The 121896-nt window shown below is 51.2% G+C and overlaps 1 protein-coding gene across 3 annotated transcripts; it reads right to left on the reverse strand.

Annotated features, from left to right (window-relative positions):
- Positions 1-17742: 17742 nt before the first annotated feature.
- On the reverse strand, positions 17743-121619 carry SCN5A (sodium voltage-gated channel alpha subunit 5). Of its 3 annotated transcripts, XM_060307430.1 has the most exons (27): positions 121471-121619; positions 105501-105826; positions 102858-102976; positions 95719-95808; positions 94282-94410; positions 87200-87291; positions 83687-83917; positions 82238-82301; positions 80776-80917; positions 80076-80273; positions 78905-79084; positions 77904-78275; positions 72751-72883; positions 71576-71811; positions 62285-62458; positions 60641-60997; positions 55764-56204; positions 51366-51486; positions 50298-50452; positions 35429-35602; positions 31524-31646; positions 29406-29687; positions 27189-27242; positions 26462-26599; positions 25701-25805; positions 24231-24501; positions 17743-21191 (listed from the first exon to the last, which is right to left on the reverse strand). In XM_060307430.1, the coding sequence occupies exons 2-27, from the start codon at positions 105771-105773 to the stop codon at positions 19951-19953; spliced, it is 5895 nt and encodes a 1964-aa protein (XP_060163413.1). In that variant the 5' UTR covers positions 105774-105826; positions 121471-121619; the 3' UTR covers positions 17743-19950. The 3 variants fall into 3 exon arrangements, with proteins under 3 accessions (XP_060163413.1, XP_069902761.1, XP_069902762.1); XM_070046660.1 differs by lacking the exons at positions 102858-102976; positions 105501-105826; positions 121471-121619 and having other exon boundaries at positions 95719-95798; XM_070046661.1 differs by lacking the exons at positions 87200-87291; positions 102858-102976; positions 105501-105826; positions 121471-121619 and adding an exon at positions 87426-87517 and having other exon boundaries at positions 95719-95774.
- Between the last annotated feature and the right edge of the window lie 277 nt (positions 121620-121896).

Raw genomic sequence — 121896 nt, forward strand, 5'->3', positions numbered from 1 at the left:
CTTCACCATGATTTCACATGTCTTCTTGGTGTGGCGACCACGTCTGGACAAAGCATTCAGGGTGAGGTGATAGCAGTGCTGAATCGAGGTGGGGGATTGACACCCCACTTTTCTCACTATACCACTGGTTCACGTGGGACTCGCTCCAACTAACGGCTTCGGGTCTTTTCCACATGATCTACTGTCAAATCACTTTCTCATCATGTGCTCACGTAGTCAATTTCTGGAACACAAATATGGCATTTTATGTATGCCCAACTATTAAGATTCCACTTGATTATAATTCCTACCCATCTTCAGGCGAGTTCACATTCTCGATGATCCTGATTTGGCCATTTGACATGTTAGCTATGCCTCCCAGCTTTGAGATTGCAGATTGGAAAAACAAGCCTTCAATGTGTCCGTTAAAAACATTGAAGGAGACAAGAGCCAAGGAAGGTCTCTTTGGTAAAAAATTCATTTTACATGGCAACCTGCTTCACATACCCATGCAGCAAGTTTCATGTGATAATAATGGGCTCTGATATTTTCAGAACTTACATTCAATTCTCTTCTATGTCTTAAAAAAAAAACACTAAATTGATTGTACAATGCAGAAATAGGTCTCCATGAAAATTTGCCTGTGAGTCACTCTGGGACAGGGAGATTGCCCACTGCACCTCTGGTTGCACACAGCACGGCTGGGCCAGCGCTTTGGACACCTGTGCTATGCAGGGAGACTGCCCAGCCCATCTTCCCACTTACACATGTAATGTTTGCCCTCCACCCCGCAAGGCTGTTGCCGTTACTTTGCTTTGTAGTTCAGTCATTCATCATTTACTTGTCTTTGCCCTCCAAGGCCTGCTAACTTCCTGGAGGCAGGCAGATTGCAGAGTTGACTCCTTTCTGCGGCCTCCAGAGGGTTCTGTAAACAGCACGTGCCCAAGACGTGTTATGGAGTTACCAGCAAGTCGGAAATGTTGAGCTTATCCTGCTTGAGTGTCACTGCGCTCATGGTCCCTGTGAGGGAACCCAGGAAGGCTGAGGACTAGGACCTGGCTGGGGGGCCAGTCCCCCTGCGGGGAACAGAGAGACTGGCTTCTGAGATGATGGCTTCTCAGAGGAGGGAGGAAGGCATGTGCATTGTTCTGGCTGTGAGCTTGTGGGCAGGCGCTGCGTGGAGCAGGGCCCTGTGCTGGGATGACTCCCAGCGGCGTGCTGAGCACTGCTTCCAGCTGGCTGGAGTTCCCCGGGCGCTTTCCCCACTCACTTTTCATCAGGATCCAGAGGGTCTGGTCCTGAGGCCGCCCGTCCCAGTGGGAAGATGGGAGCACGGAGGTGCCCTTCAGAGTGTGCTGAGCAGGGCTTTTGTGTGTTTGGCCCAGAGAGAAGCGGAGTTAAATTTAGGTCTTCCAGCTGTGTGCAGGTGTGGAACCCTGCCCTCTCCCCTGCCCCCAGCCAGGATCTTGGAATTATTTCTCTCCTCTGCCTCCCCCAGCCCCAGCTCCTCGACAGTCACAGGATGAACCGTCATGCCCCTGGTGATGCCAGGGCTCATTTCTGCCCAAATGTCTTCTAAGTCTGGGGACAGTGGCAGACAGTGGCCTTGAATTTGCCAGGCCTCCCCAGGAGCTCTGAGGCCTTGGCACATTTGGGGCCCAGCTGGCTCTTTCTTAGCCCACTAGGCAGGACACATATTTTAGTTCCCACCACCTCCCATGATGGGCCCCTGACTTCTCCCCCGGCCTCCTGATTTCTGTGCTGTGTGCCCCCTCTCGCCTCTCTGCCCCGCACTGCCCCACACTGCAGAGGGAGCCTTCAACCTCTCGCTGTCATTGCCATTCAGACACGGGCAGAGACCTTGGATCTTCTCCAAGGTCAGTGGAGTCCAGGACAGTGTGACGTGTCTATGTCCTCTTTCCCCATATGAGGCTGAAACTTGAATAGGCTGGGATTCCTCAGGGGTAAGTGTGCTGTGACGTCTCCTTCACTGTGTCCCTGGGACCCTTCCTCCGGGGTCCCTGGCTGAGGTTCAGAGCCTTACAAGCTCTGGTCTAGGGTCAGAGCCTAGCTCTGCTCCTCTGCATACTTGCAATACGATTTCAGGTAAGTGGCACCCCCTTACGCCTAGTCCCCTGTGTGCAACGTGAGATTGGGCCAGACGCTCTCCAGGGTCCCTCTGTGTTCGGTGTTCTGACTGCCCAGGGCAGAGCACTCCTTCTCATAAGGCAGCCTGCAGGGGTGCTTTGCAGGGAGACATGCAGGGGCAGCCTGGAGGTACGGGGGGTAGTGGGCAGAGGGGCCTCAGAGGAGGCGTGAATGAGGGAGAGGCAGAGCAGGCCAGTGTGGACAGCTCTGTCCCAGTCCTATCTCCCGTCTGCGACACCCTCTCCACACCCCGGCCCCGATAAGCGGGTGTGAGCCACGGCCGCCTTGTGACAGGTCCTTCAGTGGGGAGGGGATGGCGGGGGTCCAGGCCTCTGCTGAATCCGGACGTCAGCGCCTTCCTCCCCCACCCCCTTTTCCCTGCTGGGCTGGACAGGCCCAAGCAGCCCCATCCTCCCTGACACTCGGCCAGCGAGGTTCAGCCTCCTCAGGGGTGCAGGGAGCAGAACTCCCTCAGTCCTTTCTGGCAAAGAGCCGAGGAGGACAGCCACCCCTGCCAAGCTTCTCCTGCAGTGACCGTGGGGCTGGGGCCTGGCTGGTCCTCTCATCTCCTGCCCTCACCCAGTCTCCTCCAGTCTCTGTGGCCATCAGCTTTCAGTCATCCCCCCTCAACTCTGACTTTGGGGCCACTATTTCATCGGGGCCCACCTTCTTTCCTCCAAGGCCCCAGCCAGTGTTCACCACCAGCAGGCCAAGGCCAGAAACCCCTAATTTCTGGGTTTGTGGGCCTAGGGGTCTGAGAAGAAGAGAAACTGAGCTTGGAGCTCTCAGGAAGGGGAAGGGAAAGGCAAACAGGCTGGGCTAGAGGCTGCAGGACACCCCCGGGAAGGAGGGTCTTTGCCCCCAGGCCTAAGGCACTCAACTCGGAGCTTCCTTCTGCTTTCTCAGAGGCTCGCTAACGTGTTCAGAGCTGAAGATTGCTTTGATTCTCAGTCTGCCACCATTGTGCATCGGGCAGCCCATCCATGTGCATTTGGGTGTAAAGATGTGCGTGTCCTCTGTGTATGTTCCCATCCCCGGGTTCCGTTCTCAGCCTCTGCACAGCTTATGAGGCATCAAGGCCCACTGGCTAAGAGCACAGACTCTGGAGCCAGGCAGATTGACCTGGGGTCAGATCTCAGCTCTGCCATCTTAACTGCTCTGTGCCTCAGTTCCCCCAACTGCAAAAGGAAGATGACAACGTGGACGATAGTACCACATTCCTTGTAGGACTCTTGCAAGTATCAAATGAGTTACTACATGTAAAGTATTTGAACAGCACCTGCCACAGAGTAAGAAACATGGAGTTGTTGGCCATTATTATTATTTGTGTAAATTTTACTTTAATGTGATTTCACATATATCCTTTATGCAGAGTCACCAATTATTTATATTTTGCTCATTAATTTTATAATTCTCTCTCTACATATATGTATGTATAATATACTGTATATTCTATATTGTATATATACTATACATAGTATATACACATACAGATTTTTTTCTCTGAATCACTTGAGAGTAAGTTGAAGACATCATGCCTTTTTACCCCTAAATACTTGAGAGTGTATTGGTGAGGACAAGGATATTCTTTTACAAAATCACAATGCAGTTAACAAAATCAGAAAATTTGTTATCTAATCCACAGGCCATATTCAAATTTCATCCGTTGTCTCAATCATGTCTTCTTTCTATTTATTTATTTTTCCTGGTCCAGGGCCACCTGTTGCATTTAGTTGTCATGTCCCTTTAGTCTCCTTTAATCTGGAAGAACTCCTTGGCCTTTCCTTGTGTCTCTTGAACTTGACAGTTTTGAAGAGTTTAGGCCAGTTATTTTGTAGAATGACGTTGCTCAAGTTCTGTTGCTGTTTCCTCATGATTTGTTTCAGGTTATGCATTTTTGGTAAGATTACCACAAAGGGGATGTTGTATCTCTCTCGGAGTATCACTTGGGGAGGCACGCAATATCCATTTTCCCATTTGGTAGCGGTGTTGTCCCCGATCACTTGGTTTAGGACGTGTGTGCCAAATTCCCCCGCAGTTAAATTAAGTAAATTAAAGAGCAGCTGTGGGAGGATACTTTGAGACTATGTTCCTCATCAAACTTTCATCCTAATTTTCATCCACTGATGATTTGCTACTCCCTCCCTCCTTCTAAACTTACTAACTGGACCATTCAAACTGGCTCCCATGTCTTTTGACATGTATATACCAGTCTAAGCACTCTCTTACTTTCTAGGATGGTCCGGGGCTCATCTTGTATTTTTTCTCTGCTCTAGCGATGAATCAGCCATTTCACCAAGGAGTCTGATTTCCTGTGAATGGAGAATGGTATTTAGAAACCAAGACTTGGGGCTGCATGTGCTCATTGATACTGGTGTATTATTGTTCCTCCTTGACCATTTTATCATCTGTTCACTTGTATGCGAAGGTTGGGGCAGCACCAATGAAACTGCAGCTTGGAGATGGGAGGGGCAAAGGAGCAAGGTGACCTGCATAGAGTCCCCTCTCCTCTCTGGCTCTCTGAGTCCTCCCCACCTTCTCTTTCCTTCTTTCCCTCTTCATCATGACCTCATGTCCCCTTTCTTGGTCAGAATTCCTCTGGAGATTCCAGCTGTGGGAACCTCTGAAACCATTTCCCCAGCTACGTGTGTGATATCAGAGACAGACAACTATGTAACCTTTGTGTGTGAACAGTCAAAGGCAAAGATAATTTAAAAGAAAGTTTTTGCTTAGAACAATCTGGTGACAGGGTGATTGGGGAAGACACATTTGGAAGATTTCCACATGGAAATGTTCCTTTTTCCAGCATGGAAAGCACACAGACCCAAACCTGTGCTGAGGTTAAGGCTGGGGTACCGTTGGAGGTCTGCTCTCCAAATAAGCCTCTGCAAAGCTCAGGGGACCCGCAGGAATGGTTACATGCCTAGTGCAGCCCACTTGCCATGTCCACAGGTAGCAGGTACAGGTGTGGCTTAAGAAGAAACTGCCTGGAGTCCGGGGAAGGCCACTTGGCTGGCTTTGTTCGTTATTCAAATGTAGGGTGAGTACCTATCCCTGGTCCCCCACTTGGGAGTTAGTTAACTGTTTTGAGACTATATTCAAGGCTTCCTCTCTCTGAGATCTGGGGTATGGAAAGCTGGCCTCTGGAGGAAGTGCATCAATTTACAGAAGGACCCAGAGCCTCTGGGATGGAGGAAACAGTATCCAGCTGCTACATCCTGAGATGAGAAGGGAAGGAGGTGTATTGTGTGGGAGTGGCATGACCACAATAAAGGCCTTGGACCAGTGGCTTCTGAAATGAAATCATCTTGGGGAAGCAGAGGTCGGGGTAGTGACAGGATCCCAGCAAGAGCTCCCCTGTGTTTCGTGGGGGAATGCTGGCTTCAGCGTGGAGTCAGGCTACTGCTGGGAGGTGCTGAGCTGCGCTTGTGCTCTCGACTGGAGACTGTGGTTATTTATCCACAGGAGTGTCACCTAGAGATGAATCAAAGTGGGGTTCCCTCCCTGGGCTCCCCGTGACTTTGAGGAATGGTACCGCCTTCTGGTAGCCTGGGCTGTTTCCTGTGAGGTGTCCAAGTGTCCTCAACAGTGACATGGCAGTGCCGTCAGACCTCAACCCCAATTTTGTTTTGTAAACAATTCAAGCAGAAGGTGAGGTTCCCTCAAGAGAGGGACTGGATGTGTCATGTAAATTCTTGATAGGTTGATAGAAAACATTAAAAGCTGATTGAGAGTATTCCCTGCCAGTCCAGTGGTTAGGACTCTGAAGCTCTCACTGCTGAGGGCCCAGGTTTGATTCCTGGTTGGGGAGCTAAGATCCCCCAAGCCACACAGCCAAGAAAAAAAAGCTGACTGAGGCCGCCTTTGTGCTCTATGCTCAGGGGGCAGTTCATATAGCTACATTCACAACGACCAGAGAAGCAGTGTTTTCCTATCAGCAGCGACATAGTGCAATGCTTCAGGCGGGTACAGGAACTTGCTATCTTGTGGAGCTTCTGCTGTCTGTGGTAGACATAGGAGGTTCTTTTCCATTATGGGTTATTACCAGATATTTTCCATTATGGGTTATTAACAGATATTGAACATAGTTCCCTGTGCTATACAGTAAGTCCTTGTTGTTTATCTATTTTATATATAGTAGTGTGTATCTGTTAATCCCAGACACCTAATTTATCTCCTCCGCTTCCCCTTTGGTAACAGTAAGTTTGCTTTTCTTTATGTCTGTGAGTCTGTCTCTGTTTTGTAAGTAAGTTCATTTGTGTCATTTTTTAGATGCCACGTATAAGTGATATCATATATTTGCCTTTCTCTTTCTGACTTACTTCACTTAGTGTGATCATCTCTAGGTCCATCCATGTTGCTGCAAAAGGCCTTATTTCATTCTTTTTTATGGCTGAGTAGTATTCCATTGTCTCTGTGTACCTCATCTTCTTTATCCATTCCTCTGTCAATGGACACTTAGGTTGCTTCCATGTCTTGGCTATTGTAAATAGTGCTACAGTGAACTTTGGGGTGCATGTATCTTTTTGAAATATGGTTCTCTCTGGATATATGCCCAGGAATGGGATTGCTGGATCATATGGTAGCTCTATTTTTAATTTTTAAAGGAACCTCCATACTGTTCTCCACAGTGGAGAATTAATTCTTAAATAGAATAGGCCCCCAGTGAATCATCCACCCTGCTTGCCAAGTACTCTTTGGGGCAGATGTCAGAGGCCTGAGGGCCAGCCCAGGAGGTGGCCTGAGGAGGCTGACAGCCTCTTGTGGCACCTTCCTTTTTGTCCTAGTCGGAGACCAGAGGCACCTCCTCACCCATTTTTGGGCGCTCTGTTCTCCAATTTTGCATCCCAAATTGCTCCCAAATTTCTCACCCTCCACCGTCATCTCTCCCTACAGAGACCACCTGACCTGTTTCCCCTCATCCATTCTTATGCCCCACAGATCTTTCCCTCAGAGCAAGAGGTAGGATCTTTCTAAAGTACAAACCCAGCTGGCAACCTTGCCCCTCCCTGCAAATAATAGAAAGCATGTACAACAAGGCACCTCTTTGTGTGCCGCTGGATCACGTCCACACTCTGCTCCTGGCTCGTCCTCACTCCCAAGCCAGCCACGTGGGCCATCTTTCCCTTCTGGACCAGGCCACGACTCTTCCACCTCAAGACCTTCACACCTGCCCTTCCTGGTCTCTGCCTGGAAACACCCACCTCAGTCGACAAAAATGCCATGTCTTCATCAGAGGTCTTCCCTGATGTTTGTACTCATTGTACTTTGTCCCACCCCACCTCCTCACTGTTTTGTAATTATAAAGAGCTCTGGTTTGTGGATTTTGAGGTTAATGTCCGTCTCCCCAGCATGACTGAGTTCCATGAGGGCGGGGGTCTTGTCTGTTTGTGCTCATTATTGTGCTCTCCAGAATCTGGGAGATGTTCAGCACATGTTTGCTAAAGGAAGAATGGACAGATGCCTCAGTTTCCCCAGCTGGTCCCGTGTGTAGGCTGACATCACTTAGCAGGAGTGAGTGAGTGAGGAAAGGGACTCCTTTGGCTCCGGGGCCTCCTGTCCCTCGCACCTGGGGAGTTTCGCTGCCATCAGGCCCGCAGGCCAGGCTGTGGCCCCACTGCTCCATTTTTATTTATCCTGCAAACACCAGAGTCTCTACAGGAGGAGGAGGGTGGTCACGCAGCAGCTGGGGCTGGCGGGAAGCAGACACATGGGGCCAGGTGGTCTTCAGCCGGGGCATAGGAGCAGAGAAATTGGCACAAGGGGCTCTGCAGCTGGGGCCTGGCAGCAGGTGGGTGGCGAGGGTGGCACTGAGTTGGTGACTTGCCTTGGGGAGAGAAGGGCACTGTGGCCAAGGTGCCAAGAGAGTCTGGGCTGATGGCTAGGAGGGCTGGGCGGGCTGTCCATAATCGAGGAGGTGACAGTGGGCGTAAAGAGCCCACTTAGTGTAAGCGAAATGGAGGACTGGGGGTAGGAAGTCCAGAGCTTCAGCACCCCGAGCCAGCCGTGCCCCTGGCCTCTGGTCTTCCTCACGCCTCCTGTACTCCAGTCCCTCACTGCCTCCTAGTCTCCATGCTCTGGGCTTCTAGAACCCCCAGGCCCCCAGCCCCTGTGACGCCGTCCGCTCTCCCAACCTCCCTGTCCCTCAGCTCCCCAGTCGCCACCTCTGGCCTGTCCTGCCAGCGGCCTGGGCCCTGCTGGTCAGCCCCCTTCTCTCACCTCCTTCCACTCCCTGTGGCGCCCTGGCACCAGCCCCAGGTCTGTGTGGACTGATTTCCCAACACTCCTGTCCTCCCTGCCCCACACCCCCAGGGAGGGGCTCTCTTGGGGATCCAGCCCCCCAGAGGTCAGGTGGGGGGAGGGTGTGGCTGACGGAGGGCCTGGTCCCCCACCCCCCGACCCTGAGCTGTGGAGCTGAGCTAGGGAGAGGGTGGTGTGGGGAGAGGGAAGGGCATGCAGGGCCCTGCGGGGCAGGGGATGGGGTCCCAGAAAGGCCACACTACCTTCCCAGCTTCCTTGGTCTTGCCTGGCGCCATCTGCCCTTCCCAGCTCTTCCTCAGTCTCCACTGTCCTCCCCGGTCCTTCCAGCTTCTCACGGTCCCTCTCATTGGTGACTGAGGAGCTGGGGCCTAGGCCATTCTGCGTGTCAGGAAGGACGGGCTGCAGGGAGCTTTCTGCTGCATTGTGTGTGTAACTAGTGTCCCGGGGGGTGGGTGGCTATAGGGGGTGCCCCTGGGTGGAGGAAGGGACCTGTGAGTGGTGTGTCAGTAAACAGAGAGCAGTTCAGGAAATCAGTGAATGTTACTGTGGAAGGGGTTTAGAGATTGTCCCTAACCATTTACAGATGAAAACACAGGGCTCTGGAAGAGGGAAATTGGATTGGCATGAACAAGTCACATGGGGGCTGGTAATCATGCTCATCATTATCATGCTGGATATTTATTAAGTGCTACTGTGTACTAGGGATTATTGTAAATTCTTTATGTGTCTTAGTTTACACAATCCTCACACTACCTTAGGAGGTAAGTATTGTCATGCCTATTTTACAGATGAGAAAATGGAGACTAGAACAGTGAGGTCAGTTTCTCCACATGGTGCAGCAAGCCCATGCAGAGTGGTGGAATGTTGTCACACTACACAGGGAGTTTTGCTCCTTCAAATGGTGACATATATATATGTCACATATATATATAAGTGACATATATATATGTCACTTATATATATATATATATATATAAAGTCTGTCTTTAGAGCTCCTTAAAAACAATAGCAGACGTTTCACCAAAGAGGATATAGGAATGGCCAGGAAGCACATGAACAGATGCTCAACATCATTAGTCATCAGGGAAATGCAAATTAAAATTATAGGATACACCCACCCAACTGGCTAAAATTAAAGGGAAAAAAAAGACTGACAATTCCAAATGTTGGCATGGATACGGAGCAACTGGAACTCTCATTGCTGGTAGGAATGGATGATGAACAACCACTTTGGAAAACATCTGACAACTTCTTATAGAGTTAAACATACACTAATCAGATGAAACTGATTAGTTGTCCCCTGAAACTCAATTTCTAGGCATTTACCCAAGAGATAAAAACATATGACCATACAAACACCAGTACACAATGTTGATAGCAGCAGCCTTATACCTGATGGTGAAAAATTGTAAACAACCCAAATGTCTATCAACTACTGAATGCAAAACCAACCATGGTACATCCATATAATGGAATACCTCTCAGCAATGAAAAGGAACAAACCAACACAGGCAGCAACATGGATGAGGCTCAAATGCATTATGCTGAATGACAGCAGCCAGACACAAAGGTTACGTGCGATATTATTCCATTATATGAATTCTCCAGAAAAAGTAGATCTATAGGAACAGAAAACAGCTCAGTGGTTGCCAGGGGCTGGGGTGGAGGAAGGGGTTGACTATAAAGGAGCATGAGGACGTGATGGAAATATCTGATATCTTGATTTTGGTGGTGATTATACTGCTTATACATTTGTCAAAACTAACCACACTGCGCATTTTAAAAGGGTGAATTTTGGGACTTCCCTCATGGTCCAGTGGCTAAGACTCCATGCTCCCAATGCAAGGGGCCCAGGTTTGATCCCTGGTCAGGGAACTAGATCCCACATGCTGCAACTAAGACTTCGCATGCTGCAGCTAAGAGTTCACATCCCCCTGATTTAAGTATAGAAACAGTGGGCTGGAGAGGATAGAAAGTACGATGGTCATTGTTGCCTCATTGCAAAAGTGACATCAGAGGAAAGAGGGGAGCCATGCACTCTCTGGGAGAAGACTGTGACAGAGAGGGAACAGCCACTGCTGAAGCCCTCAGGTGAGGCGTGCACGGCCTAGGCAGGAGCCAGCAAGGACCTGGTGTGGCTGAAGTGGAGTAAGAGCCGGGGTTGTAGACGGGCTCAGACAGGCCCTGGGGAGCGGGGTGCATTGGGGGGCTGCAGAGGGCTCAGGCTGTTCTCTGAGTGTGATGGGGGCCACTCGGGGGTTCTGTGCAACTTGCCTTTTTTTTTTTTTTTTTGCGGTACGGGGGCCTCTCACTGTTGTGGCCTCTCCTGTTGCGGAGCACAGGCTCCGGATGCGCAGGCTCAGCGGCCATGGCTCACGGGCCCAGCTGCTCCGCGGCATGTGGGATCCTCCCGGACCAGGGCACGAACCCGTGTCCGCTGCATTGGCAGGCAGACTCTCTACCACTGCGCCACCAGGGAAGCCCCAACTTGCCTTTTAATAGACGCCACTGGCTGCTGTGTTGAGAACGGTCTGGGCCAAGGACCAACCAGGAGGACTTTGTAAGAATCCAGGCAAGAGGCGGTGGTGGCTCAGACCAGCATGGCGACGGTGGTGTTGAGGAGTGGTCTGACTTGGGATATATTTTGAAGGCAGAGCCGGCAGGATTTCCTGCTGGATTGGATGTGGGGTGTGTGAGAGAGAGGAGGTAGGGATGATGCGAGGGTTTTTGGCCTGAGCAGCTGGAGCTCCAGCTGAAAACCCCATGGGGGCTGCTGACCGGTGTTACCTGTCGCCTGGGGCCTGTGGCTGAAGTCAAGACAGATACAGGGGAGGGCTCAGCCCTGCTCCTGGCTCTGGGGCTCAGGGGATGGGCTGCCTGTACTGGTTATTCCATTACCCTTTATTTATTGGCCTTATTGGCTTTTGTCATTTCCTTGTTGTCTCCTGTCTGGAGAGAAGACTATAAATGTGATGGATTGATACAGGATACAGGAGGCCCAATTATCTCTGTCGAGCCGGCCTCTCCTCTTGGTCAAGCCCTCCCCGTTCTCCGTCTTTGCAGCATCTCCCATTGCCTTGAAGGCAGAAGCAGCCTGGTCCCTGGCTGTCCAGGAAGAGGGAGTGCAGCCCAAGAGGGTGAGTGGCAGACAGACGGTCCCCAGGAGACACGGCTCCAAGAGCAAAGACAGGAGGCAAGCTCAGCCCCACAGAGCCCGGGCCGGAGGACAGCGGGGTGGGAGGGCAGGACGTACCGCCGCCGGTCAGCCCACATCCGGGGAGGGGGCTCTGCTTCGACTTGCATGCCTTTCTGGAATCCGAGCTGGCGCCTCCCTCCACGAACGCCGGGGCGATGGGGCTTTTCTCTCCGGCAGCAGGTGCCTGGCAGCTGCCCGTGGATGCCAGCCCCGTGAACTGGCCTGGGAGGAAGTGCCTGTCGGAGTGGTGATTGTACGTGCTGGGCTTGGGCTTGGCCCTGGCCCGTCCCCGTCCCCTGCCCTTCAGGCTGACTTGGGACGCCCACAGGAGAGTGGCACCTTGCGTGGGGGCCCCCCGGGTCCCTCTGGGATCCCCCCAGGATCCCCTGAGACAGAGCTTGGCAGCTGCCGGCCTTTGAGTGTCATTTCTGAACCAAATCCCTCGGCCCCCACCTCAGGCCTGTCTGCCTGCCTCTGTCCCTGGGAATGTCCTGAGGCCCCTGGTCCAGGGTGGTTGGAACAGGAAGCCTGAGGTTCCTTCTTAGGATTTCAGGCATCTCCCTATGGTCACGCCCTGCTCGCTCTCCAACACGGATCCTGGTTGCTGTGCCTTGAGTGTGCATGTGTGTGAATCCGCACCTGCCTCTCCATGTAGGCGAGGATCTCATGTAGGTGGCGTCCTTCCAGAAGAACAGAATGGAAGGTGGGGCTGTGGATGAGAATAGGAGCCAGGGACCTAAGAGAACAGAAGGGCAGGAAGGACTCAAATGGAGGAGAGGATCCAGGTGAACCCAGTGGACGGTGAACAGCTGGGTTGAGGGGGTGTCTCTTGTGCCAGCATTCCAGGGCTGCTCTCTGTGCCAGGCACGGGGCGGGGGCCAGAGAGTGTGGTGCGAGCGGGCTGGCCTGGCCTTCCCCAGCCCTCAGGCAGCGCACAGGACGGTGAGCTGGAGGGGTGTGCAGGAGACACAGTCCTGCGGCTTCCCCAGCCCATCCGCGGTGGCCTTTGGCACCTCCTAGCTCTCGGCCGCTGCCCGCTCTGTCTCCGCCTGTAGGAGTGAGCGCCTGTGCTGTCTCCCTGCCCCTCCCAGCCGCCCGGCACTGAGTCTCGTGGCCGTCAAGGCTGAGGCGGAAGAGCGGCTGGCACGGGGCAGGGAGCAGCCAGGGCCCTGGCCCCAGGGTGAGAGCTGACGTCTGTCCGGGAGCATCTCTCTCCCTGCCAAGGGTTGAGATCCTGGGCTGCATGCCTTCCTTCTGACACAGGAGCCGGCATCCGTCCCTCGTGGAACCTGGACCTCAGCCTCACCCCAGAGTGGCCGGGTGACAGCTGGTGGTGTGGTGACCGCAAGGCCCACTCTTGCCTCCCTCCAGATGTACCTGACACCTCCCAGGCCAATATTTTATATTGGGAGTATAGTTGATTTACAATGTTGTGTTAGTTTATTGTCATTTTCAGGTGTACAGCAAAGTGATTCGGTTATACATATACATATATCCATTCTTTTCCAGATTCTTTTCCCATATAGGTTATTACAGAGTATTGAGTAGAGTTCCCTGTGCTATAAAGTAGTCCTAGTTGATTATCTATTTTATATATACTAGTGTGTATATGTCAATCCCAACCTCCTAATTTATTACCCCCACTACCTTTCCCGTTTGGCAAACATAAGTTTGTTTTTTTTATGACTGAGTCTGTTTCTGTTTTGTAAATAAGTTCACTTGTATCAATTTTCAGGTTCCACATATAAGTGATATAATATTTGTCTTTCTCTGTCTGACTTACTTCACTTAGTACCATCATCTCTAGGTCCATCCATGTTGCTGCAAAAGGCCTTATTTCATTCTTTTTTACGGCTGAGTAATATTCCATTGTATATATACACCACATCGTCTTTATCCATTCCTCTGTCGATGGACATTTAGGTTGCTTCCATGTGTTAACTATTGTAAACAGTGCTGCTGTGAACACTGGGGTGCATGTATCTTTTTGAAATATGGTTTTCTCTGGATATATGCCCATGAGCGGGATTGCTGGATCATATGGTAATTCTATTTTTAAGTTTTTAAGGAAACTTCATACTGTTCTCCATAGTGGCTGTTACGAATTTACATTCCCACCAACAGTATATAGGGGTTCCCTTTTCTCCACACCCTCTCCAGCATTTATTCTTTTTAGACTTTGTAATGATGGCCATTCTGACTGGTGTGAGGTGATACCTCATTGTAGTTTTGATTTGCATTTCTCTAATAATTACCAACGTTGAGCACCTTTTCATGTGCGTTTTGGCTATCTGAATGTCTTCTTTGGAGAAATGTCTATTTAGATTTTCTGCCCTTTTTTTTTTTGCGGTACGTGGGTCTCTCACTGTTGTGGCCTCTCCTGTTGTGGAGCACAGGCTCCAGACGTGCACGCTCAGTGGCCACGGCTCATGGGCCTAGCCGCTCCGCGGCATGCGGGATCTTCCCGGACCGGGGCACGAACCCGTGTCCCCTGCATTGGCAGGCGGACTCTCAACCACTGCACCACCAGGGAAGCCCTTCTGCCCGTTTTTTGATTGGCTTTGTGTTTTTTTGATATTGAGCTGCATAAACTGTTTGTATATTTTGGAGATTAATCCCTTGTTGGTTGCATCATTCACAAACATTTTCTCTCATTCTCTGGGTTGTCTTTTTGTTTTATTTATGGTTTCCTTTGCTGTGCAAAAGCTTTTGAGTTTAATTGGGTCCCATTTGCTTATTTTTGGTTTTATTTTCGTTATTCTTGGAGGTGGATCCAAAAAGATACTGCTGCAAGTTATGTCAATGAGTGTTCTGCCTATGTTTTCTTCTAAGAGTTTTATGATATCCAGTCTTACATTTAGGTACTTAATCCATTTTGAGTTTATTTTTGTGTATGATATTAGAGAATGTTCTAATTTTATTCTTTTACATGGAGCTGTCCAGTTTTCCCAGCACTTATTGAAGAGACTGTTTTTTCTCCATTGTATATTCCTCCTCCTTTGTCAAAGATTAATTAACCACAGGTGTGTGGGCTTATTTCTGGGCTTTCTGTCCTGTCCCATTGATCTATATTTCTATTTTTGTGCCAGTATCATACTGTTTTGATTACTGTAGCTTTGTAGTATAGTTTGAAATCAGGGAGCCTGATCCCTCCAACTCTGTTTTTTCTTTTTCAAGATTGCTTTGGCAACCTTTTGTGTTTCCATACAAGTTTTAAGATATTTTGTTCTAGATCTGCAAAAAAATGCCATTGGTAATTTGCTAGGAATTGCATTGAATCTGTAGATTGCCTTGGGTAGTGTAGTCATTTTGACAATATTTAGTTTTCCAATCCAAGGACATGGTATATCTTTCCAACTGTTTGTGTCACCTTTGATTTCTTTCATCAGTGTCTTACAGTTTTTGGAGTATGGGTCTTCTCCTCCTTAGGTAGGTTTATTCCTAGGTATTTTATTCTTTTTGATGTGATGGTAAATGGAATTGTTTCCTAATTTCTCTTTCTGATCTTTCATTCGTAGTGTATAGAAATGCAATAGATTTCTGTGTATTAATTTTGTATCTTGCAACTTTACTGAATTCATTGATGAGCTCTAGTAGTGTTCTGGTAGCATCTTTAGGATTTTCTATGTACAGTATCATGTCATCTGCAAACAGTAAGTTTTACTTCTTTTGCAACTTGAATTCCTTTTCTTTTTCTTCTCTGATTGCTGTGTCTAGGACTTCCAAAACTACATTGAATAAAAGTGGCAAGAGTGGACATCCTTGTCTTGTTCCTTATCTTGGAGGAAATGCTTTCAGTTTTTCACTGTTGAGTATGATGTTAGCTGTGGGTTTGTCATATATGGTGTTTATTATGTTGAGGTAAGTTCCCTCTAGGCCCACTTTCTGGAGAGTTTTTATCATAAATGGGAGTTGAATTTTGTCAAAAGCATTTTCTGTATCTACTGAGATGATCATATGGTTTTTGTTCTTCAATTTGTTGATGTAGTGTATCACACTGATTGATTTGTGGATATTGAAAAATCCTCACATTACTGGGATAAATCCCACTTGATCATGGTGTATGATCCTTTTAATGTATTGTTGGATTGGTTTGCTAGTGTTTTGTAAAGGATTTTTGCAAGCAGCTGTGGGCTCAGGAAGACTGTAAGCAGCCTGTCTGCTGATGGGTGAGGCTGTATTCCCACCCTGTTGGTTGTTTGGTCTCAGCACTGGAGCCTGCAGGCTGTTGGGTGGGGCCAGATCTTGGTGACAAAATGGCAGCCTCTGGGAGAGCTCACACCAATGAATACTCCCAATACTTCCTCCACCAGTGTCCTTGTCCCCAAAGTGAGCCACAGCTACTCCCGCCTCCCCAGGAGACCCTCCGAGTCCATCAGGTAGGTCTGGCCCAGGCTTCTATGAAGTCACTGCTTTTTTCCTTGGGTCCCAGTGTGCATGAGATCTTGTGTACATTCTCCAAGAGTGGAGTGTCTGTTTCTCCTGGTTCTGTGGAGTTCCTGCAATCGAGCCCTGTTGGCCTTCTAAGCCAAATGCTCTGGGGGCCTGACATGGGGCTTAGAACTCTCACTCCTGTGTGAGAACCGCTGAGATATAATTATTTTCCAGTTTGTGGGCCACCCACCCTGCGGGTATGGATTTCATTATATTGTGAATGCGCCTCTTCTACCATCTCGTTGTGGCTTCTTCTTTGTCTTTGGATGTAGAGTATCTTTTTGATAGTTCCAGTCTTTTTTGTCAATGGTTGTTCAGCAGCTAATTGTGATTTTGGTGCTTTCGTGCGAGATGGTGAGCTGAAGTCCTTCTACTCCGTTGTCTTGTCTCACACTCCTCTCCTCATGTTGTTTTCACTCTTTTTGCTGCAATTTCTAATACAAAATATATTTTCTTTCACCACCCAGTGTACATACAGGCACTCACCCAAGTTTTCTATGTATATCTGAAACAATAGCTTCACAAAACAACACTTATCCTAAGCACATAGCATCCACTGCTATTTTAAATTCTGATATCATTTTTAAAAAAGCTGGTCGTGGCCCACTACACTGGGACATGGCCTGCCCTTTGAAATGCCCTGGTCTGGCTGGGAAGACAATTAAACAAGTGTCACAGGAGGTTAAAGTGGACTGTCTCTGCCCCTGTTTTGACCAAGGGACCAATACCAAGGGTTTCAGGTTGCCAAACCATGTGTCTCTTGTATGCAGATGGCTTACAAGGGAAATGGAGCCGGACATGGGGAACCCGTAGTCACATCAAGGATAGAAAAAGGGGTCCAAGGGAACCTGTTGTGAGTGGGTTTCTTGCAGAGAACTGTCATGAGTTGTTTCCAGGACGCTGTGGCTTTCTTCTTGAGGATGGCCAGTGTGTGGAGGGTGCCACCTTCTAACCCTGGCCTGCTGAGGGGGGCTTCCTGGGCCTTCTTGGAGAGCTTTGACATGGAGGACTGGGCCTCACTGGGCCTGAGAAAGCTCAAGTGGACCAGCCCTGGGACCTGGAGGGAGGGTTGCTCTGGTGGTGGCCTTGGAGCACACTGCTGCCGGGGCCTAGCCACGGGCCAGTGTGGGTGGGGCAAGTGTGCTTAGTGCTTCCTGAGGACCAGAGGCAGCAGGCAGAGAGGGCCTGTGTGAGCCTCCACAACAGGGCTACCGGGAAGGTCCAGGGGCTTGGCAGGAAGAGGCTGGGAGTAGACCCACAGGTGCCCACAGGCAAAGGAAGGGTCACGGGGCACCTGGAAGAGTGCATTCCTAGGGCTGAGGAGACTACAGGGAGAAGGCCCAGTAGGGAGTCTCCAGAAAGCCAGAAGATGCCCGTATGAGAGTCCCCTCTAGCCGTCCAGCCACCCTATCTCCGACTGTCATAGGACTGGACACTCTCAGGATGAGGCTAAGATGGTATTTACAACAGAGTGGCTGAAGGCTGCTGTTTCACCCAAGACTGAGTGGAAAAGCCCCAGCATTGGCCTGGTTTTTACCTGGGGCCAGGGAAGATTGTCTCCACTGAATGAAGCTGAAAGGGACAGGAAGAGGCAAAAATAAAGGCTGGATATATAAAACTGAATCACTTTGCTGTATACCAGAAACTAACACAATATTGTAAATTTGTAAATCAACTATGCTTCAATTAAAAAAAAAGAACAGGGTCCAGGCCAGGTCATGTAAGCCATTTATTGGTTTGTTTTAAAAATATGTATCTTATTTACGCACGAAGTTTGGTGAGAAGTGCTTGGGTAGTTCAGACAACGGCTGGCACTTGGTGCAGCCAGCGTCGTCTGTCAGCGGCCGGCCCCGGGCACCTGCCTCAGGCTCCCAGGCTGTCCCCACATATAAAACCCCAGTTGCCTTCTGGTCAGCTGGGCCTGCAGGCCGGCCGGCCTCCCAGCCTCATCCCCGTCCATGCAGCAGGCTCTGGGTGCCAGGTGCCAGGGAGGGCACACACCTCTCCAAGCCTTAAGAGCACAGCACAGAGAGCTACAAAAATAAGATTTCCACTCAGAGAAGTGTCGCTGGGACAGTTAAAAACCACATCCCACGCTGGACTCAAAGGGAACATGGGAGAAGAGAAATCACTGGGGTGGAAGGGGGTGGAGGCTGGGGCTGCCACCAAGGGAACTCAGGTGACAAGAAGAAACATAATACTTGTCTCGCCGGCAGTGTCCCCTTAGCTCCCCACGGCCAGCTCCCTGACGGCTCGGCGAGGTAGGTTAGGACAGCCAGCTTCTGGCTTCCCGGGCTGCCCTGAGAGGTGGCTGCCGCCGGGTGGAGGGCGGCTTTGCTGGAGAGCGGATTTGGGCAGCCGAGCCCCTGCCTGCACAGGCTCCACCAGCCACCACTGTCACTCTCAGGGTGACAGTTCTCTACATTAAAAGATTTGCATATGCTAAGTAGGATTGTCAGCAGCTGAAGAGGCCCTGGGGGTGGTAATTGGACTAGAAAAAGTATTTTTCCCTGAAAAGGCCTGCTCACAAGACCTATGGGCAGCCTGGCCGCTGCCCCAGAAGGTCCTGCATGCGGGTGCCACCAGGACCCTGGGCTGAGTGGGAGGGGCTGGTCCAGGGTCACACTACTCCCTTTCCCAGGGGGCCTGGGGTCCATTCCCCTCCCAGGGCACAGGGACTGGGCCTGAGCCTCCTGAGGCCCCTTCTCTGCACAGGGCCCGAACAGCCCTCCCCACTCCCATGCCACTGCATCTGGAGAGGAGCTGGAGGCCACACGGGCATCCCCTCACAGCTGGGCAGAGGCAGAAAGGTCCGGAGAGAGAGCCTGGGTGATGACAACAGACTCCCTTCTCCACATGGGCCAGGGGCCCCCGCTCTGAGGGCTGTTGTGTTTCTCAGCCCTAACCCCACAGGCTCAGCCTTCTCTTCCTCGCCTGTGGGGCAGGGCCGGTCAGGCTGGGCAGCAAGGACAAGCTGGGTGGCAGGAAGTGAGTGGGGCTCCTCCCTCAGGCCCTTCATTTAACGTTAATACACTAACAGAGGCCACGCTCTCCAGGGAAGAAAGGCAACATCAGTGCCGAGGACCAGCCCTGGGACCCGGGACACTCCTTCTGGAAGCTTGTTGTATCTGTAGAACTGACCCCAGGGTGGCCTGCATAAAAATACAAGGGGAAAATGGACCTTGGGTACAATGGAAGGCCAGGATGAGCCCCGGCTGACAAGAATCCCACCCATGGGGGCCGGGAGGAAAGGCCTGTCTCCCTTAGGCTAGGGCAGAAGAGGCTGCCTGGTGCTCACCTCGGGGAGCCCAGGCCACACGTGGCCTGTGTCTGGCCTCTGTGTGTATGGGAGCGTGCACACGCATGAAGGGGAAGGGGTTCAGCCCTCTTGGCACCTTAGCCCAACCCCTGGGCAGTGAAGGCCTGTGGGACCCACACTGGATTTCACTTTTGCTTTGACAACAGAGTCCCAGCAGCTCCATAGACACTCTTGTGCAGAGTTAAGAAGAGGCAGCGGGAATTGCTGCCGATCCGTCCATGAAAAAAGTTAGTTCTTTGCTCAAGTAAAAAAATATCAAATATAATAAATTTATGAAAGCCCGTTCACAACACCTACAGTCTCAGTTTTGTATTTTGTCTCAGCAGCTGGGATGGAGTTGCTTGTCAGAGCCCTGGGGTGTTGCCTGACCAGAACTTTCCGCCAGGACTGGTACACTTGGGGCCTCTAGGGACAGGCCACCCCGAATGGCTGGCGTAGCCAAATGCTTCCAGGCATCAGCATGGTGCACAGGGCTCTGCCTTGTCGGTCCATGGGGCTGAGGCTCATCTCTCACTCCTGAAGCCCAAAGCAAGGACAGATGGCCCAACGGCTGCTGGTCTGGGGCTGCATTTGGGTTTGCCATGACGCTGTGCGCTGGCCCACCGGGGCACGCTCACACGACAGATTCACGGTCCCTGTCTGGGGACGGGGGGATGTCCGCGAGATCTTCACTGGGGCTGTAGTCAGATGCCCGCGCCTGGGGGTTATCGCTGGTGGCCCTGGTAACGCTGTCGTAGGAGGGTGGGAAGGACGTGGAGGAGATGGAGGAGCTGGAGGGCGGGACAAGGCGCTGGGAGAAGTTCTCGTTCATCATGTAGGCGATGAGGCCCTCCTGCTCGGGGGCATCCTCCTCGGAGAGGCCGCTGCCGCCCGCCTGCTGGCGGAAGAGGAAGGAGGCGTGCTTCATGGAGCGCCGCAGCAGGTGCCTGCGGAAGGCCCGCTGGATGATCGAGGCCGACACCTCCTCGTGCTTGCGCCGGAGTGTGGTGGTGATGGGCTCGTACGAGATCTTGGACGGGTTGGCCGCCATGAACTTCTCCTCCATTTGGATCTTCAGGGCGTCCATCTCCCCAGACTCGCCCAGGACCCTCTTGGTGAAGGCAAAGAGGATGTCCATGCAGTGGATACGGTCCCCGCTCACCATGGGCAGGTCCATATTGATGAGGCTTATCTGGTTGGGCTTGGCGATTCGGAGCGGCTCAGACAGGGCGTCAGCAAAGTCGGACAGGGCCGAATACTCAATGAACTGGGTGGCCTCCGGGTCAAACTTCTCCCAGATCTCATAGAACATGTCGAAGTCATCCTCGCTCAGGGGCTCCGTGCTCTCCTCCGTGGCCACACTGAAGTTCTCCAGGATGATGGCGATGTACATGTTGACCACGATGAGGAAGGAGATGATGATGTAGGTGGTGAAGAAGAGGATGCCCACGGCGGGGCTCCCGCAGTTCCCCCGGGAGCCGTTGCTGTTGGGCAGGGTGGGGTCACAGTAGGGAGGCCCCGTGTTGAGGATGGGGCTGAGGAGCCCGTCCCAGCCTGCCGACGTGGTGATCTGGAAGAGGCAGAGCATGCTGTTGGCGAAGGTCTGGAAGTTGAACATGTCATCAATGCCAGCCTCCCACTTGACGTAGGCGAAGTTGGCCATGCCGAAGATGGAGTAGATGAACATGACCAGGAAGAGCAGCAGCCCAATATTGAAGAGGGCGGGCAGGGACATCATGAGCGCGAAGAGCAGCGTGCGGATGCCCTTGGCCCCGCGGATCAACCTGAGGATGCGGCCAATCCGGGCCAGGCGGATGACTCGGAAGAGCGTTGGGGAGAAGAAGTACTTCTGGATGATGTCTGAGAGCACAGTGCCTGTGGGAAACAATGCAGACTGTGGCCACTGATGGCATTGCTGTCCTCCCTCCAGCCCAGCATCGCTGGGAGGGGTCTCTGTACAGCGAGGAGCCAGGAAGTGGAGGCCTGGGTCACCTGGGGCCTGCAAGGACCCTGCCTCCACCCACCTCTTTGAGCCTCCATTGCTGCATCTGTGGTCCAGAAAAGGAGGACCTACAGTACCTGCATCTTTTGCAAAGTGCCTTCTTAGCTCTCCTTTCCTTAGGCTCCTGAGAACACCTGCAGAGCCGTACCAGGCCCATCTTCCAGATCTTGGGTTCTGAGGCCTCAGGGGACTTTCTCAGCATCTTGGTGGCCCACCTTGGACCAGAACTCGGGAACTTTTAGCTCCTTGCTACTCAAAGTGTGGTCCAAGGACCAGAAGCCTGATCTCCTGGGCACTTATCAGGAATGCAGAATCTCAGCTCCGCCCCAGACCCACTGTGTTTTAACAAGCCCAGGTCGTTTGTGTGCACACTGAAATACAAGAGGCACTGGCCAGGCAGTCGGCCCACTCCCCGCACCTCACCTGTCACATCTCAGCCTCTCTGAGGTGCTTCCTATGACCCTCTCAACTCTGCTAGCTGCCAGGCCTGCCCACCCATCTCCACTGACTACTCTGGATTTGGAGTTTCAAGAAGCAGGGATGTAAGTTATAGGGGAAAGAGTGGAACGCACTTGCCTCGTATTGGCCCAAGTGACCTTTCCCAACTCCTCATATGATAATAATGTCACCGGCTGACATATGTCCAGTGTTCACTGTCAATAGGGCACTGGGCTGAGCAATTCATACCCATCCATTTAGCCCTTCCAACAGAAGAAAGGGCTTACCCTAGGAGGAAAGCTGATACCATCATCCTCATTTTCTGGAAGAGGAAACTTATCTAAGTTACCACCTAGTCAGTGAGAAGCTGCGATTTGACTCAGACACTCTGGCTCCAAGTCGACATGTTAACTATGCCTCTCTGGTACACAAGCTCTGGGATCACCAGGTGTTCCTGAGGACAGACGGCACCTCCTGGAATCTCTGAGACTATGCCTCAAGGGCTCTGTTCCTGTTCCTGACACCCGCATTCTCTAAAGCTTCTCTCCAGTCCTACCAGGCACAATCTCGCCCTCACCCCTGCCTGGGACCTCTCGGAGCATTTCCTGACCTAACTTCCAGCTTCTAACCATCTGTCCATCACTGCAGCCATAGCAGCCCCTGCTTTTGCCTCTGAGGCACTGAAGGCAGGGTCTGAACATGGCAGAAAGATGAAAGCCAGTCACCCCAAGGCAGCGGTCTGTGGAGCAGGGTCAAGACTGGGCCCTGAACACAAGTGCCAAAAGAAAAAAAATATTGATAAATTGGACTTAAAAATAAAAGCTTTGTGCTTCAAGAGATAACAACCAAGAAAGTGAAAAGACAACCTACAGAATGGGAGAAAATATTTGCAAATCATATATGTGATAAGGGACTGGCCTCTAGAATATATAAAGAATTCTTACAACTCAATAAAAACATAAATAAGTCAATTAAAAAATTGAGCAAAGGATTTGAAGACATTCCTCCAAGACATTTCTCTTATTATATACCAAGATATACCAAGGAAAATGACCAATAAACACATAAAAAGATGTTCATCATCATTAGTCATCAGGGAAATGCAAACCAAAACCGCAATAAGATATCACTTCACACCCACTAGAGTGGCTATAATTAAAAAATACAGAAAATAACAAGTGTTGGTAAGGATGCGGAGTAAATGGAACCCTCATACATTGAGGATGGGAATGTAAAATGGTGCAGCCACTTTGGAAAACAGTTTGGCGGCCCCTCAAAATTTTAGATTACTGGTTGCCAAGGGGCTGGGGAGAGGGAAAATGGGGACTAATCGCTAAATGGGTACAGAGTCTCTTTTGGGGATGAGGAAAATATTCTAAAATTAGAGTGTGATGATGGTTGCACAGCTATGTGAATATACTAAAAAGTACTGAAGTACACTTGAAAGGGTGGATTTATGTTATGTAAATTATATCTCAATAAAACTGTTGTTAAAAAAAGAACTTGGGCTCTGAAGTTAAACAGATATGGGCATGTGCTATGGTCTGAATGTTTCTGTCTCCCCCTAAATTCATATGTTGAAATCCCAACTCTCAAAGATGATGGTATTAGAAGGTGGGACCTTGGTAGGTGCTTAAGTCATGAGGGTGGAGCCCACATAAATGGGATTAGTGCCCTTATAAAAGAGGCTCATGGAGCTCCCTAGCCCCTTCCACTTTGTGAGGACATGGCAAGAAGGTGCAGGTTATGAACCAGGAAAAGGACCCTCACCAGAAAACATTATTATGCTGCCTTAATCTTGGACTTCCAGCATCCAGAACTGTGAGAAGTAAATTTCTGTTGTTTATAAGTTACCCAGTCTGGTATTTTGTTATAGCAGCCTGAGTAGACTGTGTATGAATCCTGTCTCTGCTTCTCCCTAGTTGTATGATTTCCCTGCCTCAGTGCTGACTTTATAAGGTAAACTGCATGAGGCAGGTGATGTCTGAAGGAACCTGGCACATACCTGGGTGGCTAGACTCCAGAATTTTCCATCTCCAAGGATAACTTCTACTTTAGAGGGCCACCTGCCTCCCGACTCTGGAACCTCTTCCTCCTTCAGCCTAAGGGGCAGGCTTCCCTTGGGAAGGCAGGAAAGCCCCCACAGGTCCCATTCCCTTTCCCAGACTCATCCTTGAAGCTCTCCAATCAGAGAGCTGTGTTCCAGGGTTCCAGGGAGGGTGGGGCCAGGAAGGGGTGCTGGGTCCTCTACCAGGTTGGCCCCTTGGCCTGATTGGGCCCTCCCAGATGTGTGTGTGTGAGTGTGTGTGTGTGTGTGTGTGTGTATGAGATGGGGGTAGAGGCAAGGAATGTAGACAGAAAAGAATGTAGGAGCCTGGTGTACTTGTTATGGTGAAGTACAGATCCAGGGCTGGAGGAGAGGGAAAGGCCTGGCCTGGGGAGGGCTTTTCTGCCCAGCCAACTTGCATACCCACCCACGATGGAGAGGATGACAACCACGAAGTCAAAGATGTTCCAGCTGTTGGTGAAGTAATAGTAGCGCAGGGCAGCCATCTTGACGATACATTCGCCTGTGAAGATGGCTACGAAGAGCAGGTTGATCTTGGCCAAGATGTTGACCTTCTCAGGGCTCTGGTCATCTGTCTCCACCATCATGGTCACCATGTTCAAGCAGATGAGAAACATGATGGTGACATCGAAGGCCTGCTTGGTCACAATGTCGAATATGAAGCCCTGGTACTTGTTCTGAAAGGAGGGGCAGAGGACGGGCTCAGCAGGGGTCTCAGACAGGCTAGCACGCCCCCATTGCTGCCTCTCAGCCCAGGCCACCTACCCTCCTACTTCATCCTCTGGGGGGGGGCCAATGCCCCCAGACAGTCATGGGAAGAAGAAGAAGTCAGGATGCTGACCAACCTGGCTCTCCTGCTGAAAGCTCCCTGGGCTTCCAGGCCCAGTCCTAGGCTCTCTCTTCCCTGAGACCATCTCTGATGGCTCTTCAGAAAGGGACCTCTCTTACCCCGAGTTTCCTCAGCACATCATTCATCATGCTTCCCTTTTTGTTCCCACTGTCTGAAGGCTCAAGGTCAGATTTAAATTTCAGTCCTAGTAATTGTCTCAGTCCTCAGGTTAACAAATTTTCTCCACCCTTTTTATGGAATTTATTTTATTTATTCTACTTGGGACTCCCCCAGTGGTCCAGTGGATTCTACTGACTGTATTTATATGTGTCTTTAATTGTAAGATTATTTTGGGGAAGAGAGACGATTATAAATAAGTGAAAACACACGTCTGCGCATGCACACACACACACACACACGTAACCTAGAACCGAGCATGGAGAACAGGAAAGTATCAGATGAAATGGATGAATTAGATGCAAAAACTGGGGCTGCCACTTACAAGCTAGTGATTTAGGTACCATTCACCTAATTAACCTCAGTACTGCCCCCATCCTGCTCCAATACACACACACACACACACACACACACACACACACACACACACACACACACACACTTTTTTGGGCCAAGGGAGTCAGCCTAGCAGAGAACCCAGCACCCCTCTGGGCCCCACCTACCAGGGAACTCTACTGCTCAGGGAGTTGCAAGGATGAGGTTATGCACGGGGGTGGGGGCAGGCTGCCCTGCGCTCCCTGGGGAAAGCCTGCAGCCCTGCAGGGGAGAAGGGGGCTCACTGAGAGGTTCCTGTGGGAGGGGAGTGTCCCCTGGGCTGCCATAGCTGTCTCATGCCTTCCCTTCTATCTCCGTGAGACTGAGGCCCCTGTGTGTGGTTACAGGTCCCTCCTTTCCTGGACAGGCTGAGGGCCCTAGGTTGGGCCAAAAGACTGTGAAGAGGCCCTGATAGCTGGTCTTGTGGCATGGGGCCTTCCCAGGGTCCCCTCAGCTGGTCCTCCCCACTCCCACCAAATCGAAAGCCTGACTCACCAGGGGCCGTGGGATGGGCTTCTGGGGCTTCTTGGAGCCCAGCTTTTTCATGGCATTGTAGTACTTCTTCTGCTCCTCTGTCATGAAGATGTCCTGGCCCCCTAAGTGCAGAGAGACAGGCACCAGCTTCATTTTGGAGTTCTCAGAGCCCCCAGCATGGAGGGCACATCCTTGATGAGGATGCCAGGGTTGCGCTCCTCCGCACTTCCTCTCCTGGGGGAGAAAAGTGTGCCTCTATCCTGCACCAGAGATTCCCCCCACCCCCGGACCTGCTTCTCCTGGGTCCCTGTCCCCATTCTCCTTGAGCTCTCTCTGACTTTGTGACTTGCAAATCCAGTCCCTACTCCCATCCTCTCCCCTGCTCAGCTCAGCCACCTTGGAAGTTCTCTCTGCCCACTTGGTTTGCCTGCCACCCAATCATGGCCCCTCTGATGGAGCTCCTGGAAGACCCTGGCCTCTGTGCAGTACCGCCCCCACCATTGTCCCTGATCACGGACCAGGTAAACAGACACAACCCTCACCCCAGGTTCTCTTAGGAGCCTCATCTCTCAGACTACGGCAGGCGTGGGGCACCTTGTTACAGGCTTACAGCCCTAAGCAGGTCACATTATAGACACACCCCTCTCCCACCCTATCCCAACAGGAGCAAGAAGAGGACCATCCCCAACAGGAAGGAAAAATGGGGCCAGGAGCTGGAAAGGCTCCCAAGTCCCTGGCATCCAGCCTTGCCCTGCAGCCTGGGGAACCTGTGCTCTACGTATCTTTTTCTTCTGTTGGTTGAAGTTGTCAATGATGACACCGATGAAAAGGTTCAGGGTGAAGAAGGACCCGAAGATGATGAAAATAACAAAGTAGATGTACATGTAGAGGTTGTATTCCCACTGGGGCTGCTCTTCATACTAGAGGGGAGAAACCAGACGGGAGGTCAGACAGGCGGGAATGGGGGTGGGCTGGCTGGGTGTGTCAGAGGAAGGTCACCACACAGCGTGTATGTCGGAGTGTGTGTGATGGGTGGGTGGGGATGGAGTTGAGAACAGTGGGTGGTGGCAGGTGATAAGGGCAGGCATGCTGGGCTCAGGGCTGGCACAGCGTCCCTGCATGGCTCCTTCCCCTGGGCCACTGGGAGGTTTGAGTATATGGGGGCATCTCTCAGCCTGCAACTCTCGGTGTGATGGGGGTGGAGCACAAGGACAAAGGAGAAACTTGATTTATGTCTCTGTTGGTTCCACCCCATCCTCCTGGGGTAAGACTTTGATTCAACTAAATTACAGTGAATTTAATTTGAAAGATATTTGTAAATTTGGGGACTCCTTGGGAGACCACACAACCCTGCCCCAGGGCCAGGCCTAGGCATTCCAGAGAGGCTCAACTCTGGGGTGACACAAGAGACCTGGCCCTTATGGGATGTAGACCCTGATACCCTGGGGGCCAAGAAGCTGGGAACCTCGGGTGCCTGACTCAGGCAGAGAGGCCAGTGTGACAACCTACCCCCCTGGAGTCCACAGCTGCATACATGATGTCCATCCAGCCTTTAAATGTTGCCTGGAAGGAAAAAACAAAAGTAAGGAAATCATTTAATCCTGCATCTATGGAGCTACTTAGGGCTCCCGTCTGGGCAGATGAGGCCAGGAAATAACCTCCTACAAGAAGCAATCAGTCCATCCCACCCTTTCAGCAGTATCCAAACGGCTGGGCGGTCAGGGAAAGGCCTTCTTGTTCAGGGCTGAGGAGGAGGGGAAGCCAGCCAAGCAGACACCCCAACAAGGTCATACAGTGGGGGAATAAACTTCTTGATGTTGGCCAAGCGACTTCCCTTCAGATCCACATTCATTTCAGATTCTAAAATGACACAGAAGCGCACAGCAGGTATCAGGGAGAGAGAGGTGGCTCTTGGGCTCTCAGTTCTTACTTCAGGTGGACTCCAGGGCTGACCTGGTCCCCTTTGTCATGAGCCTTATTGCTTCTGCTTCATAGCTTTTCAAAGGAAGTCCCTGAAGAATCCCAACCTTCCCTCATACTTAAGGGGGTCCTTTTGCTAGTGGTGTGTTGGCAAATGGCTAACAAATGGCTTTCCAGAAGAAAAAGAAAAGCCCTGATTGTTGCGTTTGCCAGCTTCTCTGTGTAAATACTCCCATCATTGCCATCCTTAAGTTGCCAACATGTCATTACTGAACACAGAGTTGGGAAGAGATGCACAGGAGCACAGCGTTGTAATATTTCCACTGTATGGATATAATAGGTGTGAATAACCTCAGGAGCATAGATGATAATAAGTGGTAATGGTGAGTTCTGATTTCGTTTCAATATCATTGAGTTAATTACAAGTTTAAAAATCTAATTTTTAATAATGGCTTGCCAAATATTGGAAAATGTAGCAATTGGCTCTTGTGAGTCCATACGTGCCGGCGCTGGCATGGCACACAAGGTAGGAAAGAGGAGGCCGAATAGGACAAGGTCCTGGCACTGGCTGCATGGACTGCCCAAGTCTGGGATGCTATGATGATTCAGAAAGAGCCTGGGGGACATGCTTGCTGGTGAGACCAATTGCCTAGTGGACCTCACTTGTGTCCTTGGCAAAATCCGATCGTGTCCTGAGCCTACTTTCAGGGTATAAGCTGGTCTGCACAGACTTTCCATGTCTAAGAGTTTTCATGAGTCAGGCAGGGCAGAGGGAAACCAAGGCAGCCGCAGAGAAGGCAACTGCTTCAGCTCCCTGTGCCACGGGGCCCTCACCTGTACAGAGAGGCCTGGAGATGCTGTGGGACCTGCTGGGGACCACCCAAGGTTACGAGATGCCCGTGACCGAATTCTTCCCAGCCACTGTGCGGTTCTGTCTGCAACAGAAAGGGGGCTTTCCTTCCAAGTTCTGACATTCAGAAGGGACAGTCACAGGGATGGAAGGCGCTCTGAGTTTGGCTCTAATCATGTTCCCCACTATGTATTTCAGGGCTCTAATCATGTTCCCCACTATGTATTTCAGGGGAGTCGTTGGAGAAAGCTATCCCTGTGATTTAAGAGGTGCGTGGAGGTGTGAGGAGATGTGTCAAGCTTCCCTCTGTTCTGGGGACTAGAGACAGGTGTCTGGGCTTTTGGTTGGGACAGCAAGAAGAACAAGCTGCAGCTTTGCATGTTATGGTTCAGACTGATTTCTGTTGTCAAGGTTATTTGTATGCTGTGCATTATAATCACTGAAGCCACTGTCCTCACAAATCAATGGAAACTTTGGAAAGACTGGGGAAGGCCATGCGTGTTTAAACATCACACATCTTGCACATTAGAGATGAAAGGAAATATATTCTTTTAACAACGCAGGAGGTATCACTACCTTTTATAACAGAGGGGCGGCCAGAGTCACAATTTTGCTACTAGTTCAGTCCCTGGGTGTCTATGGTCGTTCACTTGCAATCTGTGCCATCGTTCTGCCAAACTGACTGCTGTCTGGGGAGCTGGTTCTGCCGTAGTGCTGAAGCCCCAGGCCATACTTGGAGAATATAGCATCTTCCTTAGAATGGAAAATCTGGGGCCTTCCCAAGCAGCCAAGAATTCCCTGGAGAATCCTAAGCCTCCTTTGGGCAACATGATCCTATCGTGAGGATCCAGAGTGGCCCCGCTCTCCCTCACCTGCCCACAGCACAGGGGAAGGTGCCTGTTGCTGGTCAGCCAGTAGGAGGAAGGAAGGCCCTTCCCTACCCCCACAGGACTTACCACCTGCAGAAGGGCCAGGTACCCGGCCCCCACGTTGTCAAAGTTGACTTTCACCTTGGTCCAGTACAATTCACCAGTCACGTTGAAAGACACACAGTCGCTCTTGTTGTTCACGATGGTGTAGTTCAGGGGCAGGTCTCCCTCAGTCTGGTTGATGCATCTCCCAAACTTCCCCGCGAAGAGGTTCACGCCCATGATACTGAAGATGAGCCAGAAGATGAGGCAGACGAGGAGGACGTTCATGATGGAGGGGATGGCGCCCACCAGGGCATTGACCACAACCTCAAGTGGGCAGAGAAGAGGCTCAGTTCCTGGGGGTGCCCAGAACACACACCCTTTTCTAGAGCCCCAAACTACTCAACCTCCTGGGTATAGGTCCCTATGGGGGTGAGGAACAATTCCTGTCCCCAGTGAAGGGGAACCCATGGCTGGAAGCTCTGGTGGGCAGCGAGGGGAGTGAGAGAACACACACGCCTTTTGCTTTGCACCCTAAAGTCTGACACAGCTCAGAACATCTGCCTTTCCCTTCTTGGCTCTGCCTGGAATCCATGACCTTCAAACTTAATTTTCAGCAGGGTCTCTGCTGGATGAGTATGCCACACGTCTGATGAGAAAGGGCCTCTGGAGATACACTCTCTGAGCTAAGCTTCTGATTTCCTTTGGGGTTGCTGCTACCGGGATGGATGGGTGTTCTCCTGTAAAGTGTGCCCAGGGGACCTCCGGGTGGTACGTCTGGAGGGTGCTCTGACAGCCCTCCCATGCTGTGGTGGGAGCAGGGCTGGCAGGGCGGGTGGTGTGCACGCTCCCTGTGCCTCTGCCCTCCCCAGGGAGAGGCTCTCTGACCCCATGGGGCCATGGCCCCATGCTCTTCATTTAAACTCACAGCACCCAGGAGAAGTATCCTTGGCAAAAATAACTGGGGACTCCACTCCAGTGAGGGACCTAGTTCTCAGCTGTCTGTGAGCCAGGAACATGTTTGCCACACAGACTAGGAGCGGAGCTGGTGTGGGGCTGGGCGGTGGATATGGTAATGCTGACACAAGCAAAGAAGGGGGTCGGTCCGTGGCCCCCCAGCAGGCATGATGAACCTGGGAACAGGGTGGGAAACCAACTCTCCCGTTTGCCCTTCTCTGGCTCTGTGGCCAGCAGCCACAGCAGAGGCATTCCTGGCAACTAGTGTCTCTTCCATGTCCCCTTGTCCCAGAACAAAATGTCCTTGCTCCCAAAGAGACATTTAACTTAGGTCGGATTATTCACTTGTGAATGCCTTCCCACCAGAAATAAACAGCTTGCTTCTCCATGGATCGGGCGTGTGAGCAAAGTTCAAAACCATCAACCAAATTGGGGCTGTGTAATGGTGCCTGCTGGGTCAGTGAGAGACACACAGATGTGTCTGCTAAAGTCACAACAGAACTGTGAACATTTTGTAAAAACAAGAAACAAAAAAAACCCCCACACACAAACACATGGGTTCGTTTTCTTGCTATATAAAATGGATAATGTTTTTTCTTGGTGGGCTTTTCAATTTGCCTTATATGTGCATATTCTTTGGTAAAATTTGGTGACTTGAAAAAAACGCAGAGGGCTCTGCACTTAGAAAATAGTGCCAAAGAGCTTACTAAGCAAATACAAGCTGCTCTCTCATGGTGAGAATACAGCTGGCTCCTTCCTTGCTTCCTTCATCCTCCCTAGCACTGCCCTACTGCCTATCACAGACAGAGGAAAGGCAGCCTGTGATGGCCAGGAGGCAGGGGACAGGGATGGACACATGGAGCCGGGGCGCACATAGACACGAGGCCCCGCTGGAGAGCAGAAGCCGAAGGGGCCCTGGGCCGGTGGGGCTGGCTGCAGCTGAGACGCCTGTGCCCCAGGCTTCACTTCCTCTCCATTATCCAGGGGTCTCTGGCCCTCGTGGAGCCCACAGGGCTGGGAGTGGCAGGCCTGGGGGGAGGTTCGCACAGCTCTCCATCTCCGAGTGCCAACAAGCCCAGCCGTGCTTCCTGGAGATCCTGCACATGCTCCCACCGGGTCAGGGCCGCCTGGACAGCAAGTGGGCCTGCGGGTCCCCTCCATGGAGCCACCTCCCACTGCCCCTGTGGGAAGAGCCACCCCTCTTACCCTCATGCCCTCAAATCGTGACAGGGCTCGCAGGGGTCGGAGCGCACGCAAGGTCCGCAGTGACTTGATGGGGCCCATCTCAGCAAAGCCCAGCGCGTTGGCCACCAGGCTGATCAGCGAGACCTGTGGGAGGCAGGGTGGGAGTGGAGCCACGGGGACAGCTCGAGACAGTGGCAGGGCTCCTGGCCCACCGAAAACAGGCGGGGTGTGAGAGAGCCAGCAGGTCTTCCTGTGTCCAGTCTTTTCTGATTCCCGGCTGGATCGTTTTCACAGGCTGTCCTGCGTTGGGCCAGCCTTCCTGCGGCCCAAGAGGCTGGGGGCAAGCCCAAGCATGTCCCAGCTTTCAGACCTTCACTGAGGGCCTGCTATGTGCACTTCACACACACACACACACACACACACACACACACACACACACACACACACACACACACACACACACACTCACACGTCTGTAATAGCCGCAATCACCCCAGGACTTGTAATGCACCTCCCAATGCTACAGATGAGAAAACTGAGTTCCAAAGCCACCCGCTAGTGTGGAGGAGCAGGGTCACAAAGCCTGGGCTTTAGGTCCCATGTGCTTTCCTTCAAGTCAGATTCTTGGGCCTGCCCCTTCCCTGCCCCGAAGTAGACTCTCTGGGGAAGAAGGACTGTCCTGAGTTGAGTATGAGCAGACAAGACAATCCTGGGGCATTTCCCCAAAGCTGGACCTCACAACATTCTGCCGTCTTCAAAGAAGGGAAGCGCAGATGGAGCCCCTGAGGGCTGTTCTCTGCTGTCTGCTTTCTCTGTCCCGCCCTCACCAGGGCATTTCCACCCAGCGGATTTTATCCTTCTAAAGTTCCAGGGGCATCCAAACCCTTCTTATGTCACTGCTGGACGGTGATCACAGGTTAGAAGTGGCCTCCTGCCTGATCTCGCCGGCAATCACCATTACCACCACCCTAGCTCTGAGGGCAGCCTGACGGTGGCGAGGGGCTGCAGGCGGGGCCCTGACTCCCGGACCCTCCTCCCAGGCTTGGAAGCAGCAGGTTGGGAGAAGGCTGGGCAGAGGGGCTTGGAAGAGGAAGACTCCCAGGATGGACTTCTGTGCTGCCCCCACCCGGGAGAGGATGAGGGGCATCTCTCAGGGACTTGCTGCTGAGGGCAGCCAGGTCCGGCCAGTCTCCCCGCCTAGCTCCCAGCAGGCCAGCCTTGTCTGTCGCTTCCAAAGCTCACCCTGCCTGCTCCACCCAATGTCAGTTGATGGCAACTCCATCCTTCCAGCTGCTCAGGCCACAAGCCTTGGCATCATCCCTGCCTTCTCTCTGTCTCTCACATCCTACATCCAACCCATCAGGATTTCCTGTTGGCTCTACCTTCAAAATATGTCAGAAGTCCAAATATTTCTCACCGCTTCCACTGCCACCATCCTGGCCAGGCCGCCATCATCTCTCCCCTGGATCACTTCCACAACCCCCCAACCTTCTCCCTGCCTCCACTTCCCTCCCCCACCACCCTGACAGGGTGATTCTTTCATAACATGAGTCAGATGATGTCGCTCTTCTGTCCAAAGCCCTTCAACGCCTCCCCATTTCATTCTAAATAAAGGCCCATGGTTTTCAAAGGCTGCATCCGTTCTACCCCATGCAGTCTGGCCTCATCTCCTGCACTTCCCTTCCCCACTCCTCTGCTCCAGCCACTCTGGCCTCCCTGCAGTTCCTCAAGTATCCCAGGCACCCTCCTACCATAGGATCTTTACACTGCTGTTCCAACCTCTGTTTGGAATGTTCTGCAGACATCTGCCTGGCTAACCCCAACCTCCTTCAAATGTCACCACAGTGAGCCCACTCTGGCCAGCCTGTTTAAAGTTCTAATCTCTATCTTCCTTTCTCCCTGAGTCCCGGCCCTCCTAACCCCCTTCCCTCTCTACTTCCTCTTCTCCATGTGTATACATCACCAGCGTAATATAAAGCTGGCTCATGTATTATGTTTCTGGTTCACAGTCACCTTCCTGAGTGCAGGCAGGGGTTTTGTCTGTTTTGTTCCTCAAGATCCTCAGCATCTACAATAGCACCCACATACAGTAGATGCTCAATAGTATCGAAAAAATGCATGAATTGAACATGGAAACATCCTTTTCCAGACCTTGAGGCCTGAAGTCCACCATTTCCATGAAGTGTGGGGATAGGGGGGCATGGCCAGTGTCTGGAAAGCTGGATTCCAGCACCCACTTCCTTCTCCTTGACCTTGGGCCAGGCCCTTCTCTGCTGTGAGCCTCAGTTTCCTTCTCCACAGGCTAATTCTCCAATCTTGAGAATTTCAGGCCCTTAGGCCTGGCCTCAGCGGAGTTCCCCAAGGTGGCAGGTGGTGGGAGGTGGGTGGGCTTCCCCAGAAGTCTTTGCAAACTCTATCTGGCCTGCCCTGGGGGAGTCCCAAAAAGCTGCAGGAACAGCTGGGTGAGGGGGCCTCAGGGCAGAGCTGCCAGGATCCCAGGCCTTCCCCTGGCCCTTTGGCAAGGAGGCTTCAGGGGTCCTCTCCCTCATCTCAGGGAGGCTCTGAGGGCTCTAGGCTGTAAGAGCGTCCTGAGCTCCCCCCGTCTCTGCCAACCCAGCACCTCTCACCCCAGCATTAGCATCGGCCACTTGGGGTGATGAAAGAGGCCTGGGCTGGAGGCCCAGCAACGTGGATCTGTGTCTCCACACATACTCTAGCCCACGGAGCCATTCAAGTTTGTCCTCCCACCCAGGCCTGGACACTGGCCAGGTCCACTGGCAGCTGAGCCCCTCCCTTTAGCTTCTGGGCCCGAAGTGGGGACTAAGCACAGGCCTAAGCTCTTCTATAACTATAGGAAGGACAGCCCCTGCTGGTGGGCAGAGCTACGAGTGTCTTCTGGAAAGCTCTTCCCAGCCTGCAGATCCTGACCCACATCCTGCTGTGCGAGACCCACCACAACCAGATGATAAGTCCTCGCCGGAGCCCTTCGCCATGTTCCCTCTGCCCTTAGGGAGCACAGATCCAAGGCTGCCCCGCATTCTGAGTCTCAGTTCTCACCCCGCCATGGCTACCCTCCCACCTGACTGTGCTCAGGAGCCCCACAAGACCCTGCACTCACCCTGTTTGGTACCCAGAAGTGTCCCGGGGCCTGCGGAACTGTGGGGCAGGGGCCTCCCATTCCATCTGCCAACTGGGTGCTCAGGGGATATGCCAACCTCCTGCCCCAGGTCCCCTGGGCACACCGGAGGTCAGGCAAGCCCTGCCAGCTGCCTGATCACCCAGGGCAGCCACCTGGAAACCCTCAGCCAGTGTTCATGCTTTCTTCCTTCTCACAAGGGACTGCAACCCCTCTCATCCTCCCCAAGTGGTACCTTCTACCTGAGCCAGGAGGATCTCCTGCCTGCCCAGCACTCTTTCCCCAGTCCCGTGCCCTCTGGTCTTTGGCTCATTCCATCTCCTATACAACACCTCCTCTGTGTGTGGACATGTAGGCTCTTAACCGGTCATCTCTGTAGTGGGCCTGACAGACACTTCACAAGGTGCCGTGGTGAGGGCTGCAATACGGGCTCATCGCTCCCCCTTCTGGACATCCTGAGAGGGTGGGACCCCACTCCTACCCTGGCTCACACCGCTGCGGGAACTGCACTTCACTATCCCCCGTGGTGAGTATAGTTTCTCCCAGAAGCCTAGGTTTCCCTGTGTCCCCAGTCGGGGGTTTTGATGGCAGAGCCCAGGTATCCGCTCTGTGACCCCAGACTCAGGCTTCCTGCCCCTTTGCCCACCCTGTGGCACAGCCAAGATGTTCCACTTCGTCCTGCTGTCTCCTGCTGCCCTGTCCTTCTGTCCTTCTGTCCCTCGGCCTCAGCTCCTTCTCACACTGGCAACGGGCGCCCCCCTCCTCTCTTCCCTTCAGGGGCCACACTTACACCCACAATGAGGAAATCGAGCCAGCACCAGGCATTGGTGAAGTACTTCTTGAAGCCATAGGCCACCCACTTGAGCAGCATCTCCAGCACGAAGATGTAGGTGAACATCTTGTCGGCATACTCCAGCAGGACCTTGATGGTCTTCCGCTCCTCCAGGTAGATGTCCTCGAAGGCCTGCAGACCAGGGTAGACAAGGTAGACATGATATCCTGACCCAGCCAGTCCCACCCCGCACAAGCCTTCATCTCTGACAGTATCTGCTGCCCAGGAGAGCGGGGCAGAGGGGAGCCATGTCGTGGAAGGGATTCCTGAGTGAGCCCTCTGAGCCGCGTGTGCACCATTGCTGGGTTAGGAAATGATGTTATGTGGTGTGTGGACAACAAGGCAGAATGCGTAGTGAGAATGCTTCTTCCTTCACTTTAAAGAGCAAGTCTCAGTTCAGTGCTAGTGCATTGTTAAGACCTCTCTAAAACAGCTCAAGGCCTGCTGCTAGAAACAGCACACACTTTCCCCACCCCCTCTACTCCACTGTGTTTTTACTCAATTTACTTTGGCAATTCCCTACTTTTCATAGGAAACAATATTTGTTTCCAATGACAACAATCATTCAAAGTTGCCCTTTAAAATAAACTTATTTAAACAAACAAAAAAACAGTGAATGTTCATCTAAGGCAAAATTTTAAAGAAATGATAGTAAAGGCGGTTTGTAGATATGAAGATTAGGAAACACAGGACTAGATGAAGTCAAACCTCCTGCAATCCTCAGCATCTGGGAGTCAACATTCCTAAAATGCTAGAAGTTGTCGGTCTTTCCCCACCTCCTCACTGCTGCCTCAAGCCAAATCCCCGAGCCAACAGAGAGACTCAGATGGCCCCGCTGCCCTCTTCTAACTCCAGGCTTCTGATCTGTACCTGCCCCTCCTGAGTTACCTTCCCCTATCCAGAATGTGCTCTGAGGCTCCCAGTCTAGGCAACTGAATGCGTCACTGAGGGCCCCAGGGAGCTGCCTCCACCTGTCGCTCTGGGCCTCCCTGTGTGACTGCAGGGCCCCTGTGAGCTACAGTGATCCAGGGGGCCGGTGCTGTCAGCAGTCAGATTAGCAGACCACATAGCTAATCTGGTCCATGTAGATATGACAACAGGATAATTCAGGCCCCAAAATGGACTTTGGGAGTTGTTCAAGACAGAAAGTAGGCCTGTTTTTTTCTGAGTATAAAAATGTATGTGTCCTATAAAAAATGAAATAATACAGAAATTATAAAAAAAGAGAATAAACAACAACAAAAAAACCAAACAACCCAATCAAAAAATGGACAGAAGACCTAAATAGACATTTCTCTAAAGAATACATACAGATGGCCAACAGGCACATGAAAAGATGCTCAACACTGCTAATTATTAGAGAAATGCAAATCAAAACTACAATGAGGTACCACCTCACACTGGTCAGAGTGGCCGTCATTAAAAAGTCCACAAATAACAAATGCTGGAGAGGGTGTGGAGAAAAGGGAACGTATTGTGGGAATGTAAGTTGGCGTAGCCACTGTGGAAAATAATACAGAGGTTCCTCGGAAAACTAAAAATAGAATTACCATATGATTCAACAATCCCACTCCTGGGTGTATATCCAGACAAAACTATAATTCAAAAAGACACATGCACCCCCTGTGTTCATAGCAGCACTATTCACAATAGCTAAGACATGGAAACAACCTAAATGTCCATCAACAGAGGAATGGATAAAGAAGATGTGGTACATATGTACAATGGAATACTACTCAGCCATAAAAAAGAATGAAATCATGCCATTTGCAACAACACAGATGCAACTAGAGACTATCATACCAAGTGAAGTAAGTCAGAAAGAGAAAGACAAATATATGATATCACTTTTATGTGGAAACTGAAATATGACACAAATGAACCTATCTATGAAACAGAAACAGAATCACAGACATAGAGAACAGACTGGTGGTTGCCAAGGTGGGGGGGATGGGTTGGGAGAGGGAGGGAGTAGAAGGTTGGGGTTAGCAGACGTAGGCTTTTATATACAGAATGGATAAACAACAAGGTCCTACTGTACAGCATAGAGAATTATATTCAATATCCTATGATAAACCATGATGGAAAAGAATATAAAAAAAGAATGTATATATATGTATAACTGAATCACTTTGCTGCACAGCAGAAATTAACAAACATTGTAAATCACTATACTTCAATTAAAAAAATTGATTAAAAAAAGAGAATAAAAGGCATCTCCAATTTTATGGCACTAAAGTAACCTCTGCTAACATTTAGGTTAACATTCTTTCAGCCCTCACTATTTGTGTGTATATATTTGAGTGCACGATTTTATAAACAGGCTAAAATATTTTGCTTTAAAATTTTTTTCCATGAAACAATCTTTTGTGAATATTTACCTACTAAGTAATGTGAATACATACAAGATCTATCATTCTTTTTAAAGGCTGTATAATATTTCATTACTTGCATATACTACTGTTAATTTAGCCATTGTTTCCAATTTATCCCTAGTAGAAACAACATTGCAATGAGCACAGTGTCTGATTATGTTGAGGATAAATTTCTAGAATTGAGGTGCCAGGTCAAAGTTATACTTTTGGTACAGATTAGGAAAAGGACCTCCAAAAAGGGACACCAATTTGAGACTCCTTCCACAGTGCATGAATGTGGCTCTTTCCGCACCACCCATACTGGTGCAGTTTCTCCTTTGTCACATTTCCCAGACTAATGAATGAAATTTGTATTTGTTACATTTTAATTTATCTTATTACTAGTGATACTGACATCATTTCCTTGGATATTTGCAGTGTTCTCTTTATAAATTGCCTGTTCATGTCCTTTATCTATTTTTTCACTTGATGGTCTGGTTTATTTGGGGACGTTAACTCTTTGTTTTATATACTTTATCCTAGTTCTGTGCCTTTAAATTTTGTTTACTTTTGTTTACCGTACTGAAGTTCTACACTTTACTTTCAATTATATAATTTAATATATTTATATCATTTGTTATGATTTTCATTTAGTAAAACCTTTGGCATCATGTTAAGAAAGTCCTTGCCAGAGACTCCCTGAACAAGATGGCAGAGTAGAAGGACTTGAGCTCATCACCTCTCATGAAAACACCAAAATTACAACTAACTGCTGAACAACCATCGACAAAAAATGATGGGAAACTACCAAAAAAGATATTCTACATCCAAAGACAAAGAAGAAGCCACAACAAGATGGTAAGAGGGGCACTTTTGCGATACAGTCAAATCCCATGCATGCCAGGTGGAAAATAATTAGATCGCAGAGGCTCTCCCACAGGAGTAAGAGTTCTGAATCCCACATCAGGTTCCCCCAGCCTGGGGGTCTAGCATTGGGAGGAGGAGGCCCCAGAGCATTTGGCTTTGAAGGCCAGTGGGGCTTGAGTACAGAAGCTCCACGGGACTGGAGGAAACACAGACTCCACTCTTGGAGGGTGCACACAAGGTTTCATGTGCACTGGGACCCAGGGCAAAGCAGTGACACCATAGGAGCCTGGGCCAGACCTACCAGTTGGAGTGTTTAATCTTTTTACATTTAAGGTAATTATTAATATGTATGTTCTTATTACCATTTTGTTCATTATTTTTGTTTTGTTGTTTTTAGGTCTTTTTTACCTGGGTCTTGGAGGGTATCCTGAGGAGGGAAGTGTTGCCTGTGGTTCACTGTGGGGGCAAGGACACTGGTGGCAGAGGCCCCAGGGAATGTTCATCGGCATGAGCTCTCCCAAAGGTCAACATTTTGGTACTGAGACCTGGCTCAACACAGCATCCTGCAGTCTCCAGTGCTGGGATGCCTCAGGCCGAACAACCAACGGGGTGGGAACAGAGCCCCACCCATCAGCAGACAGGCTGGCTAAAGATGTCCTGAGCTAACAGCTGCTTGACACACCCCTGCTCACCAGAGGGACAAGACTCAACTCCACCCACCAGTGGGCAGGCACCAATCCCTGACACCAGGAAGCCTGCACAAGCCCCCGGACCAACTGCACCCACCAGGGGGCAAACACTGCAAGTGAGAGGAGCTACAATCCTGAAGCCTGAGCAATGGAGACCATAAAAACAGAAAGTCAGATAAAATGAGATGGCAGAGAAATATCTTCCAGATGAAGGAACAAGATAAAACCCCAGAAGAACAAATAAGTGAAGTGGATATAGGAAATATACCTGAAAAAGAACTCAGAGTGATGAAAGTAAAGATGATCCAAGATCTTGGAAAAAGAATGGAGGCACAGACAGAAGATAAGATACAAGAAATGTTCAACAAGGAGCTAGAAGATTTAAAGAACAAAGAGATGAACAATGCAATAACGGAAATGAAAAATACACTAGAAGGAATCAATTGAAGAATAAATAAGGCAGAAGAACAAATAAGTGAGCTGGAAGACAGAATGGTAGAAATCACTGCTGTGGAACAGAATAAAGAAAAAAGAATGAAAAGAAATGAAGACAGTTTAAGAGACCTCTGGGACAACATTAAACATACCAACATTACAAGGATCTCAGAAGGAGAAGAAAGAGAGAAAGGGCCTGAGAAAATATTTGGAGGAAGCACAAAGAGTCCCATACAGGATAAACCCAAGGAGGAACACTCCAAGACACATATTAATCAAACAGACAAAAATTAAAGACAAAGAAAAAATATAAGAGTGACAAGGGAAAAGCAACAAATAACATACAAGGGAATCCCCATAAGGTTATCAGCTTATTTTTCAGGAGAAACTATGCAGGCCAGAAGGGAGTGGCATGATATGTTTAAAGTGATAAAAGGGAAAAACCTACAACCAAGAATACTCTACCTAGCAAGGCTCTCATTCAGATTCAATGGAAAAATCAAAAGCTTCACAGACAAGCAAAAGCTAAGAGAATTCAGCACCACCAAATCACCTTTACAACAAATGTTAAAGGAACTTTTCTAGGTGGAAAAGAAAAGGCCACAACTAGAAACAAGAAAATTTAAAATGGGAAGGCTCACTGGTAAAAGCAAACATGCAGTAAAGGTAGGAAATAATCCACACACAAATATGACATCAAAACCAGCAATTGTGAGAAGAGGAGAGTACAAATGCAGGATATTGGAAATGCATTTGAAATTAAGAGACCAGCAACTTAAAACAACCTTGTATATATACAGACTGATACAGCAAAACCTCATGGTAACGACAAACCAAAAATCTATAATGGATACACACACGGAAAAGAAAAAGGAATCCAAACACAACACTAAAGATAGTCATCAAATCACAAGAGGAGAGAACAAAAGAGGAAGGGAAGAAAAAAGACCTAAAAAAAACAAAACAAAAATAATGAACAAAATGGTAATAAGAACATACATATTAATAATTACCTTAAATGTAAAAAGATTAAACACTCCAACTAAAAGACACAGACTGCCTGAATAGATACAAAAACAAGACCCATATATATGCTGCCTACAAGAGACCCATTTCAGATCTAGGGACACATACAGACTGAAAGGGAGGGGATGGAAAAAGGTATTCCTTGCAAAGGGAAATCTAAAGAAAGCTGGAGTAGCAATACTCATATCAGACAAAATAGACTTTAAAATGAAGACTGTTAAAAGAGACAAAGAAGGACACACAAAAATGATCAAGGGATCAATCCAAGAAGAAGATATAACAATTGTAAGTATATATGCACCCAAAATATATACTTACAAAAAATAGGAGCACCCCAATATATAAGGCAAATACTAACAGCCATAAAAGGAAAAATCAACAGTAACAGAACAATAGTGGGGGACTTTAGCACCCTACTTTCATCAATGGACGGATCATCCAGACAGAAGATCAATAAGGAAACACAGGTCTTAAATGACACATTAGACCAGATAGACTTAACTGATATTTATAGAGCATTCCATCCAGAAGCAGCAGAATACACATTCTTCTCAAGTGTACATGGAATATTTTCCAGGATTGACCATATGCTGGGCTACAAAGTGAGCCTCCGTAAATTTAAGAAAATTGGAATCATATCAAGCATCTTTTTCAAACAAAACGCTATGAGATTAGAAATCAACTACAAGAAAAAAACTGTAAAAAACACAAACATGTGGAGGTTAAACAATATGCTACTAAACAACCAAAGGATCACTGGAGAAATCAAGGAGGACATCAAAAAATACCTAGAGACAAATGAAAATGAAAGTACAATGACCCAAAGCCTATGGGACATGGCAAAATCAGTTCTAAGAGGGAAGTTTATAGCAATACAATCTTACCTCAGGAAACAAGAAAAATCACAAATAAACAACCTAATCTTACACCTAAAGCAACTACAGAAGAATAAACAAAACCCAAAGTTAGTAGAAGGAAAGAAATCATAAAGATCAGAACAGAAATAAAATAGAAACAAAGAAAACAGTAGAAAAGATCAATGAAACTAAAAGCTGGTTCTTTGAAAAGATAAACAAAATTGATAAACCTTTAGCCAGGTTTCATCAAGGGAAAAAAAGAGAGAGGACTCAAATCAATAAAATTGGGAATGAAAAAAAAAGAGAAGTTACAGTGGACACCACAGAAATACAAAGGATCATAAGAGACTACTACAAGCAACTATATGGCAATAAAATGGACAACCTGGAAAAAGTGGACAAATTCTTAGAAAGGTACAATCTTCCAAGACTGAACCAGGAAGAAATAGAAAATGTGAACAGACCAATCACAAGTAATGAAATTGGGGCTTCCCTGGTGGTGCAGTGGTTGAGAGTCCGCCTGCCGATGCAGGGGACACGGGTTTGTGCCCCAGTCCAGGAGGATCCCACATGCCGCGGAGCGGCTGGGCCCGTGAGCCATGGCCGCTGAGCCTGCGTGTCCGGAGCCTGTGCTCCGCAGCGGGAGAGGCCACAGCAGTGAGGGGCCCACGTACTGCAAAAAAAAAAAAAAAAAAAAAAACCTTCCAACAAACAAAAGTCCAGGACCAGATGGCTTCACAGGTGAATTCTATCAAACATTTATAGAATAATTAACACCTATCCTGCTGAGACTACCTCAAACAATTGCAGAGGATAACACTCCCCAACTCATTCTATGAGGACACCATTACCCTGATACCAAAAACATATAAAGATACCACAAAAAAAGAAAATTACAGGCCAATATCACTGATGAGCATAGATACAAAAATCCTCAACAAAATACTAGCAAAGCAAATCCAACAATATATTAAAAGGATCATACCCCATGATCAAGTGGGATTTATCCCAGGGATGCAAGGATTTTTCAATATCCACAAATCAATCAGTGTGATACACCACATCAACAAATTGAAGAATAAAAACCATATGATCATCTCAACAGATGCAGAAAACACTTTTGACAAAATTCAACACCCATTTATGATAAAAACTCTCCAGAACATGGGCATAGAGGGAACCTACTCAACATAATAAAGTACATATATGACAAGCCCACAGCTAACATCATACTCAGTGCTGAAAAGCTGAAACATTCCCTCTAAGATCAGGAACGAGGCAAGGATGTCCACTCTTGCCACTTTTATTCAACATAGTTTTGGAAGTCCTAGATACAGCAATCAGAGAAGAAAAAGAAAGAAAAGGAAATCAAAGTGGAAAAGGAGAAGTAAAACTGTTACTGTTTGCAGATGACATGATACTATACATAGAAAATCCTAAAAATGCTACCAGAAAAGTACTAGAGCTCACCAGTGAATTTGGTAAAGTTGCAGGATATAAAATTAATATGCAGAAATCGGTTGCATTTCTATACACCAACAATGAAAGATCAGAAAGAGAAATTAAGGAAACAATCCCCTTTACTATCGTCTCAAAAAGAATAAAATACCTAAGAATAAACCTACCTAAGGAGGCAAAAGACCTGTACTCCAAAAACTATAAGACACTGATGAAAGAAATCGAAGATGAAACAAACAGTTGGAAAGATATACCATGTCCTTGGATTGGAAGAATCAATATTGTCAAAATGACCATACCACCCAAGGTAATCTACAGATTTAATGTAATCCTTATGAAATTACCAATGTTATTTATTGAAGAACTAGAAAATTAAAAAAAAATTTGTATAGAAACACAAAAGATGCTGAATAGCCAAAGCAATCTTGAGAAATAAAAACGGAGCTGGAGGAATCAGACTCCCTGACTTCAGACTATACTACAAAGCTACAGTAATCAAAACAGTATGGTACTGGCACACACACAAAAATATAGATCAATGGAACAGGATAGAAAGCCCAGAAATAAGCCCACCTGCAGTCAATTAATCTAAGACAAAGGAGGCAATACTATACAATGGAGAAAAGACAGTCTCTTCAATAAGTGGTGATGGGAAAACTGGACAGCTACATGTAAATAATGAAATTATAACATTCTCTAACAAACACCATACACAAAAGTAAACTCAAAGTGGATTAAAGACCTAAATGTTAGACCAGATACTATAAACTCTTAAAAGAAAACATAGGCAGAACACTCGTTGACATAAATTGCAACAATATCTTTCTGGATCCACCTTCTAGAGTAATGAAAATAAAAACAAACAAATGGGACCTAATTATACTCAAAAGCTTTTGCACAGCAAAGGAAACCATAAATAAAACAAAAAAGGTAACCCACAAAATGGGAGAAAATATTTGCAAACAAAGTGACCAATAATGGATTAATCTCTAAAATACACAAACAGCTCATGCAGCTCAGTATCAAAAAAATAAACTCCCCAATCAAAAATGGGCAGAAGATCTAAATAGACACTTTTCCAAAGAAGACATACAGATGGCAAAATGCACATGAAAGGATGCTCAACATTACTAAATATTAGGAAATGCAAATCAAAACTACAATGAGGTATCACCTCACACCAGTCAGAATGGCCATCATCAAAATGTCTACCAACGGTAAGTACTGGAGAGGGTGTGGAGAAAAGGGAACCCCCCCTACATTGTTGGTGGGAATGTAAATTGGTACAACCACTATGGAGAACAGTATGGAGGTTCCTTAAAAAGTAAAAATAGAACTACCATATGATCCAGCAATCCCACTCCTGGGCATATATCTGGAGAAAACCATAATTCAAAAGGATGCATGCACCCCAGTGTTCATTGCAGCACTATTTACAACAGCCAACACATGGAAGCAACCTAAATGTCCATCGACAGAGGAATGAATAAAGAAGATGTGATACATATATACAATGGAATATTACTCAGCCATAAAAAAGAATGAAATAATGCCATTGCAGCAACATGGATGGACCTGGAGATTATCATAGTGAGTGAAATCAGACAGAGAAAGACAAATATCATATGATATCACTTATATGTGGAATCTAAAAAAAATGATATAAATGAACATATTTACAAAATAGAAACAGACTCACAGACATGAAAAAACAAACTTATGGTTGCCAAAGGGGAAAGGTTGTGGGGGGGAGGGATAAATTAGGAGTTTGGGATTGATATATACACACTACTATATATAAAATAGATAATCAACAAGGGCCTATTGTATAGCACAGGGAACTCTACTCAATATTCTGTAATAACCTATATGGGAAAAGAATCTGAAGAAGAATAGATATATGTATATTTATAACTGAATCACTTTGCTGTACATCTGAAATGAACACAACATTGTAAATCAACTATACTCCAATGTAGCATAAAAATTTAATTAAAAAAAGACTATAGGGACTTCCCTGGTGGTCCAGTGGGTAAGACTCTGTGCTCCCAACGCAGGGGGCCTGGGTTGGATCCCTGGTCCAGGAACTAGATCCTGAATGCATACCATAACTAAGAGTCTGCATGTTGCAACTAAGAGTCCATGTGCTGCATCTGAGAAGTCTGCGTGCCGCAACTAAAGATCCCGCATGCCACAACAAAGATCCTGTGTGCCACACCTAAGATCCGGTGCAGCAAAAAATAAAGAATGAATGAATGAATAAATAAATAAAAATTTTTAATGTATAAAAAAATACTACAAAAAAATTTTAAATGAGGTACATATGAAAAAAAATGAAAAGAAAAAAGCAAAAAGAAAGCACTTGCCTATTCCAAGGATAGAAAAAAAATGACGTTCCTTTTCCTTTTCCTTTTTTCCTTCCTTCCTTCCTTCTTTCGTTCCTTCCTCCCTCCCTCCCTTCCTTCCTTCCTTTCTCATTTCATTGTTTTATATTACAATTTTTTAAATCTAATATATTTTGGTTGGAGCAAATATATATTTTAATTTTTTTTTCAGAGTGACTAGTCAAGTGTCCTAACACTTTATTAAAGAATCCACACAGTAGAAGTCAACACTATCATCTACCACATTTCTATATTTGCTTAAATGTATTTCCAACCTCGGTGTGGTTCTACTACTGTCTTGGTCTATTTCTGAATTAGTGTCATATGAATTTTCCTGGCCATTTTTCATAATATTTAAGACAAACTTAAGCAATGTTTTGTCAAATTCCCTTTAAAATGTTAGAAATTTATTACTGCCTTGAGTTTAATAACTCATTAGCTTTAGGAACTAATACAGTCTTTCTGCCCAAGACGAGAGTATATTTATAGTATGTTTATCCGTTTGTCTTCTTTTACACTCTCCTTAGGCAAGTTTAATAGTTTTCTTCATGTACCTCTTATACATTCCATGTTATATTCATTCCCAATTATTTTATGGCTACAATGCCTGGCATGTAAGGACTATTGGAGAAATGTTACTTGTGACTAAGTGGTTTCTGTTAGTATAAAACAACAGCAACAATTATTTGTATATTTGTTTTATAACTGGTCATATAATATTTTTAATAGTTTTTAAAATTTTTCTAAGCAATCACTATCTACAAGTAATGATATATTTCTATTATTTTAAACTCATTTTATACTTGAATATATTAACTTAAATTCTTCTGTTTTTCTGATTTTTATACTGTATGTTTAATTTTCTTGATTAATTGCACTGGCTAGTACTTCAAGATTATTATTAAATAATGAAAAACAGCTAAAAGGTAGTTAAATCATCCTTTTCTTATTCCTGACTTTAATAAAAATGTTTCTAGTGCTTTACTACTAATGATGATGGAAAAAATTAATTTGAAAGTAAGTTTTTCATTAAGTAAAGGAAATATGTTTTATTTCTATTCTTACCAAAGTTTTAAAAATCAGGCATTCATTGAGACAATTATATGGTTTTTCTTTGTCTGACTCATATAAATAGATTTCCTAGTAGGGCATCGTTCTGACTCTTTAGGATATACCTAGCTATGACTCATTTAGTCTTTCAAATATTTTACTGGATCCTATTTGCATGTATTTTAAGAATTTTGTATCACTATTCACTAGTATAGAGTATGAAAACTGGTCTGTGGTTTTACTTCTGGTATACTTAAGGTTTTAAAAATCAGCACTATTTAGCTTTCATAAAAAGAATTTGTAGGTTTTCCATCTGTTTTCATACCCTAGAAGATTTTAAATAGGATTGAAATTATTTTCTTCCTTGAAAATATGAAAGAATCCACTCTTGGAGATGTAAGAGATTAGACCTAGTGGTTTATTTAATTGTTTTAATTTTTGAAGGAATCAGCTTTGGAAATTTTATCAGATTTACTATTTATTTTCTAATTCATTAATTTGTGTTTTTATTTTATTAATTATTCCCTTTATTTAAAAAATTTTTTTTACATTTGTTTATTTATTTATTTATTTTTGGCTGTGTTGGGTCTTCATTGCTGCACGAGGGGTTTTCTCTAGTTGCGGTGAGCTGGGGGCTACTCTTGTGGTGTGCAGGCCTCTCACTGTGGTGGCTTCTCTGTTGCTGAGCACAGGCTCTAGGCACGTGGGCTTCAGAAGTTGTGGCACATGGGCTCAGTAGTTGTGGCTCGGGGGTTCTAGAGCACAGGCTCAGTAGTTGTGGTGCACGGGCTTCGTTGCTCCATGGCATGTGGGATCTTCCTGGACCAGGGCTCGAACCCGTGTCCCTTGCATTGGCAGGCAGTTTCTTAACCACTGCACCACCAGGGAAGTCCCTCCTTTGCTTTCTTTAAGATTAATTTGTTGTTGTATTTCTAATTTCTTGAGTTAATGAATTTATTCTTTCTATTTAATAATGAAAATGGTTAAGTCTATTAATTTTACTCATTACAGCTTTGGCTGCATCCCACATGCAGTATTACTGATACTGTTATTTTCTAGTTTCTTTCCCCCTCTCCCAAGTCGAAGTTTTTTCTATACCTCTATTTTTCTGTTCTTATTTTTCTAGATTTCATGTGGACAAAACTGGTTGAACTGTAATCTTTGATTTATGACACACTGTCATCTTTAGTCCATGAATAGTCTCTATTTATTTGCTTACTTATTAATATAATGAACACCCATGAACCCACCATGAAACTATTTTCTGTTTGATCCAAAGTTTAAGAATAACTTTTACATTTTTAAGGGTTTGTTTTTAATCTTTCTATTTTTGCTACACTTAGCAGTCTTCTTATCTGTAAAACAGTACCTATTTCACAGGGTTATTATGAGAATTAAATGTATTAATGTTTGTAAAATGTTACAATAGGGCCTGGCACATAGTCAGTGCTATTTAAGTGTTAGCTATTATTTTTATTATGTTAGGTCAAATTTATTAACTATACATATTTTTTACATATCTCATTGTCTTGTTCTTTCTACTGGATTTGTCAAGCACTAATAGAAGTGTGGTAAAATCTCACTGTACTACTGCACTGTTGCCACTTTTTTTCTGATTTTGCTTTGTATAAGTGCTATGAAATCCCAAGTAATATTCATAATAGTTGTATTTTTATTATAGGTTGGACCCTCTTTGTTTTATCTCATTTTTTACCTTGAATTCAACCTTGTTTAACATTAACAAACAAAAACACTCTGATTTTTGTTGTCATTGTTTGCATTTGTCTGCTATATCTTATTTCCTTTTACTATTTCTGAGTCACAGTGTTTCAGATTTGTCATTTGAGAACACATAGCTGAAGATTTTTTTTCTTCAGTCCATTTAGAGTCCTTTTCTTTTAAAAGATGAATTTTATCCAGTTACATTTATTATTAAAACACATGCTTGATCTTGCCTTTGCCATATTGTTTCCTGATTTAATGCTTCCTTGTTCCTTTTTTCCCCCTATCTTTTGCTGTAAAATCTGTGTCCTTAAAAATTTTTTCCCTTCAGCAATTTCAAAGTGATACATACTCTGCTTTCTGTTAAACAAGTTTATAACTTTAAATAACACACTCTGACTTCTTTTTCTCTGTATATCATTGATGTTTTTTTTTTTTTTTTTTTTTTTTTTTTTTTTTTTTACAGTGCTTGGCTCTCTACCCTGATGAGATTCACCATTCGCTTGCCAAGACTCCTCCTCACTTATGCTAGGCTGAGCTTTTCCTCCACAGCCCAGACTAAATGGCTCTGGCTGCCCTTGTTTGTGGCTGTTTAAAAACAAAACTCGTTAACATATTGTCAAATCCTCCTTCTCTGAAGCCTACAGAGATTTGGCTCTAGCTGCTGATGGTAAAACAGCATGTAGCCTGCAAGCCATGGCTCCAGGCCCACTCTGGAACAGGGGCAGGGCAGTACAGGGTGGGATGGGAGGCCCAGAGGTTTAGAAGTGATAGCTGCAATGTCTCCCCATGGCCTGCCCCGACAGGAGGCAGCATGTGCTGGAGGCAAACAGTCTGGGATCAGAGCGGCCCCCTCCCTCTCTATAGTCTAAAGCATTCCTTGTTAGTTGCTCACCCATGGGGTTCTAAACTCCTCAACAATATCAGGTGCTTGCTCCCTCTGGGCTAGGAAAGTTTCTGTTTGTTCTGATCACCCTTCTCTCTGCCCACCAGCACCTTTCACAACCCTCTCCAGGGCTGTTCCATCTCCTAGAAGGGCTCTGAGAGATGAATAAGGTACTTGGGAACCAGATAGGGCATCCCTGGAGTGCCTCACTGCTCCTCCCGGCCTCACCAAACCTCCCTATTTTCCATAGTCCAGTTCCATCTGCTTCCTCCAGGAAGTCCTCCTGATTGCTCCAGTTCCCCCTGACCTCCCATCACCCTGAGTCATCTACTCCATTCTTACTCAACTCTCTCGAACTGATATCTGACTATCTCAAACCTGCTGAATCTGATTTCTCCAACTAGACTGGGAGCCCCTGAGGCCAGAGCCAGAGTCTCTTCCTCCTATTGCTCCTCCACGGCTCACAGGACCAGTAGATACAAGGAGAGCTTAGTAAAGATCTATTGAACAAATGGAAAGTCAAGACAAAGGACTCGGAATCTGACTCTCTTGGCTCAAATGCCACATCTGCTGCTTGTAAGTGGTGGGGCTTTGGGTGAGTTACTTAATGTTTCTACAAAGGGTTGCTATGGGGATTAAATGTGATAATGCGTGAACTACATAGCTTGGCCTCTAGCCCTAGAAGACATGGAATGAGTGGAGCTACCAGTGTAATATCAGCCTGCATTGTTAATTGCATTGAACCAGTCTGATGGAGTGTCTGACGCTGTGTGCAGGTGGGTGTGTCACCAGGGCTTGGGTGTAGGTGACTGGTGACCTGCGACCTATGCCAGCTGTGCACTGTGATCTGGGCAAATCACTTCCCTTTGTGGAACAAGGAGGCCTGGAGAGATGACCTCTGTGAGCCCTTTCTGCTCTGACCTCCATATGTGCTGTGCGTGTTGACAGTTTATGAGTTGGTCCTGATCTGAGGCCCTGGGGGAATGCATTTTCAACAGAGGCTCCGCCCCAGTTTCTGACCTGGTTTTCCAGCTGGAGATCTCCTTTCTCTACCTCCCCTCCTCCTCCATACCTCCCTGCCCAATCCCCAGGAGGGTACCAGCGCTCCACTGCTGAGCAGGATCATGAAGATGATGAACGTCTCGAACCAGCTGTGCTCCACAATGCGGTAGCAGGTCTTGCGCAGCCTCCACCAGACCTTCCCTGGGGCCTGCGTGGTGTCCACGGTGCAGCAGGGACAGCGCTGGACACAGCCTTTGGGGGAGGGAGAGGAGTCAGACCCAGTCCAGGGCCTGCAAATGCCCACATCTGATGGCAGAAAGTTGAATGGTTGAAAGAATGACTGAAACAGGTTACAATGATGGGTAATGAACTGGGTAACATGGTGGGTGGGGCCATGGCAGGGGGTGGGTGGCAGGGAGGGGTGACTTTGAGTGCCGCCCTCAGGAGCCCACACTCAGCAGGTACCCTGTGGATAAGCTGGATGGACTAGGCAACCAGTAAGTAGATGAAGGGCCTGGCAGTTCTGGGCAGGGGCAAGGCTGGGGTTGGGATGAGCTCCAGCTTGCCCTGTGCTCATCTAGGAAACTCTCCCCCTGGGGGAATGTACCAGAACCCCCTGGGGTGCTGTGTCCCTGGTCTTTCTCCATGTTTGCAGTTTCTGAGCCTTAGGAAGGGCAGACTCCTCACTGATAGCCCCAAATGATGTGCCACATGGAGGGCAAACCCTCATCTTATCCCCAGCGGCCCTCCGAATATACCATGGATTCATAAAAGCTCTAGATGCCAATCACCAGCACAGCCACATGCCACACCCACCTTGAATATTTACAGAGGGCCTATTATATGCCAGGTGCCGTGCCAGGGCCTGAGGGAACAGGGGGAATTAGATCCAGTCCTTGCCGCTGTGGAGACACCTGGTCATGCTACCGTCCCACACACGCAGCCGACCCACAGCGGCCCAGCCCAGCACGTCACGGGCACACTTGCCATGACTCATGTCACAGGCAGGTGGAGGGGCCCCCAGGGTCTCAAAGAATGGGGGAAAATTGGCAGGCACCCAGGTCAGAGTGGGGTGCGACATGGCCCTCTACCCCCAGGAGCTGCAGGTCCTCCTGCCCCGGTGGGCAGGGCTGAGGCTGGGCCAGAGGCCCATCCAGGGCAGTACCTTTAGTGAAGCAGTCCTCTGGATCCTTGACGTCCTCTCCGAGGTCGGGGATCTGCTCCAGGAGGTCAACAGTGTTGGTCATGTCTGCTGTGCTCCCCTCAGAGTAACTGTTCTCATGTGTCTGTGGGCAGGACCGTGGGGTAGGGTAGGTGAGGGCATGAGTGTGGGCTGTGTAGCAGCCTCCAGCCTCAGGCCCAGAGTCTGCGGGAGCCTGGGGCTCCCAGAGTGGAGGTGCCCAGACTATCCTCCATTGCACACCTGGGGAATCTGAGCCCGGGTGGATGGGAACCTCCCATGAAGGTCACCTAGCCTGGACCTTAGGGCTCCTGAGTTTGTGATTCTGGTCTACTGGTGTCTAGGGCAGGGTACAGGGGGTCGGGGAAGGGTTCTGGGAAAACCCTGGGAATGGGGAAGGCATCCAGGTGGAAGTAAAACAGACATGGGGTGCAACAGGGACACACACTGGGACACGGACACAGAGTGGCAGCTCGGCACACACAGAGGAAACAGGCATGCCACACCCAGAACAGAGTCAGAGCCAGGATCATGGGCACACACAGGTACCAGGTCAGACATGCAAAGGACAGGCCAGCAACCCAGCCCACATTTCTCACTCAATTCATGTGGGTGCTGGTGTGATGCACAGAGCCTGGAACAAGAGTGAGAAGGTGCTGGAAGCTTTCCTGCCCGGCTGTGCAGGGTTCTGCTGCCCTGATCCCACATAACTTGATTATAGAGAGGTGTGTGCAGGTGCCCTTATGAGTGTCTGTGTGTGTCACATGTGGGGTGCCAGTGTATAGGGGTATTGTAGTTCTGCCCACTTCCCCTCTTTGGGCCAGTGCACCCACCTCCAGCTGCCATGAATACTGTTTAGCCAGCCCCTTCTCCAGAAAAGTGTCTTTAGCCAGGGACCTGCAATCCCTGGAAATGGCTTGGTGGTTACATTGAAGCCAGGTGTGGCTGACGCCTAGTGACTGACTGATATGGAGGACACCAAGCTGAGGCTGGAATCCAGCCATCATGCCATCTGGAGCTGCTTCTTTTGCCTCATCCTGCTTCTCTCACTTCCTTATGGGTCTCTCCTGAGGGCACTCCCTCAACGAAACATCAGCACAGGAAGCCAGGCTCCAGCTCTGCTTCTAGGAGCCCACCTTAATGATAAGTATGGTGGGGAAGGGGGTTCTGTAAAGGAAGGGCAGCCTTCATTTGCTTCAGATCACGTCTACATTCCCCAGCGCAACTGGCCAGCCTCATGCCACTCAAGCTCCACTCCACTTAGGGGCGAGCTGGTTTGAGTTCTTGGGCAGCCTCTGCTCTCAAAGTTGCCTTCTTTTCCCTTCCTTCCACTACTCACTCCACCGCTGTCTCAAAGTCCTCTTTAACCTTGAGGTTTGCGATAAGGAAGGGCTGGATCCTGGTGAGAATGCAGAGAGTGCTCCTGGGTGCAGGGTGGTCTCCCGTGGCTTTGAGGGTCATGTCCTTCTCCCAGCTTCATTGAGCGGCACTGAGCTGGGAGAGGCACAGTCAGAGGTCTTCATGCAGCTTTTCTTTTCAGACACTGGAGCTGTCACGTGGGAGGACAAGTTCTCAGAATCCCGCTGCAGATGGGATGAGGTGTCCTTCTCCCAGGAAAGCCCCAGCCCACCTCATTCTCCCTCGTTCCCACCGTGACCTGATTTGAAGAGGTGATGAAGTTACAAAACTCGTTCAAAGGTCAACGTTCTAGTACAGGAGCCTCTTCTGTCCGTGACCTTCTGCTCCTCCTATGTCTTCCTGTTCCCACAAGCCTTGGTGTGTCAGACTCTCCAGGGGGAGTAGTGTGACCTGTACAGTCAGGATGATGATTCCACCAGGCCCTCATGCTTACAAACTGGCCATGATCACAAAGCCTCCAATGGGCCCATCTCACGTAAGGAACAAGGCAAAGGAGAAATATCCTGTTGGAGCAAGTCACAGCTGCCGGGATGAGGACCGAGGTCAGGCAGCAGTTCAAGGGCCCCTGAGTGCTGTCTCTGAACATATGACCTCCATCTTCCTTGGTGCTTGGCAGAGCCGAGGTGGGGTGTAGTCAGCTGTGCCACAGTCCAGTTAGCTCAGGGGTTGCAAACTCAAATGTTTACAGGGCCAGGTAGGTGATGGAATGAGGGCAGGCAGGTGGGAACTGGCAAACCGGAGCGCTCCAGCCCGTGTCAAGGAGGCGGCGGTTACCACTCGTCTCCAGCAGGGCGGCTCTTCTTGCAACTTTTGTTTTTCAAGAGAAACCAGAAATGCAGATGTTTTTACACAAAAGCTTCTGGGTTTTAAATGTTGGTAGCAAATTCAAATTAAAACCCTTTTGTGTCCCAAAGCCCTCCAGCAGGCCTTGTGTTTGCTGCCTCTGCTTTTCTCCAGGTGAGAAGCAGCTGGTGGCTTGTGTGCCAAGAACTTGTTCTCAGAGCTCCCACAGCCCCCTGGGATGGGCTGATTCACAGGACAAACATGTGCCGACAGGACCAAAGCACAGGAACCGAGTGAGGAGGGGGTGAACAAGCAGAAGTTTGGGGTTAGTCCTGCATCGTGGTCCTGAGGGGCTGCTTCCAGAAATTCCCCATGGCTCTGGTCCCCAAGCCGTGTCTCCCTTAACAGGACAGGGCTGCCCATGCCCCGCTCCGCAGACGGGTCTCCCACACTGGCTGTGACGGTGGCTGTGGTTCCCAGCAGCAAATGCAGGCCTGTGCCCAGGGACTCTCACGGCCTCTAGTCCCAGCAGCAGTGCCCCACCGGCTTCAGGGACAAAGGTGTGCATTACCTCACTGCACCCTGGGGCTGGGGCCTCTATTTTCTGCTGCTGCCGCAAGGCTGCCTGAGCTGCACTGGCCTCGGCCCCAGAGGAGGTGGTCTCTGACACCTGGCTCCAGGACCTGGGCTCCGGGAGGGCCTCTGGGCTGCCAGACATAGGCTGGGATTCCTGCTGAAGAGACCCCCCCAGCCCATGAGCTACCAGGTCGGAGTATTTCTAGGACCCTGGCTCTGCTTCAGGCCCTGCCCATGCAGCGGGGCACTGCCTCCTGCCCTCTTCATGAGGTCTCATCTCACTGAAGACCCCTCCCTCGGCCGTCCTGAGGCTGAAGGAGGCTCCTGATAGGTTCGGGCAAAGGGCCTAAGGCTAGACAAATCTCCCTCTCCTCCCACTCCTTGAAGGGTACAGCTGGGCTATGATGCCCAGCTCCCAGATGCTGGCAACTCTACTTAGGAAGGACATGCTGACTTTTCCCAGGAGTTCCCATGGCACCCCAGCTTGCTTGCGTGCCCGCACGTGCGAGCGCGCGCGCGCGCACACACACACACACACACACACACACACACACACACACACACTGGCCCCAGGGAGCCAGGGCCAAAAGGCTCAAGAGAAGGAAAGGAGGAGGAAAAGGAGAGGCAGGCGGAATTCCACTCCTGTGCTGGGAACGTCCTGGAGCTAATTGGAAGCTGTGGTCCTGGCAACGCCAACGCTCCCCCTCCCCCAACCGACACTGTGGCTGTCCTGCAGCCCGACTGAAAGGGCAGAAGCTGGCCTCTGGGACCACAGGGAGGCAGGAGGATGTGGAATCAAGCCTGGAGCCTCAGATCAAATTCCATGCAAGGGAACAGCTGCTCTTCTCAGCCAGACCCACCCAGTGCAGGCCCTGAGGAAGCGGCCAGGATGGGCCCAACGAAACAGAGAGAACCAGTCCTCGCTGTTTGACCTGAGACCTATAGGGAGAAGCCATCTAAGCCTAGCTCAGGCCATGAGAAAACTGAGGGAGCTGGGGTGGCGGTGAGGGGTACCATTCCGTTTGTCCAGACTCTAGTCCTAAGTGTTAAAAATAACAGGTTGGGAGATAAGATAGTGCTGTCTCTGACACCTGCCATCTTAGGGATGCTTATTTTTAAATCTCAGAATTAGCCCTGGGCCTGGGAGGAGGGGAAGGGGCAGTGGGGAGGTCTGGAGGCCACATTCCTCCCTCACCAAGACATTCCACCTTGTTAGTCCTGGAGGTGACAAGGTCAGGGCAGGGTCTGGGGGCCAGGTGTCCTAGCTCTGTCCTAGACGCATGAGGAACTCCTAGCAAGTCTCTCTCTTCTCTCTCTTGCTGTGCTTCAGTTTCCCTTTCTGTACAATTAGCTGCCCGTGACCAGCCAGGGGATGAATGATGGACAGCAGTCCCTCCCAAGATGCCCTCCTGGGCTGGGCTGGGCTGGGGAGAGAGGGTTGAGAGCTGGTTTCAGCACGCCTCCATGAGGCTGGTTTTTGGGGGATGGCCTGTCTTCTCCCTCCAGGCCACACCTGCTGGGGCAGATGCTCTGAGTGAGGCTGGGTCCCCTGGACAGTAGGTGCTGCACACACGGTGCGGGGCTGGGATGTGGGATGGGGCTCACCTGCTTGCTGGACTCTTCCTCTGTGCTCAGGCTGTTCTCCTCATCCTCCTCTTGGTCATCCGTGTCTGACTCGGCCACGGCGATGGGCACACACACGGGCTCCGGATCCCCGGGTGTGCGCTGGCCTGGCCGTTGGCCTTCCTCAAACCGTGTCTCCTTGCGGGCTGGCAGCGCCTTCTCTGTCTCTGAGGGTGGTGGGGGGCTGGAGGTGGTGATGCAGCCGGGCAGCTGGCCCTGGGTGGCGAGGGCTGCAGGCTTCTGAGCCCGCCGCTGCAGAAGCCCACAGCAGAAGTCCCAGGTGGTCCGCTTGAGGAAGCGCAGGCCCCGCTGGATGCGGGCCAGGGCCAGCTGGAGGTTGTTCATCTCCCCGTCCTCGTCAGGGGCTGTGAGGTTGTCCGCACTGAAGGAGCTGAGCAGCAAAGCCAGGAAGAGGTTCAGGACCTGTGGAGATAATGCCGTGCCCTGCGTGCTCAGCCTCGGGGCTATGATGAGCACTGCCAGAGGCAGACAGCTCGAGGCTTAAACCCTGGGCCCTAGGCTCTCATCCTAACCCCCCATACTCCTGAATATAGAGAGTTTGGCTATAAAAGGAAAGACAAATTCTCATCCTGAGGTAGGCGATAGGCCCAGGCTGAGCAGCTGCAGCTGGTCTCCTGCTGATGCTTCAGTTGGGATACCAGCGGGAGCATTGGGCCCTGATTGGGTGCGTTCTCGTGGATTTCCTGGCCTGACACATGCTCAGAGAAGGTCCTCAGTCTAGGGGAAGGACAAAAGGAGGGAGAAGATGCCAGCTGGAATCCATCTTGGCTGAGAGATGCGTGCTCACACCAGGACCAGATCTGAAGAGGATTGGCCAGAAAAAAAATCCGGAAAACTGGCCCTATTTAAGCAACCTAAGCCCCTCCCTCTGAGCTTGCCTGTGTGCTCTTCCACACATACTTTGTTTTTTCCACACTTACTTTGTTTCTTCCACAGATATTTTGTTTTTTCCACATGTACTTTGCTTCTAATAAATGCTTTTATCTTTTTCACAATCTTGGTCTCTTTGCTGAATTCTTTCTTCAAAGAAGAACTGAGGTCCTTCTTCCAGCGTTTCACTGCCAGAATCAATCCCTCCTCCCAAGGACTCAGATACAGTCTGAATTGAGGGCGTTCAAACCCAGGTTTCTTGGGTGTTGGCCCAGGTTCAATGGGAGAACCATGGGTTCATCTGATAGCAAAGCCTGCAGATGGGGCCTTGCTGTCTTGGGAGTAATGGGGGGCAGTGAGGTCAGGGTGAGCACAGGGCTGCTCCCTGGGAAGTGAGATCCAATCTGGGATCAGCAGGGCCCACCCATCCATTCATTCATTCATCCATCACCCATCTGCTCTTGGGGCTTTCCTGGGAAGAGGCCTCTGCATCTGTTGGTGAAGGAGGGGCAGTGATATGTCTCTGAGTTCCCCACTGAAGCTGGGTCACCATTCAAAGATCTGGGGCTCCAGCTGTGGAGCACTCTCCACTCTCCCCAGATCCGACCATGCTTTCCAGGTGAAGGACATGGGAGAATGAGCAGAGAAGAGGGCGATGCCAGGAAAAGAGGCCAGGTGGCAGCCCTTGGGCGCCTGGGACTAACTGTAGGGTCCAGCTACTGAGACAGAGTTGTGTCCAGGCAGTGAGGGGTGCTTGGATGGGTGCTGCGTGCAGGATTAGACACTTGGATAGAGTAGAGGGACCTGGGGCTGAGACTTCAGAGGTGCCGGAACACACAGTCTTTACTTAAGTTATTTATTAGGGGTTATGGATTTGATGTCCGTCCCTAAGGGGAGTTTGAAAAATCCCTCTGTCTTTGGATGGTTCTGGACTACTGCTTGTTGTTAAACCACCCTGCAAGTGTGAAGTTTTAGCTTTTGTTAAAAAAGAGAACTTTTACCGAGTGACAAGGGACTGGGCTTGGGGAGGGTAGTTGAAGATGGTGGTGGGCTCGTTCCACACAGGGGTCAGACCGGCTCATGAGCATCACCAGGCCAACAGGACAGAGACACAATCTCCCCACCTTGGGCTCGGGTCTCCCCTCCGCAGCCACTCCCAGAAGGGAGTCCAGTTGAATGGGGGCCCCTATAGCAGGGTGGTGTGTGAAGGTGGACACCCAATCTGAGTCCCTGCTCTGGCTTCTTACAAGCCCCTGAGACATGCTTGTCAGAGAGCTGGGAGTGAGAATTCTGGCGAAAGCAGTGGGCAAGGTTGGAGTGCCAGGCCTCAGAAACGTGCCTTTGCTTTAAACATTAACATTCATGTGGACAGTATGGAAAGGTTAAGGAGTAGGCTCTCCTGTTCTATCTCCACAGAGAGATGATCACTTTTGACACCTGGCAGTCTCTTTTATGTCGTCACTGGAGGGGTGACGCATGTGATGTGATGCAGAGCTGCTGTCTACACTGACCTCTGGCCAGGCTCCCAGCCTCTGTCCACACTGGCCCAGGCCTGGCCTGCCTCAGCTCCTGGTAGCCCACCCTGGGTTCACATCCCCTGACCTCCAGGCATCTGGGGCCAGGCTGGGGGCAGGGCAGGGGGTGCCTGGGCAGCCTTGTCCACCCACAGAAGATGCTAGGGCCTCCCCTGCCGCCGGCTTCAGAAGTTCGGCTGCTTCCAGTGCTTTCCCTGTCAATCACACTGCTGCTCCCCAGCCCCTGCCTGATGATCACTTCCCATTTCAATGACAATCTTGCTTCCACCCACGCCCCGAAGCAGCCCAATTCCTGAGGCAGCCAGGGAGGGGGCCGCGTGGGCTGCGTTAGCTTCCCTCCTCCAGCAGCCTCTAATCTTCTCATCCCCAGGCAGATCTACTCGGAAGTCGCAGGCTGTGTGTGCGTGAGGGCAGCTCAGCCTGGCCCTGGGCTGAAAGCTCTGTGTACTCGCATCCTCCTTGGAACACACAGAGTCTGGCAGTCCCAGAGCTGTGCCAGGGGCTAAGTGAGGGGCTCCCTGAGGGGCGGCAGGTTTGAGGGGATGGGAGGGGGGTTGCAGGGCCCGCCAAAGAGCTGGGTTCCACTGGCACTGTGCACTCTGCTTCCTCTCTGGGCTCCACCCATGGAGGCTGAGGAAGACCGACCCCGACTTGGCCTGGTTAAGTCACAGGGGAGGAGAAAGCAGGCAGGTCTGGAGAAGGGCTCTGGAATCTGCAGCCCACAGTACTCACATCACCTAAAATCCCTCTATGAGCCGCTGTGAGCCTGAGCTGCCCACACCATGGGCAGTGGTAGCCAGACACTGCAGGTGTGACGTTGGAGCGTGTGTGGTCCCCCTGTGTACCCAGGAAGGTGGCTGCATGTCCACAGTGGACACTGACCTCTCCCTGAACAACTGACCCCTCTCAAACTTGCCTCTTCCAAAGGCTCCTTCTCTGGCATTTAGATTTTGATCTCTCTCAACTCCAGAATTGCCCACATTGTAAAGACACAAGGCAAGATGCACTTTCCCTGGGACAGACAGGTGGCCATGGGAGCAAAGACCTGGGCTTCTCATTACAGGACAGCAGGGACTCTCACCACAGCTATTCAGGATGACATACAAGGTTCTCTCGGGCCCCACCTCACCTGGACCACCACTACCTGCCTGAGCCTGTGCTTTGCTTACCTTGCTTCTTCCCTCTCTAGCATCACCTGTCAATCAGGTCAGCGGGAAACCCCCTCCACCAGGAAGCCTTCCTTGATTTCCCCAGCTGAAGGGGCTCAGCACCCATGGGCTCCCTCTTAATGGCTCTGACCATTCTGACCAGCTTGAGAGTTATCTCAGGCCTGTTTGAACTCTCCACCTCCTCACTCACTCAAGGTGGTGAGCAATGTCAGAGCCACATTCATCTCTGTATGCCCAATAGCATTTGGCACAATATTCTGCATGCAATGGGAGCTCAACAAATATTTGTTAAGCTGAATTGAACCAGGTGATAAATCACTGACAGTGAATAACTAATAAAACAATGAGTAGATGAGAAAATAATTAATTAATGGATATAAAATGAATACATAATGAATAAATAGGTAAATAGATGGGTAAATGGAAGAATGAGGAAATGAGTGATGTGCATGAATAGATAGCTAAATGAGTGAGTGAGTAGATAGTTGGATGGATAAATGAGTAGATGGATGGGACTGATGAATGAGAGAATAGATGAGTGGGTTGACAGATGGATGTAGAGGTGGATGAATCAATAGAGGGATAGATGAGTGAGTGGAAAGATGGGTGATGGATGAATGAATGGATGGATAGGTGGGTGAATGAATGGATGGGTAGATAGATGGGCAAATGGATGGATGAACAGGTGTGCACATGTGTGTGTGAATGGGGGTTGATGGATGGATGGTTGATGGATAGATGAATGGATGGGTAAGTGAATGAGTAGATGGACGTTGATGGATGAATGACTGGGTGAGTGAGTGCATAAATGGGTAGGGAGATTGGTAACTGAGTAGGCAGATCGATGAAAAGGTGGACAGGTGGATAGGTGAGTTGGTGGGTGGGTTATTGATGAGTGGATCGATGGCTGGATAAGTAGATGTATGAATGAGTAGAGAGATGAAAGAGTGAATGGGTAAGTAATAGATGGATTGATGATACATGGATGGATGGGTAAGTGGGTGCACAGATGGGTGAATGAATGAACGGGTGAGTAAATAGATGGAATGATGGGTAAATGAGTAGATGGATGGATGGGTAAATCGACGGATGGATGAGAGATTGATGGGTGGATGGATTGTTTGATAGATGGCTGAGTGAGGGACTGGATGGATGGAAGGAAGGGTAAGTGAATGGACAGATGGATGACTGGGTGGGTGGGTAGCTGGGTAGATGAATGGATGGGTAGGTGAGTGAGTGTGTGTGAGGCCACCGGCCAACTTACCACGAGATTGCCAATGACCATAACAAGCAAGAAGACCAGCAGGCACAGCGACTGCCCAGACACCTCCATGCAGTCCCACATGGTCTCGATCCACTCGCCACAGAGGATGCGGAAGATGATGAGGAAGGCATGGAAGAAGTCCATCATGTGCCAGCGGGGCAGCACACCTGGGTCACTGATGCGGTGCCTCAGCTCTGAGTAGTTCTTGCCAAAGAGCTGCATGCCCACCACAGCAAAGATGAACACGATGATGGCCAGCACCAGCGTCAGGTTGCCCAGTGCCCCCACTGAGTTCCCGATGATCTTGATGAGTGTGTTCAGGGTGGGCCAGGACTTCGCCAGCTTGAAGACCCGAAGCTGGGGAGGGAGGGGTCCTTGTGAGGGGCTCTGGCTCCCACTGCCCATAGACACCCTCACCCCTGACAGCTCCTGCCTGAGAACCCAGGGCACCCTTAAAGGTCACCGACACCTGTTTCTCCTCGTTTGTCCAAGAGCACACACTATTGCTTCTCTCCACAGCCTGAGGGCAGCTTCATCGGGCCCTGCTCTGGGAGTCAGGTCAACAGCTCCAGACTCCTCCCCCCAACCCACCCCATCTCTCTGTCCCCACACCAGCCTCCTACCCACCTTGGTCTCACTTCCAGGAACCACCCAGTAGATTCCCCATCATGGAATGTCCCTCTTCCAGAACGCTCCTCGTCAGGTATCCTTCTGGGCGAGCTCAAACCATCCCTGACTTGCCCAGTCACCTCCATCTTTCCCTCCTCTCAGTCATCACAGAGAAAGGGAGCTGGTGTTTAGCATTTATTGAACACCCACTGTGCCAGGCCTTATGTTTAGGATGGATCAGCTCATTCAGAACTCCAAATAACTACATGAGGGTGGTACTATTATTACCTCATTTGACAGATGAAGAAGCCAACCCTTAGAGGTGGGGTATGGTGTCTAGGTCCCTCGGCTCTTGGCAGTGGAGTCGGAATTAAAACCCACAGCCTAGGCTTTCTATTTTGCCCCCAACAGCCTGCCTACCTAGCCCCAAGTGAAGCCACTTCCTCCAGAAAGCCTTCCCTGACCTACCTCTAGCCCCATGCCTGGACCTCTTAGACATTTTGAACTCAAAGCATGGTCCACAGACGCATAGCTTTGACATCATCCGAGACCTACTGAATCCACATCTGCACTTTAGCAAGATCCCCAGGCAATTTGTGTGCACATTAAAGTTTCAAAAATGCAGATTCCAAAACCAGCAGGTAGAGCCTCAGCAGACTTGGCTCCACCTGTTGCTTGCCATGTGGCTTTGGGAAATCGTTTCATCTCTCTGAGTGTGGAATGGGAATGTAGCAATACTAGCTCCTCTCCTGGGATCCTATGAGGACTAAAGGGGGCACAGTGAATCACAAAGGGCTTTGCAAATCGTCAGGATGGATGGGCACCCCAATTGCCCCTCTGGAGGGAGGGCTATCTCCCTCTGTCTTGCCCACCTCTGTGTCCCCCACATCACCAGCCCTGGGGTACCTAGCAAACAGCTGTTGGGTAAGGCATGAAAGATCACAGTAGGGGTGATTGAGTGGTGACCTCGGAGGGGGTGTGGCTCAGTACCCAAGGCCCCCACCCACTCGCCCCCTGCCGGGCCCAGCCGTGTACCAGGCGGAAGGAGCGAAGCACCGACAAGTTGCCCATGCGGGACAGGCCCAGCTCCATGAGGCTGAGGATGACGATGATGCTGTCGAAGATGTTCCAGCCCTGCTGGAAGTAGTAGTAGGGGTCCAGGGCGATGATCTTGAAGGTCATCTCTGCTGTGAAGATCCCTGTGAAGACCTGGGAAGCAGCGGGAATCAGGGGTTCCCGACGTTTAGGCTGGAAAAAGCCTCTGGCAGCAGGGGCTCCCTGCCTCCTGACTCTTGCTCCTGTAGGGTCCCCCTTCTGGGCTGCCAGCTCTGACTGCGCCCAGAATCCCAGTGGGTGCCTGCTCAGCCACGGCCCGGTCCCTTGGGGACACTTCCAGCCTGATGCCTCCAGCCAACTCTGCTGTTCCAGGCATGACCCACCAGCCTGGGCCTCAGAAACAGCCGGGCCCACTGCAGGCTCTGCAGGGACTCACAGCTCTGGGAGGCACCTGGGATCAGGGGAAGCTGGGGTGGGCCTTGACACCACAACTCTAGACCCCTTCCAGCCCGTGTGGCCACAGGAAGTTTCACACATGCCAAATACACACATTCCCACAAACACGCTTTCATGGCTCATGGCTTTTGCCCATGCTGTTCCCACTTCCTCCCTGTCCACATGCTGACTCTTCTCACTGTGATAAGAACCAGCCACCATCTCTTGAGGCTTGACTATGTACCAAGAGCTGGGCTAGAATGCTTTGCATACATTGTTTCTTTTAATCTGTCCAACAACCCGACGAGAAAGGTATCATTAACCCCATTTTCCAGGTACAGAAACTGAGGCACTGAGAGGTTAAGTAACATGCCTGGGGTCAAGTAGCTCATAAATTTGAGAACCAGGAGATGAACTCAGTGCAGTCCTTCAAGATTTAGAGCAACCACTCTCCCTTCTAGAAACGATCCTGAGGTGGGCAGGGGCTGGGCTTCACCTGGTTCACTGACTCATGAGTCCCTGAGCAGCCCAGCTTCAGAAGGCAGAGACTCAAGGTTAAGGAGTCCATCGTGTGATGGGCCAGGCAGCCCCGACCATGGCCTACGGCTCTGAGCTGTGTCAACTGCTATGGCAGGAGGGCGCATGGCTCTGGGAGGAGGGGATATCCCCTGAGGTTGTGGCTAGCAGGAAGTTGGTGCCTGTATATCAGGCCTTCCTGGAGCCAGGTGGGGTAGTGGGTGGGGTTATCCTGAGAGTGGTGAGGAGGCTCTGCAGTCTTCTGCAGGGGAGGCCTGAGGTCCGAGGGCCTCAGTAGCTGTGGAGGTCAGAAGCAGAGGCATGGCTGAGGCATCTCACTGAGGTCAGCACTCAGGAGTGGGGGTTACCTTGTCCTTGGCACCTGCCCTCAGGAGACTCTGCGCTGGAAGGAAAGAAGGAGAGGCATCTGCACCTGTTGGTGGCCCCAGCGCCAGCCCTTTCCCTTCTCCGGAAATGAGGCCCTGTAGCAGTGGGCTGGGGGGCAGGGGATTGCTGTTGGCCCAGGGAGGGCACTAGGATGGCAGGTGGGTGGGCACCTCTGCACTACCATACAGGGCACCACCCATCAGCCCAGCCCATGTGACTTCAGTGGTCCCTTTAGTGCTTGTGCCCAGAGAGAACTGTCCTTCCACCAGCTGGGGTCTTAGGGAAGGGAGAGCCCCCGAAATCCTCCAGCCTCTGCTCAAATTCCTAGGCTGCCCTCACATGTGAAGAGGCATCCTTGGGTTCTGCCGCTTTCCCTGCCCCCATAACTTTTCCATCTCTCTGACCCCATCTCCCACTACTCTTCCAGCCACGCTTGCCTCCTTGCCATCATCTCCTCAGGGCCTCTGTACCTGCTGCTCCCTTTCCCTGGATCCTCTCCTCCCCAATCCACAGGACTCACTCCCTTCAGGTCTCTGCTTAAAAGCCACCTAATCAACTCAACAAAACTTCTCAACACTTAAAATCGGGGCCCCGCCCACGATTGTGCTTATCCTCTTCCCTGCTTTATTTATTTATTTTTATTTTATTATTATTTTTTTCCTTGCTTTATTTTTTGTTCCCTCATATGCCACCCTGACATACTGTACGGTAGTTATGTGTTTGTATATTGAGTCTCCTCTGGCTAGACTGTAAACTCCACAGTAGGAGGGACCTTTCCTGTCTTACTGTACCTGGAACAGTGCCCAGCCTACAGGCGGGCCATCAATATTGGCTGAATAAGCATGCAAGTGGTTGGGCCTTAGACCTCCTGCAGCGCCCAGCTCCATGTCCCTGTCTTCCTGAGGCCTTCCCTACTCAGCAATGGCCCTCACCCAGCTGCATTCCCTGCGTCGGGCTTTGCTGAGAGCTCCTAAGGGTGGGGCTTGGATTTGCCCTTCCTTGGCCCCAGCCCTCTGGTCTCCCCGGCCACTGCCTGAGGATGCCAGGGTGAGTGAGTGTGTGCTTAAGACCCACGAGTGCTAATACGCATGTCTCGGTAAAGGAGCTCAGGAAAGACCCCCCACCTCACTTTGCCCAGGTTCGCAGCTGTTCTGGCAGCAAAACAACAGATACAAGGTGGTGTTGGAAGTCAGCAAGAAAAAGACAGCAGAGGGAGGCTCTTGGGGATTGCCTTTGGGGAGGTGATGAGCAGAAGAACCAACAGCATCACCTGGAAGGTCTTCAGAAATGCAGAATCTTGAAGGCCCCAGACCTGCTGAATCTGAATCTGCATTGTGACCAGACTCACAGGTGATTTGAAGTTTGAGAAGTGCTATTTTTGAGCAATCGTTCTTAAACTTGGTGTGCTTTGAACCCCCTGAGGAATTTTAAAAGTATTGATGCCTGGGTCCCACTTCCACAGATTCGAGTTAAGTTGGACTGGAGTACCCAAGTAGCGAGAGTTTTATCAACTTCCCAGGTGATTCTAATGTGCAGCTAAGCTTGAGAACCACTGCTTTAGAAGTACATGAATTTTGGTGTGACTCCTTTCAAAGGATCACCACTGGCATTGTAAGGACATGAGATCAAAGCCGGATGGTTTAAGATGTGCAGAGAACGGCAGCCAGACCCGAGTTCCAAAGCAGGGTCTGCCACAGTGGGATCTTGGGCCAGTTTCCCCATCTCTCTGAGCCTTGAGTGTTCCCATATGTAAAATGGGGATAATAATAACACCATAGATGGTGTCTAAGAGTTAGAGCTAATGGATGTCAAGTGGATACTGCCTAAGAGAGGGCGGTTGTTGTTCTCATTGGCCTCATTTATTATAGCTGCTGAAAACTCCAGGCCCAGGCAGGGGCTTCAGATACAAACGGCTCTGCATGATTTATAGGCTCACTGGGATCTAGCAGGCAGGCTGTGAGTGTGGGCACCCACCTCCCCCGACTCCTGGCAGGTGGCACATGGAGTCATCAGTGCTAATGGTGGCTTCCCAGAAAGTGGGAGGACTTTTGAGAAACCCCAAACTCTCCTGACCTTGGCTAATGTCTTTAATGGGATCATCCTGTACACACTGTAAACTTGCTTTTGAAATGTAACACCTTGTGAACATCCTTCCATGCCATTTAAACGTCACTTACAGCATTATTTTCTTTTTCCTTTAAAAAAAAAAATAGTTGTGGGATATTCCACGGTACAGATGTGCTGTAAGTAGTTTAACCATTTCTTTGTGATGGGCATTCTTTTGTCCCTATTACAAACATTGCCAGGACTTCCCTGGTGGTCCAGTGGTTAAGAATCCTCCTTCCAATGCAGGGGACGCAGGTTTGATCCCTGATTGGGGTACTAAGATCCCACATGCCTCGGGGCAACTAAGCCCGCGCACCACAACTACTGAGCCCGCGTGCTGCAACGAAGAGCCCTCGCGCCAAAACGAAAGATCCTGCATGCCTCAACTAAGACCCCGCATGCCGCAACTAAGATCTGATGACGCCAAATAAATAAAATAAATAAATTTTAAAAAACCATTGCCATAATAGATATCCTTTCACATACATATTTTAAAACTACTTGCCCAATTATTTTCTTAGTATAAATTTCTGGAAATGGAATTGCATAGCCAACAAGCATTTTTAGAGATTCTGACACATAACTGCTAAAAGATCCTCAGAGATCGGTTTTAACCAAATCCATGAACCACATGGGATAACTGTTTCCCTCATAAAAATGTTAATTCCTGTCCCACTAACCTTTCCAATCCAATAGGACAAAAGCCATCTTTTACTGTTGCCTTGTTGGATATTTCTTTGATTTCTGTATTTCTCCTTTTGTGAAATTGCCTGTTCATATCCTTTACTTGTTTTCCTATTAGGGTGTTTGCCTTTTTTGTTGTTGTTTATATATATACTTTATATATTAAGGGTATTATCCCTTTACCTACTGTGTGCATTGCAATTTTCTTGGTTTGTCATTTATCTTTGTCGTTGTACTTTCTAAAAATTATAAAATATTTTAAGCATATAAACAAGTATAGAATAATATGATGCGTCCTTTGTACCCACTGCCAAACTCTACCAAATATTAACATTTTGCCATATTTGCTGCAAATCTTGTTTCATTTTTCCCTCAAAATAATAGCAAAGACTTAAATAGCATTTACTATATGCCAGGTACTGTACTAGTGCTTTACATATATTGAATCACTTAATCCTCACAATAACTCTATGAGATATTATTGTTATCCCCATTTTACAGATAGGGAAACTGAGATACAGAGAAGTTAAGTCACTGGCCCACATGATGGAACCTGACATGAACCTAAACAGTTGTCTTCTTCTGCATAGTCTTGATCACCACCTGCCATCGCAGGTAAAACCCATAGAACTACATTCACTCCAAGGTAATCACCATCCTGAATTTGATGTTTCTCATTCCCATGCATGTTTTTACAGTTTTAATGCATAGTATTTTTGCATTGTTTTAAGGTTTCTATAACCACATGTGTTCTTTTTTGCAAGTTCCTTTTATTCTTTTTTTTTTTTAAGTTCCTTTTATTCTTAACATCACGTTTGTGAGATTTATCCATACTGAAAGATGTATACATATTCCTTCTAACTGTGCACAGTATGAAAACACCACAATTTATTTATCCATTTTTAAGTGGAGGGATAGACATTTAGATTGATTCCAATTTTCCCTGTGACTAACAATGCAGCAAAGAGCTTTCTTGTACATGTCTCCTTATACAGACGTGTGGGACTTTCTGAAGAATATGTATATCTGAAATTGTTATAGGGTATGCATATCCGTGACTTATCAGATACTGTACAACTGTTCCCTGAAATGGTTGTAACAAATTGACACTCTTACAAAGTGTGAGTTGCCGCTGTTTCATATCATTGCCAACACACAGAATTTTACTTCTGATTCTCTAATGGGTGAGAAACAGTATCTCAGTGTTGATTTAATTTGCATTCCTCTGTGTTTCTTTTCATTTGTTTATAACTATCTGAATTTCCTCTTCTGTCATTTCTTCTGTCCATTGTTGTGGTTGTGTTTTTGCCAGTGGATTGTCCCTCTTCTCTTTATTGATGTGTAAGCATTCAATGCATATTCTGGATTCCATGTCTTTCCAGTTAAATACTTTTCATAACATCAATTTCCAGTTTGGGGTAGTGATTTCACTTTGTTTACCATATCCTTTATTGTACACATATTACAAATTTTTTAACATAGGTAAATTTAGCAATCTTTTCTTTCATGGTATAAACTTTTTGTATGTTGGAGAAAGCCTTCCTAACCTCCAAATTTTAAATATTCTTCCACATTTTTATTCTAAAAGCTTTAAAATTTTATTTTATTGCTTTTAGGTGTTGAATCCATTTCCCTGCAACTAATTAATGAATATGGTATGGGGTAGGGATCTAATTTATTTTCTTCCATAGAGATAACCATTCTGGGGACTTCCCTGATGGTCCAGTGGTTAAGACCCCATGCTTCCAGTGCTTCCTCTGCAGGGGGCGTGGGTTCAATTTCTGGTCCAGGAACTAGGATTCCGCATGCCATGCAGTGCAGCCAAAAAAAAAAAAAGGAGATAACTATTCTTCCCAATCTTATTTATTGAATAGTCGGTCATTTTCATATTGATTTATAATGCCATCTCTGATATTTACCAAGTCTCCAAATATGCATTTCTTATTTCTGAGTTCTTGATTCTGTAGTACTGGTCCATTTTTCTATATTGCACCAATACTATAATGTTTCAATTACTATAGCTTTATAATACATCTTATACATGGCACGGTAAGCTCCCTAGCTGATTCATTAATTTGTTTCATAGACATTATTTTTCCATATTAATTTTAGGATCGCCTTTTCAAATCCCATGGGTAAAAATGGGTTGGGATTTTGATCAGAATTACATTAAACATCCAGGTTAATTTGGTAAGAACTGATATCTCTACAGTATTCAGAATTTTATCCATGAAAATGGCATATCTCTTCACTAATTTATTCTTTTATATTTTTCAATGGTTTTGTAATTTTTTTCATATAAAATTTACAATCTTCTGCTACATTTATTCCTAGATTCCTCACAGTTTTTATTGCTATTGTAAGTGTTAACTTTTAGAAATTACTCTCCAAATGATCACTGATGGTGGCTAGGAGCAGAATTAATTTTAGTATGCAGAGTCTGTACCTACCAACATTGCTGAACTCTCTTACTGGTTCTAATTGTCTTTCTGTAGATTTTCTTGGATTGTTTCTATAGATAATTCTTCTTTTTCTTCTCTTACCACACTGACAAGGACTCCAGTATAATTTGGACTCGAAGCAGGGAGATGGGAAAAAAGCTAGTGCTGCAGCACAGCAGTGTAAGGCACTAGGTAAGAGGATGAACTCTAGATACAAATGGCTTGGATTTGAATCTTGGGTCTTTCACTTCCTGGCTGTGTGACCTTGGTTAAATTATTTCACCACTCTGTGCCTCTGTTACCTTATTAGTAAAATAAGGGTAATAATAATACCATCCCCCTTACTGGTTGTTATAAAAATTAGGTGTTCAACAAGTATTAGCTATGATTGCCAGGATCACTTTGTGTGTTAATTTTTCAGACATAGCTTCCAGGAACACCCAGGTATAAATCTGAACTCCAAATCTGTATAAGGTCAAATTCATAGTCACAAGCTTCTGGAGGTTACCTTCCCCACCCCCTCACCCCCCTCCAGCCCTGGCTGAGACTGACAACCTTCCTTCCTTATTATTTCCCAGGGTCAGTGTGTGGATTTATTTGAGTTCACCACTTTACTGAACATAGAGTCATATTCTTATGGGGCTACTCAGTTCCAAACCCTACCTGCACTGTCCCAAATATAAGTCCTGTCCCTGCGTGTTCACAGAAATCCAAGCCCCCAAGATTACTCAAATCAGCACCCCTCCCACCCCCTAGGGCAACTACAGAACGATTTCACACGTTTACTGCTATGGTTTTTAAGTACCTCTTTGTTTTTGGCACTTGGGGGTTTTTGTTACTTTCTCATGAACTTTATTATGCATGTCAAAGAATGTTTGCTGTACTTTTGTTTCACAGTTGGAAACATCTCAGGTTTCCTTGTCCACAGTATTGCTAGGAACAGACGTTTCATTTGCCTTTTGCCTTTGTTTATATGATGGGCTAAACATTAGTGAAATCTATCATTCTTCTCCTTTATGGAATTTGTCTTTAGTGACATGCTTGGAAAGGATTTTTTCACACCAAGATTATTTACCCATGCTTATTTTTGTGATTTTGTTTCTTTACATTTAATATTTAAACCATCTAGAATATATTAACTGCAAGACAATCAAAACCTTACATACTAGCAATAAAGCTATCCAAACAGAACAAAATAGAGCTGTAATCCAATGACATGACCCATTACTAATAACTGAACCACAAATTTAACACGACTGCAATTCAATCACAACTTAATGCTCCAGGGAAGCCACCAGTGCTCTTCATCACCTCGACTGCTGCTCAGTCCAACCCAACGGTCACATTCCATTAAAACTGTATTCAACTGAAATCCTATGTACCCACCCTCTGAAGACCACCCAACACAAGGCAGGCACAACTGTGCCACAAGACTCTTACAGACTGATATCTAGCTTTTCCTTCTATTTGTATACAGAAGAAGGAAAGAAAAGCAGAATCACAGCAAAACGGACCCACATTTGTGAAAAAGTTTGAATAGACCCTGTAGAGAACTATCTAGAGTTCTGGATATGGTAAGTAATAAGGGAAGAAAATCCTCACACTCCACAGTGTAGGAGACATGTCTACGTGTGAGGGCCACCTGTGCAGCTGGGACCAAGACAGGGCTGGGTCTGCAAGAGGAGAGAGCTTGGAATGAATGACCCCCTCCCCCCACTCAACCTCAGTGATGATCCCAGGAGCTCCTTTCAGAGGCCAGTGGGCTCTCTGCAGCTTTGCTCTAGGATCTTCTGCAGAAGGGTCGACCCTTTGTTTACCTGGACAGAGCCAGTAGGACCCTGTCCCCCAGAGTCAGGAGACAACAGCTACATGCCCAGCTATGCCATCACTATGTCACCTCTCTGGCCTCAGTTTTCCATCTTCAGAGTGAAGAGCTAGGACTTGATTTGGTGTCAAGAAGAAAAAAATCAGAATTAGAACCCAGACATTCTGACTTCCAGGGACAGTCTCCTTAATAACAACAACGAAGATAATAACCACAGCTATCATTTATTTTGAGTGCTTATGGTTTATCAAACTCTGAGCCAAGCACATTATACACATTATCTTATTCAATCCTCATTAGCTTCCTATGAAGTTGATATTGTCATACTAATTTTACATTTATTAAATTCAACAAATACTTACTGTACCAATTACTGAAACTAAGTAATTTGCTAGAGGTCACATAGTTAGTAAGAGCTGAGTCAGAATTCAAATCTGGCTCTGCCTGATTTACTCACTCCATCCATCCATCCATCCATCCATCCATCTATCTCTCTATCCTTCCCTTCCTCCTTCTCTCCATCCAGCCATCCATCCATCCTTTCCCTAAGAGAACTGCCTCTTTTTGCATGCACTCTCCTCCTCCGTTACTAACTGCCACACCTCATGTCCCCACACATTTCAGGCTCACACTCAACTCACTTTTGTTTTCTAGCTTTTGGGCATCTTTATCCCTAACCTCTCACTCCCAATTACATCTGTCACGAAAGCTGATCCTGAGGCTCCGCCCACAAGGTCTTCCACAATGACTCCTATCTTCAGAAGATCCTTTCGTGTTCTGAGTCACTCCTCCCTTACCCACAAAGGCTGTGCCAGCTGGCCAAGAGCCCTTCACAACACGATGCCCATTTGAGAGTCAGCTGCCAGCAGCCCTTACCAGGTTTCCGACCTGCAGCATCTCCTCAAATTCAGTTGTCATGTTGTAATGCTCCAGTGCCATGAAGAGTGTGTTAATCACGATGCACATGGTGATGGTGAGGTCGGCGAATGGGTCCATGACCATGATCTTCACTCTCTGCTTGATGGACATCCACAGTGGACAACACTCCCAGATCAGGTAGCGCTGGGCAAAGCGATTCCAGCATGGCGGATACTTGCGGTGAGACTCCAACTCTGGGTGGGAGGGGGCGGGGCAGAGAGCCAGTGAGCTGGTTTGTTTTTGTTGACCAACTCTTATATAACTCGTGGTATTCCAGAAAAGATGTATGACCTACCCAGGAGATGACAGGGCTGCTACATGACAGGGGGACAGAAAGAGGGGCAGGGATGACTAAGGGAAAGAGTGGCCTATGTCCTGGCTCCTTACTCTGGGAATACGGGAGAAGAGGGCCACAGGGACAGAAAACCAGGATGGATGTGGGGAAAACTGGGACAAGATAGATTTGGACAAATGTGGGCTCTCTTGAGACAGCACTCCCACATAGATCTGCGGACACTCAGGGGAGGTATAGGCTGAGACAACATCTGAGACAGGCGAGTTCAGATATAAGGACACCCAGGACCCAACAGGTAGGAACAGATGTGGATATCTGAGACATGTCAGGACAGATGCGGGGGGGATGCCTGGGACAGAAGTCATGTTGGACAGGAGAGGACAAATCAGGGGGTGCCAAGTTCAGGATGGATTGGATGTGAGGTTGCCTAAAGTGGGACAGGCTTGGACAGATGTGGGAGGCTTGGAATAACCTGGGGTAGATATGGGGATGGCTGGGATAAGCTAGAACAGGCATGCTTGGGATGGGATGGTCCCAGCAGACATGGGAATGCTTGGGAGAGGACAGGATGAGACCAATGAGCCCCTAGGACAGGCCAGGACAGCTGTGGGGATGCTTGGAAGAAACACAGACATGGCTCCTGAGGATGCCCAGGAAAAAACACGCTGGAACAGACGAAAAGACACCCAGGACAGGCCACAGAGACTGAAAAGTCTGGGACAGCTGTGCGGATGTCCAAGGCAGGCAAAGCAGCTGGGGTGAACTTGGCTCAGGCCTGGCTAACTGTGAGGGTGCTCAGACTAGAAGTGGGGAGTGTTTGGATGACACCAGGGCTGACCTTCCAGTACGCTGGTGAGGACGCTGACTGCACTGAGGGTTCGCCGCCGCTCTCCTGGCTCCTCGAAGCCATCCACACACGGAGCCTGGGGGGTCAGCATCTGAGGCCTGCCTGGCTCCTCCGACGGTGTGGTCTGGGTGTAACCGGGAGATATGCATCAGCCTGGGGACGGGGGTCTGCCTGGATCTGGGGCAGCTGCCCCAGACTCAGGTTGGAGAGGTCACAGGGGGCCACATGGGGGACTTGATGGGACACTGGGTGCTGGGCTTCTTTGCTCCCAACTCCCTCCCAGCTAACAACTCCCCTCTCGCCAATCATTATCTCCTTCATTCTCTTTTTTTTTTCACCATCTCTCATTAGTGGTGATTCCTGAGTGTGGACGGGAAATGACATGTACCAGGTTCTTTTAACCAGATGCTGACATATACATTAGTACATGCAAAAACAATCTGGGAGTCTTAATTGACCCCAAGCTCCCCAGAGTCAACAAAAGCTGAAAAAAAATCCACCGTGCTCTAAGGTGACGTTAATGCAAGCATAAAGCACAATGTTCAGACACAGCTGGTGGGAGCTTTTGTGGAGGCAGGTTGGCTACATCTACCAAGAAAATTTTACATTGGCTCTGCATTTCCTTGTCTAGTAATCAAACTTCATAAATAATTATACACGTGCACCAAAAATACGTATGCAACAATGTTCACTGCAGCGTTGTTGCAAATACCGTAAAAACAAAACAACTGATCAATAGGAAGAATATTAAAATCAATTATGGATACAGTCCAACTCGGGACTCTGACGCAGACAATAAGGAGAACGAGGCTGTTACACATATGTTCCCATGGGAGCACTTCCAAGACAAACAGTTTGATGAGAAAACAAGAAAAAGATCTGGAAGATAACACACTAAATTGTTAAAGTGGCTATATCCAGGGAATGGGATTGTGTGGGAAGGGCAAGGAGTTTTACTTCTGCACTGTTGGATTTGTTTTCAACGTGCTTGTGTCATTTTTGTAAGTAAAAGAACCAGGCCTACAAATGGAGACGGGGTGTGTCCTAATGAAGGGGGTGGCAGCAGACATTCCCGAGGCTTACTTCAGAGCCCCCCACAGAACCAAGAGGGGCCCGCAAAGACTTCATGTCAGCATGGCCGTGCATGACCACAGTCCGTGAGCCCAAGCTGGGGCTGCTAAAGGCACTGCGCTGTTCAGCGTGCAAGAGCGAGGCTCCATAATCTGTCAGAGGGAAGATGGGCCTAGACAACGCAGGGTGGCAGAGCCAGGGCCCGGGGTGGGTACCAAAATGATCTGGGCTCAAGTTCAGGTCAGCTTTTGCGATTGGTAGGACTGCCTTGAACTGTTGCCTAGGGAGGGAGTGAGCTCCCAGTCATTGAAGTATTCAAGCAGAGGCACCTGAGAAAGCTGAGATAGCTGGTGGAACAGTAGTACCCTAGGTCCAATGCAACTACAAATCTGGCCAGCTTAACTCACAAGCATGTCTTAAATTCTCCCAACTTCTCTCCTTTACCATCTGTGATAGTTTGGGTTATCACTCAGCAAATATTTACCTTTTCCTCTCCCACTGTGACTGAAGCAAAATTCCCTGTCTTATTGGTGACACGCCTGCTTTGGCCAAGGGAGTGTTAGTGGACATGATGTGAACAGAAGCTTTGAATGTGCTTGTGCCATTTGCCTTGCTCTTGTGCTCCAGTAATCCTCCAGGAAAAGAGCTTCCCCAAGTAGCTGCCACACTTTCAGCCCGGGACAAAGACAAGGGGAGCAGCCCTGAGCCTAACCTATAGTATGGAGCCAGGCCATGTGCAGTCTGAGGCAGAGCTGCCCAGCCAAGGTCAACCTAGACCAGCCAAACTATGGTCAACTTGCAGAGAAGTGAGCGTGAGAATAAAGGCTTGTTGTTAACCGTTGACTTTGGGGGTAGTTTGGTACACAGCAGTATTGTGGAAATAGCTGACTGATACACTGTCCTAGTGCAAGCTGTCATCATCTCTTTCCCAAAACTACTACAACAGCCTCCTAACTGGCCTCTTCTCTCCCCTCTATTCTCTACACAGCTGAAAGGGATTCCCTTAAAAAGTAAATCAGATCATGATAATCCTCTGATCAACAACTCTCCCCATCTTACTCAGAGTAAATCCAAACTTTTCTATAGTTTACAAGGCCCTGCATAGCCTAAATCCTAACTCCTCAAACTCATTTGATATCCCCTTCTGTTTCCACCACACCCAGCCCTGCCTGGCCCCTCTCATCCCTTAAACATGTTGAGCTTATTCCTCTTCAGTGCCTTTACACTTTCTGTCCCTTCTGCCTAATACACTATTTTTCCACATCTTCGTGGCTGGCTCCCTAAAATCATCTGTTGGTCAATTTTAACGTCACGTCCACATAAAGGACTTCCCTGCATATTCTAACTAATAGCCCCCATTCCCAGCCCTCCCCCTAGCAACTATCAATCACATGACCCTTACTGGTCCCTAGAAATATTGATCAGTTTACTCTCTGTCTTCCTGCCTACGATGCCAACTCCATGAGGTCAGAGCTCTTGTCTGTTCTGTTCACTGTTATATCCTTGGAGCCTTAAAGACTGGCACTCTACGCAGAGGGCTGGCACGGGATAAATATGGGTTAAATGGATAAATACTTGGCACTCAGGGGCTTGAGTTAAGTTCTAGCTCTGTCCCTAAGATGACGGGGGCAGGGAGGGGCATGGGTAGGAGGGAGAAGAATCTGTTCAAGGTGCCTCCCCCACTCCCTCTGCCTTTGGGGCCAGGCACACACACAGACAGCAGGCAAAGTAAACCTTCACCCTCTGCCCCAAATTAAAGTGAGCTGTCTGTTGGGCCTGCCGCCTCCTATGTTGATGAAGAAACCACTATGTGCCCGACACTGTGCTTTGTTTTCAGACTAGAACTGGGCAGAGGTGTCACCAGGCACCCAGTTGAAGCAGGGAAGGCATCCTCAGAGGCCTACAGCCTGCTAATCTCTTTAACTTTTCAACATCTCCATCTTGGTCCACTAATTCCTTTAACTTTGCAGATAACCCCCTTGGCCCGCTAATCCCTTTAAGGTTATAAATGGGCCCCACAGAAGTGAGAATGGGTGAAGTCAGAGTTCCCAGTAATGAAGTGTTTGAACTTGGATTCCTCCGGACATGTGCAGTACAATGAGATGATTTTCTCCCTAATGAGATTAGGGAATTCTATTAGCGCTCCAGCTGTTGACCTGATTCCACAAGGCTGAGGCTCCAGGGCTGGACCTGCAGCAACTGGGAATCTGTGTTCTTGGGAAGCCAGACCCCCACCCTCCAGGTAATGGCCAGGTGGGTCCCCAGACCCACCCAGAAGCTATGGTCTGCACCCAGTGCATTCCCAGGACCCTCTCCTTGACTCCCTGCTCCAGAGGAGCACGAGGGCCCCAAGTCTTCACTCCTTCTGTCCTGCTCAATAATAACAATCAGAGATAATAATAATTATTATTGAACATGAGGCAAGTACTGGTCTAAGCACCAGACAGGTATTAACACTTTTAGTCCTCACCACCACCTTCTGATGTGGATATTATTTTTATTTCCACTTAACAGATGACGAAATTGAGGCAGAGAGAGATTAATTGCCTGTGCAAAGTCCCACAGCTAGAGCAAGTGTCTGAGCTGGAGCAAAACAGGCCATCTGGCTGTGAGCACCCTCTTCAGCCTGCCTCCACCTTCCTGATCAGGTTTCCCTGTCTTGCCCTGCTTCCTCAGAAGGTCTGCCCTCCTCCACCTCCTGTAGGCCTCAGGGTCTGAGACCCACATTTGCCCTTTTCCTGGGTGGGCTGCTCTGAGCCCTGTGCTGGGGGCAGGGGTCAGCAAGGGCACTCGGTGACTGGTTGGGCAGACATCAGCCTGTCATGGGATAGGCTGACTGAGCGATCAAAGCTCTGACTGGCCTCTCATGATCTGGCCCTCCCTTCCCGTCACCTTTCTGACAATTGCTCCAACTCCCCTCCCGTTTACTCCCTGGTTTCCAGCCACATTGCCCTCGTGGCATTTCCTCCAATACACTAGGCATGCTTCTGTCTCAGGGCCTTTGCACTTGCTGTTCCTTAGGCCTGGAACATGTTTCCCACAGATGATGCAATGACAGTATGTTACTACAACATTATCACCACATCAACGTACTCGTGCGTGTCCTGATTGCTTTACGCGTTCATCCTGGCTTCGATCCTGAGGTGGGTATTTTATTTTATTTTACTATTTTATTTTATTTTTTGGCTGCACCGCGTGGCATGCGGGATCTTAGTTCCCTTAGCAGGGATCAAACCTGCGCCCCCTGCAGTGGCAGTGTGGAGTCTTAACCACAGGACCACCAGGGAATTCCCTGAGGTGGGTATTTTAAATCCATTTTACAGACAAGAGACCTGAGGCACAGAGAAATAAAATAACTTGCTCACAGCCAACCAGCTGGTAAGCAAACCCCATTTGTCTCCAGAATCTGGGTGCTAACCCCTCTGCTACACCACCCCTCACCTGGTTCCCCGCTCCTTGCCTCCTTCAGGTCATTGTTTAAATGCCTTGTAATAAGGGGGTTTCCCTTTCCCTCTTCCCCACTTTCGTCCTCGCACAATACTTAGAGCTTGGGCTAATATTACTTGACATGTATCAGTTTGTAACGTGCCAAAATATTTTGAATTTGATGAATAACTGTCGCCCAGAAGCTCAGAAGTGTTCCCTTGCCACTCTGGCCCTTCTCCAGATTCTCCATGATCCGCAACTCTCCAGGGCTCACACCTGGCACACACAAGACCTCTAGGGCGCTGGTCCTGTGTCACCACAGTGTCTCAGTGCCCATGCCTTACTCGCTGCTAAATATTTAACTGTCATCCCTGTTTATCATCATTACATACCATATATGCATACATACACACTTGTCTTCTTTCTTTAACTTTTGTCTGTCTGGAAGCTCTAGGAAGCAGAGATTTTTTGGTAGGCTTATTCACCCCCAGAGCTCAGTACACAATAGGCGCTCAATAAATACTTGGTGAATACTTGACTTTACTCTAAAAGTACTTTACTCTAAAAGTAAATACTTTTAGACCTGGCTCTGGTGACCAGTCTGGGAGATGGGACCCGCCCGACGCTGCATGGCGGGGCGGACTCACCGTGTCCAGGGGCCGCTCCAGCATCATAGGGCGGAGGAGGCGGCTCCCTGGGTAAGTGGCCTCAGGGTCGCCTGCCCCCAGCAAGGAGACCACCCCGTTGCAGTCCACAGCGCTGTCCCTTTTGCCATTGAGGACGTGGCTTGGAGTTGAGGTTCCGGGACTGGGTTGTCCCTGGGCACTAGGCCGGCGCAGGGGCCAAGGCACCAGCAGTGATGTGCGGCGGCTCTCACTGTCCCCGGCTGTGCTGTTTTCATCATCTGCAAAATCTGTCTCAGAACCCACGTCCCGTCGGCGGAAGGTGAAAATGCTTCCATGGCTGGAGCGTGGCTTCAAGGAGGTCCTGCTGAGGCCGTGGGTGATGCTGAGATGATTCTGAGGGCACACAGAGAGGGGACATGATGAAGACGGCTCTCCCCGTGCTCCCAGCTTATCACTTGTGGCTTTGGCCCCAGCTCAACTTGGAGCATTGAGGGCTTTTGTCAGCCACATAGGAACTGGATGGGCTGAGCCGGGGGTGCTCAGAGGAGGGGTGCAGCGTTAGAGGCAATCCTGCATCTTCTGGGATCTCTGCTTACCTGAAGCCTGTGCCTCTGGGGCTTTGAGATTGAAGCTTATCTGGGGGAGAAGGGGGCAGGAAGGCCCCTGCAAACAGGCCTGGCCCGAGCAGGGCCTGGGGCAATCAGTCATGTCCCTCACTCATTTGGGCACATCCTTGAGCTCCTACCAATCCACACCATGGGGAGACCCTCAGTCCCAGCCCCAATGCTGGGGACTTAGTTGAGGTTGGGGATATCCTAACACCCAAACCTACCCTATCCCTCTGCCCAGGGCTCCTCCACTCTAAGAGTGGCCATGGGAAACAGGAGGGGCTGGGAGGGGGCTCAAGGAATATTCTCCTTGGGGAGCAACCGTGGGGGCTGTGACAGCACCAGGGGACTAGCACGATGGCCTTTTGATGCCGGATCCACCCTGAAAGGGCCAGAGCCACGGCCGGAGATTACCACTGCTCGGGGACCATCCTCCGAGTCGGACTTGGGGAACCTGTCATCCCCACACTCCTCCGACCCTGAAGACATTTGTTTTCTCTGCTTGCTCCTTCCCTCGTGGGAGATTACTGCGGCCAAAGGGGACATCTCCAAGGAGCTGCGGGACACGGTGTCCACACCCCTGATGGTGAGGGCCTGAAAAACGGTGGAAGAAGGGATGTCTTGGTCATTGAGACATGATGCAACCTCAGGCCAAGGTAGGCCAGGCAACTCTCAGCACCTCTGTTTTCCCCAACAGTTAAGTGGACCTGCCCACACCCCCCCAAACGAGTACATCATGGAGAGGTGAGCTCAGACAGACCCAGGATGTTTTGAGAAAGATCCAGATCCAGGGATGAAGAGAGTAGTGGCTTAAGTGGGCAGTTCTTGCAAGAGTGGAGGGTTGGGGCAGGTGGGAGAGGGGGTGTTGATGAGCCGAGGTAGTGACAGAACTAGAGGGCAGGGGATCTTCGAGAAGGTTCGGCTGGTCAAAATGGCTGCTGCAGGATGTGGCATGGAGCAGTGAGAAGGAAGTGGATGTCCTTGGCCTAGCTTCTAAAAAGTTTGCTCTGCAGTTAGCCTCCGGCACCCACCATGTGTGGAACTGTGGGGACAGCCATGGCAGCATCGCCAGTGCTCATTTGCTGAGCCTGTTCAGGCCTCCGACCTTGGATCTTCCTCACTACCCCATCAGAAGGCATCCGTTGACTAGGATAAACTATGTCTGTGGACACATGGTTCTCTCCTACCCAGCATGCACTAGGCTCACGGCGACCACCTTTAGCCAGGAGCTACCACCTTTACCCACCTGGCACCACCATCACCCAGAAGACACCACGGTCATAGGGAAGAGCGTTCCTCAGCAGGCACCATACTCACAGGACCCACCTTTACTCAGCAGGCACCACTTTTACCTCCCCATGAACAGGCTCTTGTCTTTACCCAGCAGGTAACAAATTTTTACCCAGCAGACACCACGTTCACAGGAAATACCTACAGACACTTGCTTTACCCAGCAGGCGCCAGTTTTACCCAGCATGCATCACTTACAGCCACCAGCTTTTACCCAGCAGGCGCCACACTTATAGGCATCCACAATCAGATGAAGGCTTGTTCTGGAAGCTCCTTGGCCACACTGCTCACCCACCTCATGCTCTTTCTTGAGCATCTCCATGGCTTCCTGGAATCGCTTTTCCTTCTCCTCTGTCTCAGCAATGGTGGCTTGGTTTTGCTCCTCGTAGGCCATGGCAACCACAGCCAGGATCAAGTTCACCAGGTAGAAGGAGCCCAGGAAGATGACAAGCATGAAGAAGATCATGTAGATCTTCCCTGCAGACCTCAGGGTCTGGGGGAGCAAGGGGGCGGAGGTCATCTTCACTGCGGCCCCTTCCGGGTCAAGGTCATAAATCCCAAGTTGCCCAGCCTGGCTGTGCCAGGGGTTCAAATGGCCACAGCCTGGAGAACAGGTAGAGCATGTCCCACCTATAGAGGGAAGTGTCCTAACCTACTGAAGAGAGTGACCTGCACACAGGGGGCAGTACCCCACCCATGGAAGGAGGCAGAACATTTCAGTTGACACAGGAAGTGTCACATAGGGTGGACCAGTGTTCCACTAACAGAGCATGGAGTATCCTATATAGAGGGCTGGGTACTTGGTCACCAGCTAAAGGAAAGTTTCTTTGCTTGCTGAGTCCCCATCCCTCAAACGTCCCCTGTGCCTCCTCTCTTCTGACCAGTGGGGAAGCTGCTGGGGCGCTTGTGACTAGTCATTTGTGCAGCCTGGGCCCTGGTGCTAGACACTGAGCCCATTCCTGGCAGCTCTCTGCTGGCCCCATGCACCCACGTACCTGCTGGTAGAGGCGCTCCCAGTAGTCCTGCGTCATCAGTCGGAAGAGTGCAAGAAAGGCCCAGGCAAAGGAGTCGAAGCTGGTGTAGCCGTGGTCAGGGTTCTCTCCTGCCTTCAGGCACCTGTAGCCCTCGGGACATGTCCTACGGCCAGACACACAGACTTTATCCCATGCTGTGGGGGGCCCTCTGCCCCTGAGACGCTAGCTCCACAAACCTACTGCCACATTGCGGGGTCCTGCCGCCGTGACTTTTCATGCTGTGCCTCCCACCCGGGACACCGTCTTCCTCTTTTCTCTACCCATCTGTATGCTGCTAGGCCTAAATCCAGCTCCCTCTGCCCATGTGACACACCATCCCAGCTGCTGTCTGCATTGCCTCTCCCCTCCCAGAGGAAGTGCCAAGGGCCTGGCTCAGATTTCTTCCCTGCCTGCCTACCCCAGGGGAGCTGGGCACAGTGCAGACACACAGGGGGAGCATGAGGCTGAGGTGAACAGGATGGAGCCCAAGGCAAAGGTCAGGCGGCCGTGGGGCTGTGGGATGATTCTAGGGTGGATGGGCTGGGGCCCGGCCATGTCTGGAGGGGACAGCCTCTCTCCCAAAGAGGGAGCGCTGGTATGGAGTCACGAGTGGAGTGAGTGTGTGAGAGAGAGGATGGGGGCAAGGGGAACTTGGCAAGGAGGAGGATGCAGCCAAGGGGACTCTGTGTCTTGCTAATGTCCTAAATTAAGAAATTAAGACTTTTTCTTTAGAGATAGGAAGGGCTCTGCGGCCATTTGAACCCCTGGCACAGCCTTGCTCCCCCAGACCCTGAGGTCTGCAGGGAAGATCTACATATTCAGAGATGCGGGACTACAGCCCCGAAGAGCACCTCCCTTAGGTGAGCCTGTGTGACCCTCCCCATAACAACCTATGACACAGTCACACTGACCCAGGTGCCGGTGTGCACAGGGCCCTGGAAGCTGCACGTGGCTACTGGGCATCTCTGGGTACCACACCCAGGCTGCAGGTCCAGGCCCTGCTTGCCCTGGAGGAGAGTCTAGGCTGCCAGGGGAGGCCATACTCACTTTTGACCTAATGGACGGATGAGGAGGGAGGAAGTGAAGACAGGAGGGGGTGGGTGCCGCCCTGGGGGGCTTTGGGAAGGGAACGGAGCCAGGGTTGGGCTATTGTGGGGCCCTGCAGGGTTTCCTGGGCTGCCCCCCAAGTCCAGTCCCATCTTCAAGGCTCTGTTTGCCTTCCCTGAAAAGCCAAACCCCCATCTCTTTCTTCACCCCTTCCCAGCTGTCTCCCTGTGGAGGTGGGGGGCAGCTGCCATGGGCCTGGGAGGGAAGGGAGGCAGGGAAAGGTCTTGCTGTCCCTGGGGTCAAGGGCATAAACTGAAAGCATAGTCAGCTGATAAAGCACTGGAAGGAGACTCCCCCAGCTGGGTGAGGTGGCCCTGGGGGGGTGGGTGCTACGTACCCAGCGTCAGAGCTATTCCCACACAGTAACACATCAGAGGTGCCATTCTTGAGCAAGTAGTTTTCTGGAAGAGAAGCATCCAATGGTGAGAGGCACGTGTGGCCCAGACTCCTGGGGGTTCCAGACTGCACCCTGGGATTTGGGGAGGTAGACACTGCTGGGGGTCTTCCATCCGCTCCTCTGCCCTCTGCCTGACCTCTGCCCTCTGCCTGACCAGGTCTGAGGCAACTCTGGCTGATTCCCTGGGCTTCCTCTGGCTCCTCCTCCGACGTTCAGCTGCCAGTGTCCCCAGGTGCACTCAGGAAATCCCCACGAGGAGCTTCCGGACCCTGCCCCAATCACTCAGGGGGCCAACCTGGGTCAAGAGAGGCCCCGAACAGGAGGCAGGGGTTTGTTCAGACATGGCTGGGGCTGGACCAGATGAGACGTAGGGCATCAGTCCTGTCGCCTCCACTCTGTGACCATCCATCAGCCCCCATCACTCCCCACTACCTGCCTTAGTCTTAGGTGTCAGTTCTCCAAGTGTGGTCCCCAGACCAGCAGCATCAAGCATCAACTGGGAACTGGTCAGAAAGGGAACTTCCCAGAGCTACTGACTCAGAAACTCGTGGGGTGGGGCCCAGCAGTCTGTGTTTTCCAGAGCCTTCCAGGTGACTTTGGTGTACACATACGTTTTAGAACAGCTGCTACGTGGCCACACTGAATCACAAGCAAATTTACTCATTGAGTTTCCATCTATTTCTTTTTTCTACAGTGGACTGCTGGTGTATGTTAGAGGCCTTAACTTCAGAATGGCCCTCGGGGTCCTTGTGGCCTGGAATCTGGCCTTGTACCAGCATCTACCTTTGGCCTAGACTGATGGCTCTAGTCAGGAGAGGTGCTGGTCATCAGCCCGGAGGATGGAAGTGTAACCCATGGGGCAGTGAAACAACTCGAGGGGCTCACGTGGCTTTGTACAATCACCGAGCTTGTCCTGGGGTGCATGGGTATGGACTTAACATCCTGACAAGGATCACTGAAGTCAAGTGACAAAGCCCATGCCAAGCAAATGGGGCCTCTACTCTGAAGCCTCACAAACTACCCCAGCTCCGTCCCCCCACCCTTTCCCAAGCGAAAGCCCTCTCCCTGCTGGCAGGCTGGTCTCCTCACCATTCCTGACCCTTCAAATGTTGTAGCTGCCGTTCTCCTATCTACCTCTCCATACTTCCCATTCTTCAAGTGTTATCTCCCCATCTAGCCTGAGAACTCAGGAGGATAGGTGCTGAGTCTGCTCCTCTCCTGTCCTCTCTCCCAGAGCCCCAAAGGGCAGGGGCTGGGATCCCTGACACGCAGCTGGGTCTCTGGGGGAGCAGGTAGGGCCTGGACATCCTCAGAAGGAGGCCTGTGTGGGAGATGCTCGGCCCTGGTGGCCCCACAAAGCCCTGCCTGGGCCACGGAGCCAGTCAGCACCTGGGTCGTTGAGGTAGAGGTCCAGCGATTCCCAGACCAGGCCGTCGGCTTCCACGGAGCCGTTGGTGCCGCTGAGCACCGTGAAGTTGCGAACGCACTTGTGCCTCAGGTTGCCCATGAAGAGCTGCAGGCCGATGAGGGCAAAGACGCTGAGGCAGAAAACCGTGAGGACCATCACATCGGCCAGCTTCTTCACAGACTGGATCAGGGCCCCCACGATGGTCTTCAGGCCTGGGGGAGACGAGGAGGAGCTCGGAGTCACCCACGGCACCCGTGCTCCCCGCTCCAGTGGACAGGGGCCAGGCCTGAGGGGTGCCGGGCTGGGGGAGCCATCATGATGGGGGGGCAGGGGAAGGAGGCCTCTCCTGGGCTTTTCAGACCAAAACCTCCCTTTCCTCTGCTGCTGAGAGTCTGTCCTGGTCCCCCTGGGGCGGGAGTCCAGTCTGGCTGTGTATTTTCAGAGGGGCCTAGTTCTCTTTGCTGTCCATAGCCAAATAAATGAAATAAGTATGGAAAATGCTGTTTCCTTGCAGGAGAAAACACTCAAAGCCTATCCCCCGCAGTTAGTCCCAAGTTATGCCAGGCCTGTCCCTTTAAATGTAGTTCCTGGAAAGGAGACAGAGGGCCAGGCCCCCTCCAGGGCAATGGACAGCCTTGGCCTTGATCCTGAGATGGGGAGAGACTCAGCCATTCTTGGTAGGGGAATGTGGTGTGTGCACTGGGGAGGTTGACGGGGCGGTGGGGGCGGGGGGGAGGTGGGTCTGGTTAAGGCCATGGTGGGTGATGTCCTAAGGGGCCTGCTCTGGCTCAGGCCCCACTTTTGGGAAAGGCACAGGGGTACCTGTTTTGTATTTTCCTCCTCTGCCCTGTCCCCCTGGAACCCACCCCCGTCCATCCCACCCCCCAAAGCTAAGAGGCCGTGATCTGTTAGCTGCACGGCCCAGCTCCCTGCAGAAGCCAGCGCCGCACAGAAAAGCAAGTGTAGACGCCTCTGGTCTGACACTTGGCTGCGGTCCTACAGCAAGTTCACAAGTTCGAGCAGAGCATTGGGAGCGAGGGGGCTTCTCTGCCAGCAGCAGGGACTCACCTCCCATCCCTCCTCCCCACCCCTCCCCCCCATCAAAGCGGCCAGATCTCAGATTAAGCTCCATCCATCCATCGTCCAGCCGGTTAATGTGTTAGGAGCACCTGTGCGGCTGTGCCCACAGCTGCTGTGCCCATGACTCAGAGACAAGGAGGCAGCGATGGGCAAACATGGGAGAGGGGAGAGGAAGTCCTTCCCACAGTGCCGCCAATGCTGCTGCCTGCCCAGGGCTCGGAGGCACTCAGCGTTCTCTGTGAAATCATCCTGGCAGATGTTGGCAACCGCCTGGGCACTGGGTGGACCTTGCAGGGGTCTGGGCCCAGAGTGGTGGAGGTGGTGATGGTGGTGGCGGGGTTCATGAGCCCTCTGTAGTCCAGAACTACGCTTCATCTCTAGCAGAGCTTCTAGGACCCTCGGTGGGCATCTGGTTCTCCTCACCACGCTTGGAGATCCACCCATAGTGTGGGGCATGGTGGGGGCAAAGTGAGGGGCCGTGGGCAGCAGCTCACATACCCAAATTAAACTCTGCCTCCAAAGTATCTGTGGCCTGAATCACTCAGTCCAAGGCTCTGAAAAGCACCTCCTGGTCTGTGGAGATAGTGTCCTTGGGGACAATCAGTTGGTGACCCATTCCTTTAACCATTTCTCACATTGATGAGAGTCCACTTCTGGCAAGAATGATTCCAACCAAGTAAAGGGATTCTTTCTGAGAAGACCCAGGAGGAGATGGGTGCTGGGGGATCAAGTGGGAAATTCTCCCTCCACTGAAGTTCTAACAGGCTGGGCGAAGAGCCCTTGGAAACTAACCATTCCGATTCATTCCCATTTTAAAGGAAAGGAGACTGAGGTCTGGAGAGGGTCACGGCTATTAAGCCTCAGCTCAGGGAACACCTCCTCAAGGGAGACGTCGGTAATGCTGTGACCACAGCATCTTCCTAATGACCGCTTTCAGCAGCTGCTGTGTGCTGCCTCACTGGGCTGCTGGCAGCTTTGATGAGATCCAGTGGGACTCGGTTGGGGTTGGCTGGCTCCCTCCCTTAACCCCGGACTGAGAAATATTTTCCTTTGTCAGCCTTATTTTTTTTTAATAAAACAAACTGGAAGATGATTTTTCTTAATTGTTGTGGTCAGTGTGCTTACCTATCCTTGCCAGGTGTGTGCTGTGAAGTCCCCTAGAGGACAGACCCTGGCCGATGACGCCTGTCACAACGTTGGGGGGCTCCATGGGGATGGGAACAGAGTGCCCCACTCGCTACGGGCTCTTAGCAGAGGTCTGGGCCACGTGCGGGGAGTGTGCGGGCAAGTGACTCCTGTGCTCACCCCATGGTGGCTTCAGAGCCAGGAGGAGTATTGAGGCTCAGTGTGAAATCAGCATAAGTGCGGGCTCCTCTTATTAGATAATTAGCCCCACCGGGGGAGTCTGAACTCCTTCTGGGAGCTCACAGCAGGGCCCCTGCCTCCCTGGGGGCAGCAATAGCAAATGCAGGCCAAGGGCCCAGGATGCCCGGGCTTTCCAAGTCAGGAGTGGATACAACCATCTGGCTCACCAGCTCTGACATCTCTCCAGATCGGTGACATGCAACCTGTTTCCAGCTGCCTTCTTAAAAGAAATGCCTTCTCCAGCTCTGAGTGGGGATGCACTCAGAAAAGTTTCTGGAAGGGGCCTCTAGGCTCTGAAATCATTATAGTCTTTGAGAGCTTTCCTAGATGGATGGGGTAGACTGGCTTTCTAGAGAGGTCGTCTGGGCCTCAGAAGGTTTCCCGGGACAATTGCCAACATGCGTCAAGGAGAATTTCTTCCCGAGGCTACCATGCACGGTTTGCTAAACCTCTACCGCACATGCAGCAAGGGCTGTTAGACGCCAAGGCCCGGTGACACCTGTCCACAGAGTACTCTCTGTGTCACAGAATGGGGTTGCGGTGTCGGCTGTGTGTGTATCACCAAAGGGGGCTCAAGGCAGGGAACGGGCACTCAGCCATGAAAGGCCATGCCTGAGCTGTCCTTTTTTACTCTGGGTGTGGTTTCCCTCACAAACAGTACTTTTAGTTTCCTTATCGGAGGATGATGCTTCAGGCTGAAGCAACTCACATACAAGCTTTCAGCTATTCCAATAGTTGAGTTCAGTTTGGGAAATAAATCACTACCTTGGGAAGAATTTGGGTTCAATCCAGGACCTGCCATGGAGTACTCTGTGCCCCCGGGGGTCTATGGTAGTGGGCTTTGCTGAGGTGGACAGTCCGAAGCCCATTCTGAAGCATGGAGGGGACAGCCGTGTCCACTGAAGACAGCCCCCATACCCAAGCTCTGGGAAAGGTATTCTGGGGACAGGCACATTTGAAGGGGCCTTCCCGAGGGTCGCCTTGGCTCCCAGGTAGCTGGAAAGGCCCAAGCGTGTCCCTCCAGCCTTGGCGTTTAACCTGATTTTCACCTGAAATGACCGATATAGTTTTCAGGGCCCGGAGGACTCGGAAGGTACGTAAAGCTGAGACATTGCCCAGGTCCACAAATTCAGTGGTGTATCTGTAACAAGGGAAATTCACACACAAGACAGTGACAACACGCCAGTAGGACACACAGTCAGAGGAGGGGGGTGGGGGAGACGGAGAGAGAGTCACTTGTAGCTGAGATCTGGGAGGCAAACCTGGGCATCTTACCTGGGATAACTGAAATAGTTTTTAGAGCTCTCAGGACTCTGAAAGTTCGAAGAGCCGACAAATTGCCTAGTTTTATATTTTCTGATACATACCTGTAGAATCAAATCACAGTTATTGGGAATTACAAAGCGGCACCTCAGCCCGCCCCCCCCGACCAGCCCTCTCCCTTCTCCCCCTCCCACGGGGAGGGCTGTGCATGACCCGGGGCCTCCCCTAGGTTTTCTTCTTGTTCTCAACCCTCCTGCCACGGGGAACCTCAGTGAGGGTGCCTTAAGGATGTCCACAGAACAAGCTCCCAGGCGGCTCTCTCGGTGATGGTCCTGTGAATAACCAGCGCCACGAGGGAACGACTCTGCCACGTTCTCCATGCCACTTGGGGACTATGACACGAAGCCACATAGGGGGGCGTCTGAGACTGGGGATGCAGCAAAGAGGGAAACTCCATTTTCCAGGAGGCTCAGGCCAGGTGATATAGGAAGCAAGCGGGTTTCTGGTCCTGGTTTTGCTCTATGTCTTCTGCAGTGTCACCAGCTTGTGCCTGGCAGCTCTGATCCGTGGGACCCTGAAGTCTAGCTGAGACCGCTGTGGAGCCATGGCTGGGTGTCCGAGGGCATCCCACTCCCTCCTTCCAACCACAAATCTCTGCGCAAGGCGTGGCTCAGGAGTCCCTGAAGTCAGGAGGTGGAGGTGACTTGAGTACTCAAAGGGAGAAGAGTTCCCAAAATGATGCTTTGGAAGATGAGACGGGAGGTTGCCCAAATATTTAGCTCTTAACTACTCACGGGCAACGGCCAACACAAGAAAAGAAAAAAGCAGGTTGAGGGGTCCTAGGGATGTGCCAGCCCCTCTCCCATGAGTCCACCCCAGTCTTGGTGTCTCCTCACGATGGCCCTGGGTGTCCACAGGAGTAGTGACCTCGGGAAGCAAGCAGCCCTCCTCGGTGTGTGTCCTGCTTGGGCCCGAGTGGTGCTCAGCAGGGTTGAGTGGCCGTGGGGCTCCCACCTGCAACTTGGACAATCGTCCATCCATAGCTTCCACAATCACAGGAGGAAGGAGTCGGTCTCTGGCTGGCAGGGACCCGCCCAAGCAGAGCGTGAAGACACGCGTGGATGGGTCACATGACCAGGATGTCTGCGAGATGGATGGATAGTGTGTGACCAGGGCTGTTGGGACAGTGGCAAGTGACTTGTGATATTTAACCAAAGGTTTCATATCCAGGGTGTCTGAGATTTAACCAAAGGTGTCTGATGTTTGACAAAGAACAGCAGACTCAGGATGTCTGATGTTTAACCAACTGTGTCCGACCCGGTGTCTGAGTGATGTCAGTCCAGGGACACTGGCTGAGTGTCGACGGTGGGCTGACAGTGCTGACAGACTCACTCTGCCTATCATTGTGGACCTCCAGGCCCTTCCACTCGGCTCAGAGTTTCTGAATCTGCCTTCAAGCTCTGGGGTCTGCAGGGAGGGACTTGGCACGCTGTGACAAGGGACTCAATGTCCTCGGGTCAGCCGGGTCCAGCTCTGACTCTGGGCTGACACCAGCTTCCTCTCCATCCACTCATGGGGCTATTCCGTCTTTATGGGGTCCCGTGGACAAGGCCTGCTCCCTCCTTACTCTCCACATCCTTTCAGAGCTGGGAAGTCAGCAGACTCCTTCTCAGCAGAGCTTTCCTTCTGTCTACACCAGATCCTTTCCATCGTGTGGTTTCCATTCCTTCTGCTGGACGCACTGCAGCTTGCAAATCTTTCTTGGGCACGACAGTGAGATGCAGCCCTGTGTTCTGGGGGGCGTAGAAGTCACCTCCCTTGTTCTGGCCCATATACATCTACTGATTTAGTCGAAGCTCCCTCTCAACTTTTGATGGCTATTCTACTTTCTGTGAGGGCTCTGACCCTCAGACCTCTGTCCCACACTCTCCTCTCAGGCTTGGACTCTCTGTCCAGACATGGTGTGGCCATGGGACTGCCAGGTTGAACCTGGACCACTGCCGATGTCGCTGTTACATGGAAGCCACAGTTTCAGCCTGTGGATGGCTCTGGATCCATTTTCTGCTGCTACTCCAACGGGTGTGGCCTGGGACAAAGTTTTCTTGTTCAGGACACTGGCTTCAAGGCTGTCTCTTCTGGTTACAGGGAATGGGCAGAGAACTGTGCCAAATGGAGAGGGAACCAACCGTCCCTGCTTCAGCCTCTTGTCCCTTCCAGACCCTGCCTGTCCTCTCGTGTCTCCAGTGAAGCCCTGCCCATCTGCTTGGATTTAGCCTGTCTTCGCCTGTCCCAGTGTAGACCCTGCCTTCCCCACCCCCTCAGGGCCCCCAGCGCTGACAGTGCCCTTTGCTCAATACCTGCTGGGCATAGGAAAGCTGAGACCCCAGGGTATGTGCTTCCGGCAGCCTTCAAGGCCAGCTGTGTGGCTGAGAACAGGCTGGGGCCAGTGGTTGAGTGTGGGTGAAGTCAGGTCACACGTGGGAGAGCAATACTGAGGGGGAAGAAGACTTGACGGTGGGGCACAGAGCAGGGTGAGGACAAGGTGTGTCTGTGACCGTGTCTGTGACACGGGGGCTGCTGCCTCTTTTACTTGACCCAGAACCTAGTGCCTGGCTACTTCCCGTTTGGGGGCCCTAGACCCCCACCAAAGCCTCTCTTGGGGCCCCGGAGAATGGCAAGGCAGGAGAGACCCTGTATTTAGCAAAGGGCCAGCTTCAGCAGTGGCCCAGGTCAGGGTGGAGCTCTGCTCCTGCCAAGCTGGCAAAACGCTCCTCCAAGTCCTTCTACTCTTTCTGCTGTGGCCAAGCGGCTGGGCAGGGGCAGACAGCTGCGGGGGTGGATCATGGGCCCTGACACAGAGAAAGCAGCCGGTGGGGGGTGAGAATTCTACCCCATCACACCAGCCCCAGCGCAGGAGGGAGCCTTTTGGAGGCCGAGGAACCATGAGGAAGGCAGACCCTGGCCTTCTTCCTGCTCTGCCCCTATCTTGCTGTGCAGCCCTCCCATTCCATGCAGACGGCCCCTCCTGGGCTGCCAGGCAGAGGTACAGACAGCACAGCACGTTAGCTACTGCGGTGATTGCCACCCTCTCCTCTCTGCCCTCCCTCCCTTCCCCTCCATGTTTGGTTTCCATAACAACCCCAGAAGGTGGGAGGCTGCGCTAACTAGCAGGTAATGCCCAGCTCAAAGGGGGCGACAGGAAGAGCTCTGGCTGCGGGATTGCAAGTGGAGCCTGGCAGGCTTCCTGGCACCCCCTCCAACCCTCCACAATTCTAAAGTGGGTGGGGTTGGGGATCAGGTGGAGGCCTAGCCAGAAACATCAGAATAGGGGTGCTTCTCAAGGTTACGAGTTAGGAGACTTGGTTTGAGCCCCAGCATTGCTGCTGATTCATTCTACAATTTTAGGCAAGTGGTAGGCTCTCTTTGAGCCTCGGTTTCTCCATCTGTAAAACGGAAGGTGGGATGGGGAGTTTCATCGAATAGAACTTTGTTGCCACTTTAGGCTCCTCTGATGATTCTAAGAGCCCCTTATTATTGAATCATTTTGGCTATAGCAGAACACTTCTCACAGCATTACCATGGCAGTAATTCATTGTTTTCATAAGGTAGGAGCACTGTCCATCAGAGTGCCAGGCCAGTCCAGCCCAGAGCACAAACCTGGTGTGCCAATGGGCCCAGGCAGCCCCAGGGGAAGTCAGTGGACCATTTCCGTGAGACGCTCAGAAACCTGGAAATAGTCTCGTGGCCTCTGAGGCCCCGTTCTGCTTTTTCTCGCCTGGTTCTGGTCCAAAGTGAAGGCAGGAGGGCTTGGTGAGGAAGGGACTCCTGCTCTGCGATTCCCAGTGGAGGGAGACGTTTTCTGCGGGATTCCACGGGGACTGACCAGCATGAGACAGGACAGGAGGACTGGCTAAGGGCTGGATGGGGAGGACTCAGAGCAGCTCCCAGAGTCGTGGGCTGAGGACAAGCCAAAGCCTGGCTCCTGCCATCAGACAAGGGGCCCGGGTTCTGGGAGCATTGCTGCCATGACACAGTGCTGCTGAGGCTCCAGGATGGGAAGGTAGAAAAGGCTCAGGCAGATGCTCTATCCTCTTGAAGCCCTTTCCTGTGACTTTGGGCCCTCAGGGGCCCATGGATCACTGCCCACCGCCCCCCCACCCCACCCCCGCCGTAGGGCACCTTGGAGCCTGGGCCCGCCTTAGCCATCCTACTCCATTCCCATGAGTGCAAGCCCCTGGCTCTGACAGAGAATGCTCCCCCCGTCCTCACACATCAGACCTGCCTCCCAACTCTGTGTTCTCAGATGATGATCCTGCTTCTTACCACTGAGAAAACAGAGGCAATCAGAAGAGAAATTCCTCCTCTCACTATCGGCTCTATCAATCTACCTCCACTGCCACTTGAAATTCTGCCTTCCCTGCTCTTACGGCCAACACTCCACCCAGTCCCTGGATTCCTACCCCTCGGGTCAGCTCAAGGGCTTTGCTCCTGCAACTGCCCCCTCTGCTCCATCACCAACTTCCCCTCTCTCGTGGATTGTTCCCATCAACTTGCAACGATGCCTCCCTTCTTTAAAGGTCCTCCCTTCACCCATCCTCCCCTCTGGCCACCACCCTACTTTGGGTCCTATTTTAGAGCAAACCCCACAAAGCAGATGGGTACATTTGCCTACCCCCGCCCCGCCCTCTTCCCACCCTCCCTCAAGCCTTCTCTCATCAGCCACGTGTCCCCCACTCCCCTGGAAGCCATCTTGTCAAGGTGAAAATCGTCAACCATTTTTATGTTGTTGACTTCAACGGTCCATCTTGGTTCTCACCTTCCTCAGCCTCCTTGTGGTTTCTTTCAAGTCGAGTCACACTCCCCCGCTGGTTTTCAGGATACTGCTCTCTCCTGGTTTTCCTCAGCCCTCCCTGGAGGCTCCCTCCAGTTTCTTTGCTCCATTCTCCTTTTTCGGGACTTCAGGATGTTAGAGCGTCCCAGGGTACAGTCCCCAGGCGGCTTCCCTTCCCTGGCGACACTCCCAGATGATCTCATCCGGTCTCCTGGCTTTAAATACCATCTGTATCCCGACAGCTTCTAAATTTATACCTCTGAGTGGACCTCTTTCCTGAACTCCAGGTTGGAAGATCCAGTTGCCGACTCGATATCTTACCCTGGATGCTTTCATACCTAATACATTCCAGACCGGATGTTTGATTCTTCTCCTCCCTCTGTTTTCCAGGCCAACGAATGGTCGCACCAGCCACCCAGCTGCTCAAGCCAATAGCCACCCTGAGGTCTCCTGTCAGGCCTACCTTCAAATATACTTAGAATCTGACCAGGTCTCTCACCTTCTCACTGGGACCCTGGTCCCAGACACAATCCTCTCTCTCCTGGCTAAGAAAATAGCCTCTGAGCTCCTCCATCACTTCCGCCCTTATCCCTCCACAGAGTCCTGTCCACAGAGCAGCCAGGGTGATCTTCCTAGAATGTAAATCAGACCACGTCCCTCCCTGCTTTTAACCCCCACAGGCTCCCATCACACTTGGCTTTGATCATGGCCTGTAAGGCTGCACAATCTGTCCCCCACACCCCACTACTCTTTCCCTTGTTCACTTAGCTCTGCCCAGGCCTAAATCTACACTGGCTTCATGGCAAGCGGTAGCCTCTCTCTGAGCCTCAGTTTCCCCACCTGTAAAACGGCAGGCTGGAGTCAGCTCACAAGCAGCGTGCCTAGAAACAGGGGTTCTGATGCATGTTCTGACCACCGGGCAGAGAGCACCCCATCAGCAGGGTCGTTTCCCTCTTCTCCTCTCTCCTCCACTGCATGGATGAGCTCAGAGCCGCTCACATCCAAGGGTAAATAAAGACTTTGTCATGAACAGGTGGGTTCAGTGAATCTGATCCTAGAAAGTGGCAGTTGAACTAAACCTCTGACACCACTCAGCTCAACACCGACCTTTCACCAGTGGGGAAACTGAGGCTCTATAAGGGTAGGGAGTATAACCCTCATCAGCTCTGCTCTTGCCGAGGTGCGGTGCCCAGCCCTGCACACACTGGGTTCTCCACACACATCAGGCTTTCATAAAGGGTTTGACGGCTGAGCCCCTGACCATGACTCCTGCATGGGAGGCCTGCCCTAATCGTTCATCCCCACCAGAAACCAGCATCCGTTGCCTGAGACATCCAGAGTGGCGTGCCTCAACCCAACCCCTAAGCAAGGGTCCCTTCCCTGGCAAGGAAGTGGGGCCTCAGCTGGCATGGCAGCAGGCCTGGGGTCACATTTGCTTACTGTGTCCCTGGCATCAGTTTTCTCATCTGTAAAATGGGAGTAAGGAACCCCCATCCAGGTGACCTCTCTGGCTGGTGTGAGGACCCAATGGATCATGTCAGTGACCAGGCATCTCACAATGTGCCAGACATTGACTCTCTGAGTGGAGACTGCAGCCATGCTGGGGCACCTGGCATAAGCTCCTGGGGATGCCCAGCCACTTCTCCAGCTCCTTTGCTCTCTTTCCTGCAGTTTAAATCACCTTGGAATCCAGATCACTGTTCATAGTGGTCCAGAGATTTCAGGTTGTACCATTGGTTTCCCTTGACAGAAACAGCAGAGGATACTAAACCAGAATCTTAATGAAGTTCCTTGAGCAAAGGGCTGCCACGGAGCCACAGATGAGCCAGGGGGCCTAACCAGCATGGCCGCGTGAGCTACTCTGAACCCGTCTCTCCCCACCAGGGTGAGCCGAGGGCCTCCACGCCATCTTCCTCCTGCAGAGCTGATGTTGCCTCTGCAGGGAGGCAGAGAGGGCTGGGCAGCCTGGGGCCGGGAGTGGCGCCCACGCCTGTCAGTGTGGCCGCACCCCGCACAGCACAGGGGCGAGGTACTTACGCCATGACGATCACACTGAAGTCCAGCCAGTTCCACGGGTCCCGAAGGAAGGTGAACGCATGCAGGCAGAAGCCTCGAGCCAGAATTTTGACCAGACACTCAAAGGTGTAGATGGCAGTGAAGGTGTACCTGGGGAGGAGAGACCGGTAGGCTTTCTCAGGGAGGGTGAGGCCCGCAGGCCAGGTTGGCAGGAGCCCTATGCAGCTTCCCTCTCGAGGGCTCTCAGACCAGGCTCCCAGCAAAGCCCCCATGGCAGAGCTGGAGTTGGGGGCCGGAGCTTCGTTCCAAACACCTGGTCAACTTATGCATCTTCCCGTTTACTCAGCGTTGTGCATGCCCATGTGAACCCTCCATCTTCTGTCTCTCGGTTGTCTTGATGTAAGAAGACCCTCCACGTATCTCCTCACCCCAGCCCTGGGGGTCCAGGTACACAGGCATACGGTGGCCACTGTGGGACAGTTAGGACACTCAGAGTTCTGGCCCCTCACTCTTGTTTGTGGATCCTCAGTGATGGGAGGCTTCTCATCCTCAACCATCTACAGGTAGGTGGGTACAGCTGTCTACCTTGGGCTCGGAAAGGGGGTTGATGTTCTAACACTTGAGGCTGGGAGGTTGCTGTTCTCTGTGTCCGGGGTCAGCTGAGCAATCCCAAATGTTCGGATGCTGGGACTGCGGCCCACAGGGCCACAGCCATGCTTGTCTCCAGGTCTTAGCAGCTGGATGCAGACCCCAGCACCGGCCGTGCTGCTGGGTCCTGTGTGAATAAGGAGCACCACCAGGCAAGCCACTTAGGTAAGAGAGGCTGTCCCCAACATTTCATTGGTCCCCTAAAAACAAGGCCTGTTGGGTTCCACTTAGAACCTATGGGTCAGGTACGTTCATGTGGGAAGAAAGAACCAGGCACAGTTTTCTAAAACTGTGCAAACGGTTATAGGAAGCAGGACTTAGGGAAAAGAGGCAGCAGAGTGTGGTGTTGAGGTCGGAATAGTCCTGGGCCTTTTCCCGGCTGCCACGCCCCCTAGCTGCAAGGTCTGGGGTGGTTACTTCTCCAGTTTTGTCTCTCATCTGTCAAATGGGCATAGTGTCTGTACCTGCCCTATGGGGTTACATGATGCTTATTGCTCCAGGATAGTGCTCAGTTATTAGTAGTATTGTCTCAGAGCCTTCTCCAATATCATCAGTCCTCTTTAAGGTGGGTCAGGGGGAAACCCTCACTTTGCCAACCTGGAGAGCTTCCTCTCCTGAGGACATAACTCAAAGCATGAATTTGGCAGGACTGGAAGCAGCGAAAGAGGGAAGGGCTAGGGCAAGGACCACCTCCCCCCCACCAGGTGGGTGAGTCCCTGGGCCTCTGCTGGGGTAACTTTGAGGCCAAGAGTCTGGAATGGAAAAGGCAGGGCGGGAGGGGCTGGCTGGAGAGGCCCTGAAGATACTCACTCGACATACTTGGTCCAGGGTGGAGGGTCGCGCTGGGCCATGAACACGCAGTTGGTCAGGATGGTACACATGATGAGCATGCTGAAGAGCATGGCGCAGGGTCAAGGAAAGCCGCCTGCAGGGGGCCGGACAGGCTGCCACCGCCAGGGGGTCCCGCCCCAGGTGTCGGCACCGCCAGGCCAGGGCTGCCAGATCAACGAGACAGGGGCTCCCAGGAGACACACCGGGGCTCTGCCCAGTCCTTGCCAACCCCTCCCCACCGAGGCTGGACACCTGCCCTGTTCCACAGCCCCCGACAGGGACCAGACACCTGAATTCAAACAGCAGAGTCCCTTGTAGGGCCCATCCTGGAGAGAAGGGACGAGGGGCCGGCCCCCAGATCTCAGAGGTTTTTACCCATGGCCTAGTGGGAGCCCTGTCCTTGGCCACAATTAGAGGGAGATGGGTGTTTATAAACAGCTCCTCAGGCGCCACTGTTTCAGGGAGAGGAAAGCCACGGTGGCAGGGCCCCGAGTTCCCTCCTCCACTTCTATGGGAGCAGCCCACGCTGACCTTTGAACTAGGACCTCTGCCAAAACGTTCATGCCTTGTCCGGACACAGTGACCTGAGGGGAGGCAGGGGACCACATCTCTGGCTGCTTCCTCCTTTGCACGTGCTCTTCACTTGTGGCCTCTTCTCCACCTAGTACACTGCTTCCCTCCTTCAACGAGGGCCTCCTCTGAGCAACCTGCCCTGACTTCTTGCTTGCTGCACCCCCATGGCACCAGGCATCCCTCTTTTAGCATGTCTGGCTCCCTGAATGGCAGTGCCCATCTGTCACCACCAGAAGGGGAGCTCTTCAAATGCTGGGATTGCGTCTCGGGCATCCTCTGGGCCCTTAGCCTCACGCTGAACTGCTCCAGGCCTTGTCTGATCCCTGAGTCTTTTTTTTTTTTTTAAATATATTTATTTATTTTTGGCTGTGTTGGGTCTTTGTTGCTGCACGTGGGCTTTCTCTATTTCCAGCGAGCGGGGGCTACTCTTCGTTGCGGTGCGCGGGCTTCTCATTGCGGTGGCTTTTCTTGTGCAGCACAGGCTCTAGGTGCACGGGCTTCGGTAGTTGTGGCTCATGGGCTCAGGAGTTGTGGCTCGTGGGCTCTAGAGTGCAGGCTCAGTAGTTGTGGCACACGGGCTTAGCTGCTCCGCCGCATATGGGATCTTCCCAGACCAGGGCTCAAACCCGTGTCCCCTGCATTGGCAGGCGGATTCTTAACCACTGTGTCACCATGATCCCTGACTCTTTGGCTCCAAGTCCCAGACACTGCTTCAGGCTGAACAAAGCTCTGACTGACCGCCATGGCCTCCCTTACCTCTACTGGACCTGCAGAGGAACAAGGGCCAGACCCTGGGCCTCTTGTGGGTAGGGGCACCCCCGAGAGGCCCAGCCTAGAACAGGGACACTCTGCTGCCCCACAAATCCTCTCCCCAGCCCAAGAGAGGAAACTGGGCCTCCCTTCCCTGCAGCTGCCCCCAGGCTCACCACCTTGTCCCGGCCTCAGCCCTGCGGGCAGCAGCTGCCAGCCAGGCGATTCCCACCGGAAGCCCGGGAGCTGCAGTAATTGAGCTCCGGGGGCCTGCCTCTTCCCTCCCCATCACAGTTCCACCCTTTCCCATGGCTTGGCCCAGCCTCGGGCCCGATGGGGAGCCCCATGCAGTCAGACTGGAGATGGGGCTGAGCTGGGGTACTGACTTTGGTGGCCCAGCTGGAGAGAGAGGTGGGATATCTCAAGGAATCTAGGTGAATGCCCTCCACACCTCCAGCACTCCTTCTAGGGAATCCAGGGTATCAGGCAATACCATGTCAGACCTGGCCCCCAGTATATAACGAATTCTCCAATTTCTCATCTGAGATGAGAGGGGTCAGGTTTTGGGACACCCCAGGGTTTGGATACTCAAACCAGAGCTGCTCAGCTCAGCGGCCAGGGCCTCAGGGAACCTTGATTCCTCCCCGGCCAGAGGGTGTCTCTCCAGACACCGAGGTCCCTCCCTCAGCTTGGTATCTGTGCATCCCTCTGCCCGGGGGAGGGTCTCCACGGCCAGGCCTAGTTCCTCTCCAGCTTTCAAGGGTAGGATCAGATACCCAACTCAGCAGCCCTTCTCCCCTACACACGTGCGCATGTGCGCACACACATTCCCGTTCCTCACACCCCAGCTCCCTGCCAAGGCGTTCCTCACTGGGCAGTTAACAAGCCCCTCAACCAGACTTTATTCATCCCCACAGATCCATTGCTAAACCAACTGAGGATCAGATGATTCCTGAAATATGAAAGTAATGATGCTAAGAGCAAGACTCCACCAGCTGCTGTTGACTTCGGAAATGGAAGGGGGCCAGAGCCGAGGATTTCCCGTAGCCCTCAGAAAACAGAAAAACCTAGAAAACAGACTCTCCCCTAGAGCCTCCAGAAATGATTGCAGCCCTGCCGATACCTTGCTTTTAGCCCAGTGAGAACTTTTTTGGGCTTCTGACCCCCAGAACTATAAGGTGGTAAGTCTGTGTTGTTTCAAGTGGCGAAGTTTGTGGTAGTTTGTTACGGCAGTCACAGAAAACGACTGTGGGTACAAACCACAGGGTGAAGGGCTCTGTAAAGTGTGAGCAGACGGCCACCCAGGAAGAGGAACAGAATTATTTGTCATTTTTAAGAACAAACCTCATGTGAGCACATGTGCGTGGCTCTGTGCGGGAGATAGGGAGGCCTCTTAGCCATTGAACTGCTCCAAGATAGGGTATTATGAGAAACCAGACCCGCCTCTGGCTGGGCTGGGCAGGAAGGCTTCCTGGAGGAGGCATTTAGACAGGCACTGAAGGTTGGTTAGGGTTCCTCCAGCCGTCAGTCCTGGTGAGGCTCAGAACTGGGGAGACCCCTGTCTGGGGAGCCAAGCCTCTCCCAAGCCCTCTCTCAGTGCACACACCACTCATAGCTCTCATTAGAGAGGAGAAAAGGTCACTTGGCAGACAGCAGCAGTGCGGACAGGCCGCCTTGGACCAGAGGACTTGGCGGGACACAGACGGAGGTGAATCAAGGTCTAGCATCAAGACTTAGGGAAGAACCAGAGTAGACAGCCCTGCTGAGCCCCGCTAGCCAGGGCCTGGGTCACACGGTGGGAAAAGACAAGTGCTCCCTGAATGAATTTTGGCTTTTCCAGACACAGCAATGGAGGGTGAGGTGCACAGACTCTAGTCTCTGCCACCTGACTGCTCAAAACCCTGCCTGGCTCTCCTATCCTTGAGGACAGCCCTTCCATTATTCTCAGTCTTTCCTGTGTATGTGATCTTTTCCTACCTAGACTGAGCCTTTAGTCCCTGTGACTCAGCCCAAGCATCCCTAGGTCCCCCATGGAGCCACGCACACAGCCAATACCAGAGAGATAAGTCAAGTGTACTCCTGGCCAGGGCACACCTGTTTGCACTGCCTGGTGGTTTCAGGCCGATGATTGAGCTGGTTTCATGTGTGGGCAGAGGCAAAGGCCAGCTCTCCGGGGCTGAGTTCAGCTGAACATCTTCAATCCTGCCGTGTCATTGTCCCCAGACACCCACTCCCAGCCTCATAATTAAAATGCCAGCAAGGACTGCCAGCCTGGGTTGTGGGGAAAGTCTGAAACTGGGGCTGCCTGTCTTCAGATCCTAAGGCATCAAAGAGAAGGGAATTAATGGTCGGGGTATTTTCATATATTTGTGCTATTAAATTAACACACACACACACACACACACACACACACACACACACACACACAAACATGTGGTTTGATTGCCCATTTGAATCTTCCAAGGGAATGTGGGAGGATTTTGTGAACAGATCCTATGCACCCAGGAAGGCAAAATGCTGCTTGCCATGAACGTGCGGCCTCTCTGAATGTGACTGCAGTGGAATTTGGCGTTCTGTTGGTTTCTTTTATTTAATCCTGGCAGGAACACATTCTGCAGGATTATAACAAAAATACTTCAGAAAAAAAAATTCTACATGCCCATATTTACTTTTTAGGCAACTTCCCAGGGACACGCTGCAAGCGTGGAGCCCAGAGCAAAGCTGAACTGAGGTATCGCACGATCACCAGCATGTCACTGGGAATGCCTGGATTGTCGCAAGTGAGCGGGCTTTCTTTCTGGAGAGCAGGGACTGCATTCCTGCCCCCTCGTAAGTTAGTCTTTGCCCCTACTGCCCTGTCCAAAGGGCCTGGCACAGAACTTTGCACACTGGGGACTGAGATGTTTGAATGGCTATAGAAATGTAGGCCAACAATCAGTTTCGGTTTTGCAACATGAAGAAATTCTAGAGATCTATGGCACAACAATGTGCCTATAGTTAATATGACTATACTGGACACTTAAAAATGATTAAGATGGTCAATTTTATGTTACATGTTTTCTACCACAATAAAAAAAAGTGTAAATGGAGAGAAAGCTCCTAATTCAAAACCTGAAATCTGTGGGCATTAGAAACGCACGGTGACTGCCAATGGGCATGGGGTTCCTTTTGGGGGTGACAAAAATGTTTTGGAATTAGAAAGTGGTGATGATTGCACAACCTTATGAATATACTAAAGTCCACTGAATGGTACACTTTAAATGGTACATTTTATGGTATGCGAACTGTATCTTGATTGAAAAAAAGGGAAATGCATGAAGAGCTTGTAGATTTCTAGGCCTCACACTGGTGATTCTGGTCTGGAAGGCGCTAGGAATCTGCATTTTTAACAAACTTCCCAGGTGCCACTGGCAGACTGACATTTGGAAATGACTGCCTTAGAGCAGTGTGTGCAGAAATCATGGAGACCTTCCTGAAATGCGGGTTCTGGGCCCAAGTTTCAGCAATTCCTTTAAGATCCTTGTGATACTGCTGCTGCTGGTTGGTGTACCACACTTTGATGGCAAGACTCAAGGACACAGAGGGGCTGCTCCCAAACCCCACAATCCAGGCCCCTCTTCTCCCTCAGTGCCCCCCAAGCCCGCTAAGGGGCGCTATTGGAGGCCAGCAGTGTGCTCCCATCCCCAGGCAGTGGGCGTCAAGGCAGCTGCTCAGAGCCCAGCACAGGGCCTCCCAGATGCTGAGCCACTTCCCTGGGACAGCTGCCCTGGGACACAAGGTCCACCTCAGTGACCTCAGGGCCAGTCCTGCCGGGCGGAACCAGCCCTACACAGCCTCAGTGCCACCGCTCGGTGGACCCTCTGGCCAGGCTGGGGACTGCATTGCCCCTACCGCCTCCCTGGCCTCAGCTGCCCCATGGCCCAGCTTTGCAGGAGCCCTGGGGCTGCAGCTTCATCCCTAGGGGCTGCAGTGGCTACCAAACAGAGCTGGGTTGGTTACATACCTGGAGGAGAAGCCCCAGGTGGGAGCCGGAGCATGCTTTCGGGGACGCCACGCCCTTGGAGTGAGGCCGGAGACAGGCTCAGAGCAAGAAGGCTGGCCTTTCCTCCCGCTGCACTGCTCTCACCAGGCTATGCCCACATGCTGGCAGAAATGACAACTCCTCGTGTGGTTGTCTAATCACGCTGAGGGGACTGTAAAATTCCCAAGGGGGCAAGGACAGTGTCTTATTCAGCTTGACACCTCCAGGGTGCCGGGCAAAGTGCCTGGCACCTACAGGGAGCTTGGGAACAGTTGCAGAATGGCTCAAAATTAAATCCAGGACCACCCTTGCCTCATAAAGTAGGATGCAGCTGTGAATGGTAGGCTGCCCCTGAATATAGTCTCTCCCCACAGTGTCTGCCCACCCTAGAGACCACCCTACTGACGCCACAGCCATGGCCTGCATGGGCTGGGAGCAGGGGGTGGTCCCTGGACATACATGTGTCTCAGCATCTCCATGAGAAAGGCAGGAGCCAGTTGGAGGGGGCTGGAGAGCGTCTGCAAGCAGAAAACAAACGGGTCCCTGGGGCCCTCTGACTGGTCCCTGGGTTTGGGATCCGGCACCGGGGCACAGGTGGGCAGACAGTGGAACCAGGAAGGAGCATCCCTCATCCCTGCCTGGACAGGAAATGTCCCCCGAGCAGTCAGCATCTGTCTCTGTTACTCAGTCCCCCACTGAGCAGCTGTTTTCCTGAAGCCTCCTGCCCTGACCAGAGGTTAATGGGTGAGACCTTCGCCTTCGCCTCAGAAGAGGTCCATCCGGAGGGGGGAACTGAGGGGGGACCTTGGGGAGCTCTCGGGCCAAGCCACCAATCTAACAGCTCATCACACTACTGAGCCCAGCATCATCGATTCAATTAACAGGCAAGTCAGCTGCAGCTAAAGCAAAGCTGCCCAGGCCCTCACAGTGAAACACAGATGCCTCTGACTCCACAGCCAGATACCTGCCCCCCCGCCCCGAGAGGCTCCATGTATACAGCCAGATACCTGCCCCGCCGCCCCGAGAGGCTCCATGCATAGGGCCCTTTTTCTGAAGTCCAGAGAACAGCCGTTTCCCTGTCCCATGCTCGACCCGAATGGGGTCCTCCTAGGGCCCAAAGACCAGTACCCGTCCCTTACCATACTGCAGCCGTCCCAGAGCTCTCCTCCGCAGCCTGAAGATTTTTTAGGTTGTGGTTTATGTAACTTAACGCTAACCAGAGTTCTTTGAGATACTCGGAAACTGCAGACATTTTGTCAACACCTAATGAAAAAGCAAGCGATGCCTCCCTTGGAAGAGGCCCGCATGTGAATAAACCAGAGGCCTCTTTACTGGGAAGCGTTTTCTCCTTGGCTGAGCACCGGGGACCTGCTTGAGGTCCCAGCCGGTAGGCGGGGAGGTGCAGGCCCGGGGGTGCAGTGGGAGGGGACATGTGGAGCCAAGACCAGAACCAGGGGACACTGATCGGCCTCATTTCTTCTGGGATCCTCAGTAGCTGAGCTTCTAGGACATTTCTCTCCTGAAGGATCAGAGCCGAATCTCCCAAACTTTCATGGGTCCACGATCCCCTGGGATCTTGTTAAAATGCAGATGCAGATTCGGGGTGGGGTCCGAGAGACTGATGTCCAACTGCTCCCAGGTGAAAACTGTGTGCTCGTCTGAGGACTGACCGGCAATCAGCACCACCCTCAGCCCTAAACGCCCCATCCACCACCCGCCCCCCTCTCCCGCCCTGTTTGGGGCCCACACAGCGGGGACGGACTGCCAAGGATATGAATGAACGAGGATCTTCACGGCCGCTCTCCGGATGGGGTGGAAGGGGCTGAGGACATACAAGGCGTTGGTGGCACTGAACCGGAAGATGGTCTTGCCTTTGTTCAGGACGATGAAGGTCTGTGGACGGAGAGCTGCTTTAGGTCGGGTGGCAGCCCTTAGGCCCTTATGGAGGACAGAGGCTTTTGGGGGGCAGCTGTTGGCTCAGAGCCCTAGAACTCTGGAGAAAGGGTAGGGTGAGAGGAAGAGGAGAGGGCCTGAGGGAGAGGTGGCGGGTAGGGGCAGTCGGCACATTTGACAGGTGAGTGGACCCTTGCTGGGTCACCCACGGCTGGGGTGGGATGAGATCAAGTTTAAGGGATTGTCAGGTTGGGTGGATTTAGTTTCGTTTGAAAATTACAGTCCCAGCCAGAAGAGGCCTTTCACGATCCTAGCCGAGCTGTTATCATAGCGGAGGCCAGGACCCCGCTGATGCCCCCTCCTTCCCCTCTCCCTTCTGACCCCTCTGTGCTTCCCCATGAGGCCCACTGAGGAGCGAGGGTCTGATAAGGGAGCTGGGTCAGCAGGGAGGACTAACGGGTGAGAGTAGGGATGAGGAAAATGCAGAGCCCAGCCCAGGAGAGTGAAGCTTTCCCGGGGACCGTGTCTCCTGGAGTCCAGACAGATGGCAGCCCCACCTGACCCCAGAGGACACAACCTAGTGTCTTCCTCGGGGGATCATGTGCAGCCCAGGGTAAACCCGCTCCCTGTGCTTCCAGAAGATTCTATCTACACAGGTCAACGGGGCATTTGAGCGGACAATGGGTGCTAGAGGCTGAGCCACGAGCACATCGAGTGGGCATTTGAGCCAGATGCCACCCTTGAGGACAGCAGTCCATTCCCCCTGCCCTGGCTCAGCGGGCACAGCTGAGGTGGCATAGCCTGGGGCTGTGCTTCTCCAAGGGCTGAGCTGTTGAGATAAGGTTCTTTTTACTCGGGGCTGGGGAGAAAGCTGACCAGAGAGATGAGGACTGAAAGCTCTGCTGTGGTGCCTGAATCACCCGGTGGGGCTGCAGGCAGTGTGACCGGGGGTCAGCAAGGGGAGACGGGAGGTTAGAGACCAGAATCCTACCTGGGGCCACCACTCAAGTGTCCCCGATCACAGGGACAGGAGAGTGTCCCTGACTCCTCCCAGGCTCAACTGCCACCAGCTCCCCAAAGCCCAGCCCAGCCCTGGCCTACTCTCAGCCGGGTCCCCGTGCCATGACTCCTCCTGTCCCAGCTAACTTCAACCCCATCGCCACTTTGATGCTCCACTCAAACCTTGACTCGTCCCCAGCTGCGGCCTTAACCCGACCCTAATTCTCACTTCCAGCTCTGACCAACCAGGACCTAGGCCCACCCAACCTGACTAATCCCAATGTCTAGTCTAACTCTGACCCCAACCGTGGCCCCAGGCCCCCACCTTAACCCAGCCTGAGTCACTCGAACTCTGGGGGGAATCGAGACCAGGTTCAAGGTCTCTTCTCCCGCCTGTGCATATAGCCTGGGTGGGCTTTCCTTCCACCTACCCACTCACATGTGCGTGTACACACGGAGACAATTGGCACCTCTCCCACCCTCAGACTCCTGGTCTCCTGAATGCAGTCTCATTGCACAGTGACACACAACTCAGACGCCCGGTGACACTGACACGCAACACTCATACCCGCCAGGTGCTCACATTCACTTCCTCAGCGCTTCCTCAGCCCTGGACCAACTGCAGTGACGTGGGTAGGAACCATCCTCCTCGGCACCCAGCCTTCTGGGGAAAGGCCTCCCCCAAATTCAAACCCGCCTTCTTCCGGCAGTGAGGCCCGAAGTGTGGGCAGCTGGGGTGGGTACCAGGCCTCTGCAGGAGCCCTGCATGCCCGTGGTCTGGCTGGGTGCAGGGCTGAGCACACGGTCTTGAGAGGTGAGGCCGGGCAGGGGACCCAGACGGGGGAACTGACCTCCTGGGCAGAAATCCACACCTGAGGAAGCCTGGGTTACCCTGCCCTAGTGGACAAAAGCCCCTTCCTCTCCCTACACTCAGGAGGGACAATGGCAGGACCACCCCTCCCTACCCCTCTCAGATTTCCCACTGGCCATCAAGGTCCCATCACCAGCCCACAAGGCCCAGGATGCTGCTGCCGTGGCCCCCAGCCTGAGCTGTCATTACACAGCCAGTGCCTAGCAAATTCCGTGGGGTGGGGGATGGGGGCTACATGCTGTCTCTGGTTAGGAGAGGGATCACATGCTGTGCTCTGGGGCCCAAATTGGACTCAGGGCCCGACTCCAATTCACACATACCACGGGACCGGGAGGAGTCCTCCAGGGGTGAGAATAATCTAACCACAGATGATTCCCAAAGTAGATACTCCACAGGGAGGCAAGATTTCAAGTGTGGCTGCCTGCTCTTTCTTTCATAGCACCAAACCATCTCAGGCTGCATAATTCTGGCCTTTTATTCTGGAACTCTAACATTAAGGTGATGGGAATATAGATCACTAATGACTCACTCTCCCAAGGCCCAGGGAAGCCAACCCCAAACAGAGCCCCCGTATGCAGGTGAGGCCCTCTCGCTGTCTGCTGTGCTGACAGGGATGCTGCAGGGAGGTGGGGGTGGGGGGTGGGCAGCAGTCACCTTTTGGGTGCTATAGAAGGGGTCCAGGTCCTCCAGGGGCTCCCCAATGAGCTCTTGGGGTGGGTTGCCATAGAGATCCGGCAGCTTTTTGGAGGCCTGCAGGTCCAGCTGGGGCTGGGGAACCTCCTCCTCGGGCAGCCCGTCTCGGCTCTCCTGCGAGGCGGCCGAACCTCGGGCCTGCTTCTCTGCCATGCGCTTCTCAATGGCCGCCAGAGACTCCCGGGTGAACCTGCGGAAGCTGCTGGTGACCCGAGGTAACAGGAAGTCTGCCATCTTCTCATCCTGCTTCTGGGGCACAGGCTGTCCTCACGCTACCTGCAGGGAAGCTGAAAGACACAGACATGGGGCTGATGCTGTGCCCACGGCCAGGGGTCAGGGTGGCCAGACCTGGGGGGAGTGGCTGGGCTGGTGGAGGCAAGGACCAGCACCTTGGCAAAGATGCTCCCCACCTCTCCACAGGCACACTTGGCGGATGCCGGCCTGGGCAAACCCAGAGCCCTCCAGGCTCCAGGGAATGCATGGGGACCTGCAGGAGGGTCGTTCCTCCCTTTCCCATCTCAACGAGCACGTTTGAATGCAAGTAGGCACGAGTGACTGGGTCATCGGGGACCCTTCATTCTACCCCACTTGATATAAAAGGGCACACTCACACCTGTTGGTTCCTTAACCAAGCCCACTCTGAGACACTTCTCACAACTGATCCCGACACACCCTGGGCTGAAGGGGACACTCCATGGGGCAGGGAGGGGGCCTGTCACCTTTTTATTTCAGATCTCTGGCCAGGCTGGTCCTGAACAAATGAAGGATGGAATGAATGACGAATACGTAGATGAGGGGCAAGGGCGTTAGAAGATACCCACTGCTGCCCTTCCTCTCAGCTTGTCTCTTCTACAGGAAACCCTGGGACCCTAGGAGGGTGATCAGAGCCCTCCTGGGCCAACGTCCCAACCCTGGGCTTCTTTTTCAGGCAGATCCTCGGCCTGAGTGGTGGGACCAGAGGGTGGAGGACAGTCTGTCTGGTCTTCCCATAGCACCACGCACCTGCGTGGGGGAGGGTGCCCAGACTTCACCTGGGGCATGGAGGTTCCAACATCTGGCCACTGAGGGGGTATCTGGATCTGCTCACCGAGGCCCAGGCAAGTCCTGCAGGCTTTTGGCAACAGCTGGGTAACAACCTGGCAGCTGCCATCCAGATGTTGGCACCGCAGAGCTGTGTACACAGCTGCCACAGAGCCCCCTGAGAGGATCTCAAAGAAATCCCCAGAGTGAGGCATCCTTCCAGAGATGGAAAACGCTGATGGAGCATCCCAGACTCCTCACTCCCCTCCTCCTGAGTCTGAACAAACCAGGGCCCATCTCGAGTAATAGCAGAACCAGAACATGGTGACCGCACTTCCGCTAGGACGTCCAGCCAGCAGCTGCATGTGACGCCAAACAGGGAGAATGTGGCCCCCGGTGGCCTCAGATGATCCAGGACCTGGTGTGAACAGGCTCTGACTCTGACACGGAGGCCGGAGAATGTGTACCCGACTGCCCCACCAAAACAGGATGTGGTCGGCGTAGCTCCTGACTGGGACGCCACTGCCACTAGGAGGGGGAGGCCGTGTCACTAATTACCACAACAAACCCGGGCAGGGCCGGGCACCTGTTGGAGATCTCTGCCAAGACAGAATCCCTTTCTGTCAAAGACAAGCTCTGCCTTGATCTGACTCCTGGGACACATGTCACCAATGACCCCAATGAGTGGCTGCCACCCCGACCCCTGCACACACCCCGCCAAGGGCCCAGGCTCCAATCACCGTGAAGTAGGCACCTGGCCAGGTAACAGGTAAACAGTGAGCAAACACAACACAGCCGGGTCTCAAAAGGCCGCCTCTGGTCCGCAGGGAGATGCAGCACGGAATGTGTGAAGGGAAGCCAGAGGAGAGAGGTCCCGGGACAGACACTGTCAGAACCACCCCATCCTTCAGCCTCTTGTTCTTCTGGTTCACTCCAGTAAAGTTAAAGGAACATCTTTGTTGAAAACAGCAGGTGAAGGAGTAGATCCCTATTTAATAAAAGCCTGTCCCTGTCTAACTCCATCTTTGCATGAATAAAGAGAGGCGTCCGTAATACTCGCCACCAAACATGAATGGTGACGTTTTTTCCTCGGCTGGTGGAAGTTTAGGTAATTTTAAACTTTCTTCTTCGTGCTTTTCTTCAGTTTTGAATTATTTATGATGATCTTATATTATTTTTCAAAAACAATAAAGTCATTATTCTTTTTATTAAAAAACAAGGCAGCCTGGATGACAGCAGCCCCTTCCTTGCAGGGCAATCCTCTCCACTGTGAGCCATCACTAGTCCTGTAAATCAAGAAGTCTCCTCGTTTACTTGGAATTATTTCCTAAAAATAGTGTTCTCTGTCTCACTGTATCCATCTGTGTCCACATGCCTGCGAGCGTTCTGGAGACACGTGGACACCCATGGACCTAGGGCCCCTGGTACATAGCGGCGTGTGTGTGTGTGTGTGGTGGTGGTGTGTGTATGTGTGTGGTGTGTGTGCGTGCATGTGTGTGTGTGCGTGTGCACGCAAGCTTGCACCTGCATATACATCTGTTCTGGTAAAGGTGCTTTTAAAATTTGTATTGAAGTCAACTGTTCATACAGATTGGTGCCCAAATCCTAAGTGTACACACAGGTGGATGAATTTCCACAGACTGAACTCGCCCAGTCACTAGCGCCCAGGTCAAGAAATGGATAATTTCCAGTCCCTCTGACTAGGGTTCCCCTCTAGTCAGCAACTGGATAACCACTCTCCCGACTGCTAACAGTCAGGAGACTAGCTTTGTTTGCCTCTGCAGCTCAGAGGAACCTAACAGACCTCTTGGAGTGATGGGGAAAAAATCTGGGGGGAACTGCATCTCGTTCTCATTAACCTCTATCTGAACTTTAACATTTCCTTCCATTACGAATGCAGGCAGCAAGATGGAAGTGTTAGCGATACCTGTGACCAATAGAAATGCAGCTATTTCTCTGTTCCATTACAGGGGCTGTAGTATCTCAAATAGCATTAATGCCATGGCTACTTCAAAATTACAACACTTATTAGATATTATTAATTAATATAGTAATAACGAAGCCCCAATGACAGGGCCCCGGGTCCTCGGAAGGGTCTTGCCCCAGCTGGCCTCCAGCAGGGCACCAGAACCCCTGGGACTCGGCAGTTTGTGAAACCAGATTCCAGATGAAGTTCCCTGCTCCCCAGCAGCCAGGCAGCTTCAGGTTCCAAGGTAAACCTGCCAAGAGTGTCCTCTGTCTCTGGGTCCCCACAGATGGCTCACTGTGAGTGGGTGGGATCTGTTTTCTCCCTTGTTCTCCCACTGCCTGCACCTGGCTCTGGCCCTGCCCTTCCTTCAGCAGCTCAGGGCCCATGCCCTGTTGAGGCTGAGACTGGCTGAGCCCTGGCTGCAAGCTTTCTGGTGATGCCAGGGTAAGGAGAGATCGGGGTAGACCTGAGGACACTCCAGGCTCAGGCCCAGCCATACCCCTCAGGCCTGGGAGGGCAGGCCCCCAGCTCTGCAGGGAAGACCCACTTCTGGCTGGGGAAGTGCAAGGAGCCTCTATCTCACACAGCTCCATCACGTAGGGGAGCCTGGACGAGATTTGACTCAAAGATCACACAAAGATCATACTCTTCTAGATGCCGGCACCCCATGACTCTCACCCTCACGCAGGACAGCCTCTCCACCTGCACCAGCTTCTCCACCAGCAACAGTCTCTCCATCTGTACCAGCTTTTCCACCTGCACCAGCTTCTCCACCTGCACCAGCTTCTCCACCTGCAACAGTCTCTCCACCTGTAGCAGCTTCTCCACCTGCACCAACTTCACCTTCACCAGCTTCTCCATCTGTACCAGCCCTACACCTGCTCCCCAGGCTGGGACAGCTTCTTCCTGATGATCCCTCTTCTTGGGCCAGTTTCCCCCGTCCTATCGGTGTCCCCTGAGCTCTAGGGACCCCCTACTCCATCTTGTCTCAAGTTCATCAGCTTCTGTTACTGGGTGCATCTCTCCCTCAGTTCTGCTGGCTCCTGAGAGTCACTGGGAGCAAACTGTGAACCCTCCTTTTCAAACTGGCTCCTCCTGACACCGTTTCCTCTGACACTGGCCACAATTCCCTAGCTCCACCAAAAATCAGGCCTCCATCCCCAAGGCCACGGCCATGGGATGGGCCTCCTGGCCCCAGCTGGGACCAGTCTGATCCCATTGCCACCGGCCTCCTCCCTCTTTCCCTCCACCCACCATGTGCAGCTCCCACCACTTCCTAGTTCAGACATTGCCAAACACTATCCATGCCCTGTGCAACGGCAGAGCCACCTCATGCTCCCCTCGCTACACCACCTCCTCCAGGACGCCCTCTCTGATTGCCCACCCACACTGACCTCCCTCCTTTGGGTCAGGAGGCTGAGCCCCACATCCAGCCCTGGATCTCTTCCTGGCCTCGGCTGCTCTCTGACACTTGTTAGCGTGGGTCTGGTCTCCCCAAACATCTTGGAAACCTCATCTTAGGGCAAGGCTGGGTCCCCCCTCCTCTGAGTCGCTGGCCTGTAGGTGTGGGAATTCCCATCAGGGCGGAGATGCTGTGGGGGGAGAATATGGACTGTTCACACCAGAAACTGGACCGCCCCAGACTGTCTCATCTTCTTGTCTCCTCCTGAAAGACGATTTCCTGAATGCACAGGGCACACAGCTGGTGCTCAGTCAATGGTGGTTACAATGCCGTGACACAGGACACGACAGCCCGGCAGCCTGCAGTGCAGCCATGCAGTGCTGGGGTGGAGGAGGGATGCGCAGGACTTCCCTGGTTTTAGCACTAAAATTCCTGCATCCCAGATGCCCTTCAGTCCTGGACAAACCAGGCCAGTTGGCCGTCCCTGGGGTGAGGAGGGACCAGACTCCAGCCTAACCCCTCCTCGCAGCCCCTTCCTGCTCACTCCCCTCCCGGCTCCTGAAGGCAGTTCCTGAGTCACTTCTGGCATTCTGCTCGCCTTGGAATCGGAGCCTCTGGAACGCAACAGGCAAAGAATATTCTTTGCCATGTAAATTTATTCAAAGAGCTCTGTGGAAGTGATTCCCTGGCTTCCTAGAAAATCTCTGCTGGCTTCCTCTGCTCTGGGCGCCTCCTTCCCGCCCTGCAGTCCAGGTGACCTCGGGCTGGAGCACCCACAACCCTGGGCACTAGTTCCACCTGTGCCCTTCCACTGCCCCTCAGTCCTGAGGGCTCAGGGAGAAGGTGTGGGTGGCCCTGAAGCAGGGGCTCACTCCCCACAGGTGTGAGGAGTATCAGGAGCCACTTCATGTCTCCCTTGAGAACCCGCTGAAACTAATCAACACCTCAACCCATAGACTCATTTTGATGACTCAGTGAACATTTAATCAGCACCCACTGTGTGCATGGCCCTACAAATGACTTCTTAGAATACTTTCCTTCCCTAAGTGATGGGTCCCAAATCAACAGGTGTGATGACAAGAAAGGGGGAAAAGTCATCAGCAAGGAGAGTATGGTAGCTTTTAAGGAAATTTCTACTCGGTCTTGTTGAGGTTGGCAATGAGGAAATGCCCTGGGCCAGAGAACCCAGCCCTGTGACCGGGTCTGCTCACCCCTCTTATCTCTGGAAGACTTCCTAGTCCTATGCGGGATAGGGGCATGGTTAGGGCTATGGCTTGGAAGCAAGACTGCCTGTGTGAACCTGGGTCCTGGCCACTTGTATGTTCTTGGGCAAGTTAACTGATGGTTGTCTACCTCAGTTTTCTCATAGGTAAAATGGGGTTAATAATAGTACCTATTTCACAGGGCTGTTCTGAGGCATAAGTGTATTAATACTTGCACATGCTCAGCACACAGAAAGTGTTCAATGAGTGTCATTTGCTATAATCATTGTGGCTATTGTTGCCATTCTTTTTCTCCTAAGAAATCCAGCTCAGAAGACCCTTCTCTGAAAAACCTTGTCGCTGCCCACACCAGTCCTCCCCGCCTGGCTGGCCCTTCCCTTCTCTGCGTTCCTGGCACACTGCGTTCCTATACTGGCTTCATCACAGGGTAGAGTAATTTGCTTCCACATCTGCCTCTCCCTCTGGCTGTGTCCTGAGCTCCCAAAGCACAGTCTGGCCTCAGAGAGGTGCCTATAAGGGCCTGGTGAATGAAGGAATGAACGCATGAATGAATGAGTGCCAGATTAACCTTCCTACTGCCCAGCCACTAACCCACACTGTGACCTTGGGACAAGGTCACACTTACCACTCTCCCTCCCCCCTTTCTGGACCTCAGTTTCCTCAACCATGAGCTGGGGTGGGTCATCCCAGCAGCATCACTTGCTCGTTATGTGCCTGGGACTGCGCTTATTCCATCCTTATAACAATCCTAGGAAGAGGGGACGTTATTATCCCCATGGTACACATGGGAAATCTGATGCTTCAGTCTGTCTGAAGCCAGGCCTTAAGCCTAACCACTGCACGACATTGCCTCCCACCTCTGAGGACATGGAGAGCAGGGAGGAAGGGTCAGGGCTATCTGTGGCCTGCCTACCTGGGCTGAGTATGTCTGTGATCCTCGCTCCAAAGCTAAGAGCCGGCCCATCAGCCTCCTCTGAGGCTGGCCCTCCCTCTTCGCAGCCTGTGTGGCCAGATGGTCCCAGGGAGACCTAGCCAGTTTCTGCCCTTGTCTCTCCAGCTCTCCACACCAGATAGAGCTGCCCAGTCCCATAGGAAAGCCACTCTGCACCTGTGGCTAGCAAGCACCTGGCAGGCGGCTAGTGCCCATCCAGATGTGCTGTGTTACATCCACACTGGTTTAGAAGGCTTAGCATGATCAAGAATGTCACCTATTTCACTATTAACTTTTAAATATCGATTAAAATTTAAACTGCTCATATTTTGGATATATGTACTGGGTGAAATAAAACATATTAAAATTAATTTCACCTGTTTCTTTTTACTTTTTAAAATGCAGCTAGTAGAAAATTTTAAATTGCATATGTGACTTGCATTTGTAACTCAAATTATATCTCTATTGGATGGCACTGTCGTAGAGTTCCAGCCACGGGGCCCTAAACCCTTACAGAACTCCACCTGCTTTGGGGCTGGGCCTCAGGCTAGCCTGGGGGTGGGGGAGGGGAGGGAGCAGAAAACGGAGGGGAGGAGGGCTGGAAGGTGGGGATGGGTGGAAGGAGGGTTGGAGGGCGGGGATCCCACAGGTTGGGATGGTAGGGGGTGAGGGGAAGGGGAGGAGTCGACAGTGTGTTTCAGGCCATCCCTCCTGCCCAGGCAATTATATGCACAGTCCTGGCTCTCCCGGGGTAACCACTTGGACAAAGGCTCAGCGGGGGTGCCAGCTGGTGCCCGTGGCCTATGCATTCAGGTCCCTGCTCCCAGATCAAAGGCACACTGGCACATCCCTGTGCGGGCAGGGCCTCAGCTAACCGGCTCCCTGCAGGCTCCTCTCCTTTGAGGCTGCACAGGCATTAACCCTGTCCAGTCTGGACCCCAGTCCTCGGGAAGGGGGCGAGGCATCGTGAAGGGGCTTTCCTTCTCTAGCTGCCATCCCAGCCCCCAGCAGTCTCGGGAAGTCCTGCAGAATCATCCCCATCCCTCCCAGAGGTGAACACACCCACCCCAGAAGCCGGGGATGCCCTCATTTACATGCATTTGCATCTCATTTATTCCAACAGTCAGGCTGAAGCCGAGGCTAATTCAGCTGACAGTAAAACCTCACCCTCTTGCTCTGCTGAAGTGATTCTCCAGGCAGGGATGAAAAGGGGGTCCCTGAGACCAGGCCCCCTTCTGGACTGGGAGCTGATGGAAGAGCTGTATGGAGGGAGGGGCACTTTTGACCTGAGCCCTGAACTCAGCCCAAGCCTCCTTCCTGCCTTTTCATCCCCCTTCCCCATTTAAGGATGGGGACCTGGGGGCTGGGAAGTGCCAGTTCATCCCATTATCTCATCTGAGTGTTCAGTGGTGTTTTGGTGCCAGGCCAGGGGAAACACAAACTCCCCAGGTCATGTAGGGCCCCTTCCACCGGGCACACAGCACCCACTTCCCCCAAGCCCGAGTCTTCCTCCGAACACCCTGTACCACTCCATGACTAAGGGAGCTATAATGTGCTGAGCAGCTCTGAGCTGTCAGAGCTGCTGGGGCCCTGGGTCTCCTGGGTGGAGACCTGGATGATCTACTATTCCGAGACCACAGAGCCCAGAAGTTGAAGAGCTGGCTCAGTCAGCCTGGGGCACTTCTGCCCCAGACCCTGTAGAGCTACACCCACACAATACATACAATCGGGCCAGAAAGGTGATCACTTGTGGCCCAGGAAACACCCTCCTGGAACAGAGGTGCCTCTGAGACAGCAGTCAGCATCCCGTCTCTCTCCAGCCCAGTTCCTTCCAACTCACTTTCTCCATCTGGGCTGAAAAAAGGTTCCGCAGTGGAACTGCACAGACGCACGGCAATCTAGGCATTTTGGGGCCACCTACTGCATGCACTGAAGGAGACAGAAATGCGCCCAGAGAAACCTAGGAACCCTATGCTACAGGGTCATTTACCTCCAGAGGGATAAGCCAATCCACTAATCCACAAAGTCCACACGGCAGAAGTGTCATGACACCATATAGCCAAATGTGCAACCCTTGTGCCTTGATACTCTTTTAAATTGAGGTATAATACATATACAAGAAAATGCAGATTTTAGGTGTACAGCTGGATGAGTTTTAATAAATGTATACGCCTGTGTAACTACTACGCCAATTAAGACGGTTCCCCACTGTCCCTTTCCAGTCAACTTTTCTGACTTCTATCACCATAGATTAGTTTTGCCTGTTCTGGAACTTCTTATACATGGAATCACACCGTATGGGCTCTTGTGTGTCAGCTGTCCTTACTTAACATAATGCTTTTGAGAATTTTACTTTTTATTTGTCGGTGAGTGCCATTTAAGTTACTTGTGCAATACACTGGGAAGACAAGTGAACCATCTGGGGACAAGTCCTTGATTCAATCATAAAACTCGAGGGCTGGAAGGGACCAGAAGTGCAGCAGTCTCCGGGGACAGGCGGCCCCAGGGGATCCTTAGGGAGTTTTTTTCTCTCCTTCTCTCAGACATTTCCTGAAATGGAAGCTCAGCAATTACACACCTAATAAGCACCCAGGCCCAGCAAGTGAGTGGGGGCTTTCCCTACGTTTCCAGTTTTGTTATCAACTAGCTGTCGCTTTATTTCACTGGCAGTCTGTGCTGCTTGTGACCCAGCAAGGTGGCAGGGTCGGCGCCGCAAATGGCCGGTTGAGCTCCTGTGTCTTCTGCTCAAGTCTGGCCGTGGTGAGCAGGCCTCTGTCGCTCAGCCTCCCTGCACCCACACACCAGTAGGGTGTCCCTTGGGTGGGGCCCTGGGCCCAGCAGGGAATGGACCCAGGGCTGGTATTCTTCCGAGGAAAAGCCCCAGAGGCAGGCAGCAGAGGGAGGGCACCTGGGCTCTGAGGGGCTCTTTGGACCACTTCTGGGCTATCGGTCCAGGTCGATGAGGCTGGGACTTTGATGGCCAGGCAGGAGGTATTGATTGGGCTGGGCTGGTCCCTCCCATGGTCTGATCTCCCCCTGCCCCTCATCTTAGATCCTCCCGGGGCACCTCCCAGGCCAGCCTGGATGGAGGGATGCTAAGGTAGCCTGAGAACTGAGTTGGTATTTCAAGCCAGATTACCCTTCCTGCTCTGCTGTCTCTCTGAGAACTGCCTCTTGAGCCAGGTCCTTCCTTCACACAGGCCTTCAAGGAATCAATACCCGCCAGAAAGGTGTTTACCACCCTCCTGATGCCACGAAGAGCCTTTCTACTCTTCAAGATCCATTCCCAGAAAGCACTGGGAATACCTGGGCAAGGCCTGGGTGGGGCAGGGAGTCACTGGCTCTGGGCTTAGTGCCACTTGCATGCCTGTGTGACCTTGAGCCTATGGGGTGACAAGTACCAGCCCTTGGCCTCTCAGGGCTGTAAGGAGGGGAGTGAAAGCCCTTGCAGATGACAACAGCGGGATCTCCAAGGGGGTGAGGCATCTTCTCGGGCCCACACAGACTCCGTGAGAGCAGCTTTGTCTTTCAACTCAGCTAATACCTCTGTGGGGACGTGACTTTCCACTGTCTCCCTGGGAGATTTAATCAGAAGAAAAACTGAAGGGGAGAGAAAGAGAAAGAACTCCAGCCTTGGAACATAAACATTCTTCCGAAAACAGGCCTGAAAACTTGATCTGATCCCTTTTACCTCTCCAAATGCTGTGCATCTTCCATGGCTGGGCTCCAATCCCACCTCCTCCAGGCAGCCTTCCCTGGCTGCTCTGGGCCACACTGACCTCCCACTGGGAAGGCTAAGCTTCCAATGCCAACCTCACATTTACTCCTGGGCAGACCTCTTTCTGGCCAGTGGGGTAAACCTGGGAAGCTCTGAGAGTCCTCTTCTGCCAGTAAACAGAGTGAGGAATGAACAAAAGATTGACAAACTGTCCCATCAGACTCTGGTTTCAACAATCACAATGAAGTTTTCTGTTGGGCTTGGGGCACACTGGATACCCCTCCAGGAAACAGAGCTGGAGATGGGTGGACTATGGGCATCCAAGCTCCCCAGCCCACGGCTGTGGTAACTCTGCAGGGATGGGATGAAGCAGGCCTGGCAAGGGAGGTGATACGAGTTTCAGAGTCCGTGAATCAGATGTCTCCAATGCTCTGCCAGATGCAGTGGCTGCCCCAGAAAAGCCCGGTCCTGGATTTCCTCCACTATCTGAGGGCTCCAGGTCCCAGGAATTCACTTGGGGTCTCTATAAATAGCACCCATCCCATATTGATCATCTTAAAAATACACAGGATGTTCCAGGACCACAGAGAGAAGGGTCTAAATATAGTGTCACCCTCAGGAACCGCTGGCAGCCCGAGGTGAGTGGTGTAAGCCGTGCATAAGCAAAGGGGCAGTCTGAAGGGGCTAACGACTGAGGGGGGGGGGAGGTGGAATGGAGGCAAGGGACCTCTCCATCTCCACCCCAGTCCCTTTGCTCCAGCACAGCAGCCAACCCTGTTCAGGAGCTTGGCCCTGCCTCAGGGCCTTTGTACTGGCATTCCCCTCTTTACAAGACATTCTTGCCCCAGATCTCCTCAGGATTGCTTCTTTCTTGCTATTCAGGTCTCAGTTTAGTCTCCTCCTTCAAGATGCCTTCCATGACCAGCCAGTCTAGCGTCACTCCCATCTCTCCATCACATCATCCTGTTTTATTTCCTTCATAGCACCGGTCACAATCTAAAATTATCTTCTGTATTTAATTGTTTCATGGTACCCAGACTGTCTTTCCCAACAGTATGTAAACTTCATGAGAGCAGTTATTGTATCTGAATTGTACAGCTTCTAGAATGTTCCATGACAGAGATTAGGTGCTGGATGCCCTGTCCAGGCTCTCTCCGACCACCTGAGGCTGAACTCAGCCTCAGACCTCTGCTGCAGGTTAGTCTGGGCTAGCAGAGGGCAGTGGGCATCAACTCCTGGGCTCACTTCGAAGCCTCACCACCCCTGTGACCCCTCCCTGCATCGTCCAGCCTCTCTCCACAGGCTGCCCCTGGCTTCACCTTCTCTTCTCTGTCTCCTTTGTGGATTTAGCCACAGGACTTTTAGCCCAGGCCCTCTACTCCTGGAAACCTGCTCTAGACGACCTCATCTTATCCTCAGACACTGGCTTTCTGGAACACTTTTCTCTCCTCAGAGCAAATCTCCCTCTCCTTCCTACTCCCTGCCCCCAGCAGGAGTCACAGCTCCTGCCATCAAAATCATCCTCTCAGAGCTTCATAGGAAGAGTCATTTCACCCCAGGCCTTCCTGACCGGCCCACTGGACAAACCAGAGCAACTGAGACCCCACGGGCACACTTTCAACTCACAGATCTCTGGCCCTCCCTGTGAAGGAAAGCATCTTCCCCACAATCTCACGCTCATGGACGCACGGCACGGACGCACACGCCTACAGTGTCCACTCCGGGCTCTTCCTACAGCCCTCCCTCGACCCCACCCTCCCCCCAGCTCCCCTCTATCTCTCTCTTCGCTCTTAAACCATCAAACTCTTTGGAAAAGCTGTCTACACATGCTCTCTCCACATCCTCACCTTCTGCTCACTCCTCAACCCACTCCAAACTGGATTCCATTCTCACCAATTCATTCATTCATTCATTCATTCATCAAAATCCATCTCTACCCAGCACCACATTCTGTGGGTGCCAAGAGGAAAATTTCTGTTGTTAAGGTCACCAGCACCCTCACGGTCGCTCAGTCTAATGGACACTCATTTTTAAATTATGCATTCTTTTTCATCTTCCCATGAACTTCTCAAAACGTATCTTCTTAACTCTCCCAGCACAGACAGGAGACTTCCGGGACGCGCGCCCTCTGTGCTTTCTGTGACACCTCCCACTGCTGGCTGTCCTCCTACCTCTCTGACTGCTCCTTCCCAGCCTCCGTTGCAGACTTCTCCAGCCTCAAGTGTTGGAGTGCCTCAGGGCTCCAGACTGAACTCTCTTCTCTCCCACCCTCTTCTCCACATTAGGATCACCTGGGTGCTTTCAAGACTACTGATGCCTGGGCCTCACCTCAGAGTCAAATGAATTAGAATGTCTGGGGGTGGAGTCTGGGCATAGGTTGGTTTTGTTTAAAAAGCTTTCCCTGGGCGCCTGCAGCCTGTGCTCTGCAACAAGACAAGCCACCGCAATGAGAAGCCCAAGCACCGCAACAAAGAGTGGCCCCTGCTCTCCGCAACTAGAGAAAGCCCGCGCGCAGCAACAAGGACCCAGCACAGCCAAAAATAAATAAATTTAATTAATTAATTAATTAATTAAAAAAAAAAAACTTTCCAAGTGATGCTAATATCGCCAGGGTTGAGAACCACTGGTCTGCATTCTCACTGGAAAATCTAATTCACTGCCATGGCTCCAACAACCAGCCTCTGCGGATGATTCCAAGTTCCTACCTCCAGCCCAGATCTCCCTCCTGGACCCTGGACCCTTCCCTCCAACTGACTGCTAGATATCAGCATCTCCCTGGAAGCACTACACGTTCAGATCAGGACCCTGAAACATCCATCACCTTCTCTGTTCTGCATCAACCTTGCCAACCCAAACTCCACTTGCCCATCCACCCCACTCCCCACCGAGTGATACAGCAGCAGTGAATCTCACTTAGTGAGCAACCGATGTTGGGGATGGGAGAGCGCCATATCCCTTAACAGGGAAGGAAGTTGGAATATCACAGGTTGTATCACCTGTGATCACCTGCCTGTCCCTCTCCTTCAACTGAAAAACTTTGTACGGCATCCATGGTCTGCCCTGGAGAGGCAGCACAGTGCAAAGCAGATATACTGACACCTGGGCTCAAACTGAAGTCCCGCTACTTAGTAGATGTGTGACAGTGAGCAAGTTACTTAACCTTTCTGGGCTTTCAGTTTCACCACCTGCAAATTGGTCATTATTATGGTGTCTGCCTCCAGGGTTGATTCAAGGATTCAGCGAGATGAGTCTTATAAAGTGCTTAGTGCCGTGCCTGGCTGGCAGAAAGCACTCAGTGAATGTTAGCTATTTTTAGTACCATTACTGAGGATAAATTCCCAATTCCTGAGAGGAGCTCCAAGGGTCCCCGTGACTGTGACCTTGGCTTTAGCTTTTGCTCTTCTCTTCCTCACACCACGGGACCCAACGGGTCACTGAACGATTGTACTGTTTCACATCTCTGTGCTTTTGTACGTTGATAGTCTTGATGGCTAGACTGCACCTTCTCTATCTAGAAAACTCCTATTCATCCTTCAAAATCCAGCTGGAAAGTTATTTTTGTTAGATAGATACCCTTGACTCTCCTGGTCAAAGGCAATCACTCCTCTTTTGAGTGGTTTGTGGGCACACACCTCTATCGTTGTACACTTTTCCAGTAAGTTTCCCAAGGGTCAGCAGGAACCAGCCTCCTATGAACAGAACAGAGACTGCCATTTACCACTGTCCCAGGCTGCCCCCAGGACTCCCTTCTCCTTGGAATCCCTGAGCACCAGCCTCTTGTTCTCCCCAACTCCCAGTTGTCTCTGGTACTTCCTACCACTCCTCCGAACTCCATCTTCATGTTGAGCGAGTCAATCCTGGAAATTTTCCAGAGGGGCTTCAATCACCACCGCGTCGGGACCAAGCACCCCAAAGGCATAGCAGCTTCCCATGCCACACTGGGCTGAACGCTAGTTCTTGGCACCTCAGGACCACATCCCTTTCTGCTCAGATTCTCTGTGATCAGTCCTAGGTCAATTTGGCTCTCAGAAAGTAGATCTCAAGGCATCTTCACCCTGAGTGGGGCCCCCAATCCACTGACTCTCTAGGTGACCTTGGTTTAGTCCTTGACCCACTCTCAGCCTCAGTTTCCCCCCTGCCCCCGCACGATGTGGTGGTGATGATAGGGTTACTGAGGCTCATTTCAGCATGGGGCTGAACACTCTAGTGTAAAATCTGTGTTCCGCACTCTGGCTGTTCCCTGACCTTCCCCTCCCCTCGCTCCTGTGACTGCAGCAGGGCTTGAGCTATCAGCCCGTGCCAGCCTCATTCCACCTTCCAGCTCCATTACCACCCACTCACATGCACCTGCCCAATTCTAACTGTGAGAGGCTGAGGTCAGCAGCAGGGGCCTGGCCTCCTGATGACCTGGGCCTCTGCCGCTCAGGGCCCCTCTGGATCCTGAAGGGAATCGGGGAGAGAGCAGATGTGCTGTGGCAGGCACGATGGGGTCATGTGGAGTGCCTGTCTCTACCGGGCAGTCTAGCCTCCCAGTGGAGGCGCCTGCGTTCTCAGCAGGATGGGAGGAGAGAGGTGGGGAAATGGAATGGCAGCCCAGAACCCCAGGAGGAAACTGATCCCGTCACCCACACTGGTCTCAGAGCACTAAGGAGAGAAGATCGACTCCTGCCACAACCTCGGCCACGGCCTCCTGATTCGGGGCTGTGCACTGGCCTCCAACAGGTGGTTGCAAGGCGGGCCTAAGGCCAGGGCCTTGTGCCCAGCACCCCACCACCACCAGCACTCTCCACACCTCCATCCCCCACAAGGCTAGGCACCTCTACTTCCTTCCAGGGCACCAACAAAGACGATCAAAAAACAAGTAGAAAACGGCCTGGCCTCCGGCCTCCCGGGTCAGAGCTAGGAGGGCAAAGAACTCTCCCCATCCCAGAGCACAGATATCTCCCCCGTTGAGGGCACACGGAGATCTCTCCACTTCAGGGCTCACAGAGACCAGATGTGTCCCCATTAGGGCGTCAAGAGGGCACAGAGATCTCTTTACGGTCGGAACGCGCAGAGATAGGGCACACAACATAGATCTCTCCCCCGTCAGGGTGCACATAGATCTGTCCCCGGTCAGGACCGGCAGAGATCTCACCCCAGAGAGGACACCCCCAGCGGACTGCTCCGCGGGGCCCAGAGAAAGGGGGGGCATAGCCCCTTCCTCCATTCCCAGCCCTTCTCGGTCAGTTCCCCCACTCTCTACGCGCCTAGTCGCTGTTCTGACCTTGGGGTCTCTGGCCTCCGGAAGCCGGGTGCCAATCCCAGACCCTCCCCGAGCTTGCGCCAGGATCGGCCGGGAAGCCGGAGCCGCAGCTCCCCCTCCCCCGGCCCTCGACAGCGCATTGGGAAACCCGGAAGGAAAGGGAAGGGGAGGGGGCGTGCGCCGATTAGCAGACGCCCCCCGCTCCCGGGGATTCCCTCCAGCCAGGCTGCTCTGCGCCCCTTCTTCTCCCCTTCCCACCCTCGGGGGCAAAGATGGGGGAGGGAGCCTGCCTGCGGACTCGGGGCAGGGGAGGGGGCGCGCAGCGGTTGGAAGCTCTAACCCTCGGGGAGGAAAGTTGGGCGGCGGCAGGCAGAGGGGGTTCCGGCCGGGCCGGGGCCGCCGAGCGCGTGTGTGCTCGCTCACCTGCTGGTCCCCCGGCCGGGGCCCCGGAATGGGCGGCTGAGGCTCGGCGCGGACTCGGCTCGGCGCGGGGCTCAGGGCACTGGGCGCAGGCTCAGCGGCCCCGGGGGCGCGATCCCCGCATCCCACGGGCGCCGCCGCCGTCGTCTCGGCTCCGCGGCTGGACTCGGGCGCCTGGGCTCCGCAGGCGGCGCGGGCTCGTGCTGGGGGCGGGGTCGGGGGCGGGCCCCGCCTGGGATCGGCCTGGGGCTTGGGGCCCCGGGCTGGCTCCGCCCCAGAGCAACGCGCCCGGGGCTCCGCACGTGGCGCTCCGCCCATTCTGAGGGTGAAGCCCTGGGCACCCGCTGGGGCGCACACCCCCGCGCTGACCCGGGGCCGCCCCGCCACAGAAAGCGGCCCACGCGGACACGGACAGACGCGCGCAGACCC

This window comes from Globicephala melas, chromosome 11 (assembly GCF_963455315.2).
Source record: "Globicephala melas chromosome 11, mGloMel1.2, whole genome shotgun sequence".
Taxonomy (NCBI): domain Eukaryota; kingdom Metazoa; phylum Chordata; class Mammalia; order Artiodactyla; family Delphinidae; genus Globicephala; species Globicephala melas.

Excerpts from the sequence above, each read along its gene's own strand:
- SCN5A (XM_060307430.1), bottom strand. The coding sequence starts at position 105,773 with ATGGCAGACTTCCTGTTACCTCGGGTCACCAGCAGCTTCCGCAGGTTC. Across the intron at positions 80,274-80,775 it reads GGGAGCGCCTCTACCAGCAG|ACCCTGAGGTCTGCAGGGAA; the intron begins GTACGTGGGTGC and ends TTGCTCCCCCAG. Across the intron at positions 51,487-55,763 it reads AGGAAGAGTCCAGCAAGCAG|ACACATGAGAACAGTTACTC; the intron begins GTGAGCCCCATC and ends TCCTGCCCACAG.